The sequence below is a fragment of the Saccopteryx bilineata genome, chromosome 6 (assembly GCF_036850765.1).
Source record: "Saccopteryx bilineata isolate mSacBil1 chromosome 6, mSacBil1_pri_phased_curated, whole genome shotgun sequence".
NCBI lineage: Eukaryota > Metazoa > Chordata > Mammalia > Chiroptera > Emballonuridae > Saccopteryx > Saccopteryx bilineata.
Window position 1 is genome coordinate 100,405,014 of NC_089495.1, and position 144,179 is coordinate 100,549,192.

A 144,179-nucleotide genomic window follows, 5' to 3' on the forward strand; every position below is an offset into this window, starting at 1 on the left:
GCTATGCTATGTGTTACAGGAGATGATTAATTTAATAAAGTTTTTTCAAGCACCAATTGTAAATCATAGGGTACACACAGTCAAAACATGATGTTGTTGCCAGTGGAAATGGAGGTCTTTTATGGAGTTGCTGATAAGCATTCTACAGCAGTGATACCAGTCCGCAGAGAAAGAATAAATAACTTATATTATTTCCGTTTTACTTATATTTAAGTCTGAACGATGTTTTATTTTTTAAAAAATGACCAGATTCCCTCTGTTACATCTGTCTAAGACTCACTCTTGACGCTTGTCTCGGTCACGTGATACATTTATTCGTCTCACCCTAAAGGTCGGTTCGTGAAAATATTTTTTGACATTAAACCAATCTGTGGCCCAAAAAAGGTTGGGGCCCACTGTTCTACAGAACTCACATATGGATGAAATGCAGCTTTCGTGGTAAGATTTATTTGTGGTTAAAATAGAAGGCTGTCCACAGGTTCCCAGTGTCTTATCTGCACCTGCCCCTCCAAGGAAAAGTCCAATCTTGTCTTCATTAAGCCCAATATAAAGACCAAAGTCCAGATATTCTGTGCCATGGTTCAATTCAGTTTGTCGCTGTCCTCATCAGAGCCTGTTTGGAGCCAGTGCTGCTGCCGGGCTCCAGGTGGCCATTAGAACTACGTGGCTGCTTGGAGAACTCACAAGTGAAGGGGGTAAGCTGGCTTTCCCAGACAAGAAGAGAGAAGGGAAGGCCCGCTTATGTGTTAGGCCTGTATATTTTTTGACTGGGAAGGACTAGCTTTTCTTTAATCAGTTTCTCAATCTTTCGTGGGCTTATATTGGTTTACCCTACTAACCAATCAGATCCTTATTCTAGGTTAGGCTGACAGGGCCTCTATTGCTGCCATCTTGGTTTCCACTGTGAATGCTTCAAAGCGGAAGCACAGAGTCACCTCCCCCCATAGGGAGATGAAGAAACTGGTTCCTCTTCCCTACACAGGGAAAGGAGGGCTGTGTTAATCCCCTTAGCTGGGAGAGGCTTTGACCCCCTGGGGTGTCCAGAACTGCAACTTCCCAGTGAAGCAAACAGGATCCTTAATGTCTAATTCCTTTCCCTTATTAATATTTAGCTACCCACCCACATTAACAATGTTATCCAGGGTAACTTCATTCTAATGGAAAAAATGGACAAATAAGTTAACAACTTCAACATGGTATGATGAATGCTACCTTAGGGGTAATTACTGAGTATTTTGAGAACATGGAAGAGGGGCAGCCACATCAGAGTAGCTGGCAGAGATGGTATCAGGGAGAAGCTGATGCTTAATTTGAGTTTTGAAGGAAAAGTAGGAGTTAGCTAGGCACAAACAGGAATGGCATCACACCTGAGAATTTGGAAAATTATAAGCAGTGCAATCTGGCTGAGTGGTGGGACATGAAGCTATAAAGATAGGTGGGAACCAAATCATAAAGAGCTTCACATACTTAGGTGAAGAGGCTCAGCTTTCTCCAGATAGCCATGGAAGGATTTTAAGTGATATGCTATTAGGTTTTTATTTTACAAAGTTTATGTGCTAGACTGAATAATGTCCCTCACCCCTCCAATGGTCCACATCTTAATCCCCGGATTCTGTGAATATGTTACCTTATATGGCAAAAAGGGACTTTGCAAATGTGACTAAGTATATTAAGATGGGGAGATTTTCCTGGTTTATCTGGGTGGGCCCAATGTAATCACAAGGGTCCTTGTGAGAGAGAGGCAGTAGAGTTAGAGTCAGAGAGATGTGAGGAGAAGCAGAGGTCAGAGAAAAGATGCTATGCTGTGTTGACTTTGACATTGGAGGAAATGGCTAGGAGCCCAGGAATGGAGGCAGCCTTGAGAAGCTGGAAAAAGCAAGGAGAAAAATTCCTTCCCAGAGCCTCTAATGCAGTCCTGCAGACATGTTTCAGACTTCTGACCTCCAGAACTGTAAGATAATAAATCTGTGTTTTTTCAGGCCACTAAATTTGTGGCAATTTTTTACAATAGCAACAGGAAATTAATATGGATTCCCTTAGCAGCTATACAGAAGATGGACTGGTGAAGGCTGGCCAAGGACCCACGGACACTGGTTAGTATTCTGCAGGAGGCAGGTTAGCATAGTGGTTGAATACGTGCGCTTCGGTGAGATGGCTCTTCTTAGTTTTGTAATTTGGTGCAAAAATTTATTTTTAAAACTTCAGTTTTCATTTGTAAAAGGAGAATATGAATATTTTCCTCATAGAGTTTTCATGAAGATTAAATAAGAAATAGCACATTATGTATAGTGCCTGGTACAAGTGAGTGCTCAACAAGTTATTAAATCATTACAGTAAGTAAAAAGAAAAGAGAATAAAGGAGAGAGGAATAAAGTCTCCAGAGAAGGTAGAAATGTATTCCCCCTCAGCATAGATAGGATTTAATTGAAGGCAATGTTTCTGCTGAGGGGCAGAAAGAAGAAAAATGATGGGTACAGATGAGTGCTCAAAAGATGTGGGTTGAATGAGTGAATAGATAAAGAGAAAGTGGTGTGACCCCCAAACTGGCAAGTTAGCTCCAACTGAAGAATAGGTGTGTTGAGAATAGATGAGTTAGTGAGATAGCCCAGATCCCCTGCATCTTGAAGAGTGAATGGCACTTAGTAAAGGATCAAATTTTTTTTTGAAAGTTAGGAGATTGTCATTATAACAAAAGAATCTGATTGAAGTCATTATTGTCAGAAATTACAGATGTATGTAGCGCAACCCAATGAGAGAGAGCAGCAGCTCTTGGCTTTATGCAGGAGGCAAGATGCTGGTACCTCAGTGCATGCCAAGGAGACTTCTCTCAATGTGACTCTGACAAGCCACCAATTCCATATGCTGGGATCTCATCCTCAATAACAGGTTATGGCAGGTCTGCTGTAAGAAGTTTCCTTGGAATTAAAAAAAGAATAGTGGCAAATTTAATTTACAGACAATTAGAAAAATAAGATAGTACAATGCTAGAATTTATGATTTAAGAGGTGGATCAGATCTTCTTGATTCAAAATTTGGCCATGAGAGTAGGTAACTCAAATAGAGTAGAAGGTGAAGGTCTTTTGAGATAAAACCCAGAAACTGTAAGACTAAGGATATAAAATTGTCTTTTAAAGCAGTTTAGGTTCACAGAAAAACTAAGTGAAAGGTGCAGAGATTTCCCATAGGAAACACCACTGCTACCACATAAGCACAGCCTTTCCCTCCCACCAGAACATTATGTTATATCTGATGAACCCCCACTGACATATCATTATCACCCAAAGTCCATAGTTTACATTAGGGTTCACTCTTGGGGGTATATACCCTCTAAGTTTGGAAAAATGTATAATGATGTCTACCTATTATTATAGTATCATACAACATAGTTTCACTGCCCTAAAAATCCTCTGTGATCTGCCTAGTCATCTCTCCCTCCCCCATCCTCTGGCAATCACTAGCCTTTTACTGTCTCCATAGTTTGTCTTTTCTAGAATGTCATATAGTTGGAATCATTAAGTATTTAGCCTTTTCAGATTGGCTTCTTTCACTTAGTGACAGACATTTAAGATTCTTTCATGTCTTTTCATGGCTTGACAGCTCATTTGTTTTTAGTGTTGAATAATATCCCGTGGTCTGGATATGCCACAGTTTATTTATCCAAGGCTAGGGTTCTGAACCAGCCACACAGGTACTGGAATCATAGTAGATAGATACTAGGTGTGAAGTTGAAAGGACGATGTGGAGAGTATAGCTGTGTTAGGCTTGCTCACTGGTTTACTGGCTGCAAGCACTTTGCATAATTCATGTGTGAGCATGCAGCAGAAAGCCACGTGTGTGTCTCTATGAGAAGCTATGGGTGCTTTCTCTCAGGGTGATTCTCCCAGATCGCTCTTCCACCACTATGAGGTGTGGTTCCCTGATTCCCTCAGCCACCACGGTGAGGGCTGGTTTTCCTGATCCCTTAGTCTCTACTGTGAAAAGAAGGGTTTCCTTTGTTTATTTGCTGGCCTGCCTCTGCGAGTCTCCAATAAATGGGTATGGCCCAACGCTTTCTGACTCCTCTACCATCTGCCTGAATCCAATGAGAAACTGCATGGTCTCAACCACCAGCATTATAGATGACTACTGTCACTTGGCAAATGAACAAATGAAGGATAGTGACCAAGAGGAAAAGGAGAAGAAAGTGATAGAGCTGGTGGGTATAGACTTAAAATAAATTTCCTTTTCCTTCAAGTGATATATTATGATTTGGAGGGAGGAGTGGGATGAGGAAAAAGTGCTGATTCTCCCCCCACCAACTCCTATGGTATGTGAGAAGAGGAAGATGCAAAATGAGAGATGCTGTCCTTGGTAAGGCTTGGGTCTCAATTAAGGCAAAGAGGCAGAGAGTGCTCAGTGTAGGGGTTGCGGGTAAAGCTGAGTGGAAAAGTGTGGTATAGGGAACAACAATAGGGGGTGAATTCAGAGAGAAAGCAGAGACAAACACAAGAATACAACAGAAGGGAGATGACCAGAGGGGCGCAAATCTGACAATGGTTTTGAGAGAACTCTTGTATAAAGATGTTTCTGTGCTGACCCAGAGACTTTAAATGGTGCCAATTCTTGACCACACTCACTATTTGTGGTCCTGTTGGCATTGTGGCTTTTGCCCAGGGTTCCAAATTGAATCTTGGTGATGAAGGTTTTTTGTTTGTTTTTATGCCTTATTATCTAACTTCAACTTCAAGAGGAATGATGGCATGTTTAAGCCTGGGTTAGCATGAAATGCCCTGAAGCAGTGGTTCTCAGAGCTCGTTGCTCATTATAATCATCTGGGAAAATTTTTTAAAGCCTGATCTCCACACCCTACTTAAATCAGAATTTATGGAGGTGGGACTCAGGCATTTGTGGTTTTTAAGCTCCTTAGGTGATACCAAAGTGCAGCCAACACTGAGAAGCACTACTTTTGAACAACTTATAAGTTATGAAACACAAAAAAGAGTAGATAAAAGACAGAAAATAAGGACACAGTGCTATGTAAATTCATAGAATAAAGATCAGATCTACTGGGAAGGCTTGGAAAAATTTTTATGAAAGTCATGCCATTTCAGAGAAGGGATTTTAAAATATTAAGATTAGGGTAAGGGGAAGGCAATCTATGACAAAACTATCAGGTTGAGCAAAAGTATGGAGTTTAGAAAGTACTGGACCTGATATAGTCACTGGTTCCACTGCTACAGAAGGTGACTATTTGTAGGAGTAAAGTAAAAGAGAAATTTGAGAATAGACTGAATTCTAGACAAAGGGGCCACTGAAAGTCTTGAGATACTAAGAAACCCACTTAGAGTTTTGGATAGAAAAGACACATCTAGAAGAAATGTACAAAGTGTAGTGGAGAGGAGAGCGCCTGAAAATAGAGGGGTGAATTATGAGATTTGAAGTGTTTTCAATATTTAGTTTTAAGGTGGAGTGGGAATGGAAAGCATTGAAAGAAAGGGAGAAAAGTGATAGTTTTAGAATCTAAAAGACGAGGCAACTTGGATATGGGGAGTAAGAAAGAAGAGTCAAAGCTGATCAGAAAATTTTAACAACAGTGGTGTCATTAACAAAAATAGAGAAGTCAAGACTTAGACTGGTTTAATGGGTAGATAAATTTGATTTTTACTGTCGAAGTACAAAGTGCTTTTAAGACATCTAGATGTAGATATTTAATAAACAGGTAGGAATTGAAGGCTAGGAAATCAAAAGAGGGGTTGAAACTGGAGACAGATTTTAAATCTGCTTGGTGTTGAAAAACTACCAAAACTGGAGAAATGATTAATTCTGCTTTTCTGATGAGTAGCAGTGCTCATTGAACATGTTTTATGGCTATTGTTGAAAAAAAAAGAGCAGAATTGTCTAGGAAACCAACATTTAGGAGGAGATGAAGGATTGATAGAGAATTCAGAGAATGAGAGACAGAAAAAGAGACAGGAGGAAAACCAGGAATCTTCAGGGTCTTGATTACCTAAGGCTTCAAGTTAAGAAGGACAGTGTGGTCCACTGTGAGAAATGTTACAGGAAGGTTAAGAAACTGTGGACTCAAAAAATCTTTGGCTTTGGCCACCAGGTAATCCTGAACATGTAAGCTTCATGAGGGAAATACTTTTGTTTATTAAAAGATTGCCTGAAAAAAAGGGAAGAAAAACAAAATGACTGTCACATCAGATTCAATAATTAAGTACTGAACAAATGAACTGGTGATATTTCAGAGAATATTTTCAGAAGATTGCTGGAAACAGAGGACAAAAAGGGGCAAATAGAGTTGCCATCTTCCTATTTATTTCTTGGTCATTTTCCATAGGTAGAGTGATCTTTTAAAAAATAAATCAGATCGTGTTACTTTCCCACTTAAAATGCTCCAATGGCTTCCCACTGAACATAGGATAAACTGAAACCACACCACATTGCCTGAGATGACCAACCCTGCACAGCCTGGCCCACAGCTTCGTCTGACCTGTGTAATACTTTCCCTCTTGGACCGGAAGTTCCTTCCTGTTCCTTGTACGCCTTGACCATGCCAATCTTGTTCCTGCATTAGGGCATTTATTTGTATGTGACTCACGTTGGCTAGAATATGCTATCCAAGCTTTTTATCTTGTTAATTCCCTTCTCATCCTTTAGGTCTCTGTTCATATTACCAGAGATTATTCCTGAGTACCTGGTTGAACGTAATCTTTTCCTCAATCCCAGCTGTCCTCAGATGGCCTTGTTTTTTTTTTTAAATTTTTTATTTATTTACTTTTTTAGATTTTATTTATTCATTTTTATTAGAGAGAGAGGGAGAGATAGAGAGAGAACAGGGGGAGGAGCAGGAAGCATCAACTCCCATATGTGCCTTGACCAGGCAAGCCCAGGGTTTTGAACCGGTGACCTCAGCATTCCAGGTCGACGCTTTATCCACTGCTCCACCACAGGTCAGGCCAGATGGCCTTGTTTTATTTCTTTTCTAGGACTTCCCATGGTCCAGAATTACCTTGTTTATTTATGTGTTTATTGTCTATCTCCTCCCATTAGAAAATAAGATACATAAAGAGAGAGAAAATGCGAAGGGAGATGGGAATGACTGCTGAATTAACAGTTCAAGCAAAGCAAAAGGAGATGGGATCAAGAGTTCTAAGGGAAGAATGAAGTGCTCTTTCTCTGACTGAAACAAGAGCAGGGAAGGTAGAAGAGAACAGAAACATTAGGGAATCTGAGATGTAATGCATTATGCAATCTGAGGAGTTCTTTTCCAATCAGCTTTTTAGTTACATGGTTAAATTGGCTATGGGAATAGCAGCAAACAATTTGATTTTACCCTGTCAGTTGGTTTTGTAAGATATGTTGTGTTCATGGGTTGAACATCCTTTCCTAGATTTGTTTCTCCTCAGCTCTACTAGGTTTAGCAAGAGATTCACTGGCCCATATCATGTATGTAAAAAGTACTTTGGAAACTGTTTAGGTCTTAACAGATGTTGTTGTTATTCCACTGTGTGCCTGATTTTTAGGGAGGCATACTCTGCCTGAAGTACCTGGAAGGAACATCTGGGTGAAGGTCCACTCTGCCACCAATGGGGCTTCAGCCTTCTTCTTGAGAGACAGCAAGTTCAGATTTACAATGCATTTGTTTTTAACTATGGGCTTAGAAATGACTCGGCATTATATTCACATAACCCTGCTGTGAGAGATTACAATAATGTTATTATAACCGTATTTGCTGTTGAAAGGTGGAAATAAGATTTGCTCCAGACTAAACAGGAAGTGAGTAATAAAATTACAGCTACTGACTAATCCAGGCTTTCTGACTTGCATGCATGACATCTTTTATGTATTCTCAGGTCCAGGCTAAAAACTACTAGCAACAATATTGGCTTTCTCTTCAGTTACTCACCTCTCCTCTCACCCCTGTTCTAGTGTAAACAACCACAGCATGCATGTATTGTGTATCATGGTGTGTGAAAGACATGAAAATATTAAATACTAGTACTCATAACTTCCTTCTTCTTGGTGTTTGGGATTGCAGGTTCCCTTCGTACTGCTGGGAAACTCTGGGACGGTCGTGGGAAGGGGGAGAGGTGGCAGTGGGGGAAGCTGCAAAGTGCAAATAAAGGACAGGCACATGATGCCTGATTCAGGGGTAGGGACAGCGACGGTGAAGTTCTGGCAGCTCCCACACAGTTACTGATTTGTAATAAGTGAGACTGGACAAAGCCCACAGAATACTGTCATAAGAGATAAACATTACCTGTCTCCAAATATTTACATTGACATTATGTCTTTTTCCTCTCTTGTATTTCACTTTCATTTTTCAATTTGTCATTTTGAAATCGAACTTGAGGTGAGGCAGAGTGGCTTGAGCTGGCTGAAGTATATTCCAGAAAAAGTCTGTATTCTGTGAAAATCAAGGGATGGCCTGACTGGAGCACGGGAACTTCCACTTTCCCCACAATTAACCCTTTATTCTTGAGGCTTTAGATAAATTGGGAGCTAAAGAACTTTTCAAGAAAGGTAATGCTAGAGTGGGCAAACAATGGGTAGAAAGTATGAAGTGGTTACGTATAAGGTGCTGTAAGCAGGCACTTCTCTGCCCCACTCAGTTGTCTGGGCCAGTGTTTATTAGCTGCTGGTCTGTGACCAGTTCTTCAGAAATTTTGTGCTGGTTCAGAAAAGAGGTAACCACCCTGATGTTGTATGAAGATTATAGATCCAATGATCTTAGTTGAATTTGCTTATGCTCATGGTGATTTCTGCCTTAGCAGTCCCCGAAATAATTCTCCTATTTTCAGTGGTCACCAAGTGTAAAAAGTTTTAAAACTGCTGGTCTAGACTACCACTAGTTCAGGTACAAACCAGCCAAGTTTCCCATGGTGCCTTCTTTCTCCACTTCCTTCTTTCACAGCTTGGAGAGCCTAGTTTCTGACCAGAACACAGAGGCCCTTCTGGACTTCTCCCTGCCTCCCTCACCTCTTCTTTCTTTCTTTCTTTCTTTCTTTCTTTCTTTCTTTCTTTCTTTCTTTCTTTCTTTCTTTCTTTCTTTCTTTCTTTTAGAGGGAGACAGAGAGAGACAGGAAGGAAGGGAGAGAGAGGGAGGAGAGAGATGAGAAGCATCAACTCATAGTTGCTTCACTTTAGCTGTTCATTGATTGCTTCTCATACATGCCTTGACCAGGGGGCTAAAGCTGAACCAGTGACCCCTTGCTCAAGCCAGTGACCTTTGGCTTCAAGCCAGTGACCTTTGGGTTCAAGTGAGTGATGTGGGATCACGTTGATGATCCTGCACTCAAGCCAGCGACGTTGGGGTTTCAAACGGGGGAGGGTCCTCAGCATCCCAGATCGCCACTCTAGCCACTGTGCCATTACTGGTCAGTTCAGACTTTCTCCTTAAAATTTTTTTAAAATTATTTTTAGTGAGAGAAGAGGGGAGAGAAAGAGAGAAAGAGAGAGAGAGAGAGAGAGAGAGAGAGAGAGAAACACCCTTGCTCCATAACCAATACATTAATTAGTTAATTATTGTATGTGTCCTGACCAAGGATTGAACCTGCTACATTGGTGTATCAGGATGATACTCGAACCACCTGAGCAATTTGGCCAGGGATGAACCTAGCCCCTTTTTAAAAAATTGAATTTATTAGGGTGACACTGGTTAATATAATTATATTGGTTTTAGGTGTATAATTCTGTAACATATCATCGGTATATTGTATTGTGTGTTCACCACCCCAAGTCGAGCTTTGCTTCATCACCAACTATCCCTCCTCTACCCTCCTCCACCTCCCCACTCCCTTTCCCTCCTGCAATCTCCACACTGTTGTCTGTCTATAAGCTTTTTCTTTGCTTAATCCCTTCACCTTTTGCACCAGTCCCCCAACCCCCACTGCCTCTGACAGCTCTCAATCTATTCTCTGTGAGTCTGTTTCTATTTTGTTACTTTATTTTGTTCATTAGATTCCACATATAAATCAAATCATATGGTACTTGTCTTTCTCTGACCAGTTTATTTCAGTTACCATAATAATCTCCAGGTTCATCCATGCTGTTGCAAAAGGTAAAATTTCCTTCTTTTTTATGGCCAAGTAGTATTTTATTGTGTAAAAGTACCACAGCTTTCTTATTCACTCACCTAATAGGCACTTGGGTTGCTTCCATATCTTGGCTATTGTAATAATGCTGCAATGAACATAGGGGTGCATATATTCTTTTGAATTAGTGCTTTGGGTTTCTTTGGATATATTCCCAGAAGTGGAATTGCTGTGTCATAAGACAGTTCTATTTATAATTTTTTCAGGTAGCTCCATACAATATTGCTTTCCACAGTGACTGCTCCAGCCTGCATTCCCACCAACAGTGCATGAGGGTTACCTTTTCTCTACATCCTGGCTAACACTTGTTTGTTGATTTATTGATGATAGCCCTTCTGACAGTTGTGAGGGGATAACTCATTGTGGTTTTCGTCTGCATTTCTCTGATGATTAGTGACATTGAGCATCTTTTCGTATATCTATTGGCCATCTGAATGTCTTTGGAGAAGTATCTATTCAGGTCCTTTGCCAATTTAATTGCATTGTTTGTGTGTCTGGTGTTGAGTTTTATAAGTTCCTTATAAGTTTTGGATAGTAAGCCCTTATCAGTTGTATTGGCAAATATGTTCTCCCATTCAGTGGGTTGTCTTTTCATTTTTTTTTGGTATCTTTTGTATTTTTCTGAAGTGAGAAGAGGGGAGGCAGAGAGACAGACTCCTGCATGTGCCGACTAGGATCCACCTGGCATTCCCGCTAGAGGGCGATGCTCTGCCCACCTGGGGTGTTGCTCTATTGCAACCGGAGCCATTCTAGCATCTGAGGCAGAGGCCATGGAGCCATCCTCAGTGCCCGGGCCAACTTTGCTCCAATGGAGCCTTGGCTGTGGGAGGGAAAGAGAGAGACAGAGAGGAAGGAGAGGGGGAAAGGTGGAGAAACAGATGGGCACTTCTCCTGTGTGCCCTGACCGGGAATCGTACCTGGGACTTCCACACGCTGGGCTGACATTCTTCCGCTGAGTCAACCAGCCAGGAAGGTTGTCTTTTCATTTTGTTGAGAGTTTCTTTTGCTGTGCAAAAACATTTTAGCTTGATGTAGTCCCATTTATTTATTTTTTCTTTTGTTTCCCTTGCCCAAGGTGATATATCAGAAAACATATTGCTATAAGACATGTCCAAGATTTCACTGCATGTTTTCTTCTAGAATTGTTATGGTTTTGAGTCTGACATTTAAGTTTTTAATTCATTTTGAGTTTACTCTTGTGTATGGTGTAAGAGGTGGTCCAGTTTCATTTTTTTGCATGTGTCTGTCCAGTTATCCCAACACTATTTATTGAATAGATTATCTTTACCCCATTGTATGTTCTTGTTTCCTTTGTCAAATGAAAATTGACTATAAATGAATGAGTTTATTTCTGGGTTCTCTATTGTGTTTTATTGATCTATATATCTATGTATTTTTATTCCAGTAACATGTTGTTTTTTATTACTATGGCCTTGTAGTATAGTTTGTTATTAGGTAGTGTTATTCCTCTTAACTTTGTACTTCTTTCTCAAGATCACTGTTGCTATTCAGGGTTTTTTGTGGTTCCTTATAAATTTTTGGAATATCTGTTCTAGTTCTGTGAAATACGCCATTGGTATCTTGATAGGAGTTGTGTTGAATCTATAGAATGCTTTGGATAGTATAGACATTTTAATAATATTAATTCTTCCTATCCATGAATATGGTATATGCTTCCACTTATCTTTGTCTTCTTCAGTTTCTTTCTTCATTGTCTTATAATTTTCCAAGTACATGTACCTACCCCTTTTTGATAACAGTCCCTTCCTTATTTTAAAAGATTCCTGTGATACCTTCTCTCATCTCAAATTGAGGCTAGAGGGGAAAATAATCAAATAAAATGCACCCCGGTCTCATTACAGCCCATTTAATGCAATTATGCATCAATTGCCTTGTAGTCTCACAAACATGCACAAATGAATGTCTGGAACATGTATAAATACGTTTATGTACTTAAACTTACATATCCCTTAATATTAAACCTACATTGTATATATAGTTATTTTTGTCAACAATGCATACCCATATCTCTCCAGACTTGCACATATTCTGTCACTATTCTACTTTTTTCTGCTTTGTTTTTGTTTTGGGATATGCTACCTGTTACGTATGGTAGAAAAGTGTCCAAGAGTTGTAAATTCCTGGGTTTGAATCTTGTTTCTTTAATTATTATATGTTTTGTATAAAGGGGAACCATCTGAGGAGAAAACGTAGATAGACTTGGAGAATCAGTGGCCCCATAAAAACACCATAATTCTCACTGACAATGTTAGGTGTTCTAAACTGCTTAGACTACTCTTCTTCTGGGACACTTCAAAGGTGCTTTCACATCAGCTCATGTCAAGCCTTGTCCAATGGCCTCACTTACCTTTTGAATATGTCGTTGGTCTGCGCAAGTTTATTCTATGTTAAGAGTTCGGGCACAGTTTTAAGATGTGTAGAGAGAAATTCAAAGGTCTGACTCTGATATAACTAATATTACCTTGGGCCAAGAGACTAACAATTAGAGCACAACAAAAGCGACTTATGTACGGTTGCACTGCGTGAGCCCCACCGAGGCCGAAGTTCTGCGACAGAAGCGACCACCTGGCCGCTCCTTCTCGCAACACTAACCTCTCCGCCTCCACAGCTCCCCGCAGTCCGTCACCGCGGGGCACCCCGCGCATGCGCACGTCGCCCCGCGAAGGGGGCCGGGCCCTGCCTGCCATCTTGCAGCGGGCGGGAGCCACCGCCGCCGCTCGCCCCATAACCAGGGCTGGAGCAGAGGGTGTTTTACTCACAGCGCTCCTATTCCATTGCCTGCCCTGCGCAAAGGCCCTGCCGCGGCTCCGCGCCCTCCAGCTCCAGGCCGATGAACTGACCCATCGCCCGCACCCGGCAGCGCTTCGTCCCAGTGCCCATCACCTTGGGAGAGAGCGCCCAGGCGCCCAACCTCCCCGCCCGCAGCGATGCCCAGCGTGCAGCTGCCGCCGAAGGAGAGCAACCTCTTCAAACGCATCTTGGTGAGTGGCAGGAGGCCGCGCCTTCGCCCCCAGGAGCCCCCGTCCCGGCGCGGGGGAGCGGGCCGGCCGGCCCCCGGCTCGGTTCTTTGTTTACCGTTTACCTCCGAGTCCGCCAGTCGGCCGCCCGCTCGGCCGCCCCCGACCCCGGCCGGCCCGCCGCGGCCCCCGGGCCTCCTCCTTCAGCGGCGGCTCGCCCGGGCCTCGCAGCGCTCCTTCCGGAAACTTCACGGCGCTCTCCGCTTGTCACTCCGGGCAAGGGCGCGGCGGCCAGGTGGTGGCACCCGTGCCCTCTGCGGAGCCTGCGGCGGACTCCCACCCCGTCCTCCGGTCCTGCCAGGTGGCTTCTTTGGCAGCCTCGCTCGGCGGTGCCCGTTCCCTGCTCCGTGTTTAGTCTGGCGCCCGGCGCACCCCGCACCTCACGGAACCGGAGCGACCCTGTGCCGGGGTGGGGCTCGGATGTGCACCGCAGCCGGGAGACTCGGGGGGCGCTGGGGGGCCAGGCCTCTGTGGGCGGGGCTTGCCTGTTGTAACGTCTTGACCCTCTTTGGGAAGTGAGAAGGTGACATGACCTGCGTTTTTAAATTGTGAAGTCGCACACGACTCTGATTGCTTTGAACTCACGCAGAGCCTGCCTCGAGAAAGTGATTAAAGCATTGCGGACTGGCAGGCTTTGCACTTGAGGGGAGCATTTACTTTGTTTCTGAGCAGAAACCGGGATCTTGGCCGCGTGGTGATGCCCGCGTAGTGCTGCGGGCTGGTGGGCCGAGGAGCGTGTTCCCTGTAGGGTGTGCCGGCGTTGGCGCCTGCACGCACGGCGTGCCCGGTGCCCGGTGCCCGGTCTCCCGGAGGAGAGGCGGCGCAGCCTGCCGCTGCCTCTCTCCTGTGCGCTGGGCATCGTGAGTTTTAAACTAACACTGTAAATAGCTGGGTTTTTTGTTACCTAGTTTGTCTTTTCATTTAAATATAAGCGTTTAGATTTTGAGGATGATTTCTTTTTATTTAGAGATTGTGTTAGCTAATGCTCACCTTTACTGTATAAATACCTGTACTTAGTTTATAATGTTTTAAATATAATCAGAGGCAGATAAAAACTCATAGTAGCTGTTCTGTTTCCAGCCAGTGGAAACTTCACACTTAGTCCTCAGAACGTTAAAAAGATAAATGGTAGATGGGATAAAAATTTTGTCTTAATTTTAAATGGTCCTTAGTGTTGAGCAAATAATGAGCTTTTACAAGTGTAAAAAAAATTGTAGTTAAAGCCTTGTGGCAGATTGCTTCACTTGGTTTTGTAGTGTATATTTAAATTTTTTTTTTAAATTTTACTTTGTTTTTCTCACGTTTATGTTTTTCACAGTGTGGAATTGGAGAAGTGAACTTTTTTTGTCCCTTTAGGTGGATTTATTTATTTATTTATTTTTGGTCTAGGGAATCTGAAATATGTTAGTGAAAAAGAAATCATCTAAAATTGTTAGATTTTATGAAATTCGACAGTATGCCTAAAACATGACAGAACACTTACTTTCTCTGTATATGGATACTTTAGTTCAAATCATGTTATCAGCAGAATAGTGAAAAACAACTCCATGATTTATTATACTCTAATTACAAATATATCATATTAAAGCTGTTGCCGAGTGATCTTTGTCCCCAAATAAATTGGGAAATGCTGAACACTTTCTTACCTGCGTATGTAATGTTTATTATAAGGTTACATGGATTTAGGAGAGTGCTGCAAAAATGAATGACTTCATCACCTCACAACTGCAATAAATGTGGTTAAAATTTTGTTACAACAAATTCCATAGCAAATTGAAGTCTTAAAAATAAAATTATTTTTAAGTTTGGTTGGTGGACCAAAGTGTTTGTGGCCAACAGTAAATTTTTATTAATTATCTGTGTACGTAAACATCTCCATACAATTGCACCAGCCAGCTTAATGTGTGTACTACATGCCTGCCTGTCCTATTCCCCAAACTGGCTCTTAAATTACATTTTGTTGAATTTTGGAGCTCTACTCCATGCCTCTTTGACAGATGAGACAGTTCAGCCCAGGAATGGTAAATGGCTAAAGTGTCTAAGGTTCTCCGTCTGGTAAAGCAGCAGAGTTGAATGTAAAGTCTGTACTACTAAGCATGTATTTCTTACTGAACTTAAGAGTGGAGATAGACTATCTTGAGTTGAATTGTGGCTCTGGCACTAGCTGTGAAAATTCAATTTACTGTGTGCCTCAGTTGCTTCATCTAAAATGAACTTAACTGACATGCATCTCATAGGCTTTCCTGGAATTGAAATAAAGATTAAATGAGAACAGTCCTAGTACATAGGAAATGATTCCAATAAGTGTTACCTATTTTTGTTACTGTTCATTCGGTAGTATGGTTATTATTAGTTTCAGATCACTTGGTAAGTCAGAAAAAAACAGTATTTCCCTTCCTCTTCCTAAGTAGTTCCTTCTGCTTCTTTTTGCTTCTTGTCATCTGTTAGGTGAACTCCTATAGTCAAACTCAGATTATTTTAAAAGTTTTACTGTAAAATATTTTTGGAATAGGTAATGTATTTGTGTCATTGAAAATCCAGGTTCTGTTTTTTGTTTTCTTTCTCTCTATATTTTTCTGAAGTTGGAAACGGGGAGGCAGTCAGACAGACTCCTGCATGCGCCCGACCGGGATCCACCCGGCACGCCCACCAGGGGGCGATGCTCTGCCCATCTGGGGCGTTGCTCTGTTGCAACCAGAGCCACTCTAGCACCTGAGGCAGAGGCCATAGAGCCATCCTCAGCGCCGGGCCAACTTTGCTCCAATGGAGCCTTGGCTGCAGGAGGGGAAGAGAGAGACAGAGAGGAAGGAGAGAGGGAGGGGTGGAGAAGCAGATGGGCGCTTCTCCTGTGTGCCTTGGCCAGGAATCGAACCCGGGACTCCTGCACGCCAGGCTGATGCTCTACCACTGAGCCAACCGACCAGGGCCCAGGTTCTGTTTTTTATTTCTACATTTTTTACAGAGACAGAGAGAGTCAGTGAGAGGGATAGATAGGGACAGACAGACAGGAACAGAGAGATGAGAAGTATCAATCATCAGATTTTTGTTGCAACACCTTAGTTGTTTATTGATTGCTTTCTCATATGTGCCTTGACCGCGGGCCTTCAGCATACTGAGTAACCCCTTGCTCGAGCCAGCTGGGCAAGCTGGTGAGCTTTGCTCAAACTAGATGAGCCCGTGCTCAAGTTGGCGACCTCAGGGTCTCGAACCTGGGTCCTTTGCATCCCAGTCCTACACTCTATTCACTGCGCCACCGCCTGGTCAGGCTCAGGTTCTGTTTTATCTTTGTCTCCCAACCACTACGTTTCCTTACTCAGAGGCAATCAAGAAGCCTCAATATAAACATTTTCTTCTGAGGACACTTTCCTAATTTTCCCTTCTTACGTCACACTTCTGCTGCACAGCAGTCACTTTCTCCTTCTTTGCTGGTACTGTTTTTCTTTAAGCTTAATTGACTGTGTTTATCGAGCAGTGCTTATTTATCTAGAACCTGAGGATGCAGAAGTGTTTAAAATAGGCGAAATTCCTGTTCTCAAGGAGCTTACATTATGGTGGGAAAGATACTATGTAAATAAGTAATCACATAAATAGGGATTTTAAAAAATGACAGTGCTGTGTAGAAAATAGAGTAATATGATAAGGGAGTTATTTTGAGGTGTGGGTAGGAGTCTGGCAATATTAGATAGAGTGGTCAGGTAAGTGCTGTGTGACATTCAGGTCATAAGGAATTAGCCATAGGAAGACCTGGGTAAGGAACATCAAGTGCAGAGGTCCTAACTTGGGGATAAGCTGGGCATAACTACTAGAAAGAACAACTATAACAACATCAGTGAGAATGTGAGTGAAAGGAGTTGAGCCTGACCAGGCGGTGGCGCAGTGGATAGAGCCTTGGACTGGGATGCGGAGGACTCAGGTTTGAGACCCCGAGGTCACCAGCTTGAGTGTGGGCTCATCGGGTTTGAGCAAAGCTCACTGGCTTGAGCCCAAGGTCGCTGGCTCTAGCAAGGGGTCACTTGGTCTGCTCGTAGCCCCCCCCCCCCAAGGCATATATGAGAAAACAATTAATGGACAACGAAGGAACCACAATGAAGAATTGATATTTCTCATCTCTTTCCTTTCCTGTCTGTCCCTATCTCTCCCTCTCTCTGACTCTCTCTGTCTCTGCCACAAAAAAAAATTAAATTAAATTAAATAAAAGGAGTTGAGATGTTCTCATGATCAGTGGCTGTGGAGGACAGTCAGTGATTACTTAGCCAGGCTGGAGGCATTTAGGAGTAAAGAGGTTGCTTACACTTGTATTAGACTAGTGATGGAAAGGCCATGATCTTTGGAGTCACAGCAGAGTTCACGACTAAGCTGAGTCACTTATAAACATGTTTTATGAACATTTTCCACATCAGTAAGGTGGAGGTAATGACATGAGGGATTAATATGAGTTGTAACAAGTTCTGTAGAGACACATAATAGGTTGCTCAATAAATGGCAGTATTTTGTATGTGTATTCCTTTGTTCCATTCTTGAAGTAGCAAAGGCTTTTAATGCAGTTTCTAGTATTTTTCTGGGTTGTTATCACATATATTGTTGCTTTTGAATTTTCAATTTAAAAAAGCACTAAGAGTATTGATTGACAATTCCCTGTTAATTGTTTTTTTTCATGTTCTATAAAAGTGAAAATACTTAGACATTAGAACAATTTAGGAAGTAGGTAACAGCTGTACACTTCATGTTATAAGTGATATAAATTAACATACAACCATTACATCACGTGTGTTTTTAGCTCTCATTGTGGATCTTGAATTTGGAATGAATATAATGCAATGAAAAATGATTCCATATATATTCATTTTATAAGATAATTTTTGTTCATGCTTTTTTACAGAAATGTTATGAACAGAAGCAATACAAAAATGGCCTCAAGTTTTGCAAGATGATTCTTTCAAATCCAAAATTTGCTGAACATGGAGGTATTGTTTTACCTGTGAGAGATTGCTTTAGGGAAATCTAATTCGAAAATCAGACAGTTAGGATTTCTAACAGTGAAAGAACACTTTCCAGATTTCATGGTCTTGTAGATCTCTAGTAGAATGTATAACTATTTAACAGCTTTAGTTATGTCTCCTATTAGTCTTATGCTAGGTTACTTTGCGTATATTATGTTTAAGTATATGTACAGTCTTTACTATTAGATGAGAAGTGGTTGGTTGATCAATTGGGGAACAGTTGGAATATACACCAATATTTTTATAGACCTGATCTAATCTATTACTTTGACTAGAACTTAAGTTTAATTTTTGATTTTTCAGGTATAAAATTAGAACAATATTTGCAACACTGACTAATATGAAAATATAGTCAAATGCATTTTGTTCTTTGATGGGTGCCTTCTATATGTTTATCAACCTATATAAATATGACACTTTATCATTAGATTGTTTATCTTGAGTTGTTTTTCTAGCACACGTATTGTTTGTATTTACTTGTCTCATCCTTTTTCACTGGTAAACAGTATTTGTGAAAAGAATTGATCAGGTCAGATATGCAAGTTATAATCCTATTGCAAAACAAAACTGGGGTTTCAATATTAGATCTGGGTAATTCTTGAGACTATCTTATTGGAAAAACAGGCTGACCCAGCTCAGCTTTCTAATAATGCTTAAAATATTCTTCGAAGGAAATGGAAAGACTTCATTTCATAGAATTTTGGAAATTTAAAACTTATTTTCAAGGTTTTTCACTATGGAACCACTATCTAAATGGAAGCCTGTGGAGAAGATCTTTATGTATAAACAAATGAAAGATGATGTTTTGTTATAGGGGCTTGGACTGCTGTATCACCATGTTCTGAAAACCAGAACCAAAAGAGATCAATTTGAACACAAGTGTTCCTGTCTAATTTCCTTGTGCATTATTTCTTATGGATTATTCAGTTATTTTATTCTCAACCATCTTTCATTAACTACCTTAAACATATTTTTGGGTTGCCACTCTTATAGTCCTGTGCTATACCCTTGAAATGCAAACTGATGTTCTTTAGCCTAACTAGATTGGTTGGAATAAACTTGCCAAAAATGTAGTTTGTTTCAATATTGGGTAAGGTGATTTTAAAATTGTATTTGACTCTTTGTTAAAGATAGATTGTTTTGTGGGGTGTAAATCAGATTTTTTTTTTAGGTGAGAGGAGGGGAGACAGGCAGACTCCTGCATGCACCCCGACCAGGATCCACCCTGGCAACCCCATCCTGGGCCAGTGCTCCAGTACCAAGCTATTTATAGTGCCTGAGGCTGATATGCTCCAACAGAGCTATCCTCAGTGCTTGGAGCCTGGCTCGAACCAATTAACCCACTGGCTGTGGGAAGAGAAGAGGGAGAGAAGAAGGAGAGGGACGGGGTGGGGTAGGGTGGGGCGAGGCGGAGGCGGGGTGGGGTGGTGGGGGAAGAGAAGCAGATGGCCACTTCTCCTGTGTGCCCTGACCAGGAATTAAACCTGGGGCATCCGTATACCAGCTTGATGCTCTATCCACCGAGTCACTGGCCAGGGCTGACAGATTTGCTTCTTGATTAGAATTGATCTCAGGTGAAAGGTGTGGATTGCTGTAGTAGATTTAATTCAGCAGGATTCAGGTGCCTGCTGTGTTACCTTTTCTCAGGAGAATAATCCCTAAGGAATTTCAGAAGAGGACTGGGGCTAAATGTTAAGCACATATATGTAGTTTTTTGAGAGAAGTTCTTCTAATTTTGGGATTAAAAGTGAATAATATATAAGCATGACAGATCTCAAAAGTTAAATAGTGCTAAATTATTTGAATCTTTCATGTGTAAATAGAGGTTAAAATATTTTACAGAGACTTTGGCTATGAAAGGCTTAACGTTGAACTGTTTAGGAAAAAAAGAAGAAGCATATGAATTTGTTCGTAAAGGACTTCGTAATGATGTCAAGAGTCATGTCTGTATCCTTTTGCAGTGGATGAGTAGTTTAATTTCATGTATGAATTTTCCATTTACTTTTTTTTTCTAATCCAAATTTCAAAAACTTTACTACAAAATGATTCAGACCTATATAGAAGAGAACTTAATGAATTCTATGTACTGATTACTCAGCTTCAATAATTATTAACAGTTTGTAGTAGTAGTTTAATCTGTTGCCTGTACTTCATTTTTTATTTATTGGAGTATTTGAAAGAGAACTCCTACAGTCCCTGTTTACTTCAGCTGTGCTTAGTGTGAGAGAAGAGTAGCTTTGATAATTATATGTGACTTATAACCCATTGTTTTTCCTATATATCATCAAACTGAGTGATACTTTACCATCCTTCCAAATAGCTTACCTGCATAGTAAACCAAATAGTAGAATTTGTGTTCTTTAAACTTTTGTTTAGAAATGTTAGACGAAATGTTCAGAAGAAATATGTTTTTTTTTAAAGAACAGTTTTTTTTTACAGTTTATTTTATTTATTTATTCATTCATTTATTCATTTTTTAGAGAGGAGAGGGAGAGACAGACAGAGAGAGAGAGAGAGAGAGAGAGAGAGAGAGGAGAGACAGAGAGAGAGAAGTGGGGGAGGAGCTGGAAGCATCAACTCCCATATGTGTCTTGACCAGGCAAGCCCAGGGTTTCGAAACGGCGACCTCAGCATTTCCAGGTCGACGCTTTATCCACTGCACCACCACAGGTCAGGCCAGAAGAAATATGTTTTAAAACATTTTATTTAGTATTTGTTCTTCAGCTTGTTGCAGTTGCACAGGGACAGGGCTATTTTCACTGACGCATAATTATATTTTTTGTCTTTAGTATCTGTAAAAAAACAAAAATGCTTTTTAAGGCTGGATCATTAAAATTGACTTTCCTTTGTTTTACTTATTGATGATAAGTGTATTCACAACCTTTACACATATTGCCCTGTTTCTTAATTTTTTTGCATTTAATTTATCTCTCTCTGGGCCAGTATTGAACATCAATAGTTTTAGTAGTGTTTTCACATATTTAGCTTAGGGTTCTCTCAAAATACTAAATACTTATTTCTTTATCCCAGTGCTTACTCCTGAGTGAAGAGAGGGCATGTAAGTATGATAGTTTTTTTTGGTTCCAAGCTAAGAATTTAATTTATAATAAATAAAAACTTAATTTTTGTGGTTTGTAATATCACTTGTGAGTTAACTGACAGTCACATGTTGTTTTAGGATTGTTTGAATATGAACTTGTTTTAAAAGGTAATTCGGTTTCCTGTTTCAATACATAGTAGTAAGTGAACGTTGAGATGCTGAGGTCGGAGAGTAAAGGAGAGTAGGGGGAGAGAAGGTAGGGAACGTGAAGAATTTCACCAATAATTATCTGAGGCTACTTAAAAATATGGGAAGTTTCAAACATGTTCACAGAATAGAATAGAATAATGAACCCTCAGATGCCCAGCGCCCGGCTTCAGTAATTAGCAGTTGTCAGTTAAGGCTGATCTCATCTTTTACCTCTCGCTCACGATTCCCTTCCCTCTGACTCCAGGTCAGGTAAACCTCAGACAAAATACCATTTCATTAAAGTTAACTTTATATTAGATAGTTATGTAGCATAATATTTTCTAGAACCTGTGAATGTCTGTATTTCCTTAACTTAATAGGTTGGCATGTATATGGACTCTTGCAGCGTTCTGATAAGAAATATGATGAAGCTATTAAGTGTTACCGAAATGCCCTCAAATTAGATAAAGATAATCTGCAAATTTTGAGGGATCTCTCTCTGTTGCAGATCCAAATGAGAGACCTGGAAGGTTACCGAGTAAGTACTTAAGTCTTAAATATACACGTTATTACAATAGATATAACTTAAAAGCATATTAATTCAGAATTAGGTGAGCATAAACCAGGATCATGTAGATTTGATTGTTCATTATAGTCTTAAAAAGGGAAAGTCACTTGAGACCTTCCTCCAGTAATAGTTGTATAACTGCATACTTGATCATCAAAAAAGGATGACTTTATTCATTTAAAAAACTTTTTAAAAAACTAGATAATTTTCTGTGTGTAAATACTGTACTAGATCTTTGTGGGTTTGACATTTACAGATTTGGTAAACAGAACGTTTATAATTGAAATCTAAATGTAGAAGTTAATTAGCTTTCTTTATTATGGGTTAGTAAATATAAAATAATGTGAGAAGGATTGCCAAACATCAGTCTTTCAGACCTCTTCATACTGGCCTCTTCAGCTCTGCTGGGCATGTCCATGTGTATCCTAAATTCATTATGTCCTAAATGGAATTCTTTTGGCCCTGGCTGGGTAGCTCAGTTGGTTAGAGCATCGTCCCAATATGCTAAGGTTGTGAGTACGACCCCTTGTCAGGGGATATATAAGAATCAACCAATGAATGCATAAATAAGTGGAACAACAACCCTGGCCAGATAGCTTGGATGGTTGAGCATCATTTCAAAGTGCAGAGGTTGCTGATTTGATCACTGGTTGGGGCACATAATCTGTTCCTGTCTCTCTCTCCTCCCTCCCTCTCTTCATCTCTCCCTTTCTCCTACCCTTGCTAAAATTAATCTTAAAAAAATTAAAAAAAAAAGTGGAACAAACCGATGTTTCTTTCTCTCTCCTCTCTCTGTCTCTCCCTCTTTCTCTGTCCCTTTCTCTCTCCCCTCTTCCCTTCCCATCTCTCTCCGTCTCTCCTCCCCTCTGTCCATCTTTCTCTCCTTTTCTCTCTCTCTCTCTCCTCCCTATCTCTTCCCTCTCTCCCTTTCTCCCTCCCCTTCTCTCTTTCCCTCCCATTTCCTCTCTCTTTAAAATCAATAAATAAAAATTTAAAACAAAAAAACAAAAATGTATTAATAACTGGCTGAGTTGGTCAGTTGATTAGAGTAGAGCACTGTCTTGATACGCCAAAGTTGTGGGTTTGGTCCCTGGTTAGGGCACCTGTATAATTTGGTTAACCAAACAAACCACCCCATTAAATTCAATTAAAAAATAAAATGTGGCCCTGGCCGGTCAGCTTGGCATGTGATTTCCGGTTGGGGCACACGAGAGAAGCGCCCATCTATTTCTCCACCCTTCCCCCTCTCATTTCTCTCTGTCTCTCTCTTCTCCTCCCATGGCCAAGGCTCCATTGGAGCAGAGTTGGCCCAGGCGCTGAGGATGGCTCCATGGCTTCCACCTCAGTGCTGGAATGGTTCCCATTGCAGCATAGCAACACCCCAAAAGGGCCGAACATCGCCCCCTGGTGGGCATACTGGGTGGACACCCTTCGGGTGTGTGCCTCCCCTTTGCTTCTCACTTCGGAAAAATACAAATATAAATAAATAAATAAAATAAATAAATAAAATGTGTTAATCAGAAAGAAATTCTATTATCTAAAGGTCATTTTATAAGTCAGCCTAAACCATGGGCCTGAAGGACAGTTTTCAGTGACAGCCTTACAGTGAGCATTGTGGGATATATTATAATTAAGTAATTTAGATAAGGAGCACAAAAAGTATTTCTGTTTTATTGTGGAACTTGTTTGTTAATTGAATTCATAGTTAATTGAATTAAAGGTATTAAATTTTTTTCTTAAAACTATGATCAAGTATAAGTTAAAAAGATTTAAAAGTTAAAAAGAAAATTTTATTTATTTATAAGGAGACACGGTATCAGCTTCTTCAGTTGCGCCCAACACAGCGAGCGTCCTGGATTGGATATGCCATTGCATACCATTTGCTGAAAGATTATGACATGGCACTAAAACTATTGGAAGAATTTAGACAAACTCAGCAAGTAAGAAGTTCATTTTAGCATTTTTTTCCTACCTTCACAAATGAAATAATTGACTTCTGTATTGTCTCCACCCCTAAAGGTGAATTAAAGTGTGTATTTGAGACCTATGGAAAAACTTGAGAAGAATTTGATGAGTAAAAACAGAATTCCTTGGTGCAGCCACTGTCAAAGACAGGAGATTCCTCGAAGTATTAAAAATGGAGTGGCCTTATGACCCAGTGATTCCACTTCTGGGACTGTGTCTGAAGAAACCTGAAACACTAATTAAAAATAAAAAATTTGCACCTAGTGGTGAGATTCAGCTGGTTTGCACCTGTTTGGCAGAACCAATACATAATTTTTTGTTGAGTTCAGCGATCTGGTTGTTAAAATGCACTTGTAATCAGGGTTCTCTCTAAGGTGAGAACCAGGGAAGCTGCTCAATGTGGAAATCACAAATTGATATTCCTTACTCTTTTTTAACGTTCATCTGCACAATAGTGTATACTGAGCATGCATAGTAATGTTCATTCCATCCGTAGGTGAAAAAAATTGCAAGTGAGGATACCGATCAAGAAGCAATATGGAAATATCTTAAATAACAGTTTTATTGTTTTTGGTCAGGTATTATTTAATATTTTTAATTAATATTTTAAAACTCTAATAATCTAGTTTTGTGTACCTCTTTTATTGTTCTTAAGTATTAAGTGCATGGAACAATAAACTGGCTTGAGCAAGGGGTCACTGGCTTGGCTTGAGCCCCCCCACCCCCATCAAGGCATGTATGAGAAGCAGTCAGTGAACAACTAAAGTGATACAACTATAAGTTGATGCTTCTCATCTCTTTCCCTTCCTCTTTCTCTCTCTCTCTTTCTAAGAAACAGAAAGAAAAAGAAAAAAAATCTTTAATGTATTGTTGGCCTAGACTTACTTATCACTTCATCACTTCAGGCACTGTAAAAGTCAACACTTGTCTATAATTGTTTTTGACAAACACCTTTGGCCTTCTCCCTCTAAGGCAGGGGTAGTCAAACTTTTTATAAAAACCACCCACTTTGCCCTGGCCGATTGGCTCAGTGGTAGAGCATCGGCCTGGCGTGCAGGAGTCCCGGGTTTGATTCTCGTCCAGGGCACACAGGAGAGGTGCCCATCTGCTTCTCCACCCCTCTCCTTCCTCTCTCTCTCTCTTCCCCTCCCACAGCCGAGGCTCCATTGGAGCAAAGTTGGCCCTGGCGCTGAGGATGGCTCTTTGGCCTTTGCCTCAGGCACTAGAATGGCCCTGGTCGCAACAGAGCGACGCCCCGGATGGGCAGAGCATCGCCCCCTGGTGGGCGTGCCAGGTGGATCCTGGTCGGGTGCATGCAGGAGTCTGTCTGACTGCCTCTCCGTTTCTGGCTTCGGAAAAATACAACCCCCCCCCCCCAACCAACAAACAAAAAAAACAACTGCCCACTTTTGCAGTTCTGGTCAACCTGGTCCCTACCGCTCACTAGGGGGTGTTCCAGCTTTCATGGTGTGCCAATTGCGGCACCATTTGGTTGCTCTACCCACCATGAAACCTGAAACGCCCACTAGTGGGCGGTAGGGACTAGGTTGACCAGCACTGCAAAAGTGAGCGGTTTTTATAAAAAGTTTGACGACCCCTGCTCTAAGGCTTTATGCTCTTGGCAAGCTCTGAGCTTTTGAGAAGGAGGTTTTGAAAGAGCTTCAGCTTTATCCTATTCTCTCTGGTGGTTGCTCTGGGAATACAAGCTTATTTTTCAAGGCTACTACTTAGCTAGCAAGCAAGGGATAGGACTAGGGCAAGTTAAAACACCACAGAACTCACTGGTTTTACCAAGATCTAGCCATTTTTCTTTAATAAACGCTCCCCAGGTTGATGCAAGCCTTTGAGTAATTTCCAGAGTTCTGAAAAAGGTGATTCTGAGAGTCTTTTTTTGCTAACTTCTTTATTGCTTTTAAGAAGAGATGAGTTTTTGGAGGCCTTTATCATTGTTGCTGTCGTCATCCTTTTCATATTTTCTTGGCACAAACTTTTTCTTTGACAGTTACTCTAAAAGCAATGTATTGTCTTTTGGAATGGTAGCCGAACTGATTTTACTTGGTAGAGTGATAGATTTTTTTTCTATTTATCAAGTAAGTCTCAGTACAGAGTTTGTATGGTAAGTCCTCTGTTCTAGCTTTTACCCAGAGCCTAGTTCAGAGAAGACTTATAGAATAGCCTAGTTCTCCATGTGTATAAATAGTGCACGTGCAATAGTATAAAGGCAGTCATAATGTAGTGTAGTCTCTAGATTCTGTTATTTAGCGTGTTTTTGAGATTCATCTGTAGTAGAGCATATGTTAGTACTGTATTTTGTTCCTTTTTAAATACTGAAAACTTTCATTATGAATATAGTACACTTTGCTTATCCATTCATTAACCTGGTGCACATAAGATTGTTTTTAGTTTGCTATTACGAACAATGCTATGAACATTTGTGTACAAATTTTTGTGTGTGCATATGTTTTTGTTTTTCTCCAATATATGTCTAAGAATGAAATTACTTGACTTTTTGGTAAGTATATATTTAAACTTTTAATAAACTTTCTAGTTGTTTTCCTAAGTGGCTGAACAATTTTACATTCCCTCCAGCAATGTATGAGGGTTCCAATTTCTACCCATCTCTAGTACCAGTTATTGTTTTAATTTTTTGATGATAGTCATCTTAGTGAGTATCTGTTTTAATGATGTCGCTGCATTTTCCTAACAACTAATGATATTGACCATTTTATTATGTTCTTATTAGCCATTTATATTCATCTTTGATGAAATGTCTATTCAGATCTTGAGATCATTTTTTAATTGGGTTACTTACCTTCTAGCTGACTTGTAAGAGTTCCTTATATAGTCTTAACACAAGTTCTTTATATGCACATATTTGTTCTCAGTCTGTAACTTGTATTTTTATGTTCTTAATGGTGTCTTTTATTGTGTGTGTGTGACAGAGACAGAGAGAGGGACAGATAGGGACAGACAGGCAGGAAGGGAGAGAGATGAGAAGTATCAGTTCTTCATTGTGTTGTTCATTGATTGCTTTTTCACATGTGCTTTGACCAGGGGGTGGAAGGGTAGGGGGAACTCCAGCAGAGCGATGGACCCCTTTCTCAAACCAGTGACCTTGGATTCAAGCCAGCAACCCTGTGCTCAAGCCGGTGAGCCTGCGCTCAGATGGTGACCTCCGGGTTTTGAACCTGGGTTCTCTCTGTCCCAGTCCGATGTTCTGTCCACTGCTCCACCGCCTGGTCAGGCTAGGGTCATTTTTTATATATGGATATTTAATTGTCTCCCCGTTATTTGTTGAGAAAACCAGCCTTTCCCCATTGAATTGCCTCGGCACCTTTGTAGAAAATCACTGACTAGAATACAGAAGCTTAGTTTTGGACTTTGTATTCTGTTCCATTGAACTATATGTCTGTCTTTATAACAGTGCCACAGTGTATTGATTACTGTAGCTTCATAGTAAGTTTGACATTTGAAAAGCATGTCCTACTTTGTTCTTTTTTGGATTCTTTTGGCTACGTAGGGTTTTTTTTTTATTCCCATTTGAATTTTAGGATTAGCTTACAAATTTCTGCAAAAAGGCTTGCTGAGAGTTTGAAAGGGATTGCATTGAATATGTAGGTCAATTTGGGGAGAATTGCCATCCAACCAGTATTGACTGTTCTGATCCATGAACATGGAATGCACTGTCTCATCATTTATTTAGGTCTATAATTTCTCTCAGCATATTTTGTAGTCTTCAGTATGTAGATCTTGATTCTTAAATTTGTTCCTAAATAATATGTTCTTTTTGAAGCTATTGTGAATGAAATTATTTTTATTTAATTTTCATATTGTTTGTTGCTATGATATGGAAATATAATTGATTTTGTGTTCTTTTACCTTGCCTAACTACTTGATAAATTCTAGAAGGTTTTTTTTATAGTATAGTCATGATTTTAAGCATTTTTGTACTTTTTTGGGGGAATAGGAATTGCTCACTGTGCTGTATTTTGAAGTGTCACCCCTTTATTTATTTTAAAGAATGTTTTAACCTTTGCTGTTAATCACTCGTCTACTTGTAATTGTTTGTGGGTTGCTTTTTTAAGTCTGTGAATTACTTTCCCTAGAAAGCAATGAAGATAAAGATCTGAAACTGCTTTATATAATTATATAAATAAGATAATTTGGTTCTTTCTGTTCTTAGGTTCCCCTCAACAAAATAGACTATGAATACAGTGAACTGATACTATACCAGAATCAAGTGATGCGAGAAGCAGATCTATTTCAGGAATCTTTGGAACATATAGAAACATATGAGAAACAAATATGTGATAAACTTTTGGTGGAAGAAATTAAAGGTTAGTTGACCTCCTTTTTCTTTATCATGGCCTTAATTAAAGAAAAGAACAAAAACTATATACTTATTCTGTCCTAACACTTAAATAAGACTTATTCTGTATCAGGTAATGTTCTAAACCCTTATTTTTTTAGCTGTTATTAATTAATTTAATCCTCCTCATAACAACCTTATTATGTAGTTATTATATTCACTTTGGAGTCAGGGGACTGAGGAACAGAGAGGTTAAGTGTCTTGCCCAAAGTCACATAGCTAAGTAAGCTGGGTAGTGCTGGATTTGAATCCAGGAATTTTGACTCCAGATTCCATTTTCTTTTTTTTTTCTTTTTTTCTTTTTTCTTTTTATTTTTTATTTATTCATTTTTTTAGAGAGAAGGGGGGAGAGAGAGAAGGGGGAGGAGCAGGAAGCGTCAACTCCCATATGTGCCTTGACTAGGCAAGCCAGGGTTTTGAACCAGCAACCTCAGTGTTTCCAGGTTGACGCTTTATCCACTGCGCCACCACAGGTCAGGCCAGATTCCATTTTCTTAAGCAGAATGTTATACTGCCTTTATATTCCACCCTCCATATATGTATATATCTATAGCACTGTGTATAGTAATATAATGAGAATAGCAAATGATACTGGGATCATCAAGAAAGCAAGATTCATTATGGGCTCATTGTGAAGGCAGAATCCTGATTAATAGTTTGTTAAAAACGTTCATCAGCAAAGGGTCAAGTTCAAGTACATTTTTTCTTAACAAAGCCTTTTTTTCCTCAATTACCCATTTCATAAGCAATACTGTATTAAATAAAATGTCAAAATAAAATTACTAGTTTAAAACTAAAGTTAGTATAGTTGCAGGACTTCTAAAGCTTAATAAAAATAATAGCTAAAATTGCCCTGGCTGAGGAGCTCACTTGCTTAGAGCATAGTCGCATCGTGTCAAGGTTGCAGGTTCGATCCCCAGTCAGGGCGCATACCAGAATGAACCAAGGACTGCATACATAAGTGGAACAACAAATTGATGTTTCTCTCTCTCTCCCTTCCTCTCTCTCTAGGTCAATTAAACAAAAATAACTAACATTTAATTACTCTTCCTGTGTTTCACAGTATGGTGATTTTTTATTTTTATTTATTTATTTCCTTTTTTTTTTTTTGTATTTTTCTGAAGCTGGAAACGGAGAGAGACAGCCAGACAGACTCCCGCATGCGCCCGACCGGGATCCACCTGGCACGCCCACCAGGGGTGACGCTCTGCCCACCAGGGGGCGATGCTCTGCCCCTCCGGGGGGTTGCTCTGCCGTGACCAGAGCCACTCTAGCGCCTGGGGCAGAGGCCAAGGAGCCATCCCCAGCGCCCGGGCCATCTTTGCTCCAATGGAGCCTTGGCTGCGGGAGGGGAAGAGAGAGACAGAGAGGAAGGAGGGGGTGGGGGGTGGAGAAGCAAATGGGCGCTTCTCCTATGTGCCCTGGCCGGGAATCGATCCCGGGTCCCCCGCATGCCAGGCTGACGCTCTACCGCTGAGCCAACCGGACAGGGCATGGTGATTTTTTAAACTGCTCTATTTAGTTTAAAATTTTGGCACTTTTAACATGGGTACTATTTACTATCTCCATTTTATAGCTGAGGAAACTAAGGCTTAGAGATATTAAAAAATTGCCCAAAGTCACCCCACCATTTAGGTGGTAGAGTTAGTTTCTAAACACATCTTTCTGTCTTCAGAGCCCTCATTTAAAAAAGAATTTTGAATAGACTTTTACAGTAGTTTTAGTTCCACAGCAAAATTAAGTCGAAGGTACAGAGATTTCCCATACACTGTGTGTGTCTACTCATACGGAGCCTCCTCCACTATCACCGTCCCCCACCAGAGTGGTGCATTCATGACAGTCAGTGAACCTACACTGACACAGCATTACCGCCCGAAGTCTATAGTTTACATTCCTGTTAGCTCTTGGTGTTGTACACTCTCTCAGTTTTGACTAATAGATAACAATACGACACACATCTACCATTATAGTAAAATGCAGAGTACTATATAGTTTCACTCCCCTAAAAACCCTCTGTGACCTGCCCCGACCCTGGCAACCACTGATCCTTTTACTGTCTCCGTAGCTGTGCCTTTTTCAGAAGGTCATGTATTTGGAATTATGTAGTATGTAGCCCTTTGAGATTGGCTTCTTTCACTTAGTAATGTGTATTTAAGTTTTCCCCATGCCTTTTCTTGAATGCTTTTAACTACTATACTTCTACTTGTTAATGTATAGCAGCTGACTGACTTAGTTTTTTTTTTATTAAGTGGAAGTGAGGAGGCAGAGAGACACTCCCGCATGTGCCCCGACTGTGATCTATCCTGCAAGCCCTCTACCAGGGTGATACTCTACCCATCTGGGGCTAGTGCTCTGTTGCTCAGCAACCGAACTATTTTAGCACCTGAGGTGGAGGCCATGGAGCTGTCCTCAGCACCTGGGACCAACTGCCAACTTGCTGGAAGCATTACGAGCCATGGCTGCAGGAGGAGGAGAGAGAGAGAGAGAAAAAGGGGAGGGGGTGGGGTGAGAAGCAGATGATCAGTTCTCCTATGTGCCCTGACCGCGGAGTCGAACCTGGGACTTCCACATGCTGGGCTGATGCTCTATCACTGAAATGGCTAGGGCCGACTGGCTTAGTTTTTATTGTGAGCAGTATTTTTTTTATACTTTTTTTTCTTTTTTACAGGGACAGAGAGAGAGTCAGAGAGAGGGATAGATATGGACAGACAGACAGGAACAGAGAGAGATGAGAAGCATCAATCATCAGTTTTTCGTTGCGACACCTTAGTTGTTCATTGATTGCTTTCTCATCTGTGCCTTGACTGCGGGCCTTCAGCAGACTGAGTAACCCCTTGCTCGAGCCAGCGACTTTGGGGCCAAGCTGGTGAGCTTTTTGTTCAAGCCAGATGAGCCTGTGCTCTCGAACCTGGGTCCTCTGCATCCCATTCCGATGCTCTATCCATTGCGCCACTGCCTGGTCAGGCTGTGAGCAGTATTAATAACAATATTGACTACAACACTTTTTCAAACTATTGGCAAAATGTTGATAAATAATATTCTGGTTTCTTTTTTGTTCTATTATCTGTAATTGATGGAAGTAAAAAAAAAGGCTAGTTAAATTGCAGGTTGCTTTTTATGTTTGTCTTTGTTTCACAACATCAATAGAACATGCAATGATTAAAAAGAAGATATGAGAACAGGACCAGGCTGGAGAAGTAGAGGGGCTGGTAAAATAAATAATAAATGAATAAAAAGTAGATATGATATAGTATGGTCAATTCTTGTTTAAAGATTCTACAAGTTGCAGCATATAATGGTAATGAGGGTCATCAGTTTGAATATAAAGCCAATATTCCATATTGCACAGAGACAGGTTATGGTATTTTATTTTTTTAGTGAACTTTGCAGATCCAGACTTTTATGTTTATATACATTTATGTCTTTTGTAGCCTTTAGCAAATTAAGATCCTTTTTTTTTTTCGGGTTAGAGAATAGGAGATAGACTCCCACATGAGCCCCTAGCAGATCTATCTAGCAACCCCGTTTAGGGCTGATGTTCGAATCAACTAAGCTATTTTTAGCACTGGGGCTGATGCTCTCAGACCAACTGAGCTGTACTCAGTGCTGGGTGCTGACGCTTGAATGAATTGAGCCACTGGCTGAGAGAGGGGAATAGAGAGAAGAAGGGGGAGAGGGAGGGGAAGAGAAGCAGATGGTCATTTCTGTTGTGTGCCCTGACTGGGAAATGAACCTGCGACATCTATATACTGGGCTAATGCTCTATCCATTGAGCCAACTGGGCAGACCCTTAAGATACTTTTAAAAACTGTTAAAAATAAAGTTAGAGATTTTTTACTTTATAAGTATGAAAGTATACTGCTTTGTCTTGTATATTCCCCTACTAATAACCCTTCCCTTGTGGTAGTTGTAGGACAAAGTTTTTGGAATTAAAAGGTTGTTGTCTATTATATCTAGTGTGAGCAGGCTAAAAACAAGAGAGCCTAGAAGGTAATTCTGGAGGAATGAGGTGTGTTTATAGTTCTAAGTAGTAAATATTTACGTGTATGCACTTGTGCCAAGCATTGTGCTAACCACTTTAATTATTTGATTATCACAGAAGTTGATTAAGGTAGTTGATATTTTAGAGGTAAAGAAATGGACATTGGAAATTTATAACTTGTTCAAGCTCACAAAGCTAGAAAGTAGTAAAATTAGTAATTATATTTAGTTTTACTCTAGAGTTTGAGTAATATATAAATTGTAAAACAATGACATATAATAACTCCTGTCATATGCTGTCTCCATGGTGATGAAAGCTGAAATAGTATGACAAGGACATTTCAGAGGATTATTAGCTTGAAATACATTCTTTGGGGAATGGGAAATTTTAGGGATAGGAAGTTGAGATATGTTCTTCTTGAGAATCTCTTTATCTTGGGCTAGATGTGTTTCCCATTATTTTTGAGAAATTTAGATCTTCATTTCCCGTATCTACTTTCCATTTGTGTGGCTTTGTAAGAACCACATAAAAATTGAACTTTGGAGGTGTCTCACATGTGAACATAGTTTGTGTGGTTACTTGCTGTGAAGTGGTGTTTAGTGTTATTGTTTTACTGAGTTAACTCCAATTTTAGTGACCTGGAAAGAAACTAAGAGGATTGAATGGAGAATTGTTGAATAAATGATTTTTTTTTTTAATTTAATGAGAGGAGGGGAGGCAGAGACAGACTCCCTTATGCTCTCCAAATGGGATCCACCTGGCATGCCCACTCGGGGGTGATGCTCTGCTCATCTGTGGCCCTTACTCTGTTACAACCAGAGCCAATTTTAAGTGCCTGAGGTGGAGGCCATGGAGCCATCCTCAGCGCCTGTGGCCAACTTGCTCCAATCGAACCATGACTGCAGGAGGGGAAAAGAGAGAGAGAAAGAGAAGCAAGAGGAAGAGGGGTGGAGAAGCAGATGGGCACTTCTCCTGTGTGCCCTGACCAGGAATTGAACCTGGGACATCCACACGTTGGGCCAATGCTCTACCACTGAGCCAACCAGCCAGGGCCTGTCATTTTTGAAAAAGATTTTACTTACTGATTTTACAGAGAGAGAAGGGATGGAGGCAGGACTTAGAAGTATTAACTTATAGTTGTTTCACTTTAGTTGTTCATTCGTTGCTTGTTGTATGTGGCTTTACTAGGCAAGCCCAGGGTTTAGAACCAGTTACCTCATCATTCCAGGGGGATGCGTTATCCACTGCGCCATCACAGGTCAGGCTACGGTTTTGTCTTTTATAACATCTATTATACAAATAATGTTTAGTGAACTCTCTGGGATCAGAAAGATATTTAATGTTTAAGTTAAATAAATGTGACTTTATACTTCATTTTAGGAGAAATGCTGTTGAAATTGGGAAGATTAAAAGAAGCCAGTGAAGTATTCAAAAACTTGATTGATCGGAATGCAGAAAATTGGTGTTATTATGAAGGCTTGGAAAAAGCACTACAACTTAGTATGTAATGATTTTTCTCCTCTGCATTCTTTTAACTAGCATTTGAAGTATAAAAAATGTAATGTTGTAATAATATTTGAAGACAGATTTTTTAGCACTAGAATTCATTTTCCATGTAGGAAAATTATAGGTTAAATATCAGAGTGGAAATAAATTAAAATATTTATACATAGTGATAAATGTGTACAGATAATACTAGGTTCCTTGACCCATTATAATGTTACCAATTTAGACTGGAGAGAGAGGAAGAAAATGAGTATTCTCTGTCTGGGAAATGTCATAATTATTTAATATTTTTAAAGAATAGAGATTTGTTATCCTCAATCTCTAAATATAAGAATTGGGCCAAAGAAATTTTGCCTAGAGTATATGGTGTATCTCATTGGCATAAAAACTATTCTCTTAATTTCAAACTAGGATAATTTGTGTGGAATATGTTATACATCTTTTGAATATATAACCTTGATCCTTTTCAGAAATCTAGGGTAGCAGTCCAAGTTTTCCTCAATATTTTCATAATTAAATGTTGTTAGCAGTCAATTTTGTAAAGTCATGTTACTTATGGATAAATACATGGCTGAAATAATTATGAAACTATGGTTCTGCTGTTTAAATTTAAACAGCATGTTAAATAGGTAGCTATAAATAGTATTCATTTATAGAAGTATGAAACAGGAGAAAAGTGTATTTTTTCTATCCTAATCACTGTCATAAATTAATCCAGGTTTTCTGTTTGTATTTAAAATTTAATGTCATAATTATTGAAGTTTTCTTCTTAAATATGATGACAGTGTAAATGTTGGTTAGATCAATTTTTTTTTTTAATAAAAATAGGATAAAAGCCACACACCTAAAGTTGGAAATGGGAGATACCTATGATTTTTCTCTAAAATACCAGTTACTGACCTGTAGTTAATAATACAGATTGTTTACATGTTTTAGTAAAAAGAATAACATTGCATATGTCAGGATCCATATTGAATCTAAAATGTATTGATTATGAAACTAATTGTATTACTTTATCTTTTTAGGTTCCTTAGGACCTCTTCTCCCCCCATGGTAAGTTCTGGAGCTCCAACTTGTGACTTGAAATAGGGCATTGAAATGGTTTGGTTTTGTCTTACTGCTAATTTAACTACATTTATAAGATTTGTTATACCTGGGATAGTAGAAAAATTGTTTTATACTTGCAGCTTGTAATTTTCTAACATTAGGCCTAACTATGAGAACTGCATTTTAAAATAATCCACAATAGCCTTCATGTGAATTTTAGTTGAAGGGTCCTTAATATTTGACAAAGTCTCTAAATTGTTTTCAGAATGTGAAAATTATTTTTCACATATCCTAGTTCTAAAAATCCAACCACAGTGGAGCTCCAAAACATATTATTGGGGGAAGAAAGGAGTCTTAAACAAAATCAAACAAGTATAGTGTTTTATAATCATAATACTCAACACTACATTTAATATGGAAATACTTTGATTGCTAACACCAGGGGTTATTCTTAAAATAATTGTATTTTTGTTGTCTGAATTAAAATCCCTTAGATCTTATAGTTTAAAAACAAATTTATTTGCCTTTTTTTTTGCTGTAACTTGGCTTATTGCTTATGTGAAATAATTCATACAGTTTATTTTTATAAATTATGCAGAATGTTGTTTTAGAATAATCAACCAGATCCAGATTATAATATGCAAATTATTGTAGGGTATCATATAGTTAATGTAGAGCCTCTATTTAATACTATAAAATTAGGTCGGTTTTGGGAGGGAAGATAAAAGTTTCTGTTAGAAGTATATTTTATATCCTTGTATTTGGGAGAAATGATTTCTACTTGAAACATAATCTGTACTAATGAGGTTCTTTATAATGGAGTTTCCTTGAAGATTTTAAGTGTCAAGACTACCTTAGGAATTTAGTTCATCTTTTCACATAAAGCATTTGCATTCAAGATCTTAAAATTGCTGTTTCTTCTAACCTAATCAATGGGTGTTATAGACTAGGTTTATGTAAGATGTTATAAAGCAGCAATTTTCAACTTTTTTCATCTCATGGCACACATAAACCAATTACTAATATCTGCAGCATGCCAAAAAATATATATTTTGCTGATCTGATCAAAAAATAGGTATAAGTTTCATTCACACCAGATGGGTATTGTGTAGGCTGTTGTCATTTAAAAAATTTAAAAAAGTTGTGTTAACATGGTTTCAAGTTTTCCGTTCAATACAACCCCCTCACCCCCCCCCCCCCACCGTAGTGCCTGCCATGTCCCTGCAGTCTCTTTCCATTCCCATTGCACTCCATCTCCCCTTCCCTCTGGGACTCACTGCCCTGTTTTCTCTATCTATGTGTTAAGTATATATTATATAATTCTGCTAGTAGTTCCTTCACCTTCTTTGATCCTGTCTTCTCATCCCCCTTTCCTCTGACAACTGTGGCTGTTGTCACTTTTTAAATGACTAGTCAGGTATCCCATGTTTTAAAAGTTCTTGTGGCATACCAGTGTGCCTTGCCTCTTGTACCACGTGGGTTGAAAATCGCTGTTATATAGTAACATTTTCTTTCTCATGGGTTGTGCACTAAGGATGTAAGACAAACGCAGTGTGTTTTGTGTTTTTGCGTCTTGTGTGTATGTAATTTGAGTTGGTTATAGAATCTGTTGTAATAAAATAAGCTTTGGATTTCTTTAGAGATTATGTTTAAATGGTTATTTACTAATTATATTATTTCACCACCACAGACTTTTTAATGTTATTCTTATAAAAACTGAGAACAGCTTAATATTGTTAATATTATTTTTCTTATAATTGTTAAAGTTTATTATATATAAAAATTTTGATGCTTTGAATCTCCATATTTACTGATAATAGGCACGTTAGAAGAGAGGCTTCAGATTTATGAAGAAATTAGTAAGCAGCACCCCAGAGCAATTTCACCTAGAAGATTACCTTTGAATCTTGTCCCAGGTAATATTAGGATTTCTTTTGTAATACTAATGATTATTTTTCAGAATTACTCAATACCATTTACATTTTAAAAACTTGTTCCTGGTATAGGGTTTACTTTACAGCTATACCATTCTTGGGGGTAGGGGTGGTCAGTTATGAATTTATTATGCATATGTTAAGAGTATTCAATGTAGCACTATATGTTGGCTTTATGAATCAGAAATTATATAAAATTGTTTTTCTTACGTGACTTTAAAAATTAAATGCCATATTTAGAAGGTAAATTAAATTTCCTAGAGTTAATGACATATTTTATATGAGGTATTATGATTTAAGTGGTAGAAATTTTGAAATTTTAGATCTTTTAGAGTAAATTCAAAGAAAGAGTTGTGAGCTCCTTCTGCCCATAGTTTTCAAGATAAGGTCACCGTTTCTATTAAAGGCCCTCTCTCCTCAGTTGACCACTTTCCTGAAATTTACTTTTTATTATACCATTGTTTTAATAGAGCTCTTTATATTTTATTTATATCCCTAGAAACAAAAACCAAAAAATCTCTACTTTTGTACTTTTCTCAATTGTAGTACTATGGTTTATTTTCTGTGATTGACTTTTATTGGATAATAGTATATTAATGACCTTTATCCACGTTGTTGCATATATAGCTGAACTTGTTCACTTTTGGGTGTATAGGAGGTAGAGAGTATATTACCTCTTCAGATAGTTGATAGCTTTGTTGATGATTTATAGAAAATTTTGCTTTTTTTAAAAGTCATCTTTATTTTTAGTTGGATGTGTTATATAGGTTATGAATTATTTATTAGGACTTCTGGCATGTCTTTTGATACAAGTCAGACCCTAGAAAGCTAATACAACTTTAAAAAAATCTCTGTTCTAGGCCCTGGCCCGTTGGCTCAGTGGTAGAGCGTCGGCCTGGCGTGCAGGAGTCCCGGGTTCAATTCCCGGCCAGGGCACACAGGAGAAGCGCCCATCTGCTTCTCCACCCCTCCCCCTCTCCTTCCTCTCTGTCTCTCTCTCCCCCTCCTGCAGCCAAGGCTCCACAGGAGCAAGGATGGCCCGGGCGCTGAGGATGGCTCTGTGGCCTCCGCCTCAGGCGCTAGGATGGCTCTGGATGCAACAGAGTGACTCCCCAGAGGGGCAGAGCATCGCCCCCTGGTGGGCATGCTGGGTGGATCTCAGTCGGGCGCATGCAGGAGTCTGTCTGACTGCCTACCCGTTTGCAGCTTCGGAAAAATGCAAAAAAAAAAAAAAAAAATCTCTGTTCTATGTAGGCATGGGGTAAAGAGGGAGTATATTTTCTAATGAATTTTCCTTTACAGAGGAAATATTTGTTTAAATAATTGGGCTATTATTTTCTTTTTATCAAAAGATTGAAGGAAATTAAAAGCATTTTAGTCGACTGACTTACAAAATATATGAAATACTTTTTTTAGGATATATTTGTTTAGATGGTAGATATGAGTTTATAAAAAACATTTCTACTAGTACATTTCAGTTCCACAGATGATAAATAATTTTCCTCTGGTCCTCTTTTTTGTTTTGTGTTTGTGAAACACTGAGAGCAGATTTTCCTAATGTTGTCTGGGAAACATTAGTCCAAGAGAATATTAATAGGCTTCATGGGGAGGGTGCCGGTGTACTGAGATGTTCTTTCGGTCAAGTGAGTTTGGGAAACGATGGGTTAAACACAGCAATCAAGTTTCTGTACAACGTCCTAGAACTTTCAATATACAAGGTAGGGCAAAAGTAGGTTTACGGTAGTGAGTATGTGAAACAGAGTTTATTCTTGTTATACTATGTATTAATTATTGTATTATTTTCCATATGAACAACTCTAAACCTGCTTTTGCCCCACCTGTATGCATTGTGAATTTCCAAGATGGAGTATACTGTGCAGGGGGAGCATTTTCCTAATAGAGGTGTTTTATGAAAGATGCTTGGGCTCACATTTCTGTATGTCCTTGAAAAAAACCTCAGCTTTTTGAAATACAATTCACTATCATAAAATTCACTTTTTTAAAGTGTGTAATTCAGTGTTTTAGCATATTCATGAAATTGTGCAACCATTGCCACTATCCGGTTTAATAAAATTGTCTTCACTCCAGAAAGAAACGCATTAACAGTCATTCTCACCCACCCCAAACCTAACCTTTAACTCTCCTCCATTCTCCCCCAGCACCAGGTAATCATACTTTCTTTCTTTATGTATTCACCTGTTTTGGACATTTCATTTAAATGAAACTGTACCATAGGTGGCCAAATTTATCTGCCTTTTTATTTTTAAATTACTTTCAGGTTGTCCCTTATGTTTCACAATACACTGGTACATTTTCTTAGTTTGGAAATTTCAGATGCATTCATGCCTCTTAGGAAAAGAAAGAAAACTTACATAATTTTAGGATTACAACAAGAGTTCTTACTTAGCTCTGTTATTTCTTTGTGAAACATGAGGCTTCGGATTAATACTGCCTAGATTTATTTTTTTTCAAGATTTTATTTATTGATTTGTAGAGAGAGGAGAGTGAGGGAGAAAGAGAGAGAAGCTAGAAGCATCAACTCATATTAGTTGCTTCCTTTATGTGCCTTGACCGGGCCAGCCCAGGGTTCCAGCGACCTCAGCATTCCAGGTCAATGCTTTTTATCCACTGCGCCACCAGAGGTCAGGCTATATTTATTTTCATAGTCAACAAAGTTTGCTAAAAGCTCTCAGTACATGATTGGAAATGTATTTTTTATTGAAAAATAGCCTGAAACCAACTTTAATTATGAAGTGCTATTTAGGTTAAAGTGGAATCATCCTGTATCCTCTGAGACATTCTGTCTTTGAAATGCTAAAAAGATCTTTTTTCAAGAGAGGTCTGAGTTGAGGAGTCTGATGGCATGGGCTTCAAAGATCATCATCACTGTACGGTTATAATATATGTATTTAGAAAGCTCCAGTGAACATATATAGAATTGTTCAAATACTTAGTTGTACCTGTGCAAAAGCTAAATACTTGATTATTTTTTTGCCTCTCTAGAAAAAATTTTATGTGTGATAAGAAAGGCATCTCACCTATCAAAAGCAAATAAGAGCTTTTCAAAAAAACATGATGGGACTTAAGAATGCAAGGAAGAACTTCTGAAAAAGGCTTTCCAGTTTTTAATATAAAGTTTTAGTTAGTATAGAGTAGGGAACACAGCAGAATTCCTGGGACGATTCTCTAGTAACCTGAAATTTTAAGTGCTATGAAAATAATGCAAGGATATACATAGCTTCTTTTCAACATAATTCGTTTAGTTCATCATTTTCTATTAGCCTTCACTGACCAAGGGGGAGAGAGAGGGAAGGAGAAAACAGAGTATTAAACATAGAATGTTAATCAAATTTTGCTTTTTTAGCCCTGGCCAGTTGGCTCAGCAGTAGAATGTTGGCCTGGTATGTGGAAGTCCCAGGTTTGATTCTTGGTCAGGGCACACAGGAGAAGTGACCATCTGCTTCTCCACCCTTCTCCGTTCTCTCTCTCTCTCTCTCTCTCTCTCTCTCTCTCTCTCTCCCCCTCTCTCCCCCTCTCTCCCCCTCTCCTGCAACCATGGCTTGAATGGTTTGATCAAGTTTGCCCTGGGTGCTGATGATGGCTCCATGGCTTCGCCTCAAGTGCTGAAATAACTCGGGTTGCTAACCAACAGAGGAGTGGTCCCAGCTGGGCAGAGCATTGCCTTTTAGGGGGCTTGCCAGGTGGATCCTGGTTGAGGCATATGCGAGAATCCATCTCAGTTTCCCTGCCTCTCACTTAATAAAAAAAATTTTTTTACTTTATTATTTATTTTCCTGATATTTATTTATTTATTCAAAGATATAATTGACATATAACATTGTGGAAGTTTAAAATGTAAAATTATTGATTTGATACATTTGTATATTACAGTGTTACCACCGTACTGTTAGCTAACACCATCTGGTCACATAATTATCACTTCTGTTTTGTAGTGAGAAATAGAATAAATTTTCAGTGAATCAGATACAGTCTGATCTTAACACTTATGTTTATTTTAGCAGCGGTTTTGGATACATCAATTTTTATGTGAATCAGTGTTGCACATCTAGAGAGAATTAGCAAAGTGTCTAGGTAGTCAGATAACCTGTTTGTAGGCTGTGATGCTAAATAGACACATAATAATTGATGGGTTTTTCCCCCATCTGGGGGTTCTAAAAAGTTATTTTACAATAACTAGGAAGAAAGGAGATTATTTGTTTTGTTTTTTTTTAAGGGTTTTACTTACACCTGAAGAAAAAAATTGTGAGATGGGTAAATAGTCATTTTTGGATGTAGTGTGTGATTGAGTAGTTTAATAGCTGTATGTAGGCTTCTTGTTTAGATAATACATTCATACAATTTCAAGTACAAAGGAACAGAACTTTTTCAAGTGAAAAGTCTTCTATGTGTCTCTGACCCCGGCCACCAAGCTGACTTCCCTAGAGACAGCCATTGTTACCAGTAAATGATGTGTGTTCTTCCAGAAGTACATTGTGCATAATGAGTGGTGAATTTGTTTATAGCTTTCTTTTTTTTCTCCCCCTTTCTACCAAAATGGTAGCAAACAGATTGCTCTGTACCTGCCCCCCCCCCCCACTTAACTCTGAATCTGGAGTTTATAGTTCTATTTGAGCACAGAAGAGCTTCCTCATAGCTGCATAGGTAAATAATAGTTTAAGGGGAAAAAAGGCTTTCAATATTGTGGATAATTGAAAGTTGAGTACAGATAGTTTTTTTAATCAAATCTGCCAGTATGATCTGCATAGACTGAGAAATTGGACCAAGAAGTGGAGGTTAGAATAGCCTCTGACATGTAGGTTAAATACTTGTTTTTTCAGTGGATGATAGCAAATATAGAAGTTTTTGTTTTGTTTTTATGTTTTTTTAGAAAGAGAGGGAGAGGGCCACACAGGAGGGGAGAGAGATGAGAAACATCAACTCATAGTTGTGGCACCTTAGTTGTACATTGATTGCTTTCTCATATGTTCCTTGTCTGGTGGACTCCAGCCAAGCCAGTGACCCCTTCCTCAAGCCTGTGATCTTTGGGCTCAAGACAGTGACCATGGTGTCATGTCTATGATCCTACGCTCAAGCTGGTGACCCTGTGCTCAAACTGGATGAGCCTGTGTCCAGGCTGACGCTCTATCATCTGCACCACTGCTTAGTCAGGCTAGAAGATTCTTAACCATAGAAATATAGTAGTTGCAGATATTAAGGCATACAGTGATAGACAACATTAATTGCGTGATTATTGTGTGCCATACACTCTACTTACTGCTATACAGTTATCTTTGTTTGAGCCACTCAGGAGTACTCTTCAGGCTAGTGGTGGTGTTACCCTCTCTTATAGTGGAGAAAGTGAGGTTTTTAGTGGACAAGTTATTTGCGCAGGTCATACAAAGTAAGTAAAGGTTTTTGCTTTCCTGTAAGCAACAACATCTCTTACTGTCTACCATAATGTTAACATTTGCTTTATATCAGAGGAAGTGCTGGAAACATTTGATCTCTGAAATTTCTTTTGATTTTTAAGGAAATAAGGTTATATGTTTAAGCCAGAGAAAAATTTTGTGTTGTCTTGGTAATCTGTAATTTTCAAAAGACCTATACTTTGTATATGATCTAATAAAAGATTAGTAGTAGGCCCTGCTGGTTTGCTCAGTGGATAGACATTGGCCCAGCATGTGAATGTCCCGGGTTCGATCCCTGGTCAGAGCACATGAGAAACCACCATATGCTTCTCTTCCCTTCCCTCTCCTGCTTCTCTCTCTCATACCCTCTCACAGCCAGTGGCTCGACTGGTTCAAGCCTTAGCCCTGGGCGCTGAGGATAGGTCAGTTGATTCGAGCATCAGCCCCAGATGGGGGTTGCTGGGTGAATCCCAGTCGGGGCTCATGCAGAAATCTGTCTCTTTATCTGCCCTCCTGTCACTTAAAAAATAAATAAAATATTAGTGGTAATCTGAAAACAGTCTTCATAGTAAATTGAATTAACAAATGTTGTAGCTGTTTTTGTTGTTACTTTTTTAGGAAGAGAGAGGGAGACAGAGACAGACCGGTAGGGAGAGAGATGAGAACCATCAGCTTGTAGTTATGTCACTTTAATTGTTCATTGATTGCTTTCTCATATATGCCTTGACCAGGGGGCTACAGCTGAGCCAGTGACCCCTGGGCTCAAGCCAGCAACCTTGTGCTTCAGGGATCATGTTTATGATCCCTCGCTCAAGCCAGATAGATGAGCCCACGCTCATGCTGGTGACCTTGGGGTTTCAACCTGGGTCCTCCTCAGCACCCCAGGTCGATGCTCTATTCACTGTGCCACTGCCTGGTCAGGCTTATAGCTGTTTTTATATTTTATAAATTTTCCACTCAATAAAATTTAAATTTCTCTTTTAAATTTTATATCTAATTGTATTGAGTATACATATTTTGTTTAGTACGATTGGTCAAAACAAATATATATAAGATCTACTGGAAAGTTCTGTCCGTTTTTGGAATAAAACAAAATACAAATTTTTCTTACCATCAATAAACTTTATTAAATAATATAATTGCCATTATTATTAATGATTTCTTGCCAACATGAGGGCAATTTGTATTCATTTTAGAGAGGAGAGAGAATGAGAGAAGTGTGGGGAGGAGCAGGAAGCGTCAACTCCCATATGTGCCTTGACCAGGCAAGCCCGGGGTTTTGAACCGGCAACCTCAGCATTCCAGGTCGACGTTTTATCCACTGCGCCACCACAGGTCGAGCCAACATGAGGGCAATTTGTATATCCCATTTTTGAAAAATGTTTAATCTTTTGATGTGAAAAATTGAACCAGTGCTTGTTTGATATCTTCTTCATTTTTGAATTTTTTGCCCTTCAAAACATTTTGTAAGGACAAAAACAAATGATAGTCGGAGGGTGCTAAGTCCGGGGAATATGGTGGATGCAACAGACATGCTTCTGTAGCATTTCTTCCTTGTTGAAATTCGTAAAAATTACAGTGACGTAAATGAACTTTATCAGTAGCCATGGGTACACTATCGCTTCACACATAAGACTAACGTGAATCAACTTTGTTTTAGTTAATTTGCTATATCAGTATGTATACATTAAGTGATAAAAATAGGCACACATGTGCCAAATAAACATGTGCTTACGTGTCGAAACTTGTTGTGATAGAAACGGACAGAACTTTCCGGTAGACCTTATATAACCTCTTTGGGCAGGTGGGTTTTTTAATATAATGTTGTGATTCATAAACCTTAAGAGTTCATTTTCTTAATCTTACTTTAGGTTAATCCAGTGGTAGTCAACCTGGTCTCTACCGGCCACTAGTGGGTGGTAGTGGAGCAACCCAAGTATAAATAAAAAGATAGATTTAACTATAGTAAGTTGTTTTATAAAGATTTATTCTGCCAAACTTAGCGAAAATCTGACATAAAGTACTTAGTAAGTAATTATTATATGCTTTAACTTGCTGTAACTCTGCTTTATAAATTTTATAAAGTAAAGTTACTTCCCTACTTTATAAATCACCATTACTGTGGAACTGGTGGGCAGTTAGAAAATTTTACTACTAACAGAGATACAAAAGTAGGTGGTAGGTATAAAAAGGTTGACTACCCCTGGGTTAAACCATTCATGGCATACATGTATCTTTTTCTTTTTAAAAAGTGGACAAATCCATGTCCTTATAACCCTTGTTCCTTATAATGTCCTTTAACTCTTACTGTTAAAAAAGTTCTGTATCTGAGTTAGAGCCTTTTTTATTAAAAGTTTTTCTTTTTTTTCTGCTTTGAAAAAGTGATGCCAAAATTTTTTGGTAAGGGTTTAACAATAATAGAATGATTTACTTGATGTTGCAAATAAGATATTTATTTTAATTCTAATGTTAGAATGCCCCAAGGCTCAGTCTAATGTCTAACATATGTTCTTTTACTTATTGTTTTTCTTACTTCTGAAATGTTAAGTTCCATATTTAAAAAATTTTAATTACTATATATCCCCAGTACTGGGAACAGTGCCTGACACATAGTAGGTGCTTGGTAGATGATTATGGAAATGATTGAATGTTGAAGTAAAGCACTTAGTTGATTTGGAAAACATTTGCAAATGCTACTTTAGTTTTAAAATATATTTTGGCTGCTACTTGAATATAGTGCTGGTTAAAGTAGAATTTGTAGTCTTCAGAGAGCTTTGTAAGTTTTTTGCTGATAGTAGGACTGAGTCTGTGCTGGTCATTGAGATTAGAAAAGATACTTGCAATGGGGACTACATTTAGAATGCATAGAGTCGGTTACTTTTACTCAGAGTTGCACAGTTGTTTTGTTTATCTATCTTAGGAAGTATTTCTTGAAGATATTTTGGACCTAGATCTAGGGAAAACTACAGCTGCCAGCTGAGATATTTGGTGTTAGGCTTTTTGATGGTAGGTAACAAATAAGAAATCAAACTGATTGACTTGATGTTTGAAAATTGGAGAGGGGGGTAATTGTTTCTTAATTGATTTTTATTTTAAAATCATTTTGAGAACTGTTTGCATTAATCAAAGTATAACAAAGTACACTTTTGTTTCTAGGTGAAAAATTTAGAGAACTAATGGATAAGTTCCTGAGGGTTAACTTCAGTAAAGGCTGCCCGCCCTTGTTTACTACTTTGAAACCTTTATATTACAATACAGAAAAGGTAAAATTTGGTCTTCATTCAGTTTTGCTATAGTCTTTTCACTAAATTATTTTAGAAAGATTTACATGTAAATAATATGCTATGATTTAATCCTTTTTCTGTTCTGATAATGTTATTCACTTAAGCTGAAATGATATGCATGTAGTGTAAGTACTATCAAAGGGGATGTCAATCTGTGAAATTTACAGAGTAAAGACTTAAGAAGACACTGAGATGATTCAAAGTTATTGTTTTTAATGGGTATACTTTTCTATAAATGTGATATATTGTCATCAGAAGTCTATATTTAACTATTTCATGATTATTTCATAGTATGATTGTAGACTTTTTGTTATCCATACTTTTAAAGTTAGTGCATGGATAATTGTGTTAGTCCAACAGTAAGATGTCATTTGGTACTATTAGTTTTAACTCAAAAGGCTACATTTTAATAAATATAGTTTAGCTAGTTCTTGAATAAAGAGAATAATACTTTTCTGTTTTTTAAATTTAGAAAAGAGGTACTTGGTTTTCAATTAGAAAGATAATTAGAAAATTAAAAGTTAATAGAAGACAAGTTATAATTCTATTTTCAAGCATTGCTTTTTAATTATTAAGTTCTAAAATTTTGTTTTCTATAGTCAGAGTTTTAGAAAGTTACTAGTGAAAAAAGAAAAGAGTATATGAGAAATTTCAAAATATTTTTAGTTAAACCTGTATCTCTTTGTTTATTTTGTTTTGACCCATAATTATTTATGCATAGTAAACTTGAAAACAAGGTCAATAATAGGTATAACTGATTGACACTTTCTTCCTTGTGGCAGCAAGTTTCATAAACTAAAAAGGACAACTGATTGTATCTAGAACCTGGTTAGTAGAAACTGTTATTTACATTTTAAAAAATTAAGCCCTGACCAGTTGGTTCAGTGGTAGAGCGTTGGCCCAGGGTGTAAATGTCCTGAGTTCGATTCCCAGTCAGGGCACACAGGAGAAGCAGCCATTAGCTTCTCCACCCCTCCCTCTTCTCTTTCTCTTTCTCCTTCTCCTCCCCAAGCCATGGCTCGATTGGCATTAGCGAGTTGGCCTTGGGCACCGAGGATGGCTCTATAGTCTCCGCCTACGGTGCTAAAAAAAAGTGGCTCTAGTTGCAATGGAGCAAGGGCCCAAGATGGCTAGAGCATCATGCCCTAGTGGGCTTGCCAGATGGATCTTGGCCGGAGTGCATAAGGGAGTCTGTTTCTCTGCCTCCCTTCCTCTCACTAAAATAAATTAAAAAAAATTAATTTCTTTAATCTTTGTAGTATGAGTTACTTGACTGTAATGGTATTGCTCTCAATTTTTTAAAAAGTGATTGATTTTTATGAAAACGTAGCAGCGCCTACCAAAAATTTTGATGGGTTATTTAAATTAACATTTGCCAAAATTTTTTTGGGGGGGGCAAAGGTGCCAGAAGAAAGGTGAAATGGAAAGTCAGAAACAATAAAGAACTTACCTATGTGAATTAGAATACTGCTTTTGTCATGAACACACTCTTGCAGCAACTATTGAATACAGGGGTCATTAAATAATCCGTTCCCTAATCTTAGGCTTTCATTGACTTCCTCAGTTGTTACAAGGGGCATAGGCTTTTTTTCCCAAAATACCTCCAATATTGATCCAAAGTTACTATTATGAGGGTGTTAAGCATTTGTTGGTATTTTATAAAGCATGAAATTTGCATTTTAAAGGAGGCACTGAGAATGCATTAATTTGTATAGGAACCTTTGATATTTCTTCAGTGTTAATTTTTAAGCACGTAACATTATTAATTTTACCAAGTGCTTTTGAGAATTGAATGAAGCTGCTAAAAATTGAGTTCAAGTTATCAGAACAGTATAGTGAGGAAAAGTTTAAAAGTATGGAAATGCTTCTCAAATAATTTTGGCTACATATATTGTCATTACTTATAAAGGCATTTTAAAATTTGCATATTTTAACCTGCAGTGAGTCCTGTTTTTAGCAAAGGGCTGCATTTTATCTCTTGGGGAAGGATTTCAAAGAGATTAACCTTGATAAACAATTATGGTTTTGTATCCTTCCAAGTCTAAAGAATAATCCATGTAGGTAGTGTGAAAATAAAAGTCTTTTAAAGTTAGTTCAGAATACAGTACAATTTTAAAGAAAGAAAAAGTATTTTAAAAATGCCTCAAACATTTTAAATTGTGACAATTTAAGAATATTGAGAGCATTTTTTTTCTTTTTTTTTATTCAGTGAGAGGAGGGGAGGCAGAGAGAGACAGATTCCCACATGTGCCCCAACCAGGATCCACCTGGCAAGCCCACTAGGGGGTGATGGTCTGCCCATCTTGTTACTCATTGTTCGGCACTTTTTAGTGCAGGGGTCCCCAAACTTTTTACACAGGGGGCCAGTTCACTGTCCTTCAGACCATTGGAGGGCCGCCACATACAGTGCTCCTCTCACTGACCACCAATGAAAGAGGCGCCCCTTCCGGAAGTGCAGCGGGGGCCGGATAAATGGGCCGCATGTGGTCCACAGGCCGTAGTTTGGGGACATCTGTTTTAGTGCCTGAGGTGGAGGCCATGGAGCCGTCCTCAGCACCTGGGGTCAACTCGCTCCATTCGAGCCATGGATGCAGGAGGGGAAGAGAGAGAGAGAGAGAGAGAGAGAAGTGAGAAGGGGAGGAGTGGAGCAGATGGGCACTTTCCTGTGTGCCAAGAATTGAACCAGAAATCCATACACTGGACCAACACTCTACCACTGAGACTGGCCAGGACTGAGAACATTTTTCATGTAATTTCTTTTAAGCTTTTTTCCTCTGCATTTATTTGTGGTGTATGGATGTAGCTAGTATTTTGACCATAAAATATATTTTTTCTTTTCCCCCTGGCAATTTTGTAAGCATTTAATATGTTATAGTAGAGTCTTCATTGTTTTTCTTATGATTGCTTAGTCTTTTATCAAAATTATACCTCTATTGCTGAACTTTGGTTTTCTAAGTTATCACTGTAAAAAAATGTTGCAGCCCTGGCCAGTTGGCTCAGTGGTAGAGCGTCTGCCCAGCATGTGGACATCCCAGGTTTGATTCCTGGTCAGAGCACACAGGAGAAGCAACCATCTGCTTCTCCATCCCTCCCCCTCTCCTTCCCCCCCCCTCTCTCTTCCCCTCCCACAGCCAAGGCTCCATTGGAGCAAGTTGGCCCAGGGTGCTGAGGATGGTTCCATGGCCTCGCCTCAGGTGCTAAAATAGCTCAGTTGTCAAGCAGTGGAGCAATGGCCTCAGATGGGCAGAGCATTGCCCCCCTAGTGGGCTTGCCAAGTGGATCCCGGTTGGGATGCATGCAGGAGTACTTTGCATCACCACTTCTCACTTAAGAAAAAAAAAAAGTTAAAAAAAATGTTGCAAGTGTCTTTTTACATATACCTTTATTTAGGATTGTCTCATAATTCTCAATAAATTTATGGGTAAAAAGTGTGAATATTTTGTGGTTCTTGATAAATACTGATATATTGGTTTCTATAAGGTTGTAAACACCAGTTGGTGTTGCCACTAACAATGTGTGTAGAGAGGTTCACTGTACCCTTGTCAACGTTAGGTACTGTTAACATTTTATGGATGTGTTTGCTTTTCTATGGTAATTTTTTTTGACATAAAGAAGTTAAAACAAGCTACGTTTGTTGATTTTTATTTCTATTATAGAAGTTCATCTATTGTTTTAGAAACAGTTTGGAAAGTCCTCTTCTAGAGAAATGCTCCTTGAGATGGGATGAGGAGATTTTGTTTCCCAGGGGACATTTTGCACTATCTGGAGACATTTTTTGTCACTGTTGTGGGACTGTGCTACTGACATCTCATAGATGGTGGCCAGAGATGCTGCTGAACATCTGCAATGCACAGCACATCCCCCACAACAAAGAACTCCATTATTGACATGTTAGGCCAGATAATTGTTATTGGGGGCTATCCTGTGCATTATGCGATATTTAGCACTGTACTTGGCATCCACTAACTGAATGTCAGTAGCTTCCCCCCAGTCACTTCTTTGTTGTTAACAGCTTTATTGAGAATATAATTCACACACCATAAAAATGACCTACTTGAAGTGTACAATTCAGTGATTTTTATTATATTCAGAGGTTTGCAACTATCATTATAGTGTAATTTTAGAAAATTTCATCACTCCAACAAGAACAATCATCTCCTCAGCATTAAGCAACTACTAGTCTACCTTCTAACTGTGGATTTGCCTGTTCTCACATTTCATATGAATAGAATTGTACAATATGTGGCCTTGTTTTCTTTAGCGTCTTTTACTTAGCATAATATTTTCATCCATGTAGTAGCATGAGTGAGTACTTCATTCGTTTTGATAGCTGAACAATATCACATTGTATGGGTATACCACATTTTACCTGTCAATTGATGGACATTTTGGTTGTTTCTACCTTTTAGTTATTATCAATAATGCTACTATGAACATTTTTATATCAGTTTTTGCATGCACATATTTTCATTTCTTTTGGGTGTATATACTTAGGAGTATAATTTGTAGGTCAAATAATAACTTTTTTTACATTTTTAAAAGACTGACAGATTGTCTTCCAAAGTGCCTCTACCATTTTACATTTCCACAAGCAGTGTAGAGGATTTTGATTTCTACACATCCTTTCCATCAATCCATTTGTTATTTTCTTTACTTGATTATAGCCATCCAAGTGTGTGCGAAGTGATAGCTCCCTCTGTTTTTGGTTTGCATTTCCTTGCTGACTGATGATGCTGAGCATCTTTTCTTCTTAAAAAATTTATTTACTGATTTGGGAGAGAGAACATCGATTTGTTGTTCCACTTATTTATGTATTCCTTGGTTGATTCTTGTATGTGCTCTGACAGTGGATCAAAACTGCAACCGTGGTGTATTGGGACTATGCTCTAACTGGCTGAGCTACCCAGCCAGGGCGAGCATCTTTTCATGTACTTATTTGTATATCCTCTTTGGAGAAATGTCAATTTGGATTCTTTTCCCAGTTTTAATTGAGTTATTTGTCTTTTTTATTATCTAGGTGTAAGAGTTCTTTATACAGGGGGTCCTCAGGTTACAACACAGTTCCGTTCCTACGACAGTGATATAACCCAAATTTTGGTGTAAGTCAAAACACACCCTAGCTTAAGTCACTTACCTATCCTAACACAGTTGCAAAATCATAATCTAGAACATAAAAACACAACTAAGCCACAGAAAAATAAAAAGGACATAAATAAATATACTGTACTGTAATAACAGACAAAATGGCAAAAAATATGAGTGTAAAAGAATTCCTTACCTTTATTCCTGTGGTTGGCTTGCACACTGGAAGGGGCATTGCAAGGTGGGAGAGAGCGACCTATTATTGGGAGGAGGGAGCTGGAGAGGCAGGAGAACCTGCAGAAGGTGCTGGAGGTACTGGGTCAGGTGAGTCAGGATTGCCGAAGGAACGTGCTGGAGATGGTTCTTCCTGTACTACAGGTGTTTCATCTCGAGAAGAGCTGATAAAGAGGGTATAAGATCTGTTGCAGCCTCTCTGCCTTCTTAAAGAATTGTTCCAGACTAATCTGGAAGGTTGATGACTTCTTCTCTTCCAAAATCTGCCTATAGCATTGCAAGGAATCCATAGCAGCTCTATAGACCTTACTGACTCCGTCATTGGTATGTGATGCTAATGGCATAAGCCGAAACATTCATGTCTCATTTTTTTTAAGTTTTAATGGGAGTGAGCATCAAAAACTCAAAATGTCGTATATCGAGACTGTCATAACTCGAGGACCTTTGTATAATGTGAAAAATGGTGTATCAGATGTGGTGTTGTAGGACTTTGTCTTTAAGGTTAATAAAAAAAAAATTCTCTTAACTTGTACATTAAAAAAGCTGATGAAGGGCCATAATTTAGGAAATCATCTATGGTAGTCACAATATGTGCCCAGGTTAGATTTTGTTAGCAAAAACAAAGCTTCTTTAATCCTGATCAACTGTAACTATCATAAGAAAATATTTAAATCAAGAGAAGGTAGTTGAACTTGGAAATAATTTCAGTTCATGGAAAATTTTGGCCATAGAATTTTTTAAATTGAATTTCCTGGCGGTGACATTGATTAATAAAATTACATATGTGTCAGATATACAGTTTTATAATACATCATTTTGTTTTGCAAGAGAAAGAGACATACAGGAAAGGAGAGAGATGAGAAGCATTTATATTTATAGAAATTAAATTTTTTAGATTCAATAAATATATCTAATGAACTGGGGAGGCCAGTGTTCTTTGTAGTTTATTTATTTATTTTTATTTTTATTTTTTACAGAGACAGAGAGAGAGTCAGAGAGAGGGATAGACAGGGACAGACAGACAGGAATGGAGAGATGAGAAGCATCAATCATTAGTTTTTCGTTGCGCATTACGACACCTTAATTGTTCATTGATTGCTTTCTCATATGTGCCTTGACCGTGGACCTTCAGCAGACTGAGTAACCCCTTGCTGGAGCCAGTGACCTTGGGTCCAAGCTGGTGAATTTTTGCTCAAACCAGATGAGCCCGTGCTCAAGCTGGTGACCTCAGGGTCTCGAACCTGGGTCTTCCGCATCCCAGTCCAACGCTCTATCCACTGCGCCACCACCCGGTCAGGCTGTAGTTTTTTTTAAAGGAGATTTCATCTGAAACCATTATCATGATTTTTCTCAGTCATACCTTGCTTTGAAGTTCTGAAGCTATAAATATGTTTTATTCATTAGTGTTTATACTCCTTTGTTTTATTATTGAACTGACTTTAAAAATGTTTTACCTTATAGTCAAAGGTATATACATCCTTATTTAAAACTTGCTGTAGCTGCAGTTTTTGCAACTGCCAGTAGATGGCATTGTAAGTTCATGAAAAAAAATAATATTTGACTAAAATAAACAAATTTAGTACTGAATTTCTAAGCCTGGGAAGTTTTTTAAGTTACAGATATTTTAAATGAGACTGAAGGGTTGGTATTGGCCATAGTGGGTTAACATTGTCTATTATCTTTAATTTTCCTTTATGATAATAGTCTTTTTGCAATGTTTTTATCTCTTCTCAAATTCGAGTGTGTTTTTTTTTTAATTTTTTATTTTATTTATTCATTTTTATAGAGGAGAGAGAGAGAGAGAGAGAGAGAAGGGAGAGGAGCTGGAAGCATCAACTCCCATATGTGCCTTGACCAGGCAAGCCTAGGGTTTTGATCCGGCGACCTCAGCATTTCCAGGTCGACGCTTTATCCACTGCACCACCACAGGTCAGGCCCTCGAGTGTGTTTTAGAACTAACCAGAGGGCTTCCTAAAAACTGATTGCTGCTGGATCCAGTTTCTGATTCTGTAAATCTGGGGTCTGATCCCAAAATTTGCATCCCTAGCAGATTACCATGTGATTCCAATGTGGATGACATTAATGATCTGAAAATCACACTTTAAGAACCACTATCTTTTTAAGAAATGTAGTTAAAAACTGCATAAAATTGACCTGTGGTGGTGCAGTGGGATAAAGCGTCGACCTGGAACACTGAGGTTTCCGGTTCGAAACCCTGGGCTTGCCTGGTCAAGGCACATATGGGAGTTGATGCTTCCTGCTCCTCCCCTTTCTCTCTCTTTCTCTCTCTCTCTCTCTCTTTCTCCCCTCTCTCTAAACAAAAAAAAAAAATCAATAAACAAAAACTGCATAAAATTTATTATTTTACTCATTTTTAAGTGTATGGTTCAGTGGTATTAAATATACTTATGTTTTTGTGCAGTCATCACCATCATCCATCCCTATAACTCTTCATCTTGTAGAACTGACATTCAATCCTTATTAAATAGTAACTTTCTGTTTTCCCCTCCTTCCAGTCCCTGACAACCATCATTACACTTTCTGTCTTTATGATTTTGACTAGTTTAGGTACTTCATATAAGTGGAATCATATAGTGACTGGCTTATTTCACTTAGTATAATGTTCTCAGGGTTCATTCATGTTTTAGCATTTTGCAATGTTTCTTTCCTTTATAAGGCTGAAAATATTCCATTTTATGTGTATAGCATATTTTGTTTATCTGTTCATTCATTGATAGACACTTGGGTTACTCTCACATTTTGGTTATTGTAAATAATTCTGTTATGATGCCTGACCTGTGGTGGCGCCGTGGATAAAGCGTCGACCTGGAAATGCTGAGGTCGCAGGTTTGAAACCCTGGGCTTGCCTGGTCAAGGCACATATGGGAGTTGATGCTTCCAGCTCCTCCCTACCTTCTTTCTCTCTCTCTCCCTCTCTGTCTCTCTCTCCCTTTCTCTCTCCTCTCTAAAATGAATAAATTAAAAATAATAATAATAAAAAAAGAGTGTAAAAACAGCTCTTTTATTAATTCTGTTATGAACATGGTTGTACAGATATATCTTTTTAAGACTCTGCTTCCAGTTTGGAGGCATATACACAGAAGTGGAATTGATGGGTCATTTAATAATTCTCTTTTTAATATTGTGAGGAACTGCCATGTTTTCCACAGCAGTTTTACCATTTTATATTACCGACAGTGCACAGGTTTACAGCCTCGTCAACAGTTTTTTTCTGTTTTTTTTTTCCCTTAGTCATCCTCTTAGGTGTAAGGTTGTATCTCATTATAGTTTTGATTTGCATTTCCTTAATGATCAGTGATTTGCATCTTTTCATGTGCTTATTGGTTACTATTCATATATCTTTTTTGGAAGAATGTCTATTTAAGTACTTGGCCCATTTTGAATTGTATTTTTTTTTGTTTTTGTGTTTAAAAATTCTCTATATATTCTGAATATTAATCTCTGATTAATGATTTGCAAATATTTTCTTTCATTCTCTGGGTTGCTTTTTTACTTTGTGGGTAGAGATTTAATGCACAATTTTTTAAAATTTTCATGAAGTTAATTTGTCTATTTTGTTGTTACTGGGGTCTTTGGTGTGATATACAAGAAAGCATTGCCAAATCCAGTATTGTAAAGCTTTAGTCCTATTTTTTTCTAAGAGTTTTATTGTTGTAGGTTTTACAGTCTTATGTTTAGTTCCTTGATGCATTTTGAGTTCATTTTTATATATGGTATTAGGTAAGGGTCTAACTTCATTCTTATTTTTCTTTTTTAGATTTTATTTATTGATTTTATTGGGGGGGTGGAGCGAGAAGTTTCAAGACATAGTTGGTTCACTTCAGTAGTTCATTGAATGCTTCTCGTATGTGCCTTGACCAGGCAAACCTAGGGTTCTAAAACTGGCAACCTGAGCATTCCAGGTTGAAGCTTTATCCATTGCGCCACCACAGGCCAGGTGAATCTAGCTTCATTCTTTTGCATGTGAGTATCCAGTTTTCCCAGCACCTTTTGTTGAAAAGAATGTTCTTTCCCCATTGAATGGTCTTGGTGCCCTTGTCAGAAATCATTTGTCTATAAAGGCAAGAGTTTATTTCTGAGTGTAAGGGCAGGGACCACCACAATCGTGCCATTCACATCCAAGTTCCCATTAGATTCGGGCAGATGGTGAAGAAACAGTAGAGTCAAAAAATGGTGGGCCATTCCTTTATTCTAGCCTCGCACCCAGCCAGCGAGTAAAACACACACAGAGGGAAAACAAACACTTCCCTTCCATGCATTCAGAGCTCACAAAGTTACTGACACATCTGGCTTTTCTTAGAATCAAAGGCCCCCTACCAGCTCAGTCACTTCTGGTTCCCCATCTGCACACCTTCTCCCTTCTCCTCTCTGCACCAACTGGCTTCTCCTTCAGCACCCTGCCATCTTGGTTTCCTTCTTCCTTCTCCTTCTCTCTCTTCTTCAGACTTTTTGGTGTGAAACCCCTCCTCCAGCAACATTAGCATAATAATTTCTCTTCCCAAGCAATAGTGAAGGGGATTGTTTTCTTAATTTCTCTTTCAGACAGTTCATTGTTGATGTATGAAAATGCCTCTGATTTCTGGATATTAATTTTATATCCTGCCACCTTGCTGAATGCATTTATCAGGTCCAGTAGTTTTTTGACAGAGACTTTAGGGTTTTCTATATATAGTATCATATCATCAGCAAATAATGATAGTTTTACATCTTCTTTTCCAATTTGGATGCCTTTTATTTCTTCTTCTTGTCTGATTGCTGTGGCTAGGACTTCCAGAACTGTGTTGAATAAGAGTGGTGAAAGGGGGCACCCCTGCCTTGTTCCTGATCTTAAGGGAATTGCTTTTAATTTTTGCTCATTGATTATGATATTGGCTGTGGGTTTGTCATAGATGGCCTTTATCATGTTGACGTATGTTCCCTATATTCCACTTTGCTGAGAGTTTTGATCATAAATGGGTACTGGATTTTATCAAATGCTTTTTGTACATCTATTGATATTATCATGTGATTTTTCTCCTTCCTTTTGTTTATATGATGAATCACATTGATTGATTTGCAATATTGTACCAGCCTTGCCTTCCCAGAATAAATCCCACTTGATCATGATGTATGATTTTTTTCATGTATTGTTGGATCTGGTTTGCTAATATTTTGTTGAGAATTTTAGCATCTAAATTCATCAGGGATATTGGCCTATAGTTTTCTTTCTTTGTATTGTTTTTGCCTGGTTTTGGATTGAGGATTATGCTTGCCTTATAAAAGGAGCTAAGAAGGCTTCCCTCCTCTTGAATTTTTTGAAATAGCTTGAGAAGAATAGGAGTTACTTCTTCTTTGAATATTTGGTAGAATTTGCCTATGAAGCCATCTGGCCCAGGGCTTTTGTGTTTTGGGAGTTTTTTGATAACTGTTTCAATCTCATTTGTTGTAATCGGCCAGATTGATTTTTGAAAGATATTTTTCAAGGAATTTGTCCATTTTGACTAGGTTGTTTAATTTTTTGGCATACAGTTCTTCATAATATTTTCTTACAATCCTTTGTATTTCTACTGTGTCAGTTGTTACTTCTCCACTCTCATTTCTGATTTTATTTATTTGAGTCCTCTCTCTGTTTCTCTTGGTGAGTCTGGTTAAAGGTTCATCGATCTTATTTACCTTTTCAAAGAACCAGCTGTTGGTTTCATTGATCTTCTGTATTGTTTTTTTTTAGCTTCTATATTATTTATTTCTTCTCTGAACTTTAATATTTCCTCCTTTCTACTTCCTCTGGGCTTTACTTGCTGTTCTTTTTCTAGTTCTTTTAGATGCAGGGTTAAATAGTTTATTTGAGCTTTTTCTTAAGGTATGCTTGTAATGCTATGAACTTTCCTCTCAGGACTGTTTTTGCTGTGTCCCATAAATTTTGAGTTGTTGTATGTTCATTTTCATTTGTTTCAGGAAATTTTTGATTTCTTCCTTGATCTCATTGTTAACCCATTCGTTATTTAATAACATGCTATTTAGTTTCCAAGTGTTTGAATGTTTTCACTTTTTCTATTGTAGTAGATTTCTAATATGCCATTGTGATCAGAGAAGATGCTTGATATGATTTCAATCTTTTTAAATTTATTGAGACTCATTTTGTGTCCTAGCATGTGGTCTATCCTAGAGAATGTACCATGAGCACTTGAAAGAATGTATATTCTGCTGCTTTAATGTGAATGGTTCTGAAGATATCTATTAAATCCAGTTGATCTAGTGTGTCCTTTGAGGCTGCTGTTTCTTTGTTAATTTTCTTTCTTGAGGATCTATCCAGTGATGTTAGTGGGGCATTGAAATGCCCTACTATTTTAGTATTGTGGTTGATTTTGCCCTTTATGTCCATCAAAATCTGCTTTATATATTTAGATGCTCTCATATTAGGTGCATAGATATTTATAATGGTTGTATATTTCTGTTTAATTGTTCTCTTTATCATTATGTAGTGACCTTCTTTATCCCTTACTATCGCCTTTGTTTTAAAGTTTATTTTGTCAGATATAAGTATTGCTATCCCAGCTTTTTTTAAATTTCCATTTGCATGAAATTTTTTTTTTTATATCTCTTTACTTTCAGTCTATGTGTATCTTTTGTTTTGAGGTGGGTCTCTTGTAGACAGCTTATGTACGGGTCCTGTTTTCTTATCTATGCAGCTACCCTGTATCTTTTGATGGGAGCATTTAATCTATTTACATTTAAGGTTATTATTGATATGTAGTTGTTTATTGCCATTTTATTCTTTAATTCTACATTCCTCTGTTACTAGATTTTCCCCCCTTTGTTCTGTTTACAGCAGGCCCCTTAACATTTCTTGCAGCATTGGTTTGGTTGTAAAGAATTCCTTTAGTTTTTTTTTGTCTGGGAAGCCTTTTATTTCTTCTTCAATTTTAAATAATAGGCTTGCTGGATAAAGAAGTCTTAGTTGTAGGCTCTCGCTTTGCATTACTTTGAATATTTTTGGCCATTCCCTTCTGGCCTCAAGTGTTTCTGTTGAAAAGTCTGATGTCATTGTTATGAGGGCTCCTTTGTAGGTGATTGACTGCTTTTCTTTTTCAGCTTTTAGTATTTTTCTTTATATCTTAGCTTTGGTATTTTAATTATGATGTGTCTTGGTGTAAGTCTGTTTGGGTTCCTCTTCAATGGGATTCTCTGTGCTTCTTGAACTGTGTGGCTTTTTCCTGCATCAATTTAGGGAAGTTTTCAGCTATGATTTCTTCAGTCAAGTTCTCTACCCCTTGTATTTTCTCTTCTTCTTCAGGAACTCCTATTATGCAGATGCTGTTTCTCTTCATGTTGTCACAGAGCTCTCTTACAGTTTCCTTAAAGTTTTTGATCCTCTTTTCATTTTGTTGTTCTGCTTTCATGCTTTCACTTACCTTGTCCTCTAAATTGCTGATTCGATCCTCTGCTTCATCCAGCCTGCTTTTAATTCCTTCTAGTGTAGTCTTCATTTCTGATACTGTTTGTCATTTCTGTCTGACTCTTTTTTATGATTTCAATGTCCTTTTTGATTCTTGCTATCTCTTTGTTTAGGTGTTCATTATGTCTATCTATTGTTGCTCTAAGATCCTTTAGCATCCTAACAATCATTAATCTAAACTCTGCATCCAGTATCTTGGTTATTTCCATCTCATTCAGTTTTTTTTTATGGGAATTTCTCTTGTTGATTCATTTGAATTGCATTTCTCTGTCTTCCCAATTTGTTTCTGTATAGACTGCTTCTTTGGATGTGCTGTTTGTGTAGCTAGCTGAGTATAGGGTTGCTGTTGTCTGCCTCCAGGTTTTGTTGTTTCTAAATCTTACTGGATTTGCCTCAGCTGTTGTTTGTAATCTGCTTTCTGCTACTACTGTCTGGGCTACTTGTTTGCTGCTACTCCTCTTTTTGCTATTTGTGTCAGGATTTTCTATGTCTTAGCTGGATCTTGTGTGAGGACCCTTTCCTTATGATACTGCTCTTACTAGAGTTGTTAGATCCTGAGCTGATGCCACTGGATGTACCAGCCCTGGACCTCCCTGGCTGGAACCTGACACAGACTAGTGGGGGTCACTGCTTATGACCCTTAGCAACCTTCTTGGAGCTATAGGCAATCTAGAATTTGTGGCTGCCTCTGCTGAGCCCTGATGCCGTTGTAAATATCAATTGCACTCCTAGGCTGGCTTTTATCTACTCTTGGCCAGTGTGTGTGGGCTGTCTATTCCCGAGGTGTGGTCTTTCTGCTGCCCCCCCATCTCCTCGGGTACTCGGGTACTGGCAATGCCAGGCGCGCTGGCTTACAGGCCGCAGCTTGGGCTGCCCAGCTGGTGTGTGGGATGCTTCGCCGGGCTCCACCCCCCAGCTGGCACTGGGGACTCCTTGCCTTGCCGGGCTCCTTCCCCCACCATCGCATGGGAGGCCTCTCCAGGCTCTGCCCCTCACTGCCGTGTGGGCCACCAGGCTCCGCCCTCTGCAGGTACGCAAGACTCCTCTCCCTGCCGGGCTCCTCCCCTGACTGGCCTGCAGGAGGGCCCTCCGGGCTCTGCCCCTTTCTCTGCTGTGCTGGCTGCTGGGCTCCACACCTCACTGCCTCCTACGCCAAGCATCATGGCTGCTGCAGCCTGTCTCTCCCGCCCTTCGGAGGGTACTCTGCAGTTTGAGGGGGCTATGTAGCCCAGACCTCATCACTCAAAACCTGTGTCTCTGATGCACCCCCTGCTTCTGAGCGTCTCTTTGCACTGACTGGAGCAGGAGAGCCTCTGATGGGCGAGGTAATTGCTTCCCTTTGCTGGCTTGGTTCTCCCAGGAAAAATGGCCACTTTATTTAGGGAAATGACTCAGTTTAGGGGTCATGATGGCTTTCCCCCATAGTCTCTTCCTGTACTCCCGAGACTACACTCTCCTCTCACAACTCCAGCAACTCCAGTCCTCTTGGCGTTCCCTGCTCCTGGAGCCCTGGATAAGTGGCTGTAGAGTTGTGGATCCTCAGCCCCAGGATCAGGACCCCAGCCTGGAGACCCAGAGACTAGAGGAGGTGTATGGACAGTATTTAGCTGAAAGAAGAGCCAGGTTACTGTTTGCGAGAGGGGACAGAACTCTCAGACCCAGGCTTTGTATCTGGCCACTGGATGTACCAACCCTGGACTGCCCTGCCTGGAACCTGATGCATACCAGTGGGGGTCACTGCTCCTGGGAGCGGGGCAGCCTTTTCCATGTCACCGCCCTTCCTACCAGCTCAGTGTGGTTTCTTTGGTGATGCTTGGTTATAGATTCCTGTTAGTTTAGTCCAAAGTTGGTTTTTCAAGATGATTGTTCCTAAGTTAAGATGTAATCCACTTTGGTTCTGGGAGGTGGGAGTTGTAACATCTGCCTACTCCATCACCATTTTCTCTCTCCTATTTATTTTTGAAAAATTTAGTATTCTTTAAATGGTTGTTAGAACTCACCAGTGAAGCTACTGGTCCAGAGCTTTTCTTTGTTAATAGATTTTCAATTACTGATCAATCTCCTTACTAGTTGTAGGTCTAATCAGGGTTTAGAAATCATTGTTTTTAAACAATCATTGTTTTAAAAGTCTTAATATTAAAACAATACAGCATTTCCTGGCCTGTGGTAAAGCGTCAGCCTGGAATGCTGACATTGCTGGTTCAAAACCCTGGGCTTGCCTGGTCATCAAAGCACATACAAGAAGCAACTACTATGAATTGATGTTTCCCTCTCCTCCACCCCTCTCCTCTCTCTTTCTCTCTCTCCGCCCTCTGAAACTCAATAAATAAAATCTAACCCCCTCAAAAACAATACAGCATTATTATTCTAGTACCCTAATACATTTGGTTATATTTTCATTGAGAATATATCCATACATACATGTTTTAGTGAAGTCATAATATGTGTAAATTCTTTTCATTTTTTAAATATGTTACTCGCATATTTTTGCCACTGTTAATGTATAGTCCCTCCTATTTCCCTATTCCATTTATATCATAGAAAACTATGCCATATTACACAACATTATATCAGAAAGACATCACGTAGGTCTGAGCAGTGTTTTAGTTTGGTCATTTTTTGTTTTTTGTTTCTGACTGGTATCAATGGGATGGATGGTCAGTGGCTTTCTGGATACTGTATGTATACTATGAGACTTTGTGGGATGGAGTTCTAATTTTAATCCAAAATTAAGCTAATTAAATCATACCATTTTACATTCTATGGAAAGTGAAAAGGTTTCTTTTGTAGTCATATATATCTATTCATATATATGTGTATCAGAATCTGTTTAGGAATTTGTGATACATGGTCTGCTCTTCTGTGGCATAGAACTAACCAAAAATTTGGTTAGTTTGTAAAGAGGCCCAGGTAAAGAACAGAAACAATTGTTTCTCTGAAAATAAATGTGTTTGAATTTCAATTTTCACAAAATAGTAGGCAATGTGTCAGACCTTATTTTAGTTAATAGCTAGATCAGTGAATTTGGGTAGGAAAACCTGTAATTGTATAGTACAGATTTGTACTTTCTGTCTTTTACCAGGATTGGTGACAATAAAAGGACACTCAGAGTCATTTTACATTTTACTTATCAAATTTTTTTCCCTTTTTGTAGACATGCTGTCAATGATTCATAAATGGGACAAGTCTTTGTTAACTTTACATTTGCTTACTTTTAGATTGTTGTAATGTTTATAAACTTAAAAAAGGATACAGTCTATATAATGATATAATTAATATTATATCATTAAATATAATAATGCATACTGAGCCCTGAGACATAGGTAGTTAGGACTTCCTGAAGAGAAGCTGGTTGATGGGCCAGTTTGTCCCTCTGAAACACAACTCAAATCACCTGTACCCCCAGATCAAACAGCACAGAGCAAAACTTTAAAATTTCAAGAACTCTTTAAGATTCTTTGGGTACTCAATTTGGAAATATGTATTTATAAATATGTTGCTTAATACCACATAAGGTTGTAATAAATCTGTCCCTCCTAAAACTTCCTTTACTTTTTCCTTTCTCACATACTTGCTTTCACTGGTGTCCCCCCAATACACGTGCATGTTTAATGCTTACCCTTTCCAAATTTTGGTGCACTTAGTATATTTTTAATGGTCTAGCTGATTTAATGTGTACCTCTTGGAGTTCTGTGCATTAAAAATGATAGGGGAAAGGTTACTGTTTTTTTCTAGTGTTAATATAAACCTATGAGTCAATAAAATTTACCCCTCAGTAATAAGAATTGCCCTTTAGTTCTATATACTGATGACCAATGTAGCCGGAGTAGTTAAAAGCTAAACTCTGTGGAGCTTTGTTGTTTGGGTTAAATTCTGATTCTGCCATTATGTACTTTCAGTATATTTTTATTTTTCCTTTGCATGCATAAAGCACTTGTGAAACTTAATGGCTTATTGCTGCTGTTGTTAACATGTCTGGTATATATACTTTTTTCTCTGGTGGTATTATTAGCATTCCAATTTATAAAAACTAGAAAACTTTTAAATTCTCACTATTAAGATAATACCATATCGGTCAGACACTTTTAAAATTTTTAATAGTTTTCCTTCACTTTTGACATTTTTTTTTGAAGTTCACAAAAAAACAGTTATATATTTCAACTTATTCTGAACAGTTAACATCAATAGGCATGTATTTAATACCAACAGTACATATAAGCTGTTTCGTTTTCTGCCACTTCTAATTCAGGTCACTTTTCATTTGGTACTTTTAGAGCATTGCACATTTTGTAGTGCATTTTATATTTTTGTTCTACCTGAATGTATAGTAGCATTGAAATTCAAATCTGTTTATCAAAGTGATCACTAAAAACAATGGTAGCTTAAACATTTACTTATTTCTTTTAATTAAGCTAGAGCAAGAGAGGCAGAGAGACAGACTCCTGCATGTGCCCCAATTAGGATCCACTGGGCAAGCTCCCTATGGGGCAATGCTCTGCCCATCTGGGGCATTGCTCTGTTGCTTGGCAACTGAGGGAGCCATCTTCAGAGTCCAGGGACAACTCGCTCGAACCAATCTAGCCATGGCTGCAAAAGGAGAGAGAGAGAGAGTGAGAGAGAGGAAGGGCAAGGGGTGGGGAAGCAGATGACTGCTTCTCCTGTGTGCCCTGACTGGGAATGGAACCTAGAACATCCACACGCTGGGCCGATGCTCTGCCACTGAGCCAGCTGGTCAGGGCCAGTTTAAACGTTTAGTTAGGAGTTTACTTAACCTATTCTTTCATCAACTCACTGTATAGTTTGAATCAATTTTATTTCATTTTATGATGAGTGACACTTTAGAGAATTTGAATATATAATGGTTTCCAACTTCACAGTATAACAGCGGGAACAAAAAGCAGATTAACTGTTAATAATAAATTGTACAAATATGTTTATTGGCAAAAAGAAAAAAGATTTTGTAGTATCTGGTGGTAATTTGTCCTTCAAAACCTGAAACTGCTTATTGGGATGAGAAATTAATGAGATTCTGTTTCATTAATAAAGAGATCAGTGTACTTTCTGTGTTTTTTTCCCTTTACTTTTCCCCCACATGGGGAGGGGGGAAGAGCAAACACCCTAGTAGTTAATTTATAATTTTGAAATAAGCTGTTTATTGTTTACAAATCTAATTTAATCCTAAATAAATATACCTTTAGTAAAATATTTAAAATTGTGTGTTTTTTTAAACAGATTTCTGTAATCCAGGAGCTTGTTACTAATTATGAAGCCTCTCTTAAAATGTGTGACTTTTATAGTCCTTATGGTAAGTTTAAATTAGATTCAGTTGGAATTTGATTACTCATTTCAATCTATTTTTAATTCAATTTCAGTACTGTAAAACTATCTTATTTTTATCACGTACATGCTACATGATAGCTATTTACTGAGTAGATTTGAATTAATGAATGAACTAAGAAGAGCCCTTTATTTAACTTAAATTTCCCATAATATTGTGAGGTGGCAGTTAACTCTATTTTAAAATGTGAGTAAACAGACTTGAGGGACTGAGGAGCTTGCCAAAGATGATGCAGTTAGTTTATATAGAAATGTATTTTTACTGAATTCATTTTTTTTTTTAAATTTAAGTACTGTATAATTTGGCCCTGGCTGGTGGCACAGTGGATAGAGTGTTATCCCAAAGTACCAAGATTGCTGGTTTGATCCCAGGGTCACTGGCTCAAGCCCAGGGTTGCCAGCTAGATCCCCAGATCGCTGATCTGGAGGTTTCCTACTTGATCCCGGAGTTGCTGGCTCAATTCTAAGGTTGCTAGTTCAAGTCTGGGTCAGGGCTTGACCCCAAGGGTGCTTGTTGACACCTGAGGTCCCTGATTGGAGCCCTAGTCAGGGAACATAAGAGGTTATGACTGGCACAACCAAGTGGAACAGTGAGTTCTCTCTCTCTCTCCTTTCTCTTCTTTCTCTCAAAAAAATAAAAATCCTTGCCTGACCAGGTGGTGGTGCAGTAGATAGAGTGTTGACCTGGGATGCTGAGGTTCCAAACCCCAAGGTCGCTGGCTTGAGTGTGGGATCGGAAATAGTCCCATGGTTGCTGGCTTGAAGCCCATGGTCACTGGTTTAAACCCAAAAGTTGCTGGCTTGAGCAAGGGGTCCTTGGCTCAGCATAGCCCCCTCTATCCTCCCTCGCCCTTCAAGGCACATAGAGAAGCAATCAATGAACAACTAAAGTGCTGCAATTGCAAGTTGATTCTTCTCCTCTCTCTCCCTTCCTGTCTGTCTCTCTCTCTCAAAAAAAAAAAACAAAAAAAACCCCCCAAAAAGCTGTATAATTTGGTTCTCTGTTTCTCTGTTTGTAGGAGCATATGTAAATCAAGGCAACTTAGGAAACATTCTAGCCCTGGCCAGTTGGCTTAGCGGTGGAGTGTCAGCTCGATGTGTGGAAGTCCCAGGTTCGATTCTTGGTCAGGGCACACAAGAGAAGCACCCATCTGCTTCTCCACCCTTCCCTTCTCCTTTCTATCTTTCTCTTCCCCTCCCACAGCCAAGTCTCCATTGGAGCAAAATTGGCCCGATGCTAAGGACAGCTCCATGGCCTCTGCCTCAGGCTCTAGAATGGCTCTGGCTGCAATGGAGCAATGCCCCAGATGGGCAGAGCATCGCCCCTGGTGGGCATGCCGGGTGGATTCCGGTCAAGCGCATGCGGGAGTCTGTCTGACTGCCTCCCTGCTTCTAACTTCGGAAAAAATACAAAAAAAAAAAAAAAAAAAAAAAAAGCCTAGGGCATGCCGGGTGGATTCCGGTCAAGCGCATGCGGGAGTCTGTCTGACTGCCTCCCTGCTTCTAACTTCGGAAAAAATACAAAAAAAAAAAAAAAAAAAAAAAAAGCCTAGGGCATGCCGGGTGGATTCCGGTCAGACTCATGCAGGAGTCTGTCTGACTGCCCCCCCTGCTTCTAACTTCAGAAAACAAACAAAGAAAGCCTAAAAGAAAACATTCTAGGTTGCTTTCAGTCATGCAGATGGTAACTTTAGTCTGGTTTCTTCATGTGTTTTATACATGTCATTATTACTCTTATTTCTGTTAGTTTGAAACAGAGTCCATATTAACAGACACAGAAGTAAGTTGAATAACAAACCCTTGTGTCCCTATAACCCAGCTTCTGTTATAACCATTCTGCCAGTCTTATTTGAAGTACCTCTGTCTATTCTTTTTCTAGAATATTTTAATCCATTTTTAAAATTTCTTTTTTCCATTGATTTGAGAGAGTGAGGTGGGGGAAGAGAGAGAGAGAGAGAGAGAGAGAGAAGCATCAACTCGTTTCACTTAGTTCCATTCAGTTGTGCACTCATTCATTGCCTCTTGTTCGTGTCCTGATGGAGGATTGGACCTGGAACCTCTGTGTGCTGGGATGCTTTAGCCACTGAGCCACCTAGCCAGGGCCTGGAGTATTTTTAAAGCAGACATGACCGTAGTATGCAGTTCTGTTTAAACGCTTACAGATGATGTAACCATAATACTATCTCACACAAAATTAAATCTCATACCATGATATCTAACAACTACTGTGCATGCAAATTTCCCTGATTATCTTAAAAAATGTCTTTGTATAATTTGTTTATTTGAATCTGGATCCAGCTAAAGTTCACACTTGATTTTTATGTCTCTGATATTTTTAATCGTGTGTAGTGTCTTCCCGTCCCTTAAAAAAATGTTCTTTGCTGAAAGGTTTTTGTCTTATGAAATGTCCCATATTCTGGATTTGGCTGATTTGTTGTCTCATGGTATCACTTAATATATTAACCATATTTCTTGTAAACTTATAGTTTATTTAACATCCTGATTAGATTCAGATTCTATGTTAACACTTCATACATGCTGCATAGTACTTCCTGTTGTTTCACAACTGGAGGCAAAAGACATTATTTCTCTCTTTGTGATGTTAAGTTGAAGTGGTTCAACAGTAACAGCCTGATCTGCCTATTATAGTAGAGTTTCTTCTCATCAGCCTCTCACCTAGGATTTTAGCAGCTACTGAAAATCATTGTTCCAATCTCTTATGTTATTCAAATCATCGTTTCTTTTGTATTTATTAGTTGGAAATCTTACAAAAAAGTTCCCTCATCAAATATTCAGTTCCCTTGAAGTTTATGGAAGAGGAGCAAAATAAATGCTGGGCTTCTTGCCTTTATTTATTACTTGTTTTTAAATTTATACAGATTTGTTTATTTGTATGTTGTCATTTTATTTGGTCAGCTAGCCTAGGAGACCTATGTTTTTCTGATGTACTATGAGTAAATTATCTTTTTGACTCTTCCTCATTTTACACCTTTAGGTCTTTTTTCTGAAATCTGTTTTGAGAGCTTGTATCTACTCTGTTGTAGCTTGAGGGCACAGAGTGGGGAACAGTAGAGTTCAGCTGCTTGTATGTGACTGCTTTGGTCACAAAGGGTACTTCTGTCTTGTCAGGAATGTGCCTTCTTCATAACCTTCAACTTTGGGTTTCCCTGAGTTAATGTCAACGCCTCGACACTGCTAAGCCCCATCAGTTCTTGCTTTCGTAGAAATCCTGCAATGGTAGTTAGGTACATCTTTTCTCCAAGCTATTTCCCTTGACTTTTTTCATGGGTCTGCTGCCCTACATTTGCAGCCTTGAGAATTCAGTTAGATTAATTTACCTTCTTTCCCAGCACTGTTTCTTTGGAGTGAGGGTAGGGGCTAGAAGCCTGTGAAACTATATTGTTTCTCTACTTGACTGCCACTTTTTGAACTTGATGGCATGAAGTTATACTTCTTTCTGTTGAATTGGTCATTTTGGCTGGATTTTTACTGTTTATTATTGTAACAATTATTAATTTCATTATGCTTTTGGGGGGGAGTATGTGATGTATCCTTTACTTTGCCTTCTTCCCAATGATTAATATTTGTTTGATTGCAGAGAATGGGGAGAAGGAACCCCCAACAACACTACTCTGGGTCCAGTATTTCCTGGCACAGCACTTTGATAAACTGGGGCAGTATTCTTTGGCTTTGGATTATATTAATGCTGCAATTGCTAGTACTCCAACTCTAATAGAATTATTCTATATGAAAGCAAAAATTTACAAGGTAAAATCCTATACATGGTTTTATGAATAATTGAAGAATTTAACCACTTAAAAGCCCTCAGAGTTATTTCTGTGTAGACATAACTTTTGTGGCATTCTGAAATATTCTAATGCTCTAATAATCCTAAATAGTTTTAGGTTGCATAATTGTGTATTTAGTATTAATCATTTGATTCAGCTCTTAGTACGTGTGAATTTTCATTTATCTGAAGATTTCTAGATAAATTTTACAGAAGTGGTACCAGTTTTCTAATTTGTTTCTATAAACTGTTGCTATTTGTATTGCACCCATATTCTCTTCATCACAAACTATAAGTTCTTTAATACTTTTATCTCTTAAAGCATATAGGTAACCTCAAAGAAGCGGCAAAGTGGATGGATGAAGCACAGTCTTTAGACACGGCTGATAGATTCATCAATTCCAAGTGTGCAAAATATATGCTTCGAGCAAATATGATAAAAGAAGCAGAGGAAATGTGCTCCAAGTTCACAAGGGTAGGAAATAGCATGTAATTGACTGAATCCGTGAAATTAAACTTAAGTTCTACGGTGATTTCTGAAGTTTGCCACCAGTTCTTTAGAGTTCATCTTTGATTTTTTTTAAAAATCCCATTTAGCTCATATCCTAAGTATGGTTTCTTACTGAGGTTGAGTGTGTGTGTTTACAAATGCTTCTGATAGGGGATGGCTAAAAAGCAATAGCAGAAGCAAAATGCCTTTATACAAAAATAAGCAGTATACCATACTTTAGTGAATGTATATAATATTTGATTTACAGTTCTTTGTCTCTAGGAATTTGTGACTGCTCTTCAATTTCTCTTTTACAGTGTCTTATTTCATACTTGCTCATAGAATTTTATGTAGGAGTAAGGTTCATGGACTACTAGTCTGTGTGTCATTTGAGAATTTAAGTTCTCTGAAATTGTTGGGCTAAATGTTTATTCCTTTCCTTTCTGTCCTTCACAATTCTTTCAATCCTTTTAACAGACTTTCTGTTATAGTATTCTAATAATACATTTATGGTTAAAAATATAAGTAGACTAATGGAATAGAATAGAAAGTGGAAAAACACACTCAGATGTATTTGGAAACTTGGTATACAACCAGAGGTGCTTTAAAAATCAGAGATGAAATGATAGTGCTGGGACAATTAGTTATTTGGGTTGAAAAAAATAAAATGGCATCCTTATGCTGCACATAGATTAGTCCAAGATGAATTAAGGATCTAAGTATGGAAAGCAAATTTTTCAAACTTTTGTAAGAAAATGTAGAAGTTTATCTTTAAGGTTTGAGGTAGTAAACATTTCTTAAGACACCAGAAGCATAAAGTGCAAGAGTAATTGACACACTTGACAATATTAAAATTCAAGATAATGTATAACAGAATAACCATAAGCAAAGTAAGAAGATTAAACCATGGAATTGGAGAAGGTATTTCCAACCCATATAATGATAAAAGAATTTATAGTGAACTCTGAATAATTCACTGAAATAATTATATAACATATATTGAATGTAAAATTGAGGCATAATGAGGAAACCATTGTTGCAAATTTTGATTTCCAAGTTTTCATTAAGATTCTTTGAAATAAATGATTTACATTTTCAAGTACATTACATACAGAGTAGATGGCTTTAGTGCTGGTATTTACAGGTAAGTTATTTAGGATGAACATAAGTTACCATTGAGTTCTGTGGTGCTAATTCATTGCTACTGCAACATCAGTGTGCCACCTTCCTTAAAAGTTAATTAGAAGGATACCAAGATGGCAACGGAGTAGGCAGACACACAGACTTCCAGCTCACACCACCAAACTGGATTACAAATTAATTTAGGAACAATCAGTGTGAAAAGTCAACTTTGGACTATAAGAACAGGTTTCAAAAACTAAGGAGCAAAGAAGACACACCAAGACTGGTAGGGAATACGGGGCATGGTGGGAGCTTCCCTGCTTCCAGGAACAAAGAGGTGGTGGTGAGGCTGAGACCCAGAAGGCCTCTAATTACAAGGAGAAGAGTAGAAAATATCGCTCACAGCCACCTGCCTGGGGAACTGGGAACAAGCTATGCTGAGAGGGCTGGCTTGTCTTTCAAAAGGAAAGTGGGGAGAGACAGATGGTTAGGGGCAGAGGAATACATGGGATGACCTGAAAAGCTGACTCATCCAGTGCGGAGGCAGCCATAACTGGGGAGGGGTTGGTCCCTCCACACAGCACAAGCCTAAAGTGGTTCCGGGTGACCCACCTCCAGAAAGCTCTCCAGCTCCAATCAGTGCAACACAATACAGCTGAAAACAGGAAGTGAGGAGGAGAGACAGTAACTCAGGTCTCCATGGATATCTGAGATACACTTCCCACTACTGAAGCAGAGAAAGCACCCTGCCCTGGAGAAAGCACCCTGCCCTGGGAGAGAAGCTGGCAGATCAAGCCTTCAGAGTCTCATGTTACACTCACCGCATTTCAGGATACAGTTTCAAATAAGCCCCTTACTGAGATCAGTAAACAAGATTACCACCGAGTTAATAAAACTGAGAAGAAAACAAACAAATCAAGACTTCAAAGCAGCACTACTAGGTAAGGAGATCACAACTGGAAGAAGCCTATAAGTCATACAGAAAATAATGGGTAGGCAGAGAAGCATAAGTCATATGCTTCAACGAGATAAGTCCACAGGAACAGTCCTGGATGAATCAGAAGTAATCAAATTACCAGATGCAGAGTATAAAATGATGATTGTTAGGAGGCTTAACGATTTCAAAGCTACAATGGATAGACTTAATGAACACTTCAATAAAGAAATTGTAAGCATCAAAAATAACATAGATATAAAGAAGAACCAGACAGAAATGACAAACACAATATCTGAAATGAAGACTACACTAGAAGGAATTAAAAGCAGGCTGGATGAAGTAGAGGATTGAATCAGTGACTTAGAGGACAAGTGAAAACACAGAAGTAGAAAAGCAAAAAGAAAAGAGAATCAAAAAGTCCAAGGAAACCCTAAGAGAGCTCGGTGACAACATGAAGAGAAACTATATCCACATAATAGGGGTTCCTGAAGAAGAGAAAGAACAAGGACTTGAGAAGCTCTTTGAAGAAATTATAGATGAAAAATCTCCCAAAATTGATGCAGGAAAGAGTCACAAAAGTTCAAGAAGCAGTGAGAACCCCATTAAAAAAGAATCCAGGCCCTGGCCAGTTGGCTCAGTGGTAGAGCGTTGGCCTGGCGTGCGGGGGACCCGGGTTTGATTCCTGGCCAGGGCACATAGGAGAAGCGCCCATTTGCTTCTCCACCCCCCCTCCTTCCTCTCTGTCTCTCTCTTTCCCTCCCGCAGCGAGGCTCCATTGGAGCAAAGATGGCCTGGGCGCTGGGGATGTCTCCTTGGCCTCTGCCCCAGGCGCGAGAGTGGCTCTGGTCGCAACAGAGCAACGCCCGGGAGGGGCAGAGCATTGCCCCCTGGTGGGCAGAGCATCGCCCCTGGTGGGCATGCCGGGTAGATCCCAGTCGGGCGCATGCGGGAGTCTGTCTGACTGTCTCTCCCCGTTTCCAGCTTCAGAAAAATACAAAAAAAAAAAAAAAAAAGAATCCAAAGAGACCCACACCAAGACATATCAATCAAAATACCAAAGCTAAGAGATAAAGAATATTAATAGCTGTAAGAGAAAATCAGTCAATCACCTACAAAGGAACACCCATAAGGATGACATCTGATTTCTCAACAGAAACACTTGAGGCCAGAAGGGATTGGCAAGAAATAGTCAAAGTAATGCAGAACAAGAACCTACAACTAAGACTTCTTTATCCAGCAAGACTAGTTTAAAATTGAAGGAGAAATAAAAAACTTCCCAGACAAAAAAAACCCTCAAGGAGTTTATCACAACCAAACCAATGCTGCCAGAAATGTTAAGGGGCCTGCTGTAGACAGAACAAAGCAGGAAAAAATATATATACATAGTAAAAGAGAAATATAGATTTAAAAGAAAAAAAAAGGCAATAAACAACTACATATCAATAATAACCTTAAATGTAAATGGAATAAATGCTTCAATCGAAAGACATAGGGTAGATGAATGGATAAGAAAACAGGACCTGTACATATGATGTGTACAGGAGACCCACTTCAAAACAAAAGATACACATAGACTGAAAGTAAAGAGATGGAAAAAAATATTTCATGCAAATGAAAATGAAAAAAAAGGTGGAGTAGCAATACTTATATCTGACAAAATAGACTTTAAAACAAAGACTATAGTAAGAGATAAAGGAGGTCACTACATAATGATAAAGGGAGCAATTAAACAGGAAGATATAACCGTTATAAATATCTATGTGACTAATATAGTAGCACCTAAATATACAAATCAGATTTTGATGGACATAAAAGGTGAAATCAACCACAATACTAAGATAGTAGGGCATTTTAATACCCTACTGACATCAATGGATACATCCTCAAGAAAGAAAATTAAGAAAGAAACAGCAGAATTAAGGGACACACTAGATCAACTGGATTTAATAGATATCTTCAGAACCTTTCACCCTAAAGTAGCAGAATATACATTCTTCTCAAGTATGCATGGTACATTCTCTAGGATAGACCACATATTGGGGCATAAAATGAGTCTCCACAAATTTAAGAAGATTGAAATCATATCAAGTATCTTCTCTGACCACAATGGCATGAAACTAGAAATCAACTACAATAGGAAAACTGAAAAACACTCAAACACTTGGAAACTAAACAGCATGTTATTAAACAACAAATGGGTCAACAATGAGATCAAGGAAGAAATAAAAAATTTTCTTGAAACAAATGAAAGTGAGCATACAACTCAAAATCTGTGGGACACAGCAAAAGTAGTCCTGAGAGGGAAGTTCATAGCTCTACAGGCATACCTTATTAAGCTAGAAAAAGCTCAAATAAACAACTTAATCCTGCAACTAAAAGAACTAGAAAAAGAACAGCAAGTAAAGCCTAGAGGAAGTAGAAGGAAGGAAACAATAAAAATCAGAACAGAAATAAATGACATAGAGACTAAAAAAACAATACAGAGGGTCAATGAAACTAATAGCCAGTTCTTTGAAAAAGTAAACAAGATCGATGAACCCTTAGCCAGACTCACAGGGAAAAAAAGAGAAAGGACTCAAATAAATAAAATTAGAAACGAGGGTGGAGAAGTAACAACGGACATAGCAGAAATACAAAATATTGTAAGAAAATACTATGAAGAACTGCATGCCAAAAAATTAGATAACCTAGGTGAAATGGACAAATTCCTTGAAAATTACAATGTTTCAAAAATCAATCTGGGAGGTCGGATGCCAGAGAAATGGCGCTGTGAGTAGTGCGACCTACAAATCCCCCAAAAATTTCAACAAGTTCATCAACTAGAGACAGAAAAATTTATCCTTGGAGTGTCCGGGATTTCCACACACTGAAGGCGAAGGTAGGGTCGAGCAAAATATTGACTAAATATATAATCAACCCTGAAGGAAATAAGTCGGACAAAAAAACACTCTGCCTTCCTCACTAACCTGAGCAAAGGCTGCTTTCACTTGGAACTGAGAGTTGGGGGTGGCTAAGGGTGTGGAGGAGGTTGGGCTGCAGCATGGACTTTCGTTCAAGCTGAGGAAAGAGTGTTCCTGTGGTGAATCAGCCCCCGTGAGCAAACGCACGTGCTGCGAGCAATCGCCCACTCGCCGCGAGCATCCCAGTTGCCCATGTGCCACGAGCATCCCTGCCACTGGTGGGCCGCCAGCAACCCAGCTGCCTGCGCGTAGGGTGAGCAACCAGCCACGCACGAGCAGCCGCCAGCGCCACAGGCAGCAGCTGCCAGCAGCGCATGGCGAGTGCGCCAAAGTGAACTTCCCTACACCCTAGCTTCTCCAGGTGGGTGGGGCACCTCACCCAGCCATTCAAGCTAACAATCAATCATCGGGGGAGGGGTGCACAGGCAGCTTGCAGTCCTTTCTGTAGCAAATCGGCAGATCCAATTGCTGAAATTAGCTGAACCCACAGTCTGCTCACCTCCCAACTGACCTACGTGGCTCTAACTGACAAGATCTCTCTCAGTTCAGCGATCTAAGACAAGAGGCATATTTTTTAGTGCCTCTTGCTAAAGGGGTGGGGGCAACTTCTGATTGGCAGAGCTTTCATACTCAGGGATATATGCTAAAAAGAGGGACTTAGCAGATGTTAAGACCTCCTGTACTGCAGGCAGCGACTAGTGCATCTTCTTCCCAGCAAAAACAGGCTACAAAGTGTGGAAAGCCTGGGGAGAGTGTTCCCACAGAGTGCTAGGCTGCTTAACAGGCCTGGAGGCTCATAGAAAGTTACCTTGAGAGCAATTGGCTCCCAGCCCCACCTGATTATGCTGGCGGCTCTGATTGCCAGAGCCTTACCCAGAGCCCTGCTTTGAGTAGGGATAGAGTGGGGATTTGCCAGCTCTTTGAGCCTCTTACTCCCCAGGCAAAGGCAGCGGCAGCCTCATAGCTGGATCATCAGGCTGCTAATTCAGGAAGGAGAGACTAGAAGAGAGGTTCCAGGAAAACAGACTCTCTCATTGTCAGAGCCTGCAAACGCTAACAAGCCTTGACTACCAACGAGAGTGAAGCCTAATATATGACATCGCTGTAGAGTCTCATCAACTGCTAATCTCTACCTAAGTGTGCCATGGGGGCAGAGCCTGGGGTACAGAGTCACCGACCAGGAAGAGGGAGAGGAAAGAAAAAGGAAGAAATTAACCTCTCAAAATCAAGAAAAATCCACAGACTTTATAACTTGTTCCACTATTTTTTTGTTTCTTTCATCATCTTGCCTTTATTATTATTATATTTCCTCCACCTTGGTCCTTTTATTCTCTGCCCATCTTATTCTGTCCTCTTCTTGATCTACACTACCCATAAGTGTTACATTTTATTTCTTTTCTTCTTCCTTACTCTCCATGAGCGTTACACTCCAAAACCCTTAACTCTCTCTCCCTCTTTTTTTTTTTCTTTTCCTTTTCCCCTTTTTCTTATTTCTCCCTCTCTATTAGTTTCTTCTTTTCTCCTTTTACTTTTCCTCTCATTCAATCCTCAATCATGAACAAATTATTTAATTTGGGACTCAAGTTTTTTTTTTCTTTTGTGGCATTTTGGGTATTTTTTACTTTGCCTTTTAACTCATTAGCATTCCTCCCAACCCAGGATCTTCATTTTATTTAGTTTTTGCTCTACGTAATACAATAGTTTTTTTTCCTTTTTCCTGTTTCCCTCTTATCCCTCTCATTATATATCTTAGTTGAACATCATTTACAAGCAAATCATTTTATACTTGACCCAAATTTTTTCCTTTTTTGCATTTTGTGGGTCTCTACTTCCTTTTTTGCCCATTGAACACTTCCCCCCAACTCAGGCCCTCCGTTATAGGCAGTTTTTGTTCCATTTAGCATAATATAATTCACAGTTCATCACGATATTTTCCTAAGGAGGAGGGAAGAGGAGGGGAAGACAAGAAAAAAAAGGGGGGGAATAATAAATTATTTTTTTGTGTGTTTTTCTCCAAATTTTTTTCCATTTTTTTTACGTTTTTTTAAACTTTTTATTCTTTATTAATTGTCATTAGTGCTATTAACAAGACCGCCCTCAGATGCCATTAAGAAAAAGGAAATCAAATATCATGGATACAAAAGATAGACAAGTAGCACAGATAGATATGGAAAAATCTATGGAAAAAAAATTTAATATATTGGAAACCTTGGAGCTAAATGACAGAGAATTTAAAATAGAAATCCTAAAAATACTCAGAGATATCCAAGAAAACACAGAAAGGCAATTTAGAGAGTTCAGAAAATAACTCAACGAACACAAAGAATATATTACCAAGGAAATTGAAACTATAAAAACAAATCAAACAGAGATGAAAAACTCAATTCACGAGCTGAAAAACGAGGTAACAAGCTTAGCTAATAGAACAGGCCAGATAGAAGAGAGGATTAGTGAAATAGAAGACAAACAACTTGAGGCACAACAGAGAGAAGAAGAGGGAGACTCAAAAATTAAAAAAAATGAGAGCCTGACCAGGAGGTGGCGCAGTGGATAGAGCATCGGACTGGGATGCAGAGGACCCGGGTTCGAGACCCCAAGCTCGCCAGCTTGAGTGTGGGCTCATCTGGTTTGAGCAAAAGCCCACCAGCTTGAACCCAAGGTTCAAGGGGGTTACTCAGTCTGCTGAAGGCCCGTGGTCAAGGCACATATGAGAAAGCAATCAATGAACAACTAAGGTGTTACAATGCGCAATGAAAAACTAATGATTGATGCTTCTCATCTCTCTCTGTTCCTGTCTGTCTGTCCCTGTCTATCCCTCTCTCTGACTCACTGTCTCTGTAAAAAATAAATTTTATTAAAAAAAATGAGAAAGCCCTACAGGAATTGTCTGACTCCATCAAAAAGAATAACATAAAAATAATAGGTATATCAGATGGAGAAGAGAGAGAAAATGGAATGGAGAATATATTCAAACAAATAATAGACGAGAACTTCCCAAGCCTGTGGAAAGAACTAAAGCCTCAAATTCAAGAAGCAAACAGAACACCGAGTTTTCTTAACCACAACAAACCTACTCCAAGGCACATCATAATGAAATTGGTACAAACCAATGACAAAGAAAAAATTCTCAAGGCAGCCAGGGAAAAGAAGAATACAACATATAAAGGAAAGCCTATTAGATTATCATCAGATTTCTCAGCAGAAACTCTACAAGCTAGAAGAGAGTGGACCCCAATATTTAAAGTCCTGAAAGAGAGGAACTTCCAGCCAAGAATACTATACCTATCAAAGCTATCCTTCAAGTATGAAGGTGAAATAAAAACATTCACAAATACAGAAAAGATGAGGGAATTTATCATCAGAAAACCCCCACTCCAGGAAATACTAAAGAGGATTTTCCAACCAGATTCAAATAACAAAACAAAACAAAACCAGAAGTAAAAGCTCCACCAAGAACACAATGAAACCAAACTTAAACTGTGACAACAAAAGCAAAAAAAAGGGGAGAGGATGGAGATTAACAGTAGCAAAGGACGATGAAGTGCAGAAACACTCATATACAGGGTACTACAATGAATATGGTAGGTACCCTTTTCATTACTTAATGGTAACCACCCTTGAAAAAACCACCACAGAAGCACATGGCTTAAAAAAGGTAGGAACAGAGGAAAGAAGTATGGAATACAAACAAACAAAAACAAATGATAGAAAAACAAAAGAGAAGAATCAAACAAGATACAAAACTAACAGAAAGCAATTTATAAAATTCAATAGGGAACCAAAAGTGTCAATAATTACACTAAATGTAGATAGATTAAACTCACCAATAAAAAGACACAGAGTGGCAGAATGGATTAAAAAAGAAAATCCAACTGTATGCTGCCTACAAGAAACACATCTAAGCAACAAGGATAAAAACAAATTCAAAGTGAAAGGCTGGAAAACAATACTCCAAGCAAATAACATCCAAAAAAAAAGCAGGCGTAGCAATACTCATATCTAATAATGCTGACTACAAGACAGCAAAAGTACTCAGAGTAAAAATGGTCATTTCATAATGATTAAGGGGGTGCTGAATCAAGAAGACATAACAGTCCTTAATATATATGCACCAAACCAAGGAGCACCAAAATATATAAGACAGCTACTTATTGACCTAAAAACAAAAACTGACAAAAATACAATCATACTTGGAGACCTCAATACACCGCTGATGGCTCTAGATCGGTCATCCAAACAGAAAATCAATAAAGATATAGTGGTCTTAAACGAAACACTAGAGAACCTGGATATGATACACATCTACAGGACACTTCATCCCAAAGTGACAGAGTATACATTTTTCTCTAGTGTACATGGAACATTCTCAAGAATTGACCATATGTTGGGCCATAAAAATAATATCAGGAAATTTAAAAAAATTGAAATTGGGCCCTGGCCGGTTGGCTCAGTGGTAGAGCGTCGGCCTGGCATGCAGAAGTCCTGGGTTCGATTCCCAGCCAGGGTACACAGAAGCACCCATCTGCTTCTCCACCCCTACTCCTCTCCTTCCTCTCTGTCTCTTCCCCTCCTGCAGCTGAGGCTCCATTGGAGCAAAGATGCCCCGGGCGCTGGGGATGGCTCCTCGGCCTCTGCCCCAGGTGCTAGAGTGGCTCTGGTTGCAACAGAGCGATGCCCCGGAGGGGCAGAGCGTCGCCCCCTGGTGGTCGTGCTGGGTGGATCCCGGTCGAGTGCATGCGGGAGTCTGTCTGACTGTCTCTCCCCGTTTCCGGCTTCAGAAAAATACAGGGAAAAATAAATAAATAAATAAATTGAAATTGTACCAAACATATTTTCTGATCATAAAGCCTTGAAACTAGAATTCAACTCTGAAAAAGAGCAAAAAACCCCCCCAAAAATGTGAAAACTAAACAACATACTTTTAAAAAATGAATGGGTCAAAGAAGAAATAAGCACAGAGATCAAAAGATATATACAGACAACTGAAAATGACAATACGACATATCAGAATCTTTGGGATGCAGCAAAAGTAGTGATAAGAGGGAAGTTCATATCCCTTCAGGCCTATATGAACAAACAAAAGAGAGCCCAAGTGAACCACTTAACTTCACACCTTAAGGAACTGGAAAAAGAAGAACAAAAACAACCCAAAACCAGCCGAAGAAAGGAGATAATAAAAATCAGAGCAGAAATAAATGAAATAGAGAGCAGAAAAACTATAGAAAAAATTAATAGAACAAGGAGCTGGTTTTTTGAAAAGATCAACAAAATTGACAAACCCCTGGCAAGACTTACCAAGGAAAAAAGAGAAAGAACTCACATAAACAAAATCTAAAATGAAAGAGGAGAAATCACCACGGACATTACAGATATACAAAGAATTATTGTAGAGTACTATGAAAAAGTTTATGCCACCAAATTCAACAACCTAGAAAAAATGCATAAATTCCTAGAACAACCTTCCTAGACTGAGTCATGAAGAAGCAGAAAGCCTAAACAGACCAATTAGCAGGGAGAAAATAGAAGAAACTCTTAAAAACCTTCCCAAAATAAAAGTCCAAGCCCAGACGGTCATACTAGTGAATTCTATCAAACATTCAAAGAAGACTTGGTTCCTATTCTACTCAAAGTCTTCCAAAAAATTGAAGAAGAAGCAATACTTCCAAACACATTTTATGAGGCCAACATAACCCTCATACCAAAACCTGGCAAGGACGGCACAAAGAAAGAAAATTACAGACCAATATCTCTAATGAATACAGATGCCAAAATACTAAACAAAATACTGGCAAATCGAATACAACAACATATTTAAAAAAATACATCACGATCAAGTGGGATTCATCCCAGAATCTCAAGGATGGTTCAACATATGTAAAACGGTTAACGTAATACACCATATCAACAAAACAAAGAACAAAAACCACATGATCTTATCAATAGATGCAGAAAAGGCATTCGATAAAATACAACACAACTTTATGTTTAAGACTCAACAAAATGGTTATAGAAGGAAAATATCTCAACATGATAAAGGCCATATATGATAAACCATCAGCCAACATCATATTAAATGGCATAAAACTGAGGACTTTCCACCTTAAATCAGGAACAAGACAGGGTTGTCCACTCTCTTCACTGTTATTTAACGTGGTGCTAGAAGTTCTGGCCAGAGCAATCAGACAAGAGAAAGAAATAAAAGGCATCCATATCGGAAAAGCAGAAGTAAAGGTATCACTTTTTGCAGATGATATGATCCTATACATCGAAAACCCCAAAGACTCCACAAAATGATTACTAGAAACAATAAGCCAATACAGTAAGGTCACAGGATACAAAATTAACATACAAAAGTCCATAGCCTTTCTATATGCCAACAATGAAATATTAGAAAACAAACTCAAAAAAACAATCCCCTTCACGATTGCAACAAAAAAAATAAAATACCTAGGAATAAACATAACAAAGAATGTAAAGGACCTATATAACGAAAACGACAAAGCATTGTTAAAGGAAATCGAAAAAGATACAATGAGATGGAAAAATATTCCTTGTTCTTCGATAGGAAGAATAAATATAATCAAAATGGCCATATTACCCAAAGCAATTTATAAATTTAATGCAATTCCCATCAAAATTCCTATGACATTTTTTAAAGAAATGGAACAAAAAATCATCACATTTATATGGAACTTAAAAAACCCCCGAATAGCCAAAGCAATCCTAAGGAAAAAGAATGAAGCTGGGGTCATTACAATACCTGACTTCAAACTATATTATAGGGCCACGACAATCAAAACAGCATGATATTGGCAGAAAAATAGACACTCAGACCAATGGAAAAGAATAGAAAGTCCAGAAATAAAACCACATATATATGGTCAAATAATTTTTGATAAAGGGGCCAACAACACACAATGGAGAAAAGAAGGCCTCTTCAACAAATGGTGCTGGGAAATCTGGAAAGCCACATACAAAAGAATGAAACTCGACTACAGCTTGTCCCCTTGTACGAAAATTAATTCAAAATGGATCAAAGACCTAAATATAAGACCTGAAACAATAAAGTACATAGAAGACATAGGTACTAAACTCATGGACCTGGGTTTTAAAGAGCATTGTATGAATTTGACTCCAAAGGCAAAAGAAGTGAAGGCAAAGATAAATGAATGGGACTACATCAGACTAAAAAGTTTTTGCTCAGCAAGAGAAACTGACAACAACATACACAGACAGCCAACTAAATGGGAAATGATATTTTCAAACAACAGCTCAGATAAGGGCCTAATATCCAAAATATACAAAGAACTCATAAAACTCAACAACAAACAAACAATCCAATAAAAACATGGGAAGAGGACATGAACAGATACTTCTCCCAGGAAGAAATACAAATGGCCAACAGATATATGAAAAGATGCTCATCTTAATTAGTTATTAGAGAAATACAAATCAAAACTACAATGAAATGTCACCTCACACTTGTTAGATTAGCTATTATCAACAAGACAGGTAATAGCAAATGTTGGAGAGGCTGTGGAGAAAAAGGAACCCTCATTCACTGTTGGTGGGAATGTAAAGTAGTACAACCATTATGGAAGAAAGTATGGTGGTTCCTCAAAAAACTGAAAATAGAACTACCTTATGACCCAGGAATCGCTCTACTGGGTATATACCAAAAAAACTCAGAAACATTGATACGTAAAGACACATGTATCAATGTCCATAGCCCCATGTTCATTGCAGCATTGTTCACAGTGGCCAAGACATGGAAACAACCAAAAAGCCCTTCAATCTTAGACTGGATAAAGAAGATGTGGCACATATACACTATGGAATACTACTCAGCCATAAGAAATGACGACACTGGATTCTTTACAGCAAAATGGTGGGATCTTGATAACATTATATGAAGTGAAATAAGTAAATCAGAAAAAACCAAGAACTTCATGATTCCATACATTGGTGGGACATAAAAACGAGACTAAGAGACATGGACAAGAGTGTGGTGGTTACCAGGAGTGGGGGTGGGGGCACGGGAGGAGAGGAGGAAGAGGGGAAGGGGCGAGGGGCACAAAGAAAACTCGATAGAGGGTGATGGAGGACAATCTGACTTTGGGTGATGGGTATGCAACATAATTGAATGAGAAGATGACCTGGACATGTTTTCTTTGAATATATGTACCCTGATTTATTGATGTCACCCCATAAACATTAATAAAAATTTATTTATCAAAAAAAACAAAAACAACAAAAAAACCCAAAAATCAATCTGAAAGAATCAGAAAACCTAAATAGACTGATTAAAACAAATGAGATTTAAACAGTTATCAAAAAACTCCCAACAAACAAAAGCCCTTGGCTAGATGGCTTCACAGACGAATTCTACCAAACATTCAGAGAAGAACTAATGTCTCTCCTTCTCAAGCTATTTCAAAAAGAGGAGGGAAAACTTAAAACAAGCTCCTTTTATGAGGTGAGCATAATCCTGATTCCAAAGCCAGGCAAAGACACTAGAAAGAAAGAAAACTATAGGCCAATATTCCTGATGAATTTAGATGTTAAAATTCTCAACAAAATATTAGCAAACCGGATCTGGCAATACATGAAAAAAATTATACATCATGATCAAGTGGGATTCATTTTGGGGAGGCAAGGCTGGTACAATATTCTCAAATCAATCAATGTGATTCATCACATAACAAAAGGAAGGAGAAAAACCACATGATAATATCAATAGATGCAGAAAAAGCATTTGATAAAATCCAGCACCCATTTATAATCAAAACTCTCAGCAAAGTGGGAATACAGGGAACATACCTCAACATGATAAAGGCCATCTATGATAGGCCCACAGCCAACATCATACTCAATGGGTAAAAGTTAAAAGCCATCCTCTTAAGATCAGGAACCAGGCAGGGGTGCCCCTTTCACCACTCTTATTCAATATAGTTCTGGAAGTCCTAGCCACAGCAATCAGACAAGAAAAAAAATAAAAGGCATTAAAATCGGAAAAGAAGTAAAACTATCATTATTTACTGATTGTATGATACTGTACATAGAAAACCGTAATGTCTCAGTCAAAAAACTACTTGACCTGATAAAGGAATTCAGCAAGGTGGCAGGATATAAAATTAATACTCAGAAATCAGAGGCATTTTTATACACCAACAATGATCTGTCTGAAAGAGAAAGTAAGAAAACAATCCCTTTCACTATTGGAACAACAAGAAAAAATACCTAGGAGTATATTTAACCAAGGAGGTTAAATACTTGTACTGGGAAAATGATAAAGCATTGATAAAAGAAATCAAGGAAGATACAAACAAGTGGAAGCATATATGGTGTTCATGGCTAGGAAGAATAAACATCATTAAAATGTCTATATTATCCAAAGCAATTTATAAATTCAATGCAATTCCTATTAAAATACCAAGGACATACTTCAAAGATATAGAACACATATTTCTAAAATTCATATGGAACCAAAAAAGAACACGAATAGCCTCAGCAATCCTGAAAAAGAAGAATAAAGTGGGAGGTATCATACTTCCTGATATCAAGTTATACTACAAGACCATTGTACTCAGAACAGCTTGGTACTGGCATAAGAACAGGTATATAGATCAATGGAACAGAACAGAGAACCCAGAAATAAACCCACAGCTTTATGAACAATTGATATTTGACAAGGGTGCTAATAGCATACAATGGAGTAAAGACAGTCTCTTTAAGAAATGGTGTTGGGAAAATTGGACAGCTACCTACAAAAAAATGAAACTAGACCACCAACTTACACCATTCAGAAAAATAATCTCAAAATGGATAAAAGACGTAAATGTAAGTCATGAAACCATAAGCATCCTAGAGGAAAACATAGACAATAAGCTCTGGGACATCACTCACAGCAATATATTTGCTGATGTATCTCCACATGCAAGTGAAATAAAGGACAGGATAAACAAATGGGACTACATCAAACTAAAAAGCTTTTACACAGGTAAAGACAATATGAACAAAATAAAAAGACAACCATACAATGGGAGAACATATTTGACAATATGTCTGATAAGGGGTTAATAACTAAAATTTATAAAGAACTTGTAAAACTTAACACCAGGAAGACAAACAATTCAATCAAAAAACGGGCAAAAGAAATGAATAGATTCTTCTCCAAAGAGGACATACAGATGGCCAATAGGCATATGAAAAAATGATCAACATCACTAATCATTAGAGAAATGCAAATTAAAACCACAATGAGATATCACCTTACACCAGTCAGAATGCTGCTCATCAACAAATCACCACATGATAGGTGCTGGCGAGGATGTGGAGAAAAGGGAACCCTCCTGCACTGCTGGTGGGAATGCAGACTGGTGCAGCCACTGTGGAAAACAGTATGGAGATTCCTCAAAAAAATAAAAATCGAACTGCCTTTTGACTCGGCCATCCCACTTTTGGGAATATATCCCAAGAACACCATATCACTGATTCAAAAGGAGAAATGCAGCCCCATGTTTATGGCAGCATTGTTTACAATAGCCAAGATCTGGAAAAAGCCCAAGTGTCCATCAGTGGATGAGTGGATTAAAAAGCGGCGAGACATATACACAGTGGAATACTATGGGGCCATGAAAAAGAAGGAAATCTTACCTTTTGCAACAACATGGATGGACATGGAAACTATTAAGTTAAGTGAAATAAGCCAGGCAGAGAAAGAAAAATATCATATGACCTCACTCATCTGAGAAATCCGACAAACAATCTGAACTGAGGTGCAGAATAGAGGCAGAGGTGGGATCAAAGTATCCAGAAGGAAAGCAGACAGAGGGAAAGGGGATGATAGGCTGATAGGATGGGATGAGAGCAGAAAAGCAAACCCTGGAGGGAGGGAGGGAGGGCGTTACAGGGAAGGAGACGGGGAATGTACTGGGGAACACGGAAGAGGGGAGGATGTATTTGGGGGGACACTAGAATCTATGTAGACACAATAATAATAATAATAAAAAGTTAATTAGATTCTAGTTGTGACTGATTGTTAATGGAAACCCCTTGTAGTTTAGGAGCCACAGAGTAGCTGGAATTTTTATCATGAAAATTTAACTGCTTTTAAGAATGTCATAAAAACATAAATACATTCACCCACAACTGAATAAGACAAGACAATACAAGTATGGGCAAAGGATATGAGTAGCTCAGAGAAGTGGAAAATCAAATGGCTGATAAAGATGTCAGTGAAGACATCTTTAATTACTAGGTATATGACAAATACAAATAATATATGTACATATATATGAGCTATATGACTATGAAATATATAGCATATGTATTTTTAATTTTTAATTTTTTAAGTGAGAAGCAAGGAGGCAGAGAGACAGACTCCTGCATGTGCCTGACCAAGATCCATGTGGCAAGCCCCCTACCAGGCGATGCTCTGTCTATCTGGAGCCACTGCTCCAATGCTCAGCAACCAAGCTATTTTAGTGCCTGATGCGAGGCCATGGAGCCATCCCCAGTGCCTGGGGCCAACTTGCTCCAACCAAGCCATGGCTGTGGGAGGGGAAGAGAGAGATAAAGAGAGAGAAAGAAAAGGGCGAGGAGCAGATGGTCGCTTCTCCTGTATGCCCTGACTGGGAATTGAACCCGTGACATCCACACACAGAGTGGACTCTCTATCGCTGAGCCCACCGGCCAGGGCCACATGTATATTTTTATGATGAGAAATAACAGATGGTCTATAGGTAGTGACCTTTAATGAAAATTAAATGTGTGTTATCTATTTATTTAATTTTTATTAGGGACACTACCTATAGACTATTTTTTGTTTCTCATCATAGAAAGGATTTTTTCATCTGAATCTGTCTATTTTACTTTCTGATATTTAAAAAATGCTAATCATTTGTATACTATTTGTAAAAAGAAACAGGAAAATGGCTTTAACAACTATTAAGCACTGAGCTAAGTGCTTTATATATGTAAAATGTCATTTAGTTGTGACAGTATTATGACATCATTGTCCTCATACTTACAAAAATGTTGAGGTCACGTTCTTTCCATCTGGAGGTCACCAGTTAGTCATTTATTTGGAGCCAGGATTCCAATTGAGTTGTCTTTGACTCTAAAAACTAGGTTTTAGTATTGGGTTGTAGGAGCAGAAACTACAGTGATTATTGTTTCTAAAACTCAGAAGCCATAGGATCAATGGCAGATGCAGAGTGGCAGATAAAAGTGTTAGGGAAAAGTATTAGCAAAAATAATGAGTATTAGGAGAAAAAAATTAGGAAAATAGTAATACTGTTTATGTTCATGCAGCACTTTATTATGTGTTTGTCTGACATTTTACAACAATGTGATTGGGCCTCTGAATAGGTTACTTTAATCATCTTTGGTCACATAAGTAAATATTGCTGGGGCTCAAACTTTTCTTTTTTGTATTTTTCTGAAGCAGGGGAGGGGGAGGGGGCGGCAGACAGACTCCTGCATGTGCCCAACTGGGATCCACCTGTCATGCCCACCAGGGGGCGATGCTCCACTGCAACCAAGCCATTCTAGTGCCTGAGGCGGAGACCATGGAGCCATCCTCAATGCCCAGGTCAACTTTGCTCCCATGGAGCCTTGGCTGAAGGAGGGGAAAAGAGAGGTAGAGAGAAAGGAAAGGAGGAAAGGTGGAGAAGCAGATGGGCGTTTCTCCTGTGTGCCCTGGCTGGGAATCGAACTCGGGACTTCCACACAATGGGCTGATGCTGCACTGCTGAGCCAACTGGCCAGGGCTGGCTTAAACTTTTTAATATCTTTCCCACTGTATCACAGTTTTGAAGGTTAGAAGAGAGTACAAGTGTAAATATAAAAGCAATGATGTTTGTACTACCTCGAAAGCTAAGGTAGAGATTAAAAATAAAGTGCAATTAAAAATGAATACACAAAACTTAAGCAAGTCAAATCTTACACACACACACACACATACACACCACAGACAACTAGGATGTGTCTGAAAAAGCACAGGGTAATGAGAAAGAAGGGAAAAGTTTGGCTGTTCGAGAGTAGTCACTAAAATCTAGCTTGCTCGTCATGCTTGCTTCACTAATCCACTCTTGACAAGTTCCCATGCTGTACAGAGAGCTTGTTCAGTTTATCCAAACTGGGTTGTTGGCCAGACATGTCTGTAACATGTGGTAGATAGTGAGCCAGAGGAGGGAAACTGCTAACAACCTTGAATAGTCACGTTTGTATCTGCTTGCTGTTAAGTGAGGGAAGTGCTCATATTTCCTTCTTGCAGATTTTTCACAGTTCAGAATTTTTATAGAGAGCTGTTATTGCAAGCTGTGTAATTCTAGTTGGTAAAGTTTTTTTTTTTTTAATAATTTTATTTTTAATGGGGCGACATCAATAAATCAGGATACATATATTCAAAGATAACAATTCCAGGTTATCTTGTCGTTCACTTATGTTGCATACCCATGGTAAAGTTTTGAAATGCATAGATTTCTTGTAAACATAGGTAGTCATCAAAAATTGGGAAATTTATGTAACCATAAAGATGAAAAATAATGCACTTATACTTTAATTTACCTAAAGTTAACCAGTTTTTTACACTTTTAATGGGAATTCTGAAAATTGAACTAACACAAAATGAGTGTGACAAAGAACTGCAGATTGAAATTACTTATGTAAATATATCATTGCTATTTTTCCTGATGTCACCTAAAATATATTTGAAATAACTCTTCAAAAACATGACAATAGGCCCTGGCCGGTTGGCTCAGTGGTAGAGCGTCGGCCTGGCGTGTAAGGGGTCCCGGGTTCGATTCCCGGCCAGGGCACACAGGAGAAGCGCCCATCTGCTTCTCCATCCCTCCCCCTCTCCTTCCTCTCTGTCTCTCTCTTCCCCTCCCGCAGCGAGGCTCCATTGGAGTAAAGATGGCCCGGGCGCTGGGGATGGCTCCTTGGCCTCTGCCCCAGGCGCTAGAGTGGCTCTGGTCGCAACAGAGCGACGCCCAGGAGGGGCAGAGCATCGCCCCCTGGTGGGCAGAGCGTCGCCTCCTGGTGGGTGTGCTGGGTGGATCCCGGTGGGGTGCATGCAGGAGTCTGTCTGACTGTCTCTCCCAGTTTCCAGCTTCAGAAAAATGCAGGAAAAAAAACAAAACAAAACAAAAAAACACATGACAATACTTCAGTGCCTCTGCACTGAAACTAGGTGCTTTTCTCAGAATTCACATTGAGCCTGACTTAACAAATATTTTTTAACAGATTCTGTTATTTGGTTTGTAACCTCAAAGGAAAAAATTGATAGAGAACAGGAGATGCTGTTAGAAGCAGACACATGGGCACAAAGAAGTGACAACTGATGTTGTAAGCCTAACGTGGAGGGAGGAGATCGGGATACTGAAGAGCAGGCTTAGACCTTTTACTGATGGATTTGACAATCATGATGTACTAGTGGTAACCCTGAGCCAGCAAAGAAAGGTTATGTAGCTTTTGCTTACTAGGCAAAAGATAGGCAATGTTTCGTAGGATTGCTATCTAAAGTAGTTGTAATAAAAGCTTTAGTTCTTAAAAACTTAGCTTTAGTAATCTGGGATCTTGTATGTAGAGTGTTGAATAACCCCAACAGAGCTGGATAAATAAGATATTATTAATTTTAAATTGATAGGCTTTGGCAGTACATTGATATATTTGTTAATTATTGCCATATTTGTAGCTATAGGTACAAAAGAAAGTGAGATCACTTTTATTATTTGCTTCTTATATTAATGAATGCTTCCATTTCAGGAAGGAACATCTGCCATGGAAAATCTAAATGAAATGCAGTGTATGTGGTTTCAAACAGAGTGCATTTCAGCTTATCAGCGTTTGGGAAGATACGGGGATGCCCTAAAGAAATGCCATGAAATAGAAAGGGTAAGTTGGTAGAATATTGACTTGATTTTCCTCCCATAAGGTGAAAAAAAGCAGGTATTTTTCTACATGGGATCATCTACCTCTTTTATCTACTTTGGAAACTGTGGTAAAAATTCTTGATCTTTAGCCTTTCAAACATTCAGAGGTGAATAAATGATTGCTTTCATTTGGTCCTCAGATGGTTATGATTTCAACATGTCTTCATATTTTTGTTTGAAGGAAGAAGTAAGAGATTAATTTAGTAAGCCATTATTGCTGTTAGTAACATACATTCAGAATTTCAGTTCCCTAGTCAGGCTACTGTTTGATTTTTATCACCAGCCTAGAAGGATGCACAAGCTGACGGCCACCTCTTTCCCCTTTCTGTCAGGATCTGCTCAGTAGTCAGCCTCTCTCCAGTTTGTCTTCCCAGGATAAGTGCTCTCACGTTCGTACTTTGTACAGCAGTCTGTGACTGTGACTGGTCTGCAGGCTTGTTTTATTGCTGTTAGGATGATGTGTGATGTGCCTTAGTAAAAGGGCCTTTTCTTTTTCTTTGTGTGAATTTTTGTTTTCCTGTTCTTTGTCATCTCTGAAGCACTCTCCTTCCAAATGGACAACAGGAGGAAAAGAGCCACAATGCACCCCTGAGGCAGTCCTCAGCAGCCCTCAGTTGGGGTCAATCGGCACCACTGTTCCCATGCGGATGCAGTATAAACCCACAGGCATCGTAGTCAGGTGAGCCTGCTGTCTGCTCTCTGGCAGTCACTTTGGCCTTTTTCCCATGTGCAGCTTCAGAGGTTACCCAAGAGAAAGGCTGAACGAAGGGGGTGGCTTTTGATGGGAACTGCAACTAGGACGATACCTGAGCCCATTTATGAATAACCGAGAGTTTGCTTTGTTTTTTTCTTTTTAAGCTTGGGCTTAATGGTTGTATCTCTGGGAAAAAATTCTCATTTTCTCCTTAGAAATATAAAGCCCTTGGATAAGAAGTGAATTGTCAATATCCAAGCACTGTAGTGTAAATCAGGCTCTTCTGATAAAACATAGACCTCCAGCTTGATGATATCACTTTAAAAACATCGTTCATTATTAGAAAAGATGCATTTTTATTAACCAGGACATTCACAGATTGTTCACTTATGGGTTAGTAATTCTAGCAGGACCATACCTGGAAATTTGTCAGATTCTCTGTGAAGTGAGATTTAAATACCCTTATGATCATCATAATTATAAACTTCTCCAGCTTCAATTCCATTCACCTTAACATCAACAACTATGTTACTGATTTCTTTTTAATGTTTTTTTGAAGATTGCTAGACTGTGATTAATAGCCATTCCATTACTAAGTTTTGTTTAGATTATACTTTCCCTTAAATTTTTAGTGATTTTGGCTGAGTAATGTGAAGTAGAGTTCTGTAATGTCAGATCGAGTTCAGTTGCCCCTTGAACAGTGAGGGGCTGAGTGCTAACCCCATGCAGTCGGCAGCCCTCGTGTAACTGCAGTCTGCCCTTCGCTAGAGTTCAGTTGCCCCTTGAACAGTGAGGGGCTGAGTGCTAACCCCGTGCAGTCGGCAGTCCTCCTGTAACTGCAGTCTGCCCTTCGCTAGAGTTCAGTTGCCCCTTGAACAGTGAGGGGCTGAGTGCTAACCCCGTGCAGTTGGCAGTCCTCCTGTAACTGCAGTCTGCCTTTCACATTTGTGTTTGGATTTTCAACCATGATCAAAAGTAGAGTTGACCTTTGAACAATGCGACTTTGAACTGCACAGGTCCACTTTATACGCATTTAAAAATGACAAAACCCATGTTGTTCAAGAGTCGATTCTACTTCTAGTTCAAAAAACATGATTTAACTGGTACAAAGCATTTTTGAAGGAAAAATGTATAGGAAATCAGTGATTATCACAGATTAAAACAGGGCAGAAATCATCACCCTCTGGTCATTGTATATAATTACTACTGCTAAAGTCTTTGCTATCTTTACTTTGGGTTTGCTATTGCTGCTTGGGCATAGAAAAAACTAGAAACAGATAACCAAGAGCTTATTATGTGACCTGTAAGTCAGTCTTATTATAGTGAATTTATACTAAAAGTGAGACTTAAGTTGTCAATGGTTCTACGTAGAAGCTTGAGTGCTTAGTACAAATAGGGTGATCAAATATTTGCTGACTGAAAATACTTCTAATATGTAATTTCTAACAAAATTAATGTAATCTAAAAGAAAAATATTGATATAACTTTAAGGACTTACGAGTAATTATTGTATTAAAAGATTTATTATGATAGGTATCTGAATGAGTTAATGTAGTTTAGTAAAGAAATGAGCACCTTTCAAAAATAAAACTTTGCAGTTTACTTCTAAATGGAAGGTCAGTGAATGGAGAGATAAGTCCAAGTAAGGGTTACATCTTCTGCCTTCAAGAACTCCCTCCAGAATTCCTTCATTGAAGGCAGTTGCATTGAGGACACATACTGCTGTGAGCTCTTAGTAACTGGATTTGAAATGTTGGAATTCTAGAATGGCCAGTGGGGTACTTTTTCTTTTTCTTTTCCCCCTAATAGGACTTGAGGATTATATGTACAGGTTATATATTTACAGTCTAACCTAATTAATGTTTAGAACTTGAGTTTTATTCAAAGCAAAGCAAAGTAACTGTCTTTAAAATAAACTGTATTCAGAATAAAATTTTAAACTATTTTATCATTCAAGACCTGTTTTTTCTTTCCCCCCTTTTCAGCTAGTTGATTTCTTATTATTTTAGTGTGCTGATTTGTGTATGAAACAGCAACAATACATATTTCTAAAATTTTTTGGATAAAATGTATGATTTCTGATACCTCAAAACCATAAGAAATTTATAACTTTATCTTCTAGTGCATCTTAACCTTTATCAAATTGACACATGCTTTATTAATGGCAGATTCTCTATAAAAGAACTTGAGTTGCTTATTACCCTCTTTGGTCTAGTTATTACAATTTTGTAAGTACAGAGGATTGTATTATATTTCTGTGTATGAGCTCTTATTAGTCTACTCCAATAACTTTGAGAAGGAGTAGGGGGTGAGTCTGGCTCAGGAGAGAATTCCTAGTAGGGAATTCCAAAAGGAAAGACCACTCTAAAGCTGTGAATAGCATTTCTTAATTCTGTGATGACTTGTCTTACTTTGATTCAAGCCTAATTTTAAGCATTACTATTCCCATAGCCCCAAGAAAAAGAGAACTAGTGTTTGTGTTGAGGGGAACATTGAGTTAAGGGCATGAGCAGTATGCTAAAGTTTAGATATCTAGAGTCTGCAGTGAGCTGAGTGATCTTATCACGTTCATGTTTGGCCGAAGTGCAGAGAAACTAACTTTACTTGTTTGTGTTATCTAGTATATTTTTATGTTTTATAAATTTGGAGACCTACAGCTCACCCCAGGGTGGTACAAGGGAGATATTTATGGTAATGGAATAGGTCTGTATCTTGATTGTGGTATTGGTTACTCAAATCTACACATGATAGTCAGAGCTGTAGAAACAAGTTGTATGAATGTCAGTCTTTCAGTTTTGATGTTGTATTGTAGTTAATATGGGTAGGATGTAGACTTTTGGCCGAAACCAAGGGAAGAGTGTAAGGAACATCTCTGTACTACCTTGCAACTTCTTCTGTAGCTATAATTATTCCAAATAAAAGTTAAAAAATAGAAAAATCAACCTAATATTATTTAGTTGTTTTTAAGTAGGATTCTCTAAACATCATTTCTTCCAAAAGCAAAATTATTTTTGTAGTACTTTGTTTTCTAATTTAATCTAGTCATATCTGATCCACCACCATTAGCTTATTTTAGAGTGGTCAACATCCAAGTTTGTTGAGGTCAGCAGGTTCCTGAGACACAGGTGTTCAGTGGAAACATGGAAGGCCTGGGGAAGAGTGGGATGAGTTGGTTACCCTGTTTATGGAAGACGAAAACTGGAGAGAGGCGGCCTGTGGGCTGTTCCTGATAAAGAGGAGGCTTAAAGGTGTGGCTCCAAAGGCCTCCTCTGAGATTTGACTTGAAATCTGTGTTCACTAATACTGCTAGGACTATCTCTGGAAACTGTGTCATCTTTTTACATGTAAATGTCTCTCAGCCTAAGAAGGTCCTATAATCTCTTAAAGTTTTCATCTCCATGGTTTTTGGCACCGCCATTTTTCTTAGTCAGTTGTATTGGATTTTAAGATATTCTCACGATGCTAGACATATAACAAACAACCTTGACTGATATTAAGGAAGACCATGAACAACTTTATGAAGTATGTAATCCTGTTTTTAAAAAATAGAAGCTTGTTAATATTTATGAATTGATTTGTCTTGTTAATAGGAGGAATGCAGTTTCCAAATATTACATTATTAAAGCATGATTCTTGAAGTAGTAAATGTAAACTAATGTGTTCATTCTTTTCTATTTCTTTCCCTCCATACTGCATACTGTGTACTTTTCATCTTAAAATTCTTCTTTTAAAGTCCCAGGTACTTAATGTCATTCTGTGTATGGTGTATTTCTAAGTACCAAGACAGTTAAAATGATCAAGTGATCTGGACGCTTACTAATGTGTCCTTTGCTCAGTGGTTACTGGGCCCAGGACAGAGGGAAGATGAGGTGGTAGAAGCACTTGTTCGGCATTAGTGTGTTGAATCATTCGTTTTCTATATGTTTTTGGAGAAGCTAAAGCAGGAGAAAAGAAAGAACAGGCAGAGTACATGTAGGGAAGAAAATAAAAGTACAAATTGTTTTGTAGGGAGTTGAACTTCTCCTTTCTATTTAAGGGATTGGCTCTTAAACTTTTGGGAGCCCCTGAGCCCTTTGAGAATTTGATGAAAGTCTTAATCTCTCTCTTTAGGAAAATGTTACTATGTTTATACATGGACTTCAGACTAAGAACCTTTGCTAAAATGGGACGAATGTAGATTTGTAGTAGTTTACTGAGAGAGAAAACCAGAATGCTGTGCATTTATGTGGCAGTTTATAGTTTAAAATGAACATTAAAATATTATTTGATTTTTAACAACCTTATGGAATTGGCTGTATAGATTTCTTTATTCCTAACAAGTAACCAGAGCTCAAGATAATTGAGGTCATGTCCCTGATAAGCAACTGAGCTCTTGAATTGATTAATACTGTGCCTATTGAGTGTCTGCTGTGCTGTGTTAGGCCCTGTGCAGGCAGTTAATGATAGAGGTGACAAGGCTTGCCCTTGAAGAGCTCATAGTTGAGCAGAAATGTCTGACTTGTAAACATGTTGTATGAACCTAAGTGAATATTTAGTCTTCAGTCAAAGCTGTTTAACTCTGTCATGCTGATTTTGGGGGAATACTAAGGAGAAATATTTCATTAAAACTAAAATACTAATATGTACTAATTTGCAGGCTTGAAAATCTGACATACTCCATAGAAACTGAGTATCATCACAAAACATGGTTATTAGTGAATGACCATTGATTGTACAAAGAGAAACTTTGCAAAGGAGGACTTAATGTTCTTTACAGAGTGAAACACTAGAGAAGCTGACTTAGTGAAATTGTGACTTACAAATATTTTGGGGGGATTTAAAATTTTTCCCCCCAAAGCAGGCATTCTTGACAAAATGTAAGAGATAATTTTGTGGTTTTGTTTTTAAGCATTTTTTTGAGATAACCGATGATCAATTTGACTTCCATACGTACTGCATGAGAAAGATGACCCTTCGTGCCTATGTTGACCTTCTGAGATTAGAAGATATACTCAGAAGACATGCCTTCTATTTCAAAGCTGCTAGATCAGCGATTGAAATATACTTGAAATTGTATGATAATCCCTTAACCAATGAAAGCAAACAACAAGAAATAAATTCAGGTACTGTAACAAGGAACTACTTTTAAAAATTTGAAAAGAACACTACATTTCAGACACACTAACATAAACAGTTCATTAAAAAAGTGTATTGTCAAATAGATGTGAACACAATATACTTTTGTGTGTGTGAAAAAAAAGTGGGGGAAGACTTAAAAATACTGGCAGGATGATGTTCTGTAGCTGATGCTTTTAAATCACCCTAATGACCGCTATCTTTTTACTTTTTATCTTCAGTAAAGCCAGTTCAGGAAAATAGAAATGTCTATGAGCCAGGTTCTTTATTAGTAACTAAAAATAGCTTTGAGCCTCTTAGGCAAAAATAATCATTCTTACAACTTCTAATGTCTACTTTATTGAAAATAATAATAATGCAAATGAGAATTTCTATGTGGCTTTTATTCACTAAAATGTTAATATCTAGGAATATTTGAGAAATAGCATAAAGGTAAATTTCTGATCTTTCATTCCTAATATTTATGTAGTGTTTAGAGATCATAAGTGTGTTTATATGCACTGTATTATCCTTGAAATACTCTATAAGAGAATAGTTGGTATTATCAGCCCCACTTCACACAATTTGAAATTTGATACTGAGAGAGTTGATTTGCCCAAAGTCATCTGTTGTGAAGGAGGCAGAACTGGACTAGAATTGGTTATTTTAGTCAATGCAGCATTTGCCTTTTGTATGCATGTTTAGTGTTAGTCATTAGAAATACACTTTCTAAAAGTTTTTATATTGTTGCCTTTCCCCCAGAAGAGCTACACTAATAGTATGTATTGCACAATAATGTGAGGAAAAATGGAAACATTTACTAAGAATGTACATTTGGATATTTGTAGAAAACCTGTCAGCCAAAGAATTGAAGAAAATGCTTAGCAAGCAGAGAAGAGCTCAGAAAAAGGCTAAACTAGAAGAAGAGAGAAAGCATGCGGAAAGGGAGCGTCAACAAAAACATCAAAAGAAAAAAAGAGATGAAGAAGAAGAAGAATCCAGTGGTCTCAGAGAAGAACTGATTCCTGAAAAATTAGAAAGGGTGAGATGAATTTACTATGTTAATTTGGTAAAATTTATGTTATTCATTTCTGTTCTGGCCATAAACATATTTTATTTAAGTTTGTATATCAGAAACCATTTGTAAATTTCAAAGTCATTATGTAGTCATTAACAAATTTTGAGTGATAATATGCAAATTTGGCTAATGCATATTATACATAGAATTGTAGTATGGCAGGCAGAATCATGATGCTCCAGAGGCATCCACATTCTAAACCCTGCAACATGTGAACATGTTATATTACATGGCAAAAGGGGATGAAGATGGCAGGTGGAATCTAAGGTTGTAATTAGCTGGTCTTAAAATGGGAAGATTAGCCTGGATTATCCAGGTGGGCCCAGGGTCTTAAAAGTGTAAGAGGAAAAGAGGTAAGAGTGGTATGAGAAGGACTCTGCCCCCTGTTGCTGGTCTTGAAGATGGAGGGCAGCAGGGAGGGAAGGAAGCAGCTACAAGCCAAGGGATGTAAGCAGCCTTGAGAAGCTGAAAAGTCATGGAAACATTCTCCCTAAGAGCCTCTGAAAGAGAATGCAGTCTGGCTGACATTGAAGTCCAGCAAGACCCATGTTGAACTTTTAATCTACAGAACTGCAAGATACTAAATTTGTGTTGTCTTTAGACATTAAAATTTTGGTAGTTTGTTACAGCAGCAGTACAGTTGTCTTAGATATGGAAGCATTTTATATATCTTGCTAGATATGTTTTAGCTACGAAGAATTAGCACCTCCTCTCCAGGATTTAGTTATTTAGGGACGAGATTTAGGGAATTTTTTTCCTGGTTTATTCATTGTGAATCTAGTATAAGTATTTTAAATTTGTCATTACCTTTTTTCAGTACTTGTAACAATTATATCTGTCTCCTTACTTTAGATGTTTATAGTATAAGGGTCTGACTGACAGTGCTTGGTGTACCATCTCCTTCAGTTGTTTATATAAAAAATACTGTTGTAGGGGTTCAGAACAAGTCACCCCAAGATGTGCCTAAAGGCAGCCAAGACCTTGTAGACTTAAGAGAAACTTCTGCCTCCCTTAACTATCTAGAAGAATTTGAATTAGAGGCCTTTTAATTAGAGATTGTCAGAGATAATCTTTTTGACGTGGCTATATGGCAGAGCAAACCACTAGCTATTGAATATCTGATCTTTTTACCTACCTACCTCCCCTTTGAAACCCATGGGTGATCCTTAACTTAGAATGTCTGTATATAAATACCTCATTTTTCCTTTCTGTCTTTGAACCTCTCATGTAGGTGGAATCTCTAAATGTTTCATGCATGCAAGGTTCCCATATGTATGTATATATGTAATTAAATTTGATCATTATCTCTAGTTAATCTGTCCTGTGTTTGAGCATTAGACCAACTGAGAAACCTTGAGGATAGAGGAAAGTTTCTTTTCCCCCACTACGGAAATTATTTCAGACATGTATTAGTATAAAATTAGGGGAGAAATTTGACTCGTGTACCTGGTTTTTTTTTTGTTTTTGTTTTGCTGTTTTTTAAAAATATAATAATTTTTCTTTCTGTTTCAAAATAGATAGAAAATCCATTGGAAGAAGCTATCAAGTTCCTTACACCTCTTAAGAACCTTGTTGCTGATAACATCGACACTCATCTATTAGCATTTGAAGTATATTTTAGAAAAGGTAGCAGTTGGAATTCAGTTTTTATTTATTTCATTGGTTACAATATTCAGTATAATCTTGTCAGTTAGATTTAGTTTGCTTTTTTAGTATTCCATTTCAACCTTCCACAAAGGCTCTTAGTCCTTTTTTCTCTTGCTACTCAAAACTTGACTGGGTAATAAATTAGAATATTATGATCAAATCCATTTTAAGATAGTGTGAACAATGAAACAAATTGGTTACCTGAAGCAGCTTCATTATTTTTTTTAAGCTTTTTTGTAGAAAATACAAGTTGTCTTTGGGGCCCTGGCCGGTTGGCTCAGCGGTAGAGCGTCGGCTTGGCGTGCGGGGGATCCGGGTTTGATTCCCGGCCAGGGCACATAGGAGAAGCGCCCATTTGCTTCTCCACCCCCCCCCTTCTTCCTCTCTGTCTCTCTCTTCCCCTCCCGCAGCCAAGGCTCCATTGGAGCAAAGACGGCCCGGGCGCTGGGGATGGCTCCTTGGCCTCTGCCCCAGGCGCTAGAGTGGCTCTGGTCGCGGCAGGAGGGGCAGAGCATCGCCCCCTGGTGGGCAGAGCATCGCCCCTGGTGGGCGTGCCGGGTGGATCCCGGTTGGGCGCACGCGGGAGTCTGTCTGCCTGTCTCTCCCCGTTTCCAGCTTCAGAAAAATACAAAAAAAAAAAAAAAAGAAAAAAAAAGTTGTCTTTGGTAACCAAAATCATGTTTGAATTTTGTTTATTAATCTTATAGGAAAGATAATGTTTAGTTATTGGATTTTAAGTGGGCTAAAATAAAGTGAATAAAATATCATACACAAATATTGATCCTGTTACTTTTATTTTGTTACCGACATAGGAAAGTTTCTGTTAATGCTGCAATCTGTCAAACGAGCCTTTGCAATCAACAGTAATAACCCATGGTTACATGAATGTTTGATTAAATTTTCTAAATCTGGTAAGTATGAACAAGGAAATGTTTATGTGAAAGTAAATGTGACAGTTCACTATCTGCCATTAGCTACATATTAAGAGAGTTTGTAAAATGTAAAGCAAAAAAGATAATGTTTACATATAGTATGTATGTATGTATGTATTGGGACAGAGACAGAGAGACAAACAGAGAGGAGAGGGATGGGTAGGGACAGACAGACAGGAAGGGAGAGAGCTTCTTTGCAGCTCCTTTGTTGTTCATTGATTGCTTTCTCATGTGTGCCTTGACTGGGGGGTGGGGGGTGGCTACAGCAGACTGAGTGACCCCTCTCTCAAGCCAGCAACCATGGGGTCATGTCTATGATCCCACGCTCAAGCCAGTAAGCCCGTGCTCAAGCTGGTGAGCCCGCGCTTGAGCTGGTGACCTTGGGGTTTCGAACCTGAGTCCTCTGTGTCCCAGTCCAATGCTCTATCCACTGTCCACTGTGCCATTGCCTGGTCAGGCTGTCTACATGTAATATTTAAATGAAGATCTGTTTATAACTTAAACATACTAGCAAGATATGCTGGAAATTAGTACATTTGTAAGCTAGCATGTATTTATATTCCAAAGGAGTAATAACATTTTTACTATGTAAAATATAGTATATAGAGGTTCTTTTTAATCAAGATTTATCAGTGTATTTCAGTTGATTTTGTTTCAAAGGACAGACCTAAATTTTTAAAAATTCTGAATACTTTGTTTTTGTAGTGTCTAATCATAACAATCTTCCAAACATTGTGAGCAAAGTTTTATCTCAAGAAATGCAGAAAATATTTTTCAACAAGGACTTGGAAAGTTTTAATGAGGATTTTCTCAATCACAATGCTACCTCTCTCCAGCATCTGCTTTCAGGTTGGTATTCTGCTCCCAGGGTTAAAATTTTTATGGAAAAATGTTAGAATGTGATTTTAAAAAAGGTTTGGAAAGATGTTCAACCTCACTAATTATCATAGAAAATATACACAATACAATTTTTGACCTTTCAAATGAAGAAAGTTTTGTTCGGAAAAGATTAAAGTTTAGTAACGATGTGATTAACAAGCACTCTTGTATTTTGCGGCTGCAGTGTAACTTGGCCTAGCCATTTAAGAAAGTAACTTACCATTCTTACCAAGAGACTCATATTACCTGCATTTTTTTGCTATAGTCATACTTTTGTATGTAATTTTAAAGAGTTATTCCAAAGCAGGGAATTTTTAAATTTTTAAAAATTCTGAATACTTTGTTTTTGTAGTGTCTAATCATAACAATCTTCCAAACATTGTGAGCAAAGTTTTATCTCAAGAAATGCAGAAAATATTTTTCAACAAGGACTTGGAAAGTTTTAATGAGGATTTTCTCAATCACAATGCTACCTCTCTAATATCTGCTTTAGTGCAGATATTAACTGAAATGTAGGTACTGGGGGAAAGCATGGAGACAAATAATGTATGTCTAGTAATAGGGAGAAGTAGTAGATTTGTAGAATTTTTTTTAAATTAATTTTAATGGGGTGACATTGATAAATCAGGGTACCTATGTTCAGAGAAAACATCTCTAGATTATTTTGACATTTGATTATGCTGCATTCCCATCACCCCAAGTCCAATTGTCTTCTGTCACCTTCTAATTGGTTTTCTTTGTGCCCCTCCCTTCCCCCAACCTCCTCTCTCTCCTCCCCCCCCCACCCCATAACCCCCACATTCTTGTCCATGTCTCTAAGTCTCATTTTTATGTCCCACCTATGTATGGAATCATATAGTTCTTAGTTTTTTCTGATTTACTTATTTCGTTCAGTATAATGTTATCAAGGTCCATCCATGTTGTTGTAAATGATCTGATGTCATCATTTCTTATGGCTGAGTAGTATTCCATAGTATATACGTACCAAAGCTTTTTAATTCACTCATCCACTGACGGACACTTGGGCTCCTATATTAGGTGCATAGATATTTATAACGGTTATATCTTCCTGTTGGATTGCTCCCTTTATCATTATGTAGTGACCTTCTTTATCTCTTAGTATAGTCTTTGTTTTAAAGTCCATTTTGTCTGATATAAGTATTGCTACCCCAGCTTTTTTTCATTTCTATTTGAGTGAAATATTTTTTTCCATCCTTTTATCTTCAGTCCATGTGCATCTTTTGTTTTAAGGTGTGTCTCTTGTAGACAGCATATGTATGGGTCCTGTTTTTTTATCCATGCAGCTAACCTATGTCTTTTGATCAGATCATTTAATCCATTTACATTTAAGATTATTATTGATACGTAATTGTTTATTACCATTTTATTCTTTAAAACTGTATTCCTCTTTTACTATATTCTTTTTCTCCTTTGATGTGTTTACAACAGGCCCCTTAGCATTTCTTGTAGCCTCGGTTTGGTTGTAGTGAATTCCTTGAGTTTTTTTTTGTCTGGAAAGCTTTTTATTTTTCCTTCAATTTTAAACAATAGTCTTGCTGGATAAAGTAGTCTTGGTTGTAGGCTCTTGTTCTGCATTACTTTGAATATTTCTTGCCATTCTCTTCTGGCCTCAAGTGTTTCTGCTGAGAAGTCGGAAGTCATCCTTATGGGGGCTCCTTTGTAGGTGATAGTCTTTTTTTCTCTAGCAGCTTTTAATATTTTCTCTTTATCACTTAGCTTTGGTATTTTAATTATGATGTGTCTTGGTGTAGATTTCTTTGGGTTTCTCTTTAATGGAGTTCTCTGTGCTTCTTGAACTTGTGAGATGTTTTCCTGCCTTAATTGAGGGAAGTTTTCAGCTATAATATGTTTGAACAAAGTCTATATCCCTTGTTCTTTCTCTTCTTCTTCAGGAACCCCTATGATGCGAATGTTATTTTTTTTCATGTTGTCACAGAGCTCTCTTAGAGTTTCCTCAGACTTTTTGAGTCTCTTTTTTCTGCTCTGCTTCTGTGCCTTTATTTATCTTGTCCTCTAACTCACTGATTCGATTCTCAGCTTCATCCATCCTGCTTTTAATTCCTTCCGTTATGTTCTTCATTTTTGATATTGTATTTGTCATTTCTGACTGATTCTTTTTTATTATTTCAATGTCCTTTTTTATATTTGCTAACTCTTTATTTAGGTGTTCGTAATGACCATCTATTGTTGTTCTAATATCTTTGAGCATCCTAACAATTGTTATTTTAAACTCTGCATCTGGTAATTTGGTTATATCTGACTCATTCAGGTCCTTTTTTGGGGATTTCTCTTGATTTGTGTCGCATTTCTCTGCTTTCTCATTTTGTCTGTGTAAAAGAAGGTTTTGGCCACTGGAGTCCACTGGGTGTGGCCTCTGTGTTCCCTAGGTGTGGTCTGTCTGCAGGCCTGCCACCCCCTCTGCTGTTGCTGCCTAGGGTGTTCGAGTATAGGCGTTGCCGGTGCCTGTCCACTGTTGCTGTGGTTTCCGCCTCTCCTTCATGGGAGTGGCTGTGATCACCTGCTCGGGTGTACAAGTCTCGGTGGCCTTGGCCTTTGCCCCGCCCCCGTGGGTGGCATTATGCTTGGCCCTGAGTGCAGGGGTGAGCACCTTTACTCTGCTGCGGGTCTCCACCTGATTCCAGGCTTTCGCCCTGCCCTTGCAGGAGGAGCACGCTCGTGGGAGGGCTGCAAACCTTGGCTCCGCAGGCCGGGCAGGACTGCGTGCCCACGCTCAGTAGCGGGACTCCACCTGTTCTGGGCTTTTGTCTTCACTCCCGCGGGAAGAGCCGGCTCCCAAGTCAGGCCACAGGCCTCGTTTCCTCAGGCAGGGCAAGGCTGTGCTCCTGTGCCCTTGCTCAAGGGTGCGTCTCCACTCCTTTCAAGGTTTCTGCCTTTCCCCCTCAGGCTGGATTGCAGGCGGCCCGCAGCTGGGCTTGACCACTTTTGCACGTCTTCTCCTCCCCAGCCAGGCAAGACTGAGCTCACACCTGGGCCTCAGTGGTGGCCAGCCGGCTCCCGCCCTTGCCGACAGAACCGCGCTTCCACTTCCTGCCACTGCCTGCCCTCGGGGGAGCCCTCAGCCATGTGGGTGGGGGTGCTGCAGCTCAGACCCTAACACTCACTACTGTAGCCCCGAAAGCTCCCTCCTTCTAAGCAACTCTGCTCTGAGTGCCGTGGAAGAGCTTGTTTGGCTGGTGTCCTGCTTCCCTTTGCTGGTATTGCTGTTTCCAGGGGAAATAATCGCTTCAGATTTGGGGAGTGACTCATCTCAGAGGTTAGGGTGGCTTGTTTCTCAAAGTGTTTCTCCCTGTGCCTCCTAGATTACACTCTCTTCCTGCTACTCTGGTCCTCTTCTCTCTCCCTGTCCTCCTGAGCCCCGGGTGAGTGGTTGTGAGAGAGGTGTTCTGCCCGGTCCCTTTAAGAAGAATCCTGGGTCTGAGAAATCAGTCTCTTTCTCACAAACAGTATCCTGACTTGTTTCCAGCTAAATACTGTCCATATGCCTCTTCTAGGCTCTGGGGCTGCAGGCTGGGGCCTTGTTCCTGGGGCTCAGGACCCTCCCCTCTCTGCTAAACTCACTTCCTGCCACGCGAGTCTCTCCTGGCTGTCGTTTGCTCCGGGGATCTGGGCAACCCTCTCCGCGTTTCCGCTTTTTCTACTAGTCTCATTGTGGCTTCTTCAGGGTTCCTTGGTTGAAGAGTCCTCTTAGTTTAGTCCAAAGTTGGTTTTTCCAGATGATGGTTCTTAAAATTAATTTGTAATCCACTTTGGTTCTTGGAGGTGGAAGTTGGTATGTCCGCCTACTCCATCACCATCTTGTCTCCCCCCTGTAGCATTTTATAATCATATAAAGCAGGGGTCCCCAAACTTTTTACACAGGGGGCCAGTTCACTGTTCCTCAGACCGTTGGAGGGCCGGACTATAAAAAAAGCTATGAACAAATCCTTATGCACATTGCACATATCTTATTTTAAAGTAAAAAAAAACAAAACGGGAACAAATACAATATTTAAAATAAAGAACAAGTAAATTTAAATCAACAAACTGACCAGTATTTCAATGGGAACTATGCTCCTCTCACTGACCACCAGTGAAAGAAGTGCCCCTTCCGGAAGTGCAGTGGGGGCTGGATAAATGGCCTCAGGGGGCCGCATGTGGCACGCAGGCCGTAGTTTGGGGACCCCTGATATAAAGTGATGTTTATTCCAAAGAAGCGTAATAACAGGAGTAAATACTTTTTAATATGTATGCAGAATTAACATAAAACACACTGCTCATAAAAATTAGGGAATCAGGGAATGTGCAGATACTCCAGTACTTTCAGCCTTTTGTATAGTGCATTTTCACCAATGAAATAAAAGTTGGTTTTGCATCTCATTTGCATAATTGAACAACTTTCTTTGACTTGTTTACTTTTCTGATGTTCTTGTTTAATAAAAAAAATCAAGCCCTGGCCGGTTTGGCTCAGCGGTAGAGCATCGGCCTAGCGTGCGGAGGACCCGGGTTCGATTCCCGGCCAGAGCACACAGGAGAAGCGCCCATTTGCTTCTCCACCCCTCCGCCGCGCTTTCCTCTCTGTCTCTCTCTTCCCCTCCCGCAGCTAAGGCTCCATTGGAGCAAAGATGGCCCGGGCGCTGGGGATGGCTCTGTGGCCTCTGCCTCAGGCGCTAGAGTGGCTCTGGTCGCAACATGGCGACGCCCCGGAGGGGCAGAGCATCGCCCCCTGGTGGGCAGAGCGTCGCCCCATGGTGGGCGTGCCGGGTGGATCCCGGTCGGGCGCATGCGGGAGTCTGTCTGACTGTCTCTCCCTGTTTCCAGCTTCAGAAAAATGAAAAAAAAAAATCAAGTGTTTCTCTTTTTTATCTCTTCATATTAATTTTGAAATATCCCCTATTTGTGAGCAGTATATATAATCTCAACTATGTAAAAACGTACATGAGATAAAGGCTAAAAAGAAGTGTATACACACCAAAGCTTTAATGGTTGGGTGCCTTTGGGTATTGTGGTTATGAGTGATATATTTGTTCTTGTATTTTTATTGCTTTGTCTATTTTATACTTTGAGAATTTATTTATATCCTTCCCTGTTACAGGAAGGAATTCAGACAGTTTATATAAATTTATAAAACGACAAGATGGCATAAATGCAAACTGAAAGAAGATTGTGAAAAGGGAATTGGGGACAAATGAAGTATAAAACTAACTGCTCTGACTTTAAGCATATACTATATTTAAATATTTAACCTAACCTCTTTTGTTTAAAGGGAAACTTCTTGGTTATGATACTTGTGGAAAAAGTTAATTCATGTCAGGAATTACACTTCTTGGTAGTAAGGGCAGATAGGAATTTTTCTTCCAGACACAGAGTAATGGAAGACAGTATTTATTATAATTATGGGAAACGCCTTTCCAAACATTATATGAAATTCTAAAGAATAATTACTTTTGCTACAAAAAGGTAAAAATACCATAAAGTCAAGAGACCAATTGGGAAAAAATATTCACAGATATATAACTGGTACAAAGCTAATTATATACACGAAGCTCTTATAAATTCACAACTACAAAATCCCAATCATAAAATTAGCATAGAATATGAACCATGTAGTTTATTGGAGAGTTATAAACTGGGTTTTATTTTTAGAAAGCTTTAAAATTAAAATTACTTACATACATTTTTGTGAATATGCAAACATTTTCCTGTTGTCCCACTAGTACACTCCTCTGATGATAATTTGTTTCTTGTATGTTTTATTTTAGGATATCATTTAGAAAAATGATTGATTGATGCCACAGGGTACCCTGTGTTAACATTTTGCATTATATTATATTATTAATAACGCATTATTTGCGTTATTAAATCTGGTCGCCTAGTAGATGTTTAACAACTATCTCTTTGTAACAGAAAAACTCCTGATTTGTAGTGTTTGACATAGCATACTTTCATTGTAGCTCTAAGCTCTCTACCTGAATGGGGAGTGGGAAGAGATGTCACAATTGCCTACTTAGAACTGGTGGGAGCCAGCTTCAGCCCACCGTTGATTAAACACTTGGAACCAGCCCCGTCTGGGTAGTTCAGTTGCTTAGAATGTCGTCCCAGTATGCCAAGGTTGCAGGTTTGATCCCCGGTCAGGGCACATATAAGAATCAGTGAATGAATGCATGACATAAAAGTGGTAAAATAAATCCATATTTATTTATTTACTAAAATCAATAAGTAAAAATATAAAAAATACACTAGTCAATGTAAATCAAATCAGATGTTAGCTGTAGGAGTTCATTCATTTTGAAATGTCTTGCTTGGTATTTCAGGTGCTAAAATGATGTACTTTCTGGACAAATCAAGGCAAGAGAAAGCAATTGCCATTGCCACTCGGCTGGATGAAACTATACAAGATAAAAATGTAAAGGTAGTATTTTTTACAAATTAATTTCTGTAAATTTATGAATACTGAGTGATAACAAAAGATCTTAACAATAATTCTTTAGTGGGCCTTCTGAATTATGCCTTCATTTGAATCTCAGTTGCACTAATTATGAGCTATGTCACATTAGGCAAGTTCCCTCTGGTAACCTCCTTTTTCTCGTTTATGAGACGGGATGAAAACACTGTGTCATGGAGTTGGTGTAACGGCTAACTGAAATAACCAACTGAAGGGCTTACTGCCTGCCTGCACGTGGTGAGCACTCAGCGTATGGGAGCTGTTGTGGTTAATAACGGACACTTCTTTTAGGGATCACAGTTTCAGGGATTCACCTTTTCAAGTATTAGAACTTTAGTGCTTTTTAAGGGCTTTGCAGAATTGATTTTTAAAATGTTCCTTTTTTGAGGTTATCGCTTACTTTAGATGGCAAGAAGTTTACTTTAGAGTAAGGCTTGTTGGCCTTTTCTTGCTTAATTAACAGATTGCTTCTTTGGATTAAAGTGATTATTAAGCAAACTTTTTAAAAAACGAGTTTTCTTTCCCTTTGTTTCAATAGACTTTAATAAAGGTCTGTGAGGCCCTACTTGACGGCAGCTTTGGGAGCTGTAACTCCCAGTATGAAGAATACAGGATGGCCTGTCATAGCCTGCTTCCTTTCACGTCTGCCTTCCTGCCTGCTGTGAGTGAGGTCGGCGGCCACGGCACGGCACTGAACCACACGGCTCACTGCGATGTCCTGGCAAATGATTTTTGAAATCCCATAGAGAATCAACTCCTATAGATTCAAAGCTGACTTTAGATCATGGTTTCTTTTCCAGGGTGTATTTTAATATAAATATGAAATAAAGTAATTGGATAGAAATTTTCAGTGGAGTATTCTGTAAGCTTATTTTATTTTTTATCTGTCGATATACATAAACATCTATTAAAATGACCTGTTTATACTTGTACCATTTTCTTAAACTTTAGAATTATTAGCATTGTGATGGGTGCTGTCACTTCTAGATCATAAACAGGATAATTTCTTGTTAAGCTGAGTTGTATACAGCCTCGCTGTTATTTTTTTTAGATCTTGGTCTCTTAGAATCTATGTTTTGATCTCATATTGGTTTTACCATTGTTTATTTGCTTCCTTTTTAATTAAAACACATTAGTTTTAAAGTGTTAACTATATGTAGATTAAAAGCAATATGGAACACCTTTTGGAAGATTTTAAAATTTACTTCAGTTTGCCCTTTTTTTCCTACCTTATTTTTTTTCTGATTTATCATTTCCTTTTTAATATACATGAAAATGATAATTTTTGTTGATTCAGAGTGTGGGGATTGGTTTGCTGCTTTGTCACTGATATTCACTGGCATATTTGTTCTCTATCTCTAGATCAGTCTTAAAGACCCACAGGCAAGAATTATGCTTTCTTGGCTAAATTGCTTTGCATGTTAATAAGTAGTTTAACCCTAGCCAGTGGTGCAGTAGATAGTGTTGTTCTAGAGCAGGGGTCCTCAAACTTTTTAAACAGGGGGCCAGTTCACTGTCCCTCAGACCGTTGGAGGGCCGGACTATAAAAAAAACTATGAACAAATCCCTATGCACACTGCATATATCTTATTTTAAAGTAAAAAAACAAAACGGGAACAAATACAATATTTAAAATAAAAAAACAAGTAAATTTAAATCAACAAACTGACCAGTATTTCAATGGGAACTATGCTCCTCTCACTGACCACCAATAAAAGAGGTGCCCCTTCCGGAAGTGCGGCGGGGGCCAGATAAATGGCCTCAGGGGGCCGCATGCGGCCCGCGGGCCGTAGTTTGGGGACCCCTGTTTTAGAGTGTAAGGCTGCTGGGTCTGGCTTGATCCCAAGGGCACGGATGAAAATCCATCAATGGGTGCACAACTAAGTGGAACAAAAACTTGATGCTTTTTTCCCTCCCTCTCTCCCCCCTCCCTGCATCTCCCTTCCCCTCTCTTTGCCTTCTTCTCTCTCTCAAAAAAAGCAATAAGAAGTTTATATTTGAGTGATATATGTTTTACAGGAGTATAATAGCACAGAATACAAATCATAATGAAGCATCCTTACTCTTACAGTCATAATAAATATGTTTTTATATCAGCAGAATGAGAATTTACACTCTTACTGATTTAATCATTAAAACAGTAGTGTTGGACAATTTTGGGGGGGAGGATAGCTTTTTCTATCTTGTATAGACAACAGTAATGGAGTCATTCAATATGTTTCTTTCAGAATATGTAAATATATCTGTTATATTAATACTTTCCTTTCAAGCAAATACAAATTCTAAAAGGGAGATTTTATTTAGAGAAACAGTTCTAGTTAAAATGGTTTTCTTTTACTTTAAGCTATTTTAGAGTCATAAGTGTTGAGAGAAAAACATCCACTGTAAAGTAATGTCAACCTATATAATGCTGTAATAAATTATTTTGTACGCAGTTGCTTACTTGTGTTATTGCTTCACACTATCAAAATATTTTTGCAAAATTTTTTTTGAGGGAATAAAAAAATCATCTTGTTACAGTCATAAAAAAAATCACCTACCCATAGACCCTAGTGCCACAGCAGCTTGCTTTTTAGAGTTTTAAAAATTTTAGAAGTAGGCAGTCTTTGTCACTAAATATCCTGGCAAATGCGTAATTTGTCATGTTACTTTGAACAAGATACCATTAGCATAAAAGATGCCGGTGCATAATTAATGTGGAAATTGTGCTTTTAGCTATAGTTTTTTCAAAAAATACTCCTTGGGATCACTTGGAGTGTCTGAGAGTTCCAGGTGGATACAGTTGAGATGTGAGGACCTGGGATATGGCCAGGGATCCATTTTAGATGAGGAAAGGGGGGTGGATTTTTCTCTTCCCCTCCTGGCACCCTATCCCCAACCTTGCCAGAGGACCTTTAAATTTTGTAAAGCTGAAGAATAAACAGAAAAGGGAGGAGAGGAGAGGATCAGAGAAGGGAAAGAGATTGGTGAAATTATATACACATAACACAGCTTTATAGAGAGCAGAAAAGCAAATCCTTGGAGGGAGGGGGGAGGGCGTTGGGGAGAGGGGGGCAAGGGGTGTGTGGAGGGGAACATGGGGTGGGGGGGTGCATTCGGTGGGACACTTGAATCTATGTAAACACAATAAATTTAAATTAATAAAAAGAATAAACAGAAGCCTAAAGGAGAGACGTCTTTAAACCAAGTACGTAAAGAAGTCTCGAGAAAAAGTAAAAAGTTCTTTGTCCTGTGATCCTGCCAAGTTTATCAGAACAGATGGGGAAAAGCACAGATTCAAGGCGTAGTATGATCATTTCAGAATTTGGCTTCAGATTTTGTGATTTTCTTGAAGAATGAGTTTAATGGGCAAAGCCTAGCGAATAGAGAACCATAATTGAATCTGTATTCACTGAGCACCTGTTGTTTCAGTGTTCAAGATCAGAGGTTACAACAGTGAACAAAAATAGGTCCTATTATCATGGAGTTTATATTCTAGTGTGTGGGTGGGGTGAAAAACAAATGTATAATAGTAGGTAGTGATACTTACTGTTTAGAAAACTCAAGCACAGTATGAATATAGAGAGTAGTGTTGGTTACTGTGAAATTTAAAAATTTCAAAGATAGGAGTCATCTAAAAATTTATAGAGAAAAAGTAGATTATTCTCAAAGGAACAAATTGGATTGACATCTGGTTTTTCAAAAACATTATTGAATATAAATATCAAAAAAGATTAAAATTGCATATCTAGCCAAATTACCATTAGTTTGTGACAGCATTTAAAAATACTTTTATACAAACCTCAGAAGATTTACCTCACAAAAGTCCTCAAGAACGTACTTCAGGAGCAATATTAAGAGAAAAAACCTGGAAGAGGCTACAAGAGATATGGAAAGAAGGGTGATTAGATGTTTTTGAATGTTTACTGCTATCTTTTTATTGAATTTACTGGGATGACTGGTTAATATTTTATACATTTCAAGTGTGCAGTTCTGTAATGCATCATCTCTATATTATATTGTGTGTTCATCACCCCAAGTCTCCCACCACCATTTATCACCCCTTTACCTTCTACCATCTGCTGTCCCCCGGTGTACTGTTCCCTTAAAGAGAAACTTCATTACAGCAATTAAAACTCTAGGCATTAGCATTAAGATTTGTCAAGGTAAGAAACATCCAAACCTGTAAAGAATTTTTATGTCTGTATTTGAGCCAATCTGATGACATGTGCTGGGGAGCAAGATCTCAAATGCTCTGGAGAATGACAGCTTTGCAGCTTTTATATATTGAAATTGAGAAGAGAAGACTTCATGGAAGTGGGGGCAAGCAGGGTAGGATCAGATTATGGGATAGTTACGGTTAATTGTTCTCTTGAGGGTTAGTATCCCCTAAGAGTGCTAATAGTTCTCGTATTTTAAAGGTGTGTTCACCTAGATCAGGGGTAGTCAACCTTTTTATACCTACCGCCCACTTCTGTATCTCTGTTAGTAGTAAAGTTTTCTAACTGCCCACCCGTTCCACAGTAATGGTGATTTATAAAGTAGGGAAGTAACTTAACTTTTATAAAATTTATAAAGCAGAGTTACATACAGCAAGTTAAAGCATATAATAATAATTACTTACCAAGTACTTTATGTCAGATTTTCACTAAGTTTGGCAGAATAAATCTTTATAAAACAACTTACTATAGTTAAATCTATCTATTTATACTTTGGTTGCTCCGCTACCGCCCACCATGAAAGCTGGAACGCCCACTAGTGAGTGGTAGGGACCAAGTTGACTACCACGGACCTAGATGCACAAGAACAGTGGACAGGACTGGCTTAAAACATTTCAATAAAGTTATGGGTCTGGGTCATCACTACCCACCGTGACCTACCCAGCAAAGAGTTGATGATCAGATCGCCCTGTGACGTTACTTTCCATAGACCTTGTTTTCATCCATAGGTTGGAGTTGGAGATATTATGACATATGAGAAGGGCTAAAGTGCCTCTCTGGTTAAGAGGAAATTACAGAGATTGAACAAACATGAATATATACTGCTCACAAAACTTAGGGGATATTTTGTCACTTCATAGTCCCCTAATTTTTGTAAACAGTTTAGTTATAAAAACCACCACCATAGGAGAGAAAGAAAATGAAAAAGTCAGATATAAACTCAGTTTATCTAGCGAAAAGCAGAAAAAAAAAGAACAAAGATTACAGTAAATGTAAAATAAGGTGGAAGAAATTCTGATGTAACACGGATTACAAAAAATGTAAGTGGATTAAGTAAACCAGAGTCTCAGATTTTTGGATTATATTAAAGATTGCTTACAAGAAACATAATTAAAACAAGAAAGTTGAAATAAGAGGATGGGAATAGATACAGCAGGCTAATATGAACCAGAATCAGGATCTGTACACTCCATTTATTTAGCTTGTTTGTAATATTGATGATGAATGTTTAGAGTCATAGGGTCCTGTCACTGGTCTCATTTGACGCTCACAGTTGCCCTGTGGGCGAGGCATTCTCATTATCTCCTTTTATATGACATTAAGCTAATAGGGACACAAGCTTTTCTCAGGGCTACAGAGATTTTCAGTAGCAGAGCAGAATCCACACCTCGTCCTTTCAACTTTGCACAGTGTTTCTCTCTGTCATCATGCTCCATAGTCATGTAGTGTCATATACATGGGGCTGACCTTGTATGTGTCTAGTCTTGTTGCAACAAAAGAGTCAGTTCCTTGAGGGTATAGCCCAGGCTAAGCCCACCACCAGTACCCAGATTCCTTTATGGCATATTTATTTCCTAGTTAGCGCACTTACATGTGGTTCAGGGTATAATGATTTTTCTGAGACTTTGAAGTATGTGGTTAGTTCATTGTTTCTCCACTGGGGGCAACTTTTCAACTTAATTTTATTTACTTTTCTGATTTCTTAATAAATCAGAAAACTATATCTAAACCAATTTTATACATATATATACATACACACACACACACACACACACACACACATATATAAACAACCTGAGCTGTTTTCTGTGTCTTAATTGTTTCAGGGAAATGAGACTGTTTCCACATGGTGAAAGATTGTTAAATATAAATTTTTTATTCAATATGTCCCAATAGTCACCTTCCATAGAGATAAAAAACCCAGCTGCAGCTTTGGTTAAGTGTAAAGCCCTTTGTTCAGTAGTTTGTCAAAGCGGTGGGGTTTGGAGAGGCAGGAGGCCCCCAGCTGGGAGTGGAAGAGTGGGCACTGGTCTCCGGCAGACCACCCTCTCCCGGGGCCCCTTCTTGTGTGTAGAATGAGGAAGATTATCCAGGTGACCAGTTTCCCGTGATCTGTATTCTCAAGTGGGAAAGTCCCTAAGAGTCAAGGGTTATGTTATACTGTTTGGATTACTTCACAGTTCCTTTCCCTGGCAGAGAATAAACCCCCAGGAGCAGGGAGCACATCTGCCTCAGCAGCCTTCTATCTAAAGGGTTGGAAGCAGTCACGGTTTTGTGCACCATTTGGTCAAATCCGTCTTCTTCCTGGGCTCAAAAGTCCAGACAATGGGAGTTTTAAGTGTGGGACAAAAGTAAACCAAGCTTTTTCATGCATTAGTCCAACTTGTTCCACATACTGTATTAGAATAATCCCGGAACTCTACATGAATCTAGCTGACTCCCCGTTCCCTCCTTGCGCCCACAATTTTCCTTTAAATTTTGCTGCAACATGTCACAGCACAGTTGCACTTCTCCCACGGTCCCCAGGGGATCTGAGGGTCATGTGAGCCTCTTCTAAACGAGGTATTCATCAGTTATTATCACCAGGGTAACTAACTTAGGTTCTTAGGTGCTGTCTTCTCCTCTTCATTATTTTTGCTGATGGGGGGGGGGGGGGGCGGGGAGGTTGCTCTGCATTAGTAGAGGTTCTCACCTAAGTCATAGGGAGGCACCTGGAGTCAGAGAAAACTCTGAGAGCATCATAAGATTCTGGTCTAATTAATTCTACACTTACAAGGGGAATCATTTCATTAGCAGAGTGATAGTTATATAATAGAGTCTTACGTATATAATATGAAGTGGTGACCATTGACAACAAACAAAATAAATAGAGAACTAGGCAGGATTGATGTGACTGCCATTAATATTCATTTGTTACATATTCCTTTTCCTCCCCTCTTCTCCTTTATGAGCACGCACATGTTAGCAGGCATTAAAGTTTTAGGAAAATTTGTGACAGAAAAACTTGAAAGAAAGGAAAAAGACACCATTAGTTGTTGAATTTTTCTACCAATGGAATTAGGCTGCTGGTGCTCCGTTTTAGTGGCAAAACACTCATTCTAGCTGAAGACACATCCAGCTCTCATAGGAGCAGAGATCGAGGACCTCTGCCCAAACCTTTCAGTACTCTTGCTCTGGTACCATCACCTTCCTGAAAGCTTCCCTGGATCCTCTGATGAAGTTAATCTGCCCCAAATACACAGCACTTATCCGAACAGCACATTTATCACATTCTGCCATGCTGGGGAATTAGTAGGATGCCTGTCTCATCATACTACCGGACTGTACATTTATCACATTCTGCCTCGCTGGGGAATTAGTAGGAAGCCTGTCTCATCACACTACCAGACTGTAAGCTCCTTGAGCCCAGGGGTGAACATCACTGCCTGGGTTCTAATTCCTATTCTGCCGCTCAGCAAACGGTGTGATCTTTGGCAAGTTAGTTATTCTTTCAGTTTCCTCATCAATAAAAAGAGCTAAGGGTAACATCTTCATAGCTCTGCAGCTAGTTTTAAATGAGTGCATGAGCAAAGCACCTAGAACAATGCCTGAACAAGTGAGTGGCAATCAGTGTTTGCAGTTATTGTTAACATCTTTGTATCTCCCTCAGCACCTGGCCAGGGCTTCCTACCGGACTTGGGCTCCTGGTGGATTCCACAGAATAAGGCGGCTTTCCATTGTGTCTTGAGGAATTCCTTTTGAGACAATAGGAGCCTTGTGGCCAACACCTCTCTTGGGACCTCTGACCTCTCTGTGCTCTATGACCCTGAAGGAGACAGCCTGACACTCAGTGGCTCCGTATCTGGTTCTCATGGCTCATGGCCATCACGTGGGGAGCTTAAGAAAGTCATACTAGGCCCCTCGCAGAGATTTTTTTTCTTAATTCTCAGTGTATAATAGTCATCTAAATATATCCTACAAGTCAACTCATGAAACAGATGTACAAAGTAGAGCAATTCTACATTAAACTGTAGAGCGGTGTAGTGTGAAAGACTGTTCTCAGAGATGTGGATTTGGCTGGCCTGGGATAGAAGCTGGGGGATATTTCTTTTAAAAAATCTGTGCAGCCCGGGCAGAGAGCTGTGTGTTTGGCTCTGGGACAGTGGTTCCCCACCTTAGCTGTATGTTAAAGTTACTGGAGGAGAGTTTTAAGAAAAACCACCATGCTCAGAACCTCTCTCCAGATATTCAGACGCAATTCATCCGAGTGGGACCTGGGCTTCGGCATTTTTTAAAAAGCTCTCTTAAAAAAATGAAACCTAATTTTTGTGTGGAGATGCTGTGCGCTGGCGGAAGTTTCATGCTGAGGCCCATCCTCTGGGAGGAGGTAAGCAAAGAGATGGAGGGCTTCAGGAGGGGGCTGCCCGCGCTGGGTGGCGGCGGCAAGAGGCTCCCGGAGGTCATTTACTGCTCCGCTAGAGAACGTCCTCCTAGTTCTTGCCGAATTTCTTCCGAGCACGTGTTTTGCGGCTAGCACACTGAGGAGAAAAGACAGGGTTTGCAGTAAGAAGGGCTTGGTGACACCCTTCAGGCTGGGTGACTTTGGGCAAGTTGTCCACTGTGCCTCATTGGTGTTGCTGTGAGATCCACGTCTGATTTTAACCTGCTTAGCAAGGAGGTTATTGTCCTTAGTTTAGTAAACTTTTGAGTCTTGTCTTTTTTATTTCTCTGCCAGGTAACTGGTGAAACTTTATGAGTCCAAAGAGGCATTTGCTTCTTTAAAGGGCTTTCCACAGGAGGTCAGGCTGCAATCGGAGCCTCCGGCTGGTTCCTCCCACTGCCCGACGTGCCCTGGATCAGGACTGTCCCTGATACAGTCAAAGAGCCAGACTAAACCTCATAAACCATATAAAAATTGTGAGTGTTTATACTAAAGGATTATAAAAGAAAAATTTGATGACTTTAGTAAATATTTTATAATTTTATTGCAAGAATGTGCAGATTTTGTTTTTATACAATATGTGATTATTTCGAAATAGAGGCAGCCTTGAAAATTCAAGTCAGGGGTTCTAACCCTGCATCTGTGTATTTCTCACAGCAGCCAGGTGCTCAGGAAGTGAGAAGAAAGGAAAACAACAAACTCAGAGATCTGTGGAGCCAGATCAAGATCGCACGGCTCTGAGCTTCTGGTCTGTTGCTCTCTCTTATCTAGTTTCTATTATTGTTTGAAATATAAATGACCTAAATGATCTTTGCTAATAGTTTTATATTTCTAATTTTCTGCTTGTCTGTAGAGTTGCCATTTCATTACCCAAATCCATCCTCGTCAATACATATTCTGAAATCCTGCAGACTAGTTTGTGAGGGTCCTAATTAATAACAGAGCCCATTACCAGTGCTGTTCTGCAGATTGTATGCTATAGCCTGAGGGCAGAGCTGTGCGTGTGCGTGAGCGCGTGCGCCCGCGCCTGTATAACAGGCACTGGGTTTTCTTTCTGGCTGGCCGTCTCCAAGATGGACAGAACTTGGTTTACTCTCTTTCAGTAATGGGGTGCCCTCCCACCAATTATTTTACTCTTCACAATTCTAAAATGATCTTGTAATATAAAAACTCATGAGAAAAAAAACAAAAACAAAAACAAAAACAAAAACTCATGAGTTCTACACCTGGGAATTGATCACATAAATAATCAGAAGCAAAGAGAGCTGTATAAATTTACTTTTATAAACTTGAAAAAAGAGAAAGTCTAAATATCTATTAATAAGAAATTGGTACGGTAATTATGGTGTGTGCAAGGGAACATTATGGATTGATTTAAATGATGATGGAAAATTATACAGTGATGTAAGAGTTCCATGGCATATTGCTGAATGAGATAAGCCAGTTACATAATAGCATGTATCACATCCCATGTACATTATATTGCATATATTTATACATCTTTGTGTTCGTATATACATATATACATGTGTTAGCATCGAATAATGTTTACTTTCTTTGTATTTTGTGTATTGTTTTATTTACAACAAACATGATTATTACAAAATAAAATTATTTTATAAAACTTATATCCATAAAGATATTTACTGTAATATTCTTTATAAGACAAACATTTTCTATAATAGAAAAAATTTATAGAGCTCTGTATCAGTCAGGGTTCCCCAGAGAAACAGAACCAATGGGAAATATCTGTCTATCTATCTACCTATCTACTTGTATATATTTTTTAAAAATAGGAATTGGCTCACATAGTTACGGAGGCTGAGATGTCCCATCTGTAAGCTGGAAAACCAGGAAAGCCAGTGGCATAATTCAGTCTGAGGACGGAGGCTTGACAACTGGGAGGCTGCTGGTGTCAGTCCTAGAGTCCAAAGACCTGAGAACCAGAAGCTCTGATGTCCCAGGACAGGGAAAGATGGGTCACCCAAGTTGACACATAAAGTTAGCTATCACATGCACTATATGCTGGGCACTGTGCTAAGTGTTTTTTATACATCATCTCTATAATAATCAAGCAACAAGAGGAACAAAACCAAATCTGAAGACAACCTGAAATAATTGGTAGTAGAAGCATTGTTTAAAAAGTAATGGTAACCTACCTAACCAGGTGGTGGCGCAGTGAATAGAATATCAAACTTGGATGCTGAGGACCCAGGTTCAAAACCCCAAGGTTGCTAGCTTGAGCATGGGCTCATTTGGCTAGAGTGTGGGCTCACCAGCTTGAGTGCAGAGTCATCAGCTTGAGAGTGGGATCATAGACATGACCCCAAGGTTGCTGGCTTGAGCAAGGAGTCACTGGCTCGGCTGGACACCCCTGGTCAATGCACATATGAGAAAGCAAAATGAAGAACTAAAGTGATGCAACTATGATTTGATGCTTCTCATCTCTTCCCCTTCTTGTCTGTCTGTCCCTCTCTCTCAATAATAAAATAGAAGTAATGGTATATTTATATAATTAAATTGTGTTTTCTCATTCAAATTTTAATTATGAAAGCTGTATAGAATCATTGGAGTACATTTATCATAATGTTGAGAAGACAAGGATACTGATACGGTTGTATGAGTTATGTTTGCATGTGGACAAAGTCTGGAAGATGTCAATAGAAAGTTAATGGTGGTATAATATGGGTAACTTTTTTTTCCTTCTCAAAACTGTTAGCTCAGGCTGGTTGGCTCAGTGGTAGAACATTGGCCTGGCATGTGGATGTCCGGGTTTGATTCCTGGTTAAGGCACACAGGAGAAGTGCCCATCTGCTTCTCCACCCCTCCCCCTCTTGCTTCTCAGTCTCTGTTTCTGTCTCTCTTTCTCTCTCTTCCTTCCTGCAGCCAAGGCTCAATTAGAGTTGGCCCCAAGTGTTGAGGGTGGCTCCATGGCCTCCACCTCAGGCACTAAGAAGAGCTTGGTTGCTGAGCAATGGAGCAATACACCAGAAGGACAGAGCATCGCCCCTAGTGGACTTTTCAGGTGGATCCCAGTAGGGACACATACACAGTCTCTCTGCCTCCTCTCCTCTCACTGAATAAAAAACAAAACAAAACAAAACTATTAATGTTGTTATATTATCTTTTAATTTAAACTATAAATTTATTCTTGTCAAACTAGGAAACTTCAAACAGTTCAGCCCAACTTCCACATTCTGCACCAAACCTTCTTCCCTGCCTCACCTTTCCTTGCTCCACTCTGTACTTTTCTGCTCAAGGATGTCACAGTCAATTCATTTGAATAAAGAATTTACCAGAGTAATCAATTTATTAATTTTTCTTTGGCTGGGAGGAGGAGATGAAGATAAAGTTTTAAAAGTCTTCTGTTGAACAAAATACTTTAGACTTGAAATACTTTAGAAGTAACAAATGTTATTTGAGTACATTTTATTTTATAAAAAAAATTATTGATTGATTTTAGAAAGAGAGAGGAAGGTAGAGAAAAAAACACATTAATTTGTTGTTCCACTTATTTGTGCGTTCATTGGTTGATTCTTAAATGTGTCCTCACTGGGGATCTAACCCGCAACCCTGGTATATTGGGAAGATGCTCTAACCCAGTTGGTTTTCAACTGCCGGTCCATGGACCAGTGCCTATCTGCCAGAAATTTCCTGCCAGTCTGTGAAAGAGTTAACTATCCTGAAGTTGTATGCAGATTATAGATCCAGTGATTATAGACTCTATAGACTCTGTGGGTCGGCAGTTGAAAAAACACAGCCCTAACAAATTGAGTCATCGGACCAGGGTACTGAGTACATTTTAAGTACAATTTGGTACCTCTGGTTACATGATAATCAATTAGGCAATTAATTTTTTTTTATTTTGGAAAATTTCAAATATATGCAATAGTAGAGAGAACAGGAAAGCAAACCACCATGTACCACCTATCACCCAGCTTCAACTGAGTGAGTCGACTTGGGAAGGAGTTGAGAAACAGGTCCATGTCTATCAAATTTGGCCCCAGTGGCTGCCAATTGTCTGTCACCTGTTCCCTATCTTCCCCTATCCATTTCTTATGGAACATTACAAAGGACATTTCAGGTCTCCTGGCCTTTCACTTGGTTTTTCTCTCCTCTATAACTACCACATCATTGTCACCCCACATGTAAGGCTTTGAGGTTAAAGCTTGTACAACACAGGAAAGAACAGTAGACTTTGAGAGGCTACATGCTCCCGGGGTGTTTGTCAAAGCAACCTTGTCAGGATACCTGCATGGATGCAAACCGCACAAGATGGTTACAAGCATACATTTTCCAGGCAAGCCGCTATCAAGCAGATAGGAGTTCTTCTTTCTTCTGAATATTTTCCACCACCAGATTTATCTCACCAGTTTTAAACTCTAGTCAGCATTTTTCTATTCCTTGCACCCCTATCAACAGTAGTTGTCTTAATTAACAACTACCAACTAGGAGGGCAAGCAGGCTCAAGGCTACATTCCAGATTCCACCTGCCAACCGAAATCAGAAACATAGGACGTGAAGGGGGAAAGTGAATTAGTTGATTGTGGTACAGAAAGAACACCAAGTTTATAATCTTCTGCATCCCTTCTCTTGTCCGCCTTCCATCGCACCGTGTGCCCCAGCTCCCAGGCTCCCCACCCTGGCCTGTCTGCCCCTCTCCTCCTCTGTTGGTGCATCAGCCTCTATTTCTCTCCCCTGAACTCAGGTTAGTAGTGGTCATACCTCGGTTGCCCGCCTGTATAGACATTTAATGTGACCTCATCTCCCTGTCCTGGAAAGTGAGGTCCTCGGTGCGGGCTCCTGGATCCCCTCACACATCTGTACCCCACAGTGCCTGGCCTAGCCTCGGATGTGAGTGAGCTTGTGGTTGTTCAGGAACTGATTATTCTCGTTGGGATTTCCCAGCCCCTTCTTTCTGCAGCTCGTTGGTGGCCTTGGCACCTGGTTTCTGCTTCTAAGTATCTGCGGTCAGACGTTGGCAGGAGAAGAGGGCAGGACAGACCACGGACACCAGTGCTGCTTTTAGGAAGGTTGAACATTTGGCGGTGTGTTTGGATTCTCTGATTTTTAGCTTTTTCCTTCTTCATTCATAAAACCAAATTTCCCGAGCCTCAAGAACATCTTGGCAGTGGTTGTCAGAGGTTGTAGCTTCAGGAATGGAATGGATTCAGATTTCAGATTCAGCTGGAAAAACTTGCCAACTCCAGTCTGAAGTGAAAGAAACCATAGAGAGCCAAGCCAGGTTTGTGGGAGCGCTTCCCAAACTGTGTGCAGTGGAGTCATCCAGTTGGGGGTGGTCCTCTCGAGGGAGTTCTGACGTTGCTGGGTCTGCAGCCACGTTTTGGAAAACACGGCTTGGTTATCAGATTCTCTGTTTTTCTCAAAGTGGCAAGAATGCCAGGAGGGCACTCACTTTTCTATATGCCTACTCTGTGTTGGGCTGCCTTCCATAGACCATAGTGTTGCATCCTCACACCACCCATTAGGGAGAGGTTTTCTACAGCTGCGCAAACAAGGCTCATGAAGGCCAGGCCACAGGTGATGAGCCTAGGACCAAACTCACAGTGAGCTCCCTCACCAGCCCAGGCCCTTTCCAATACTGCTGTAGCTAGTGATGAAGAGAAACTCCCCACACACTGAAGGGGCATGGGAAATTCCTATATACCTATCCATTCAGAAAAAAAGCCCTGAATCTTTTCAAATCACTCAGTGAGACAAGTGTTTCCTTTTTAATGCTCTTTTAATCTTTCTAACTGGGGACATCTCAGTTTGGTGCTAGTATTGATAACAAGCCTAATAAAGCCTAAGCTAAAATTGATACCTTCCTGACACTCTCTGATCAACCTTTTTAACAAAAAAGGAGGTCTTCAGCACTCCTCTGTAACTCTAAAATTTTATAGTGTTGTTTTGTTTCTCTAGTATTTATACTTATGTTGTCTTCTTTTTAAAATTTTTTTTATTTATTTATTCATTTTAGAGAGTGAGAGTGAGAGAGAGAGAGAGAGAAAGAAAGAGAAAGGGGGGAGGAGCAGGAAGCATCAACTCCCACATGTGCCTTAATCAGACAAGTGCAGGGTTTCGAACCGGCGACCTCAGCGATCCAGGTCGACGCTTTATCCACCTGCGCCACCACAGGTCAGGCTGTTGTCTTCTTTTTATGGCAAATTATATCTGCTATACATTAATGGAAGTGCTATAACATTTTCTCTTAAAGTAACTTGCATAGAAAAGATTAGTTTTTTAGGCCGTTAGCTGTTCCTTTCACCACGTTTTGTTTGAATTTGGATTTTTTTTCCCCACTATTTCTGGGCTATACGGAACTCTCCGGACTACTTTGTGGCAATTTGAGAGTTTCGAGCTCCCCTTTTGCCCCAACCCTTCGTGGGGATCTAGGAGGAGCTTCAGGCTTTGGCTAGACTTCCAATGAACTCACCAAAGGTTAGCCCAACCTCGACCCCGGAGTCGTCTGAGATGCCCCATTGAAGAAGATTCCGCTGGCACTCAAGCTGAGTCAGAGGTACTAGCAAAGAACCTCAGTAACTTGACTCTCAACCCCAGCACCAAGGTCCCTTCCTTTTACCAGAAGCCCCCCTTCAACCAGAAGCCCAACAACAGGACAGAGCAAAAGACGTAAAGGGGCTTGGACTGGGGCTGGGTGAAGCCACAATCTACAGGAGGAGACGCGGAGTGAGGACTTTGGCAACTGCTCGGAAAGAAAGGATGCAAAGGATGTTACAAATTATTAGATACCGCACCATATCCCTGCTTCAAAAAACCCCAGAGGAGAGGAAACTGGAGATTGAATCAAGATTCAGAAGATTCAGATGTAGCTGCTGTTATTGCCTATATCATGGTGATATTTCTGATAATATCAGCATGGAAAATAATTCTGACATGGAGTTGATTTAGCCATTATTCTTTCTTGTACTTTTTGTTTTCCTTGCCAGTAGCTTTAAGGTAACATGCAGCAGCTTGAGAGCTACTCTGCTCAGATAGACTGTATGCCAATATGTTGATAACCTATGATAGAAGTTCTGTGATATCTTTTTCTTGCATCTTTTTCTTGTCTAACTTGATGTCAATAACTTATAAGGAATCTATATAATTTACATTTGAATGGCTTCAGTTCCTTTTTTTTTTTTAGTAGCAAATGTGTGTATAGAGAATCTTATTTAAAATCTGAGGCCAATTTGAGACTTTTTAAAAATTGTTCTTTATGCCCTGGCCAGATAGCTCAATTGACACAGAGGTTGCTGGTTCAATCCCTGGTCAGGGTACATACAGGAACAGATAAATGTTCCTGAGTCTGACTCTCTCTCTGCCTCTCTCTTCCTCCCTTCCTCTTTCTCTCAAATCAATAAAGTTAAAAAAAAAAAAGATTAGTTTAACTCAGAACAAATTTGGTAAATAAAAGTATAAGCTCAAATGCTGGTTCTACTAGATAGCCACATGCAAAACGACAAAATAGGATTCCTTCTTCACACCACATACAAATGAACTCAAAACTATACACAAATATATGAGCTATAATATAAAACTCTTCAAAGAAAACAGAGAAGTAGATTTTTGGACCTGGGTCCAAAAATGTTTCTTAAATATAAAGCCAATGTTCTCTTAAATGTAAAGCCGAAGCATAAGCAACAAAACCAAAAAGTGAATAAGCTGGACTTCATCAATAGTAAAAACTTTTGTGCTACAAATGATATCATCAAGAAAATGAAAAGAGCCTGATCTGTGGTGGCGCAGTGGATAAAGCGTTGACCTGGAATGCTGAGGTCGCCAGTTCAAAACCGGGGGCTTACCTGGTCAAGGCACATATGGGAGTTAATGCTTCCTGTTCCTCCTCTCTTCTCTCTCTCTCTCTCTCTCTCTCTCTCTCTCTCTCTCCCCCCTTCCTTCTCTCCTCTCTAAAATGAATAAATAAAGTCTTAAAAAATAATAAATAAATAAAAATATTAAGAAAATGAAAAGATAGTCCACAGAGTGGGAGAAAATATTTGCAAATTGCATATTAGATATGGGACCTGTATTCTAAATATATAAAGAACTCTACAACTTAATAATAATAAAAAAAATAACCCAATTAACAAATGGACAAAGAGTCTGAACAGGTGTTTCTCCAAAGAAGATATAGCAGTGGTCCCCAAGCCCCGGGCTGTGGACCGGTACTGGTCCGCGACCCAGGGGCTGGGGACCACTGGGTTAGAGCACTGTCCGCAAGCGCAGAGGTTGCCGGTGTTGCTGGTGGGATCCCTGTTTGGGGTACATATAGGAACAGATCAATGTTCCAGTCCCCCTCTCTCTCCCTCCCTCCCTCTTTCTCTAATATCAATAAATAAACATTTAAAAAATAGAACAAGTGATAGCAAAGTTGTGGAGAAATTGGAACCCTTCCGCACGGCTAGTAAGAATGTGAAATGCGGCAGCTGTTTGGGGAAATGGTGTTGGCAGTTCCCCAAAATGTTAAACACGGAGTTGCCATTTAACCCAGTAATGTCACTCCTGAATAAAAACATATGTTCACACAAAAAGGTGCATATGAATGTTCACGGCAGCTCATAATAACTGAAAAGTGGGAACAACACAAATTTCCATCACCTGATGCATTGATAAGTAAAATGTTGTGATGGTTAATTTGATGTGTCAACACATCAAACATTATTCTGGATGTTTCTGTGTAAGTATTTTTCTGGATAATTTAACATATAAGTCGGCGAACTGTGAGTAAATCGGTTTACCATAGTGTGGGTGGGCATTATCCAATCAGCTGAGGGCCTGAATAGGCCAAAAGATTGACCTCCCCCAGGAAAGAAGGAATCCTGCCCGCAGACTGCCTTTGGATTTGAACTGGAACTCTTCCCCGGGTCTATAGACTGCCAGTCTATTCAACCAGTTTTGGACTTGCCTCCACAATCACATGAACTAATTCCTTAAAAATAAGTAATTCTCCCTCCTCTCTCCTCCCTTCCCACTCCTTCCCCTCCCCTCCCCTCTCCACTCTTGTCTCTCTCTACACACCACACACACACACACACACACACACACACACACCCTGTTGGGCCTGTTTGTCTGGGGCACCCTGACTAACTAATACAGTGGTAAATGTGTATAACAGAATATTACATATTAGTAATAAAGAGAAATGAAGTACTAATTCATACTACAACATGGATGAACCTTGAATCCAGTCACAAATTTTAGGATTTTATGCATATGAAAAGTCCAGAATAGGCAATCCATAGGGACATAAAGTAGGTTCATGGCTCCTCAGGCCTGGGGTAGGTGAGTGACTGATAACAGGTATGGACTGGGGGGGGGGGATAAAAATGTTCTAAAATGAGGTTATGTGATGGTTACACAACTCTGTGAATATACTAACAACATTGAATTGTACATTTTAAACGGGCAAATTATATCTTAATACAGCTGTTTTTAGAAAAGGTGCTGGTTGTAACTGGATGTAATAAAGTTCATGGTGTGAGCACGGACATGTCTGAAGTAGAGAAATGGAACTGGAGACTGACGCCCCTCAGAGAATGTAGTGCACCTCTCTGTGGACACACTGTCTTTACATGTTACCTGTGAATTCCCCCTTGTGTGATTCAGACTCACAAGCAAATCAACCTGATGTTGGCCTGATAGTTGTATTACTCAACCTGATTAAAAATATAAAAGCAATATATAGGTTGGCTTGTGAAATAAGAGGTAGAGGCGCTGAAGGATGCCGGAGAAGGAAGATGAAGTACACACTGGCCCACTGCCTGGGAGGAGGAAGGAAGCAGAAGCCAGGAGGGAGGTGCCTGTGATACATCAAGGTCCCAGTGTTTCCGCTGCTGAACAACCCAGGTGGGGGGCTGACCGCGCGGCCAGCACCCTCCTGGGTCTTGGAAAGTCAGTGTGCCTCAGAGAGTTTTGCAATAGTAGTTGCCAATATATTCCCGAGTGACCACAGTTCATTTCCTCAAAAAACCCCCACAACACCCCCCCCCTCCCAAACAAGTTTTTAGAAGAGCGGATAAAGCATAAAAATAAGTTCATGGGGGATGCATACAGCGTATGGATGACAGGTTGTGGAATTGGGCACCTGAACCCTGTATCATTTTGTTAACCAGTGTCACCCCAAAAAGTCAATAATAAGAAAAAAAACAAAATATAAGTTTTTAAAAGTTCACTGGGGTTCTATATATGAGAAACACTTGCATATTAAATAAAAACATTCATTAAGTAGTCAAGCTTTCTTGGGTGCTACCCCTTTCTCTGAGAGCTACTGATCTTGCCTTACCCAACTCTGTGTGGCTTATGCTGAGAGGACAGCAAGGCTTGTGGCCCCACCTCACGGGCTACAACGGATTCTACTAGGGGCAGACATCTGATCCACATTGGGCCAAGCAGACCCTCGTTTCTGAAATTCTGGGATTTGAATTTAGAGATTAGTTCATACGCTTCCTAGAAGAATTTGAATGACTTCTAAAGTTTTTCAGAATTGCAAAGTATGTCATTTTCTGCGTTCCATAAATTCTTACATTTTAAAATAATTATATGACTCTTTTACCCTTATCTAGTAGAATCTAAATCCAATCACCCATCATTCATTTTAAAAAAGTACTTCATTAACCGCTGGATATTTTCCATCATTATTTTTCTCTTTAAAGTTATGTTCACATTCCAAATTTTCCATTTTTTTATTTATCACATTGTCTTAATTTTGTGTGTGTGTGTGTGTGATAGAGACAGAAAGAGAGACAGAGAGAGGGACAGATAGGGACAGGCAGGAAAGAAGAGAGATGAGAAGCATCAGTTCTTCGTTGTGGCACCTTAGTTGTTCATTGATTGCTTTCTCATATGTGCCTTGTCCGGGGGGCTACAGCAGAGTAAGTGACCCCTTGCTCAAGCCAGCAACCTTGAGCTCAAACTAGTGACCTTGGGCTCAAGCCAGTGACCATGGAGTCATGTCTATGATCCCCCACTCAAGCCAGCAACCCTGTGCTCAAGCTGGGGAGCCCGCACTCAAGCCGGATGAGCCCGTGATCAAGCCAGTGACCTTGGGGTTCCAAACCTGGGTCCTCTGTGTCCCAGTCTGACGCTCTATTCACTGTGCCACCGCTTGGTCAGGCTTACTTATTTATTTATTTGTTTGTTTGTTTGTTTTAAAGAAGGAGAGGGCAGATAGTGAGACAGACTCCTGTATGTGCCTGACCGTGATCCACCCAGCAACCCTCATCTGGGGCCGATGCTCAATCAACTGAGCTATTCTCAGTGCCTGAGGCTGATGCTTGGACCAATTGAGCCATTGGTTATGGGAGGAGAAGAAGGAGGAGAAGGAAGAGAAGAGAAGCAAATATGATCACTTCTCATGTGTACCCTGACCAAGGATCGAACTCAGAAAGTCTGCACACCAGGCCACCACTCTGTGTACTGAGCCAACTGGCCAGGACTGTCTTAATTTCCTCTGTAAACTGAAATGAAAAATTTAAAATTTACAGTGACCATAAAGTTTTAAATGTGCTTAAATCAAGTTAAATATGCTACATATTTTCATAAGCATTCATGTGAACTAAAATTTTATTGACCTTTTAAACTCTTGGTTCATGTACATAATAATAAATATTGATGAATATGACATATCCCCATTTTTATGAGATATATATTATGTATAGCTACTCTGCTCACAAAAATTAGAGGATCAGGGAATGTAGATACTCCAGTACTTTCAGCCTTTTGTATAGTGCATTTTCACCAATAAAATAAAAGTTGGTTTTGCATCTATTTGCATAATTGAACAACTTCTTTTGACTTGTCATTTGTTTTTCTGATGTTCTTGTTTAATAAAAATAATCAAAGGCTTCTTTTATTGCTTCATAGTCATTTTGAAATGTCCCATAGCTTTTATGAGCAGTATATTATCAATATATATAGTGATTAACTTGTTCAAATGAATGTGCAAAAGAGACTGGAGGTAATTTGTATGTTGTTACTCAACTTTTGAAATTCTCTGTTCTATGCCAAAAAATCACTTAATAATCTTTCATCAAATATTACTTTAGTGACTTATCAGTGGACAACTCTAGTAACTCCTTTTTTAAGCAAACAAATTATTTTTGTTTTATTTTATATTAATAGGGTCTTGTTTTGAAGCATCATCGTTTCACTCCATAGGAAAACTCATTTCTCAAAGTTTGCTAACTTTCTCTCCCAAGTTTATTTTCAGTGGACCTTAGGTGGACCTGGTTGACCTCGTTACCCTTGTTTTACCTCCCACTCTCATCAGTGGTCCACGGTTGAGCTTCTTTAATTTTATCTACTTTTGTGTTTATTTGTTAAAAATATAATGAACACTAGGAAGTCACTACCCAGTTAGGGAACTAACACACTGATAATAACTTACATCTACTACGTGCTCCTGCCCTCGCCTGTTTTCTTCCTGTTTCCTTCCTCTTATGTAGCCACAATTCTGAATTGTTATGTTTTTATTTATTCTTGATTAAAAGTATTTTTATCACACGTAAAAAAATACAATACACGTAAAAAGATACAATAAAATGGAAAAATATTTCTTGTTCTAGGAAGAATAAATATAGTCAAAATGACCATATTATCCAAAACGATATACAAATTTAATGCAATTCCCATCAAAATTCCAATGTAATTTTTTAAAGAAATGGAACAAAAAATCATCAGGTTTATATAGAACTATAAAAACCCCCGAATAGCCAGAGCAATCCTAAAGGAAAAGAACAAAGCTAGGGGCATTACAATACCTGACTTCAAACTATATTATAGGGCCATGATAATCAAAACAGCATGGTATTGGCAGAAAAATAGACACTCAGACCAATGGAAAAGAATAGAGAGCCTAGAAATAAAACCACATATATATGGTCAAATAATCTTTGGTAAAGTGGCCAACAACACACAATGGAAAAAAGAAAGCCTCTTCAATGAATAGTGTTAAGAAAATTGGAAAGCCACCTGCAAAAGAATGAAACTCGACTACAGTTTGTCCCCTTGTACTAAAATTAATTCAAAATGGATCAAAGACCTAAATATAAGACCTGAAACAATAAATTACATAGAAGAAAACATAGGTACTACACTCATGGACCTTGGTCATAAAGAGCACTTTATGAATTTAACTCCAAATTCAAGGGAAGTGAAGGCAAATTAAATGAATGGGACTACATCAGACTAAGAAGCTTTTGCACAGCAAAATAAACTGACAACAAAACAGACAGCCAACTAAATGAGAGATGATATTTTCAAACAAAAGCACAGATAAGGGCCTAATATCCAAAATATACAAAGAACTCATAAAACTCAACAACAAACAAGCAAACAATCCAATATAAAAATGGGAAGAGGACATGAACAGACACTTCTCCCAGGAAGAAATACAAATGGTCAACAGATATATGAAAAGATGCTCATCTTTATTAGCTATTAGAGAAATGCAAATCAAAACTACAGTGAGATACCACTTCACACCTGTTAGATTAGTTATTATCAATAAGACAGGTAATAACAAGTGTTGGGGAGGCTGTGGAGAAAAAGGAACCTTCATTCACTGTTGGTGGGACTGTAAGTAGTGCAACCATTATGGAAGAATTTATTGTGGTTCCTCAAAAAATTAAAAATAGAACTACCATATGACCCAGCAATCCCTCTACTGGGTATATACCCCCAAAACTCATAAACACTGGTACGTAAAGACACATGCAGCCCCATGTTTATTGCAGCATTGTTCACAGTGGCCAAGACATGGAAACAACCAAAAAGCCCTTCAATAGATGATTGGATAAAGAATATGTGATACATATATACTATGGAATGCTACTCAGGCATAAGAAGTGATGACATTGGATCATTTATGACAACATGGAAGAACCTTGATAACATTATACTGAGTGAAATAAGTAAATCAGAAAAAGCTAAGAACTGTATGATTCCATACATAGGTGGGACACAAAAGTGAGACTCTCATGGACATAGACAAGAGTCTGGTGGTTACCAGGGGGAGGGGACGGAAAGAGAAGGAGGGGATGGAGGAGGGGAGGGGCACAAAGAAAACCAGATAGAAGGTGACGGAAGACAATTTGACTTTGGGTGATGGGTATACAACATAATCAAATGTCAAAATGAGCTGGAGATATTTTCTCTGAATCTATGTACCTTAATTAATCAATGTCTCCCTGTTAAAATTAATTGTCTAAATAAAAAAAGAATGTTAATTTTAAAAAAAGAGTAGTTAGTTATTTTGCTTCAGATTGTTAAAACATAAGCTCAGATTATTTTATTTACAATTTTATTTTCAGGAAAACAGTTCAAAATATTACTATTTCTGAAGATTGGTCTGTAGGAGAGAATCTAAAGGAAATGAACTGGTGTGATAATATTGCCTTATGTTTTCTGCAGAAAGTCATACCCTAATTAGTATAATTGTTGTGTTATAATGTGCAAATACATACTAAAAGACTTAACATTTTATATATATATATTTTTAGCCGGAAAATTTATTCTATCAGTAAACTTACGACTTTATTCCATGAATATATCTATGAATTTATTCTAAGGAAACAATCATAGATATGACTAAAAATGTGGCTACTAGACTATTCATCAAAGTATTATCTATAAATGTGAAAAAGTGAATACAATCTAAATGTTAAAAGTGGAGAATTGATTAAATTGCAATTCACCCACATACCCATTAAAACAACATTTGGAAGATATGAAAAAAAATCAAATAGTTACAGGTTATAAACAGCTCCATAAAATTTAAAATATAAACACTACTGTATAAAGTATAAAGTATGTACACCATAGGATATATACAATATTTAAAATACATACATGATTGGCCCTGGATCAAGGCCCCCAGTTTGCTGAAGCTGCTGGTTTCAAACAGGAGCCTGAAGAAATGTCTTTCGATGGTCTGTTGGCTGTTTCAGAACTTAAGAAATGTAATGGTCAATTCATTAGAAAGAAACGTCTGAGAGAGAGAGAGAGAGAGAGAGAGAGAGAAATTATATATACACACATCAATAAATGCTTCAAGAAAACAGATTGAAAAGATATGACTGAAAACAGATCAAACAGGCCCTGGCTGATTGCGTCAGTGGTAGAATGTTGGCCCTGTGTGTGGAAGTCCCAGGTTCAATGCCTGGTCAGGGCACACAGGAGAAGTGACCATCTGCTTCTCTACCCCCTACCCCTTCTTTCTCTCTCTCTCACTCTCTCTCTCTCTTCCTTCCTGCAGCCATGGTTCAAATGGTTTGAGTAAGTTGGCCCCATGTAGTCCTCCAGACCACTGGGAACTATCGGTGTCATGTGGAAAAACTGCTCAAGACACAAACTGTTGTCAAGAGAAGAGGGAGAGGCAGTCAAGAGAGACTAATCTCCTGAGTCATCTTCTCCCAGAGCTTTTACTGATCAGAAGCAGAACAAAGGTAACAGGATTGCAGGGGAGGGAGATCAGATGATAAGGGGGAAGAATGTCTAATGTACTTCTTGTTGATATGGAGAAAGGGCTAGTTTCTGTCAATATATTCTTTTTCTTTTGCTAATTAACAAGCACAAAGGGTGGGGCAATCTATAAATCTCTAGGCTAATTCCTAAAGCCTGTTCGCACACATTCCTCTGTGCTTGCATGAAGGTCACTCACTTACAGTTTCTTGGTGTTTGCATCCAAAAAACCTGCTTCCCTGTGTTTGTAGCAGGGGATTACATTCACATCACTATTCATATTCAGGGCATTTTAACTAAAGTTTCTTAATCCAAGTTTTAGAGGGTCTAAGATCAGATAGGTGATTCCTTACAACCCCAGACACTGAGGATGGCTCCATGGCCTTGCTTTAGGTGCTGAAATAGTTCGGTTGCTGAGCAATGGAACAGCAGCCCCAGGTGGGCAGAGTATTGCCCTCTAGGGTAGGGGTCCCCAAACTATGGCCCGCGGGCCACATGCGGCCCCCTGAGGCTATTTATCCAGCCCCCGCTGCACTTCCGGAAGGGGCACCTCTTTCATTGGTGGTCAATGAAAGGAGCACATTGACCATCTCATTAGCCAAAAGCAGGCCCATAGTTCCCATTGAAATACTGGTCAGTTTCTTGATTTAAATTTACTTGTTTTTTATTTTAAATATTGTATTTGTTCCCGTTTTGTTTTTTTACTTTAAAATAAGATATGTGCAGTGTGCATAGGGATTTGTTCATAGTTTTTTTAATAGTCCGGTCCTCCAACGGTCTGAGGGACAGTGAACTGGCCCCCTGTTTAAAAAGTTTGGGGACCCCTGCTCTAGGGGGCTTGCCAGGTGTATCCCAGTTGGGGCACATGCAGGAGAAAACAGAAAAAGAAAAAGAAAACAGACCAAACAACAAAAGGCAGCACAAATGATTGGAGAACCACAGGAAGGCGTGGATTGCATACAGATAGGATAGCAGACATCGAAAGCTTAGGAGTAAAAACACAAACACAAACAAAACAACTTAAGAAAACATTAGTTTCAAAAAATGAAGAAATATAAAACAAGACAAAATTGGACCTTCTGCATTGTCAGCTGATGGGTTCTTGGTTGAGACCTCAATTTGGTTTCATAGGCCAGGTCAATGCAAACCTGAGTCATTAGCTAAGTGCCTTTTATATTTAAGTTGCACCTTGTTTCATCCATGGGAATTTCTATTTTTCCATAGAGTTTAGTTTATTAAAATGTGATGTCTTCCTCAGAAATGAAATGGGTTTAGGTTCACATGGCCAGCATCCCAAAATGAATTGTCCACCATTATGATATATTAACCTCATTTGCCATTTTAATTGAAACAGTATTGCTGTCTTATGAACATCTAATTATAGTGAAGCATTTAGAGGTTTTCTTTTCTAGGATATGAGGGGTTGAGTTAATTCTCTTCTTTGGGCCAGCTGGCTAGTTCATCACCTTGGAACAGAGGATTTTGCTTAGTCACTGTGCATAACTGGTGCTGATTGAGGACTGGACCCCTGTTGTAAAGTTTTCTCTGCTATTGGTACAGTTTCTACTTTTCCAGGAACTGTGTCATTAACTTATGGATTTTCATTTATTGCTTAATCGGATTTTAAAAGAACTATGTTTTATAAACCAACATGTATTTAAAAGAAGATACAAACATCTATGAATATTAGTAAATGTAATTTTTCACAACTGCTTTTCTGTACATTTTAATTAAATTTTTTATTTAGTATCATAATACATTCACAAATGCTCACAGACTCACTGCTCACAGACTCACCCAGCCAATGGAGATCATTCATACCAGCGTTTCTCAAAGTATGGTCACTGGACCAGAAGTAGCCGCTTCTACCTGGGAACCTGTAAGAAATTCGTATTCTTGGGCCCTATGCTAGACCTACTAAATCAGAAACTCTGAGAGTGGGCCCAGCACTGTGTGTTTTAACATCTCCAGGTGATTCTGATGCTCTCTCAAGTGTGAGGACAACATTTACACTGCACATGAAGATAATGATACTTATGTTGTCATTAAATGGCCAGTGGGAGCCCACTCAAATTACTTGAGCGCAAATATTTTTCAAAAGTATCTCTTGGCCTTGGGCAGTTGGCTCAGTGGTAGAACATTGACCCAGTGTGTGGAAGTCTCAGGTTCAATTTCTAGTCAGGGCACACAGGAGAAGCAACCATTTGCTTCTCTTCTTTTCCCCCTTCTCCTTCTCTCTCTCTCTCTTCCTTTCCTGCAGCCATGACTCCAGAGTCAAAGTGATTTTCCCCCTTCCCTAAGACAGTCAATCATCAACTCTCCAAAGAGTCCTTTTTCCATTTATTAAAATTAGAGAACAAAATCCTAGTGTTAGCAATTTTCATGTGTACTGGGGATGATCCAAAGAACAGCTGCTGGGTTGGGCCACATCTAATGAGAGAGCTTAAAGATTCTATACTCACCTTGATCCTTTTTTCCCACTTAACATAAGTTACTATATTCTATTTTTATTACAGTATGAGGTTTTATTGAACATTAAAATTTTCTACTATGTTGACAGCATAGAACTTATTTTCATTGTTTCTTTTTTTAAGCAAAATAACCCAAACTCTTAATTTTTTTATAAGATGTTTAAAATTTTATTTTAGAGAGGGGAGAAAAAGAAAGAAGGGAGAGAGAGAAGCGGGAAAGAGCAGGAAGCATCAACTCCCATATGTGCCTTGACTGGGCAAGCCTGGGGTTTTGAACCGGTGACCTCAGTGTTCCAGGTCAATGTACCACCACAGGTCAGGCCCAAACTCTTAATTTTGAAAAAGTTATTAGTTATTCTACATTTTCTTCTCAAAAGGTCATCCTGCTAAAGAGTGTTTCAAGAGGATGAATGTGTCATGTTGAGAGAGATGGGGATGGCTTTACAATGTATTCTTCTCTCCCACTCTGAGCATAACAGAGAAGGGGCACAAGGAGTGTTGTTTCTATAGGCCTAGGGACCCCCGCTGCTGGCCTATTTTATTTTATTTTTTATTACTGAAGAGATATCACTGTTTGATTTGTATATCATTGCAATTAGATGGTCATCTCGAAGTTTTCTCTACCAGAAGATTCTGTTGAACGATGATGCTACTCAGAAGGGAATTTTGCATTTTTTTCTCTGCTTTTTCCCAGGTAGCCTAGTTTGTGTGTTTGTTCATTTATTCATTCCAACTCATGTAAACACGTGTGTTAGAATACAGGGAAGAATTATCTTATTAGAATGTACAAAACAGTGTCATGGAATGCAGAAGATAGAGAATGCACTGTTTAGTCCTCAGAAGGTTATGATTTACCACTTCATGTCTACAGGAACGTTCTCCAACCCCAACCTAAATAAGATATTCATCTTAAATAAACTCTGGGTAGTGAGGAGAGTCAGGAGAGGACATAGAAGGGTCAAAGATTTGGCCCATTCTGAAGAATTTAGATTTTTATGTATCTTTTTTTTCTTCTAACAGTGGTAGTAATTATCTTTTGCATTAATAGAAGATTAGTTTTATCTCTTCTAGTAATATTGGACTGTGTATTTGAACTAGGTGGTCTTTATCTGAGAAGATTTAACTAACACCACATATAAAATAATCAAGCACAGGAGTTAATCATCCTCCATAGTGCGAGGGAGGAATTAGCATGCATTTTCCAAGTGGACTTACCAAGCCAATCGCCACACTTAAGAGCATCAGAGTTGTACAACAGTGCAGAGAAACGCTGCTGAAAATGTGCAGACAAAGACGAAATGAACTTGACCTCAGAAAAAAAAAACTTGCTTCAAATTTGCCTGAAAAATGATTCAGTGTGTGAAGTTCAACGAGCCTCATTGTCTTGGTTTACTAAGGTTGGCAAAAATTTGCTCTCCCTTAACTCACTAACAATGTCGAGCTAAGTATACAAGACAGATCTAAATTTTCAGAAGACAGTGTACAAAAAGTCATATAGTATAATTGTTTTTATTTGCTACTACCTTTTTAAGTAAATTTGTAAATGCAGACATTTTATGTTTGTGGCATATTGACAGTTTATAAAGGATTTTTGCATGTGTCATCTTATTTAAATGCTAAAAAAGCCAGGTTGTTTTTTTTACATATAGGAAGTGGAGGCTCAGAAAGGTTTCATGGTACACAGCTAATTTAACAGCAAGGCAAGTACCAGGGTCCGGGTCTTTTGGCTGCTGTGAACCAACTGCATCTTTACTGTTACTGTGACTAATTTGACAAATATGTATCGTATTCATTCATTTACTCATTCACTCATTCAAATGTAAATTAAGTATGTACATACCATGTGCCAGGCACCGGAGAAAAAACACCTCTGACATATTTCACAACTTGCCAAGCTAATCTGGGTTGTAAACAGAGTGCTAGCTCATTTCTAGCATTTGAAGGTCTTCTGTGATATTAGTATGTTACATCCGGTTAGAAAGTAGATTTAAGCCCACGTTCCTCTTCTTCCCAAATGAGTTATGTTTGTGGCTAAAAATCCTCACCTTAATCAAATTAGATAAATGGTCTTTGAATGGGCTGGAGGCTGTGTGTATGAGGCGACAGAGAAAGCAGATTCTGGTCCTGAGAGTCGACTTCTGGGGACAGCTCTCTTCTCTTTTGCTCCCCAGATGGGGGCAGCAGAAAGTTGTAGAATCTGGCTGTAGAGATGCTTTTGTTTTGAAACTGCCTGAGACTTGCTGTGGGGTTGTTTGGGTTTAAAATCACATTAAAGTACTGTTCTTCACTTAAGAATTGAAAGTTAGCCTGACCAGGCGGTGGCGCAGTGGATAGAGCGTCGGACTGGGATGCAGAGGATCCAGGTTCGAGACCCCGAGGTCGCCAGCTTGAGTGCAGGCTCATCTGCTTTGAGCAAGGGCCCACCAGCTGGAACCCAGGGTCGCTACCTCCAGCAAGGGGTTACTCAGTCTGCTGAAGGCCCACGGTCAAGGCACATATGAGAGAGCAATCAATGAACAACTAAGGTGTTGCAACGCGCAATGAAAAACTAATGATTGGTGCTTCTTATCTCTCTCCGTTCCTGTCTGTCCCTGTCTATCCCTCTCTCTGACTCACTCTCTGTCTCTGTAAAAAGAAAAAAAAAAAAAAGAATTGAAAGTTAAACACATACCTATCATATGATTAAGACTTTCTATTCTTTAGGTGTTTATCAAAAAGAAATGAAAGCATCCACCCATAGTTGCATCCCAGCTTTATTTGTTATAGCACAACCCAAATATCTGTCATCAGATAAATAGATAAACAAATGGTGGTATATCCATGCAATGGAATGCTATTTAGCAAAAAGAGTTTCTTATTGGTTCACACAAGAATATGGATGAATCTCAAAATATTATAATTACAGGAGGAGATTATGTAATGTATGCTTCATTTATATAAAATTCTTAAAGATGCTAACTAATCTATGGTGACAGAAACCAAATCCGTGGTTGCCTGGGCTAGGAGAGGGGGCAGGATGGACCAGAAAGGACTACAATGAGGGTGCTGGCCATGTTCACTATCTTGTAAACATATGTCAGAACTTATTAAATGGTGTACTTTAAATTATTTATCTTAATCATATGAGATAAATCTGTAAAAAATTGCATTGAAGTATTTATCTTTCTTTAAAAGTCTGTTGTGTTCTCTAACATGACTTCATTAACTCTTTTCTATTTTTTATTTTATTTTATTTTTTTTTACAGAGACAGAGAGAGAGTCAGAGGGAGGGACAGATAGGGACAGACAGGAACAGAGAGAGATGAGAAGCATCAGTCATTAGTTTTTCGTTGCAGCACCTTAATTGTTCATTGATTGATTTCTCATATGTGCCTTGACCATGGGGCCACAGCAGACTGAGTGACCCCTTGCTTGAGCCAGCAACCTTGGGTCCAAGCTGGTGAGCTTTTGCTCAAACCAGATGAGCCCGCGCTCAAACTGGTGACCTTGGGGTCTCGAACCTGGGTCCTCCATATCCCAATTCGATGCTCTATCCACTGCACCACCGCCTGGTCAGGCTCATTAACTATTTTTTAAAATAGACTTTATTTTTTGGAGAAGTCTTAGGTTCACAGCAAATCGAATAAAAAGTTAGGGGACTTTCCATATACTTCCCACCCCACACAGGCATAGCCTCCCGCATTGTCAGTATCCCTCACCAGAGTGGTATATTTGTTACAACTGATGAACTATATTGATATCATAATCACCTCAAGTCCATAGTTTATATTGCAGCACACTTTTGTTAAATATTCTATAGGTTTGGACAAATGTGTAATGACATGTATCCACCATTATAATATTATACAAAACAATTTTATTGCCCTAAAAATCCTCTGTGCTCCACTTATCCATCCCTTCTCCCCTAACCATTGGCAATAATCACTGATGTTTTCATGCCGTAGTTTTTACCCTCTCCAGAATGTCATACAGCTGGAATCATATAGTATGTGGCTTCTCAGATTAGCTTCATTCATTTACTAATATGCATTTAAGGTTCCTCCATGTCTTATGAGTTGATAACTCATTCTTTTTTTTTTAAAGTGAGTAAGATAGAGAGAGAGGGGGAGAGAGAGAGAGAGAGAGAGAGAAACTGACAGGGACAGATAGATAGGGAGAGACATGAGAAGCTTTAACTTGTTGCAGCACTTTAGTTGTTCATTGATTGCTTTCTCATATTTGCCTTGATGGGGGTGGGGGCTGTGCTTCAGACAAGCCAGTGACCCCTTGCTCAAGCCAGAGACCTTGGGTTCAAGCCACAACCTTGGGCTTCAAGCCAGTGAGTGATCTTTGGGCTCAAGTCTATGATCCCATGCTCAAGCTGGCGACTTTGCGCTCAAGTTGGTGAGCCCTTGCTCAAGCCAGGACCTCGGGGTTTCATACCTGGGTTTTTAGCATCCCAGGTTGACGCTCTATCCTATGCACCACCACCTACCTGGTCAGGCTATAACTCATTACTTGTTAGCACTGAATAAAATTCCATTGCCTGGCTATACCAGTTTATTAATTTTTTTTCCATTTAAATCATTAAGAGTATTTTAATTACAGTTGACATACATTATTATATTAGTTTCAGGTTGTACACCCTGCAGAGCAACATTTACTCTATTGGGACTCTGGTGCCTGCTGAGTGCCCTCCTGGAGTGTGTCACTTGTAGAGGTGGTTTGGTGTGGTGCTTTGAAATGGTCTGAAGCTGTCCACTGGTGCACTGGCCAAGGTCAGCCACTGCCTGTGTTCTGCCTAGGGCCATCTGACATAAGCTACAAAGTGATTTGCTGATGGCTGCTACTTGTGCTGGGCTCGGAGGTGCCCAGGTGAGGCTACGCTGTGAACCAAGGCCGGCTGCTGCTAGCGGTGGGCCTGGAGCCACTTAGTGAGCGGTACAGGGTACACAACGGCCAGCTGCTGCTTGTTTGAGAGAGCTGAGGAGACTCTGAAGCATGAGCCAAGACAGGTCATTTTTATGGAAAAGCTACTGGGAACAGGTTGGGTGGGCCCAAATGTTAGGTGGGGAGGGGCCTCAGGGAATCACCAGGGTTGGGCAAAAAGTGTGAGCCAGGTTGATAGAGGCTCAGATATGGCTCCTGCCTGCCAGCTCTATGGTTGGAGGGCTCATCAATGGGACAATGCCCCTGCCAGCACTTAAGCCACCCCGGCTCTTGCCCTGATACAGGATAATTCAGTTCATCCCTGTATGCCTCTGGTGCCTTTCCAGCTGCTGCCCAGCACTTGAACTTAGAAGGAGTTAGGTCCTTCTGGTGTGGGGCTGGGCTGGGGCCCCTTGCTCCTCAGGAAAGAATCTCCACAGCTGAGATATCCCTCTCAATTTTTATCTCCCACACATAGGTGTGGAACCAGCTCATTCCATATCTCTGCTCTTCCTACCAGTTTTAGTATGGATGGATTCTTCTTTAAGTTTGTAGTTGTAGAACTTCAGCTGGATTTCAGGTAGTTCTGTATAATGGTTTTTCTGTAGTTTAGTTGTAATTTTGATGTGGTTGTGGGAGAGGTGAGTTCTGTGTTTACCTATGCCAACATCTTGACCAAAAGTCCCAGTTTATTAATTCATTTATTCACCTACTGAAGGACACCTTGCTTGTTTTCAGCTTTTGGCAATTATAAAAAATGCTGTGTTTTTTTTAGTTTCAGCTGTACCTTCTTCTGAGGGTCCTGAATTCTGGAATGTTCTGCTTGCATTCATCTCTTCGTTTTGTATAAATTGTTGGAAGTCCCTGGAAGAAAACAGGCATGGTGCCAGGGGCTAGGGAGTGAGGATTAGAGTCAGGTAACTTGGGGTCATTGAAAGAGGGCCAACTGTGGGAGTCAAACAGACGTGGAGTGAAGCATAGTCTCTCATTAGCTGGATCATGTCAGAAAGATTCTTCGCTATCTGAACCTCAGTTTTCTCCTTTGGAAGATAGAGATCATGAATACTAACTCTGTGGGTTTGTCAAGAAGACAGATGAAAGGAGTGTAAAGGGTCCGATACATGTCAGGTGCTTGAGTTTCTTCTCTTCCCTCTGACAGACTATGCTAGGGACATCTGTTTGCCAGAGAAATCCTATGCTTTCTTGGGACATTTTAGAATGATTGCAGCAGTGGGATTTTTAGATTCAAAATGGTGATTTTGTGTGTTAGCAAGCTGTATGGCCAAGGGCCACCGCTGTCATTGCCATTCACATGCAGGTTCTCATTGAATTCGGGCAGATGGTAAAGAAACAGTGGAACCAAAATATGGTGGGCCGTTCCTTTATTCAAGTCTCGCACCAGCCAACGAGCAAACACACAGGGCTTCCCAAAGTCAATGACGCATTCTCCAGTTCCACAACCAGGAGAATCTTCTCTGGTTTCTCCTAGAATCAAAGGCCCCACCAGTCTCAGCAGAGGTCGCAAAGCCCCTCAGCTCTGGTTCCCCATCTGCACACCTTCTCTTTCCCTGCCAACATGGCTTCTCTTCAGCACTCTGCATTCTCTCCTCTCTCACTCTGCAAACATGGCTTCTTTTTGCCTCTTCTCCTTTCTCTTTTCAAAACTTTCTGGAGAGAACACCTCTCCTCCAGTAAACATTAGCAAAACAATGGCCTTTCCCAAGCAGGAAGGTAATCTGCAATTTCACAGACCACATATACTGGAGCTGCTCAGCCCCCAATGCAAACTATAAGCGAGCAAACATAAAAATCATATTTTATAAACTTATTTGACCAACACGAGTGATAAGGGTATGTGCTTGCTCTTGAAAAGAGTAGGATAGAACTTGTGAATCTTGATAATTAGGGAAGGCAAACTGCATGGCTGCTCCTGCTTCAATTTATTTTTTATGGAGGCATGTTTTGTATAATCTACATCAATCTCAAATGTACGGTTCAATGAGTTTTGACAAATGTACACACCCAGGTAACCATCACCCAAATAAAGACAGAACATTTCCTGAAAGTTCCATTGTGACCCATCTCATTTCAGGGTTCCCCTCCCTACAGGTAGCTGCTGCTCTGACTTCGAGCTCCATAGATTAGTTTTACTTATTTTTAGACTTGGATTCATATAAATGAAATCAGAACAATGCACCTTGTTAGTGTTCTAGTTGCTGCTTTAACAAGATACCGTAAACTTAACTGAATAAAACAACAGAAATGTATTATTTTACAGTATTTTTGGTTAGAAATCCAACAAGGTGTTCTCAGTGGGCCTAAGTTAAGATGTTGGGGGAGTGGTTTTCCTTTCTTCAGTCTCCAGGGGAAAGTTTTTTCTTGCCTTTTTGATCTTATAGAGACCACCTATATTCCTCGGCTTCTGGCCCCTTCCTCCCTCTTCAAAGCCAGCAACAGAACATCTATTATCATTCTTCCATAATAACAATTCCCTCTGACTACCACCAGAAAATTTCTCTGCTTTTAAGGACTCATGTAATCCTGAATTATTTCCCCATCTCAAGGTTTGTAACTTTCCTCACGGGAAGGCCCCTTTACTATGTTATTACAGAGATTTGAACCTGGACACCTTTGAGGAGCTGTTATTCTACCACCACAGAACTCTCGCAAACATAATATTTCCAAGATTCATCCAAGCTGTTGTGTGTGTCAGCAGTTTGCTATTTCTATTGCTGAAAATTATTCTGGTGTATGAATACATCACAGTTGTATGTCTGTTTTTTTATTGATAGGCATTTGGGATGATACTAATGTCTGACTATTATGAATAAAAATTCATTTTTATATTTTTTATTATTTCTTTTGAAAAATATGTAGGGGACTTGGTAGATCACAGGGTAATTGCATGTTTGACTTTTTATGTGTTTATTGGTCATTCATATATCCTCTCTGTGAGGTGTATGTTCTAGTGTTTTGTTTTTGGTAGGTTGCTCTATTATTATTATTATTATTATTATTATTAGTTTGTAGACAGTCATTCTATGTTCTAAGACCAAATCCTTTGTTAGATACATGTATTACAATATTTTTTTTCAGCCTATGGCTTGCCTTTTCTTATTTTTGAAATGGCATCTTTGATGAACAAAAGTTTTAAATTTGATGAAATCTTATTTCTCAATTTAAAAAATGTGATTAGTGAGTGCCTTTTGTATCATATCTAAAAACTCTTTCTCTACCTCAAAGTCTTGAGGATATTCTCCTGTGTTTTCTTCTGGAAACTTTGTGGTTTTAGCTTGTATGTTTAGACTTATGATCCATATTAAATTAATTAATGTGTACTGTAAGGTGTAGTAGATATTATAGTAAATTTTTTTTCTGTATAGATATGTTATTATAGCACCATTTGTTGAAAAGACTTTTATTTCCTGATTAAATTGCATTGACACATTTCTCATAAATCAATTAATAAAATATATGTGTATCTATTACTGAGGTCATTGTGTTCCATTGGTCTATTTGCTAATTCTTGGTCAATAACACATTGTTTTATAATTGTGACTTTATAGGAAGTCTTGAAATCAGGTAGTATAACTATTCTTTAAGATGATTTTGGCTATTATAGGTCAATTTTTTGCTTATGTCATTGCTGTAGGTTGACTTATAATCCTCCAAAGTATGTTGAAGTCTTAACATCTGGTAACTGTGAATGTGATGTTATTTGAAAAGAAGGTCTTTGCAGATGTAATCAAGTTAAAATGAGGTCATTCTTTTATTTGGGTGGACCCTAATTTAGTATGACTGATGTTCTTTTAAGAAAGTGAGAACAGCCATAGACAAAGACCCACATGGGAAAGGTCATGTGAAGATGAAGGCAGAGATAATTTACAAGGTGATGCATTTGCAAGTCAAAGAATGTCAAATATTGCTACCAGACCATTAGAAATTGAGAGAGAGACACAGAATAGACTCTTGCTTATGCTTTCGGGAAGAACCAAACCTGCCAGTATCTTGATTTTGGATTCTTAGCCTCCAGAACTGTGAGAAGATACATTTCTGTTGTTTAAACCACCCAGTTTGAGGTACTTTGTTATGACAGTTCTAGAAAACTGATATGGTCACTGGCATACAACCCAATCTTGCTTAAGTAATAAAGAAATGGTTGTCTTTTAAATTTACAAGTCCAGAGTTGAAGGGTTCCTGGTGAGATGTATATGAGGTATTAGGTATTTGGATTAAGCTCAATTGTAAGGGTCACAAACCCTCCAATTAGTGGCTTACACAAAATAAACATTTCATTTTTCTCTCATATACATGTTTCTAGTCCAGTTTGTCGGTACGGCAGCTCTGACTCAGGATCCAGGATGCTTGTACCTTTCCATGGCATCTTCAGTACATGGCTTCCATCTTTTTAACTTTTTAAAAAATTTTTATTTAGAAAATTAGCTTTAACAGGGTAACATTGATAAATAAGAGTACACAGGTTTCAGGTAAACTTTTCTATAGCATTTGAATTGTTGATTATGTTGTATACCCATCACCCAAAGTCAAATAATTTTTTGTCACCTTATATTTGTTCCTCTTTACATCCTTTCTCCCACCTTCCTCCCTCACATTCCCCTCCTCCTGGTAACCACTTTATTTTTATCTATGTCCATAAGTGTCAGTTTTATATCCCACCTGTGTTTGAAATCATACAGTTCTTAGCTTTCTCTGATTTACTTATTTCACTCAGTATAATGTTCTCAAGGTCCATCCCTGTTGTGATAAATGTCACTATGTCATAATTTCTTATGGCTGAGTAGTATTCTATTGTATATATGTACCACATCTTCTTTATACAATCCTCTATCAGGGGACACTTTGGTTGTTTCCATGTCTTGGTTACTGTGAATATTGCTGCAACAAACATGGAGGTGCATGAATCTTTATGTATCACTGTTTTCAAGTATTTGGGGTATATACCCAGTAGAGGGATCGCTAGGTCATATGATAATTCTATTCTTAATTTTTTGAGGAACCACCATACTTTCTTCCATAATGGTTGGACTAATTTGCATTCCCACCAGCACTGAATGAGGGTTTCTTTTTCTCCACAACTTCTCCAACAGCTTCCATCTCTTGGTGTGAAATCTAGCTTCATGTCTGCCTCTGTCCATTAGAAAGAAACAAGGTGAGGTGCCTGCCACCTTCTCATAAGGTTACATTCCGGAGATCTGTATAGGATACGTTTGCTCAAAGCCTGCTGTCCAGTATTTAGTCATGTGACCACTCCTAACTGCAAGGGAGGCTGGGAAATATAATCTTTATTTCGGGAATTCATGGGCTTACCTATTTGTTACTAAATAGGAAGAAAATATCTGATATTAGAAAACAACTGGAAGTTTCTTCCACAGAGTATCTGTAGATGAAGGCTAGGAGTCATAGGTGATTGGCTATAAGTGAATTAGGGGGAGGGGAATCAGGTCTAGAAATAAATATTTAAAAATTTATAAATGTTAGTGACAATCTTGAGAGGGGATGAGATGGCCTGGCAAGGCTGTACAGAAGCAAAGGTCAAGGAGAAACCTGCAGAGAACCTGCGAGTTTAATTACACAGAGGTGGGATTCAGCAGGGCCCCGAGAAAAAATGAAGAGGCTGTTAGATGGATATTCAAGACAAGTTCTAAGGAGAGAGTGGTTAACAGTACACTGGAGGAAGAGATGCCAATTAAGATAGAGAGGTAGTCTTCCAAAATGTAAGAACCTGTGACTGTCCTGCTTCAAAATCATAATCTACCTCAAGTCTTTTTCTGGAAGGAAACCTGTGTATCCAATGACCTTCTAGAGCCTGAAATGTGTATAGATCCCAGTATAAGGATGTTATGGTTAATTTAGTTTCTGGGCTGGTGAAGGACACCATTCCCAACCTCCTTAGGGAGGGACAAGGTCACACTTGAATAGTGACAGCACTAATCATCTTTGTCACTATGGTTAGGTAGCTGTGGACTATTAGGAGGTTCTGGAATAAAAAATGGAACCCAGCCAGAAAGCTCAAGGGACTAAGGGTTTAACTTTGCCTTTTGTCAAGTTCTAGAGAGGGAATCCAGATGAACACAAAGGTGGACTCATGTGTGCACTAAGAGACAAGTAACAGGATAATTGTAGCATTGTTTGTGATAGAGAAATATTGGAAACAACCTACTTGTCTGTCAACTGAGAAGTGGGTAAACAAACTGTGCAGTTGTCATGCAGTAGAATTCTACTTGGCAGAAAAAAATGAATAAACTAGATCTGTATATATCAACATATGTAAAAACAATGTTGATTGAAAACAAAACATATTGCAACATAAAGGTAGTTATATAAATAGTATACTTTTATGTAAATGTAAATACAGTTAGGCACAAAAACATGGACTACTAGGGTACTGACAGATTCATGATAATGATTGTCTCTGAAGAGGGAGGGAGGGAGGGATACAGGACTGGGAAGTATGAAAAAAGGGATTTCAACTTTATCTGTATTGTTCAAATTTCTCTTATTAAGGAATATTTGAAGCACATGCCAAAGTGGTCAGTTTAATTCCTTTTTTTAGGGAAATGTATATAAAAGCCACAGGAAAAAGGAAAAACAAAACTACAGTAAGATGTTAGTATACACTCACTGAAATGGCTCAAATTAGCAAGTTTGGCAATATATGCTGACACAAATATGGAGCAACTGGAATTCTTATACATTGGTGGGAGTGTAAATTCATTCAACCACTCCAGAAAATGGTGTCTTTAAAAGCTAAGCATAGCCTGACCAGGTGGTGGTGCAGTGGACAGAGCATCAGACTGGGATGCAGAGGACCCAGGTTCGAGACCCCGAAGTCGCCAGCTTGAGCGCGGGCTTATCTGATTTGAGCAAAAGCTCACCAGCTTAGACCCAAGGTCGCTGGCTTGAGCAAGGGGTTACTCGGTCTGCTGAAGGCCCGCGGTCAAGGCACATATGAGAAAACAATCAATGAACAACTAAGGTCTCACAACGAAAAATTGTGATGATTTTCTCATCAACGAAAGCGTCTGATGATTGACGCTTCTCATCTCTCTCTATTCCTATTTGTCTGTCCCTGTCTATCCTTCCCTCTGATTTTCTCTCTGTTTCTGAAAAAAAAAAAGAAAAGAAAAGCACAAGGATGTTCATAACAGCTTTATATGTATTAGTCAATGATTACAGATAATTAAAGCAACTTGGTTATTGTACTTCTAGACATATAGCCTAGGGACTCTCGATCATGTATACCAGGGGTAGTCAACCTTTTTATACCTACCGCCCACTTTTGTATCTCTGTTAATAGTAAAATTTTCTAACTGCCCACCGGTTCCACAGTAATGGTGATTTATAAAGTAGAGAAGTAACTTTACTTTATGAAATTTATAAAGCAGAGTTACAGCAAGTTAAAGCATATAATAATAATTACTTACCAAGTACTTTATGTCGGATTTTCGCTAAGTTTGGCAGAATAAATCTTTATAAAACAACTTACTATAGTTAAATCTATCTTTTTATTTATACTTTGGTTGCTCCGCTACTGCCCACCATGAAAGCTGGAACGCCCACTAGTGGGTGGTAGGGACCAGGTTGACTACCACTGATGTAAACAAAGAGGCAGGTACAAGAAGACTCACTTCCCCACTACTTCAAGTAAAAATAGCACCATCACCACCACCAACAGCAAGAATAACAAAATAACAGCTTAAACGTCCTCCAGCAGGAGGGTGGATTAATACCACAACAACATGCATGAATCTCATGAACATTATGTTCAGCAAAAGAAACCAGATATGAAAGAATACATACATTATTTTGTTTAAGGAATTAGCAAACTAATCCTTGTTTACAGAACTCAGAATAGGAGTTACTGATGGGGTCCCATTGACTGGAAAGTAAAATAAGGACCCTTCTGGGGTGAAGATAAAATACTACATCTTGACCTGGATGGTAATTACACAGGTCAACATTTACCAAACTATACACTCAAGATTTGCATACTTTGTTGTATATAAGTTATATCTTTAAAAAAAATCTGAATCAAAATTAACAAAATGTTAGTGTTAATTCTCAGTGGTGACTACATAGAATGCTATTATGCAATTTTCTGTATTTTCCTGCATATTAAAATAATTAGAAAAGAGAGAGAGAGCAGTAGTCCTCCATA

At 38.9% G+C, this 144,179-nt stretch overlaps 1 protein-coding gene, 2 non-coding genes and 1 pseudogene across 6 annotated transcripts; 3 read left to right on the plus strand and 1 right to left on the minus strand.

Moving 5' to 3' along the window:
- The first annotated feature begins 12,775 nt into the window (after positions 1-12,775).
- On the plus strand, positions 12,776-106,965 carry NAA16 (N-alpha-acetyltransferase 16, NatA auxiliary subunit). Of its 4 annotated transcripts, XM_066235960.1 has the most exons (20): positions 12,776-13,081; positions 17,997-18,081; positions 19,960-20,064; positions 21,727-21,884; positions 23,720-23,854; positions 28,063-28,216; positions 33,611-33,730; positions 36,604-36,699; positions 45,282-45,388; positions 63,414-63,486; positions 67,117-67,286; positions 67,628-67,780; positions 87,587-87,715; positions 93,336-93,549; positions 94,390-94,583; positions 96,137-96,245; positions 97,079-97,177; positions 97,904-98,047; positions 104,410-104,507; positions 105,079-106,965. In XM_066235960.1, the coding sequence occupies exons 1-20, from the start codon at positions 13,028-13,030 to the stop codon at positions 105,274-105,276; spliced, it is 2,595 nt and encodes an 864-aa protein (XP_066092057.1). In that variant the 5' UTR covers positions 12,776-13,027; the 3' UTR covers positions 105,277-106,965. The 4 variants fall into 4 exon arrangements, with proteins under 4 accessions (XP_066092057.1, XP_066092060.1, XP_066092059.1 ...); XM_066235961.1 differs by lacking the exons at positions 12,776-13,081; positions 19,960-20,064 and adding an exon at positions 21,148-21,175 and having other exon boundaries at positions 18,049-18,081; positions 21,855-21,884; XM_066235962.1 differs by lacking the exons at positions 12,776-13,081; positions 19,960-20,064; positions 21,727-21,884 and having other exon boundaries at positions 17,996-18,081.
- TRNAV-AAC (transfer RNA valine (anticodon AAC)) lies at positions 33,208-33,283 on the minus strand. The gene has a single exon. It is a non-coding gene; the product is annotated as a tRNA-Val (tRNA).
- A 12,620-nt stretch (positions 106,966-119,585) lies between the features above and the next one.
- LOC136307593 (developmental pluripotency-associated protein 3-like) lies at positions 119,586-120,071 on the plus strand (annotated as a pseudogene).
- A 7,942-nt stretch (positions 120,072-128,013) lies between these two features.
- On the plus strand, positions 128,014-128,150 carry LOC136309828 (small nucleolar RNA SNORA2/SNORA34 family). Its single transcript, XR_010726462.1, has one exon. It is a non-coding gene; the product is annotated as a small nucleolar RNA SNORA2/SNORA34 family (small nucleolar RNA).
- Positions 128,151-144,179: the final 16,029 nt, after the last annotated feature.

What these genes read in the sequence shown, in the direction of transcription:
- NAA16 (XM_066235960.1), top strand. Translation starts at nt 13,028, where the DNA reads ATGCCCAGCGTGCAGCTGCCGCCGAAGGAGAGCAACCTCTTCAAACGC. An exon ending in TGACTTTTATAGTCCTTATG is followed by an intron (nt 63,487 to 67,116) that starts GTAAGTTTAAAT and finishes GTTTGATTGCAG; the next exon opens with AGAATGGGGAGAAGGAACCC. An exon ending in AATGCCATGAAATAGAAAGG is followed by an intron (nt 87,716 to 93,335) that starts GTAAGTTGGTAG and finishes TTTGTTTTTAAG; the next exon opens with CATTTTTTTGAGATAACCGA.